The 144,179-nt window shown below is 41.6% G+C and overlaps 8 protein-coding genes and 1 long non-coding RNA gene across 11 annotated transcripts in view; 2 read left to right on the top strand and 7 right to left on the bottom strand.

Moving 5' to 3' along the window:
• Positions 1 to 13,734: 13,734 nt before the first annotated feature.
• LOC310945010 (inactive tyrosine-protein kinase PEAK1) lies at positions 13,735 to 16,509 on the top strand (the record flags this gene model as incomplete). The annotated part of the gene is made up of 4 exons (XM_083910950.1): positions 13,735 to 13,799; positions 14,020 to 14,168; positions 14,572 to 15,122; positions 15,460 to 16,509. 4 exons carry the CDS (start codon positions 13,735 to 13,737, stop codon positions 16,507 to 16,509), a joined length of 1,815 nt encoding a protein of 604 aa, XP_083767076.1.
• Positions 16,510 to 17,690: 1,181 nt separating this feature from the next.
• On the bottom strand, positions 17,691 to 22,812 carry oaz1a (ornithine decarboxylase antizyme 1a). Its single transcript, XM_083939562.1, is given in 6 exon segments — positions 17,691 to 18,306; positions 18,728 to 18,813; positions 19,251 to 19,426; positions 19,822 to 19,908; positions 19,910 to 19,976; positions 22,655 to 22,812. Coding segments are annotated over 6 exon segments (666 nt in total). The 5' UTR covers positions 22,774 to 22,812; the 3' UTR covers positions 17,691 to 18,175.
• Positions 22,813 to 25,274: 2,462 nt separating this feature from the next.
• On the top strand, positions 25,275 to 27,043 carry LOC310945177. Its single transcript, XR_014593147.1, has 5 exons — positions 25,275 to 25,398; positions 25,643 to 25,717; positions 25,800 to 25,934; positions 26,052 to 26,134; positions 26,860 to 27,043. It is a non-coding gene; the product is annotated as an uncharacterized lncRNA (long non-coding RNA).
• Positions 27,044 to 27,741: 698 nt separating this feature from the next.
• On the bottom strand, positions 27,742 to 31,557 carry amh (anti-Mullerian hormone; the record flags this gene model as incomplete). The annotated part of the gene is made up of 7 exons (XM_083910951.1): positions 27,742 to 28,148; positions 29,236 to 29,663; positions 29,745 to 29,841; positions 30,548 to 30,659; positions 30,761 to 30,930; positions 31,017 to 31,280; positions 31,443 to 31,557. The coding sequence occupies 7 exons, from the start codon at positions 31,555 to 31,557 to the stop codon at positions 27,742 to 27,744; spliced, it is 1,593 nt and encodes a 530-aa protein (XP_083767077.1).
• A 3,980-nt stretch (positions 31,558 to 35,537) lies between these two features.
• On the bottom strand, positions 35,538 to 62,732 carry dot1l (DOT1-like histone H3K79 methyltransferase). Of its 2 annotated transcripts, XM_083911102.1 has the most exons (28): positions 62,387 to 62,732; positions 55,224 to 55,267; positions 55,045 to 55,119; positions 53,371 to 53,434; positions 52,580 to 52,808; positions 52,365 to 52,459; positions 52,017 to 52,079; positions 51,876 to 51,931; positions 51,440 to 51,519; positions 50,917 to 50,985; positions 50,712 to 50,818; positions 49,768 to 49,809; positions 49,584 to 49,679; positions 49,185 to 49,407; positions 48,896 to 49,009; positions 48,138 to 48,229; positions 47,939 to 48,040; positions 46,778 to 46,915; positions 46,399 to 46,524; positions 45,644 to 46,083; positions 45,434 to 45,524; positions 45,191 to 45,340; positions 44,881 to 44,923; positions 44,086 to 44,705; positions 43,654 to 43,859; positions 43,157 to 43,230; positions 41,939 to 42,631; positions 35,538 to 39,838 (listed from the first exon to the last, which is right to left on the bottom strand). In XM_083911102.1, the coding sequence occupies exons 1-28, from the start codon at positions 62,465 to 62,467 to the stop codon at positions 39,828 to 39,830; spliced, it is 4,224 nt and encodes a 1,407-aa protein (XP_083767228.1). In that variant the 5' UTR covers positions 62,468 to 62,732; the 3' UTR covers positions 35,538 to 39,827. The 2 variants fall into 2 exon arrangements, with proteins under 2 accessions (XP_083767228.1, XP_083767227.1); XM_083911101.1 differs by lacking the exon at positions 35,538 to 39,838 and having other exon boundaries at positions 41,688 to 42,631.
• LOC310966822 (uncharacterized protein) lies at positions 40,169 to 40,930 on the bottom strand (the record flags this gene model as incomplete). Its single annotated transcript, XM_083940750.1, has 2 exons — positions 40,169 to 40,806; positions 40,852 to 40,930. The coding sequence occupies 2 exons, from the start codon at positions 40,928 to 40,930 to the stop codon at positions 40,169 to 40,171; spliced, it is 717 nt and encodes a 238-aa protein (XP_083796876.1).
• An 8,212-nt stretch (positions 62,733 to 70,944) lies between the features above and the next one.
• On the bottom strand, positions 70,945 to 109,696 carry ell (elongation factor RNA polymerase II). The gene is made up of 12 exons (XM_083911298.1): positions 109,550 to 109,696; positions 93,933 to 93,977; positions 84,750 to 84,871; positions 83,400 to 83,563; positions 82,025 to 82,275; positions 81,811 to 81,935; positions 77,853 to 77,937; positions 75,491 to 76,106; positions 74,734 to 74,800; positions 73,863 to 74,034; positions 73,715 to 73,759; positions 70,945 to 73,620 (listed from the first exon to the last, which is right to left on the bottom strand). The coding sequence occupies exons 1-12, from the start codon at positions 109,682 to 109,684 to the stop codon at positions 73,516 to 73,518; spliced, it is 1,932 nt and encodes a 643-aa protein (XP_083767424.1). The 5' UTR covers positions 109,685 to 109,696; the 3' UTR covers positions 70,945 to 73,515.
• A 2,676-nt stretch (positions 109,697 to 112,372) lies between these two features.
• On the bottom strand, positions 112,373 to 120,443 carry fkbp8 (FKBP prolyl isomerase 8). The gene is made up of 9 exons (XM_083939405.1): positions 120,395 to 120,443; positions 119,243 to 119,501; positions 118,950 to 119,119; positions 118,728 to 118,816; positions 117,789 to 118,009; positions 116,821 to 116,993; positions 116,660 to 116,737; positions 113,672 to 113,812; positions 112,373 to 113,416 (listed from the first exon to the last, which is right to left on the bottom strand). Exons 2-9 carry the CDS (start codon positions 119,493 to 119,495, stop codon positions 113,330 to 113,332), a joined length of 1,212 nt encoding a protein of 403 aa, XP_083795531.1. The 5' UTR covers positions 119,496 to 119,501; positions 120,395 to 120,443; the 3' UTR covers positions 112,373 to 113,329.
• Positions 120,444 to 123,262: 2,819 nt separating this feature from the next.
• Positions 123,263 to 144,179, bottom strand: part of ssbp4 (single stranded DNA binding protein 4) — a 92,001-nt gene continuing 71,084 nt past the window's right edge. The window contains exons 6-17 of one of the 2 annotated variants that reach the window (XM_083940450.1): positions 135,924 to 136,007; positions 133,421 to 133,547; positions 133,198 to 133,265; positions 131,910 to 131,974; positions 131,245 to 131,290; positions 131,109 to 131,144; positions 130,923 to 130,977; positions 128,892 to 128,962; positions 128,689 to 128,767; positions 128,252 to 128,280; positions 128,032 to 128,133; positions 123,263 to 125,958 (exon numbers count right to left, since the gene is read on the bottom strand). In XM_083940450.1, coding sequence (XP_083796576.1) covers positions 125,878 to 125,958; positions 128,032 to 128,133; positions 128,252 to 128,280; positions 128,689 to 128,767; positions 128,892 to 128,962; positions 130,923 to 130,977; positions 131,109 to 131,144; positions 131,245 to 131,290; positions 131,910 to 131,974; positions 133,198 to 133,265; positions 133,421 to 133,547; positions 135,924 to 136,007 — 843 coding nt within the window. In that variant the 3' untranslated portion in view covers positions 123,263 to 125,877. Of the gene's footprint in view, positions 126,163 to 128,031; positions 128,134 to 128,251; positions 128,281 to 128,688; positions 128,768 to 128,891; positions 128,963 to 130,922; positions 130,978 to 131,108; positions 131,145 to 131,244; positions 131,291 to 131,909; positions 131,975 to 133,197; positions 133,266 to 133,420; positions 133,548 to 135,923; positions 136,008 to 144,179 lie in introns of both variants that reach the window. The other variant, XM_083940451.1, reaches the window with a different exon arrangement.

Raw genomic sequence — 144,179 nt, forward strand, 5'->3', positions numbered from 1 at the left:
CTCCAAATCTGCAATTAGCAAAAAGTTTGTCGCACAGCACCTAAAAGCCACATAACTAGAAGTGTTTATGTTTTCATTGGCAAACATTGAAACAAACAGAATTATCCTGATAATCAAACTAAACATTACCCAGTGGTGGAGGAGGTATGAGTATTTAGATCATTTACATTGCAAAAAAAATTTTTTATATCTTATTTTTATTTAATGGTCAGCAATTGACTGATATTAACCCTGATGTTTATATAGCTATTTATTTATTTATCTATTTATTTATTTTATTCTTCTTATTTTTATTTAATGGTCAGCAATTAACTGATATTAACCCTGATGATTATATAGCTATTTAATTTATTTTAATTTATTCTTTATTTTATCAGTGCTCATTTCTAGAATTGGTTGACAGTTTAATACATTAGTAAGTTATTTGTTTAAGAACGCAGTCTTTCGAGTCCACACGGATTGTGCACCGACATTCAAGCTCAAGTATTCACTATATTGTATATTATAGTATGAATTTTCCCGCTCTACAATTGGTATCGGTCAGTTCCTAAGTAGCATGAAAAGAAAAAAACTCAAGTAAAGCACAAGTACTTTCAATTTGTACTTCAGCCAAGTACTTAGTTACATCCCGGCACTGTCGAGTGACGCGACGGCTCATTCAAAGAAACAGGCTTCCAAACAAGGGACGACAATGGGAATTTCCCAAGCTGACTATCACAACCATGCGATGAAAAACACACGAAAATAACCTCCCAGACATCACAACAGCATTTTGTCGAGGCCTACATGATTGACATAACAAGTCAGACTCGTTGTGAACACAAAGTGACAGAATTCATCCAGCTGGCGTGAACAAATTGAACAAGAGGGAGTCAAAGGTCAGAGAAGCTCCTGATTGTGAATAAAGATGTACAAGCTATCTATTGACTTCCTGGACTGCTTGTCTGCATGCCTCACCTCCTGCAGTTGCTATAAACCACGCTGGTCTCTGTGCCGTGTCTCAGAATAGCTTCATAAACCTGTGAATGAATTTGCTCACTGACATCCGCAGGACTTCACACACTTTCCGAGCCCTGCACAGTTTGCTGTGAGTCAGAGGTGTCGGTGACCTTCGCACAGACGAGGACATCCACAATCACAGATAGCAGCAAAGCCTCTAAATCCTGCTGGATTGATCAAGAAGCGCGGTGAGACGTAAAACACACTCTCCGATGAGAAGCTGAGGTGATGCTGCCTGGCAGCTCAGGGGGGACTTTGAGGATAAGCTGGCCTGTGATAGTTCAGGGCATCAAATCATCATGTAAAACACTGTGTGGAGGGATAAAACCAACATTAAGGAAATGAAAAATGTCGTGTTACATTATCTCTAACACAGATTAATTCAAATCTGTCTTGTTATGAAAACTTGATTTTGAGAGACAGTGCCCTGAGGTAGCAGTTGATCCTCTGGTCAACATCGATTACACAAGATCGGACTTCCACGCCGATTTCCTTTACTCTGAGACTTTTCTTGAGAGCCCTCACTCCTGCCCTCAGCATCAAAGTGTACGACTGACTTAAGGCTCCAGCTGTCCGCTTCATTTGTCATGCCTCTTTTCCTGCTCTGCTTCTCTGAAGATGATGGATGTTCTTGAAATCTACAGGGACAGCTGGTTATTAGGCTGGAGGTAAAGCAAAACGCGCTGCATGACTGTGTTGAGAAGGATGCAGAGGGGAGGTTAAGCAGGTTGCAGCGGGAAAAACGTGAGAGGAAGGGAAGGGAGGTTGAGCACTTTCTTGGCACAAATTACAGAGTCACACTGTAATGCAGCAGATAATAGCCTGCAGGTTCAAATGGGGGCCTGGGGAGAAGCCGGCACCTGCTGCCATTCATTCAAGGTGACAATAAGCCGATGTCAAGTTCTAGTTGTGGCTCTGCAGCGCATCCAGCCTCTGGGTGTGTGTGTCGGAGAGGTTTTATAACAATCTGTGCTGCATCAACGCTAGAGTGAGAGACTCACATGGATCAGGTAAGCTGTGACATAATATGAAAGCCCCTGCTGCCTGCAACATAACCACCCTGCATCTAAACTGATCACCTCAACAAAACTCTCCGCATGCTGCCATCCATTATAGAACAACAACCTCCACTCCATTCGCTGCATGAGGCAGGCAGTCTTTGTTCTGCAGCACAGTTGGGACTGTGCATGAAATTTATAATGCCTTTCATACACTACTTTTAAACCTTGCTTGTCGAAAGGCAAAGACAGAGCTTTCTGGTTTAAAAGCAGTCTCCAGCTGGCTACAAACACCAGAGATAGAGGTCGATGGTCCCAATCTCTGCCTCCACTGAGCAGTCTACCCTTCAAACGTTCAGACAGACATGAGAACCCCCAGAGACCATCAGTTCCTGCTCTGTATCCAGCTCTCAATGCTGCTGCTGCCGTTCCCAGAAACACACACAAACACACACAAAGCACTTAATTCATACCATTGTGCTGCTTCAGTACGGTGGCGGTTGCCTTTGCACCTGAGCGTCAGGAGGTGAAAAACATCTGAGAGGAAGAGAAAGAGGGAGACAAAGTTCACTGTCAAAACAGCTTCATGTTTTTTCAGGTATAATTGAATTGGCAGCTTGGTCTTGGTGTCAGCAACTGAATCACTTCCAATTTATACTTTATCTAGTCTCTTTTAAAGTACGCCCACTTCCAGCGCCCTTGCTTGGATCACACCCATCTTTGAACTTAATCTTTATTTTGAATTTAACACAGCTGTAAAGTTTCAATGCTATCGTGGTGGCAAAATACCTCTGTGAGTTCCCGCTACAGAAGGGCTCACGCTATAAGTTATTCGTGATAATTTAATAAATAATAGTCTATATGAAATACCCACAGTGTAACGTCTATTTCCGTTTACTCCTGTGTGAATTAAATACTTAACAAATGAAAAGTACTGAGTATATTTTTCATTTTATTAACTACTTTAGTTCAAAATAGAAACTCAAAGTTTTTCACATCAGATAGTAAGCATGTGCTTGTTATCAATTTAGCTGACGTAATTGTGTATGACGACATCTCAGTATATGATTTCATCACGATATGATTCCACTAAAAGAGGAAAAATTAAGATAAATTTAAAAAATACTATTGAATTATTGCCCAGCCCTACGCTACGTAAAATGTATTGCAAACATGTCCGCTCTCAGCTTCCATACGGCTGGGTTTTTCTCTCTCAAGGTATTAGAAAAATGTTAAAATTACATAAAAAGGCAGCAGTTAGGCCGTGATATCCCATTAGGGTCAGGATTCTTCATTTCCCCTAATGCAACTCAACAGCGTCTTTATTTAAACCTTCTCTGTCTAGTAAACACACAGGTTTTGTAATGTCCTTCAAACTTCAAATTTGTAACGCAGATTTCCGTCTCCAAACCCAAACTACACCAATAACCCTGATGATGCCATTTACAAGTGTTTTCACAGGATGAGCACTCCGCATGACTAATAAACTGACCTTTATGTATAAAACCAGTGGAGTTGCTCTTCTAACTCTTGATAACAGCTTGACAAAAAGTTGGTGTGATGAGTATTTCTTCTCTCATATTCATCCTGAAGTGTACAATCTGCATATAAATGAGAACAGCAAAATCAGCATGTGCATAGATTGATACAAGAGGAAACAAAAGACCAACATGCATTAACTGATCTCTAACCACGATCTGTGCTACAGCGTGGGAGAGCGGGTGCTGGACGATCAGGTGCCGGTTCAGTCATTTTCAAGAGGTTCGTGGGGCTCCTGACAGCAGCCCGCCCCCTACTTCTATAAACATGTGTGCACAAGGACAGAATAGGTACGACTGTGGGCAGCACAGAAATACACTCCACATCCTGTCCTGATGCCAGTCATTAGAGAGCCACATGGCAGCAGCTTAGCCCTCACCTGCAGCACAGAGCCAGTGGGAGGGTGAGCTCTGTGATGACACTCGTTTTCTGCTTGGATGAACTCGGGCCGAACAACTGAAAGCCACATGCTTAGTCAAAAATAGCACCAGTTCATCCACAGACCTTACATATTTGGCTGAACTTATCCCTCACGTTTATGGGGATAGAAGATGACAAAATAAATTACTCAATAAATAAATGCTATTAAATGTTCAAAAACATTTTAAATGTAGACAATTGATCAGATGTTCTCATTTGCTTTAATTATTTAACTTTGTATTTAGTCCCATATTTACTAAGCCCACTATCATATAGTTTAATTTTGAAATGTATCCATTTTTAATGAGTTTACAAATGTTTAGTTTGAAATTTTTGCCTTGAATTAAGCAAGAGGGAATGAAACCCTCATTATGGCCGCTATGGTCTGAAATGCAGACATTTAAAATGCTCAAAACATTGAGCAACATTAGTTTGAGTCAAACTTCATACAGCATATTTAAAACACCAGTTGACCAAAAGTGCTTAACAGGCCTAAAACACTACATAAACAGTAAGAACTGAAGACAATACAAAAGCAAAACAGAAGACAAAAGATGTCAAGCAAAACTAAAAGACCAATGAGGAGGAGTCAGTGATTTAAGGTAGCTTTAGTCTGAGCCCTTTATATATGAACAGGTACACCGTTAGAGAGGATCTGATTGGTCGACCTCAGTGCTGTAACTGAAGTGTGAAGTTTTGCCATACTTTTAAACTGCATCAAAACTCTGCAACCTTATATTTTGTAAGCCTCAAGAAGATCCCATGCTCTGATGGTTCAGCAAACTGAGCTACTTTACATAAGAACCAAATATAGTGAAAATCATTCTACCAAAAACCTCAGATCTATGTGTGGTCTGCTCCAAGACATCCATGTTTACAGCTTTGGTTCATTTTTGGATAGTGACAGCAGCGATGACATGCACAGCTGTAATCTGTCTAACACTGGAGGCACGCGCAATGTTGAACGCCAGAGGCTGGAGTTTGACAGCACACAACCGACGCATTTGTTTTGAGCAATATTTATAGTATCCCTGTAATCTCATTAGTTGGTTCAGAGGTGAAGAAACCTGCCAACATTTGAGCTAAAACAGGCACCAGGTTGAGAAATATTGAAACAAATGAAAAGTTTTCAAAATTCAATGTGATTTTTGAAACACCAGCTGCTTTAAAACCTTATACAGAAACACTGATGCTACATTTCCTCCTTTACTTTGTTGCTCAGTGGAGTAGAAAAACATTACTGCCATCTAGTGGGAGGCCACATCAATGTCAAGGCAAATAACATTTTTATTGAATATATAAACATACAAAAAACATTCAAATACAGTGCTTTATCAAGGACACATTTAAACAGCAGGAGGAGGAGAGACTTCAGATGGAGCGGACACCTCAAGACCCTATAAAAAGAAAAAAGAAGTTAGTGACGACCATCTTGATATTATTCACACATGCAGTTTTATTTGGAAAATCACACATCTTACCGTGTTCACGTCTTCAATGACAACTCCTTTCTCCGTAACCTCAATGTCACTTTCTGTGTTGTTGTGCGAGCAGTACTCTTCACTCTCCGTGTCGATGGAGACCGGCTGAGAGATGGTCAGCATTAAGAGAACAATGTCTTCATCCATCATGTCACATTAAAGCTTTTGAAGTTAACGTATGAAGTTTTGCATTATTGCAGGAGTCTCAAGTATGTACACATGACCAGTCACTGAATACATGTGCATACTCTGACAAAAGAAATAATGTCTCAAGTTTTATTACATCCTGAAGACACATACCTTAATTCCCCTTCAAATTTGAGGCAAAGGAAGAAAAGGACATTTTATCTCCCTTGTATTCAATCTCCAACAGATTTGGGGCACTTGCTGCCTCAACCTGAGCACTAACCTCATAATCAGGATCCTCAGGGTCCTCGTCAGCGAGCTCCTGATGGAGCGCCTCCACCCAGGTCTGACTCTCTTCTTCCTCCTCATCCTCATCCAACTCATCCTGCTTTCTCTTGCTGCCCTTTCCACAAGGTTTAGTAGGAGAGACTCGGATTTCTGTTGAGAATTTTTTTAGAATTAGTGCCCTCGCATCTATACAAAAGCATTGTGAGGTTTGTCTAATCTCTGACAAAGTTGCTAGACGATGGCCATCTGTCAATGACTCAAAATTGTAAAAAAAAAAAAAAAAAAAAAAAGGCTTTTAAGAGTCTAGGAGAGCCGGTCTCTAAAGGATTTTAAAAGTAGATTAGAGTTGGAAAGTACATCGGCTTGCAGATGACTGACACTTGCCCCATGAGCAAGGATACATAGAGCTGAGTTTGTTACATATATTCATGATTTAAAAGTGTATAATGTGCTGCTGCCCTGGTCAGGACATTTGTAAAAAAGATTTGTAATCTCAAACTAGGCCCCTGGTTCAACTAAAAATACTGCAAAGACTGTTATGCCCCTATATCTGGCCCCACTTGGTAACAGGGAACCCTAGGTGATTAAATTTATAATATGGGCCAAGGAACAAGTTAAGTTGTTTTGCCACCCCAGTCAAACTACTGCACTTCTAAATATAAATGTATTGTACAGCCTTTGTGGGTATACTTTCCAAGCGGTTCAAATGTTGTCTTCTACACCAAGAACTCAGCCTCACCTAGACGATCCCAATTAATGCTGCAAGTAGCCATCGACACGCATAATATTTCTTCAAACACCTTTAGACAACTCACTTATACGTCTGAATAAGTGGAATTTTCTCCCCACATGTTTACAAATAGAGCCATTTAATCCTAAATTACAGAAGTGCTGGATAATCTGCAGCAACTCCACATAATGAACTTGTGAAGATGCCCAGTGTAGTGTCCAACAGGCCAGTAACATGTTCTGAAAACTTGCTGCAAACACTTGTGTTAGCAGGCTACTTTTGAAGAAATACTATGCAGGAACATTAACTACTCAATGCACTATGTGGTTTCAAAGGGGGGCCCAAGCTACCATCTTCCCCTCTTTATTTTTAGAAGTTAGAGAGAAGAAGGCGTGTAGGTGTAAACTAATGTCAACTTGAGATGTTTGAGTTGAAGTTGAGAGAATGGAGATAGCCCTTTTGTCTCTTTAAGTGCACCAGACAGATGCATTTTAAGTCAGGTAAAATGCATGCACCACCTAAGTTTGTATTCTCCACACCAGTTTCACAAACAAGGGGCTTCAAACAAAGCACAAGGCCCCCCAAAAAAGTTAGAAAAGGCCCTGGCATGACTTATAAATGGATGTTTAATATTCACCATCTGGCATACCTGGTGAGAGGGAGCGCCCTATGCTGCTGGACACCGGGTATCCCAGGGCGCTTTGCACCCACCGGGGCAGGATGGACAGCAGCAGGCGGGTGACCCTGTGCAGGCGCTTGCGGCCGGCGAGGCTGTGGCGTGCGGGGCTGCAGACCGTGGGGTTGACGAGGACGCTCTCTTGTGGCTGACGGTAACCCAGCACCCACCAAAACCCGCGGTATGTGCGTACCTGCAAATGAGAGCCATGTTAGGTCGACTGGTGTGTAAAGACAGATTAAAAGCAAAGGGCTGCTGCTGCTCGTACCACGAGGCCGAAGGGCCAGAAGAGGCCGCGCAGCATGGAGCGAAACACACCGTCTCTCCTCACCACCACGGTGCCCTGCAGGAGGAGGAGGAAACAGGTGAAATCTACCCCGCTAACAGTGTTGGTAGAAGTCCTCTTTAGCAGCTAATAAACCGCTCCAGACCACCCAGCTTTGGTTTACCTCCGTATTTTCGGCCTGCTCCAGCTCCACGGTGTCTGCGCGGATCTCACAAGTCATGGTGCTGCGGGTCAAAGACTGCTGGAGCTGCCGGCCTGAGACGTGGACGAAGAGAGACTGAAGGGCTAACGGTGTGTGCGGGGTGTGGAGGGTGAGATGTACCCTGAAGTTGCCGCTGTGTAGCCAATCAGCAGGGACACGCGCACCTGGCGCAATCAGAGCGGACCAATGAACGGATCCCGCCAATTAACCTGCAGCAGGCGCGACATGGTGGTCACGTGACCGGTTTGGGCACGAAAACAGGTCAACTCGGGTTAAATGTTATTTTTATTAGAAACTCGTAACAGAAATCCAACCAACATCAGATTATTACTCCCTAACAGGGAACAGGACACGCAATAGTAAAACTGTTCAACTTACTGAAACTGAATTTTTGAAACCAACATTCGTATATAATTTATACAGTTAAAAAATAACACCTGCAATAATACAAACACTTCATAACTATTTACATTCAAAAGCCTTTTAACACTTCATTATAATGGATGGAGATGATTCTTTGTCTTATGTGACAGAATATTGTTTATCGAACAGGGGTCCCCCTCTACATATATTATATAAAATTGATATTAAACCAAACCTACAGTAACATATAGAACATAACGTTCTATAGTGCATACAATTCTAAGGTATTAAAATAATTATTATTGATATTCATATATTTACACATCATGTTTTAATGTCAAACACACATGATGAAGGCACTGTGAATTATTTTTGAGTCTATTTGAATGAGGGACTGCAGATGCAAATTGACCGAAGGCTTACTCTGGTGCAATGTATCAAATGGTTGCATTTATGTTTTCGATTGCACATGGTCCCTTTCAAATAAAAAAAATTAATTAAAAAAAGTAGTTTATATAATATATATTATAATTACTGCCCTGGTTAGATTGTGCAATGGAATAAACTATTTTCTGATTATTTATTTTTTTTAGACCAAAGAATTAATGGATTATTTGAAAAGAGATTGAAAATAGTCAATAATTGCAGCAGAAAACTTAGACTGAAACCATTTAATCATGAGAAAGTACATTTTAGTTCCCCTAAAATTGAGTAACATGCTACAGTGTGATGATCTTAGCGGCCAGGAGATGCTGCATCTCGGTCTGCTCCTTAGCATGTGAAGAGGTTTCAGAGAGAGGCCCGTCATTGTGCTTCCATTGACGAGCTCCATAATTGGTCACCATTTCCGCCACTGGCTTTCGTCACATTTACGCATCTGTTGATGCACTTGGAGGAGGACGAAATGTGGGCTGTGGAGATGTATAAAAGCTGCCTGTCATCCGTCCTCTTGCCAATCTACAACCGAGCCTGTTCAGTGATGGATAAGAACACAGTCACGCGGACGTTCAGCATTGGAGCTATTTCCAGTGGAACCAAAGCTTTAGATGATTTCTCCACATCACGCAGACACAGCAGTGCAGGGGTTCGTGCACTCTTGTGGGCTACCAGCAGTGCGAGGTCCCTCGGGTGTTCTCTTGGATCAGACTTCCAGACAAGCCGGGAGAACATTTATCCAAATATCCTGACACCTGACAGCATCCCGCAGTTCACTATACCAAGTCTGTCTGTGCAGAACAGCTTAAGATCGTTGGACAAAGAGACAGGGGAGGATGATGTAGAGACAGACGAAGGCTTAGGGAGTTCTGGGACTGAGCCCGAGTCATCTTTATCTGCTTCTCTGGCCCACTCCACGCTCTCATCCTCCAGATCATCCTCAGGCTTCAGTTTGGTTCTGTCGGACCGCAGGGCAGAGAGGAGTGTCTCCGACCCCTTTATCCAGAGGAGATCTCTTCTTCAGAGGGAGGTGTCCTATCCCTACACGGAGGCCCAGCACTGCCTGGATCCCGCCAGCAGAGCAGCCCTCTCCCTGTCACACCTGCCCAAAGTCACCACCCCGTATGGCTTCATCACCTTGAGCCAGAGCCCAAAGATGGCGAGCGAGGAGACACTCCTCTGCCAGGTCGGGCTACGACGCTTAAACAAGGAAGAGGAGACTGCATGCTGCCCCAGCAAAACTCCAGTGACAAGGACAACAGACAACAAAGGCAACTCCTCTCATCACTCAGGAGACAAGAAGAGAGTATCTAAAGACTTAACTGACTCACAGAATAAAGAAAGATCAGTAAAGGGAGAGAGAAAAGCTTCCTCTGCCTCCTCCGCCAACACTTCCGCCTCATCTTCATCGACGCCCAGACAGCCAGGCGGCAAGCACAAACGGCGCTTTTACGAAGTAATAAAGAAACATTTCACCTCACGCCATACGGAATGAACTCATGTCACTGATTTATAGCAGTGCCAAGGTCTTTAACAACTACAATTTGTGCATTGATTTGTGTATATACATGTTGACTGCCATCTATTAAGTGTTTGTCTCGTGTCAGTGGACAAACAATGTCAGCAGATAAAGCTGTGAAAACTTGTGAAAAATGTATTAGTTGTTGTCACCTTAAGAAAAAGAAATAAAGCAACATACTATAAACAGACTGCAGCGATATTGCATGTATTATCTTTGAGTCTTTCAAGGTCTTATTCTGTCTCAAAGTTTCTTGTGCAGAGGAGCACGCAGGGTCACCTTTAAGATTATCATAACAGGCAGACTGAATACTCCACATCAGCCACAGTGTTTAAGGTTAATGAATTCCTCCACCGCTCTCCCAATCCTAAATGCATCTCGCTCTCAAGCTGTCTGCTCCTTTTCAAGCCCTTGTTGAATATGTCAGTGTTGTTTTCCACAGTTAGCCGGGACTGTAAACTTGCATGAATGTGTGCTGATGTGTCCCTCAGGCAGAGAAACCAAGCAATTCTCCCTCCTTAGCATATGAAGAGCTTCAGTGGCGAGGCCCTTAATGACGGTGGACTAATGCATCCTCCAGTCCTCAACACTCCCACACACTGAAATTTACTGCGTAAATATCATTAGGATGCAGAGGGCTCTGCTCTAAGTGGAGACCAATGACAATACAAGGATGAGGTCCCTGAACACAAGAATAGATTGTTGATGAAGGTGATCTAAAATTATAATCACTTGCCATATTGTTTGTTTATGTGCATGACGACTGATTTACATTAATGCTTCGAGCCAAATAAGGGTTTCCGCTTCCATTTGAGTCCCTCATTCATTTAGGTTTGTTCTTTTAAGAAACACACAGACTTGTGCAGAACAGTGCAAGTGTCAGTTCATTAAAGTTTCATCATTTCTCTCCAATATAGCGATATGGAGAAAGGAATCAAAAATGTTGACCAAATACGTCAATATCTATATCGTATGGTCAACTAGTGGTTCTTTCACTGCATTTCTTACACAATGAGAGTCATGTGCATATAATGACTATGGGGAGAGGGAGTACCCTAAAGCCCGGGGCGCGGCGCGGTGCGGAAGGACAGTGTGAGTGCGCCCTAAGTGGGTAAAGGAAAATACCAGAACAGACTGTCAGAAAATTACACTTTACTGTAAAGAATCCTTCAAAACCAGGAAATGACAACACTTATGTTATTAAACTATATCCGATATCAAAGGTGATATCTAGTCTAATATCATGACATTGATCTATTATATATATATTACCCAGCTCTCATGTACCAGTCTTTATTTAACTGCATTTTGTTTTACTGAGAGACGTTTAGGCCACTTAATTTGCCTTGAGTTGATCTTTATAAATGGGGTGAACTAAATAGTGAACAGGATAAGCTTCAGGGTTTATTCCAGGGCTGCATTCGTTTGAACTGTACTTAATAAACCGGGAACTGAGAGAATAATTCTTGTTGACAATGACTTCCTCATACAGTGTTTTGGATTTGACTGACATGTTTGCTTGATGACCATCACCATCTTTCTTTTCTCCTGTGTAAAATATATGTTGATGCTTAAAGGTCCCATATTATGCTCATTTTCAGGTTAGCAAATTACAATGACACACTTTTATATATATATATATATATATTTCTCACTTTTTCCCTGTTGGTCTAATACTTGCTGCTTTTAATTTGTTGCTAATTGCTTTTTAGAGATACAGTCGTTCCAAGGATCTGCCGTTACGACACTTTCTACATATATGTATAGTACAGTTGTGACATCACAAACGTACAGAAGTCCTGACGGCTCGTTTAAAGACACAGTTTCTGAGTACGGACAGCGTGCATTTCCCTGTGGATGCATTGTGACTGATACTTTCACAGTATCAGTATAGAACCTCTGCCTGCTTTATAACGAACAGAAGACATTCAAATATTCCTTTTTACAATATGGGACCTTTAATATAATGTTCAAATGAAACACCTTTACTGCAGTACACATTTCAATTCATAGCAGGAGGAGCATTTAACACTGATCACCACATGCAGAGTTTATGACAAATCTCATTTTCAGCTCCTTATTTGTCTTTCTTAGATTTGGTAATGCACTGTGGTTCACATCCTTGTCACTCACAGCATGTTCACACACTGTCATCTGTTTTTCAATGAGATGGGGACTGTTGAGGTAGGCCTTTAAATATAAAACCCATTTGAGCGAGTGTAGCCCTGAACCCAGAGGATGTGTGAGTCATCCTGGTAAAGAAGTATTATATCAGACACATGTGTGGGAGTTGATTATGAGTCACTGACATCACACGGCGGTTATTACACCTATCAGGATATGCAAAGAGGGGTCACTTATTGTCAGTTGTTTATACACCTGTTTTTTCTCACATTGTTGCATCATGGTGTGAGACTTAATTATTATAATAATTTATTCAAGACGCTTTGTAAGACTGTATTTCCTCACATATTCACCATTTCTGGTAACATGTTGTAGCAGCATGCTCAAGGGATGGACGTGTTGATCTGTCTGTGGGACTGAAATGAACTGGTGATCCCGCCAATTCAGTCTCAGCTGTACTTTGTGTTCATTAGTAAATGTTGGCATGCTAAGACGGTGAACACGGTTAACATTACACCTGCTTAGCATCAGCATATTAACTTGAACATGTTAGCACGCTGATGTTAGCTTCAAGCTCAAAGAACTACCGAAGAACAGCTTCACGGAGCCGATAGCACGGCTGTAGACTCTTTACACAACATTAAAGGTGATAATGTCGATGTCTTCTTATTACAGCTGGAGTTCATTTAATTGCCTTGTTGGTAAGCAATCACCCAAGTTATAAAATCCTGATTATTCTGACTTTTGGCTTTAAAACTGTTCTCATATAGGCCTTTGGGTGTTTTTGAACAAACATGCCTTGCAGAAGTGTCTTTGAGCATGACTGACCTATGACCTGACCTAAGAGCTGACTGTGCAGAGAAGCCATTAACTTTTAAAATGCACTGCACAGCTTCCCTCACTCCTTCCATGTTATCATTTATAGTACATACAGAATTTACTAAAGCTATCCAACCATAAATATTTGTCCAAAATCTCCCAGTTGTTATAGACATGACAAACGATCTCGGCCTTTATCTGCTTAAATATTTAACCTTTCCTTTAAATTCAGCGAAGGCAAACACTTTACACTATGCCCTGAAGAGTGCATTGCACGTTTTAAGGCCTGGACTGCATCATCCAGAGTAGAGAAGTCCATGCTGAGTCTACATATGGCGAAATGTAGATCAACTGAGAAAGATAGAAAGAAAAAAATGAGAGAGCAAATTCAAGGGGCTTTCGCTGCAACTGCTCTTCCCCGTTCTGGCAAGTTGAGGTTAGCTCAGAGGACAGTTTTGCCCTCATAAGAGACGCAACTCTTCCGGTACCGACCTCAACCTCAGACAGAGAACGATTTGTGCAACAGATAACAAGGTTCACTTTAAAACCTGCAGCTACACAGACCAGAGAGATCAAGCGAAGGAGGGAGTTACTGAGATAAACGGGAAGTATTTTTGGAGAGGCAATGAGTTAGCCACCTGTGAGCTCCACACACGCTGCGTTCAGTGACAGACAAAAGTGAACTGTGAGAGAGTTGGAGGAGCTTGTTTGTAGCTTTAAAGATTCCTGATGGCGTCTGGTCCTGGCAGCAGAGCGGATGAACAGCCACCAGTGCTGCCTGTCAAACAGCACAGGTAAGACCAACAAAATGTCTCTTGTAGATCTTATTACAAGCTTCTGATTGTTCTTCATATTCCATCTAATCCATAATCACTCAATCTTCATTAAAAGATCCTACTTAATTGAGGTGAAAGTAGATATGCCATGGAGAAATGTTTTATTTTGTAATGTCAAGTATGCTAGAGTACATGCACTTTGATCATTTTATGTTACTCTGTCCACCTTCTTACACAGGAGCAATTCTTCCAGACACTCCAGTGTGGGGTCTGACTGTGTTTTGCTCAGCCCTGTTGCACTGCAGCATCAAAACTTCACATTCAACGATGTCTTCTCTGAACCCACTGACTGTCAGGCAGCCCGGTGCCCCATACACCAGCGCTACGGTAGGTTTACAGAACGATGAAGCGAGTTCAGGTGAGGGGAAAGTACTCACGTGTCTCAAATGTCATTGTATCCAGTCAAATGCCATGTAACTTACTGCATCATTTACAGTTGTCTGGTTCCCCAATTTTGAAAACATCACTGACATTTGGAGCTCAGTGTGATGGGAAAACACAAGTTACTATGGTTCAGTCTTCTCAGTTCGTCTTTCTCGTGAGAAATGAAAGAGAGGAAGTAACCATCTGAAACTTTTACCTTCAAAAACATGCGTGGGATATTCAGTGAGATTACAGGGACTTGTTTTTTGTCAAACAAGCTGCTTTCTAGTTCCCCAAACTGTTGCATGTTCATTGTTCTTGCTCACTGTTCAAGTCTGACCTAGAGGTCTCTCACTGTGTTGCCCAGATCCCTCCCAACACCTGGTGAGATTTTTCTCAGACGGCACTCCACCGCCTATCCCAAAGAAAAGATTCGTCCGCACCATCTCCCTCCCTAGTGCCGATGCACCTCAACTCTTTCCTCTGTCTCCACTGCAAAGACAAACTCAAAACTTTGACAACCCCCTCTACATGCTGGCACCCATACCCGACACCTACGTCTACGAGGAGGCAGAAGATTTTAAACCAGTCAGAGATAATCCAGTCCCCTTACCGTCCCTCTCCCAACTGTCCTTTGACACCCCGGACGAACATCTGCTCCACCTCTTCAGCAGGTTTGATGACCAGAGGGTTGTTTCTCAGGGCATTCAGCATCGACATCTACTCTTTCTGAGAAGCACGGCACAGAGCGTGGAGGCTGGTATCCTGCTGCAGGGAGAGGCCACAGAGAGGGACGGCAGCTCATACCAGCCTCAGGATTTCCTGCTGTGTGAGGGCAGCGAGCCAAAGCAGATCTGGGACACGGTTTACTACAGCCTGCACAGCCCCAAGCTCCCAGGGAGGACGCTTGGTTTAAGGGTAATGTTACAGCTCTTTAATTAATTCCACATAGTTTAAAGTATGTTCCGTATACTGCATGCTCGGTTGTTCACCTGGGGTCACATTGCAGTTGAAATTGCACATGAAACAAGGTGGTATGCCTATTGTACACAACAGCCAGTAACACAAACTTGATCTTTATCGAGACTTGCAACTGTCTCACTGACTTGCGGTGCCAGAGACACTTCCTCTTAACTGTCATCAGGTGTCACAACTGCAACAGGAAGGCCACAAAGTAAATACACTGCTGTAGTGCAAGTGCTGCTCGATTGCCGCTTTAGCTGTATTAGTGTCTGATTTCTATCTTTCTGTGCAGGTACACAAACAGACGGATGAAGTCTTCTCAGCTCACACTAAACACAAACCATCACATGTGAATGTGCAGGGTGTTATTGCTCATTTCCAACCATGCAACGCCCCAAGGAATGACTCCGGCATGTTACAAACCCAAGCTCCCTCTCATCCTTTAAAGTCAGACTGCACTGCTGTTAAGCCACCAGGGGGAGGCAGCACTGAGTACGCCACAGCTCATGTGAACATTAATCTGCCCTCAGTGCAGTCTTTCCTCCAGAAAGGACTCTTGGTGAGTGTTGAGAGAGACCTGCCACACACCACTCTGGAGGACTTTGTTCAGCATAGCAGCTTGCTGCAGAGCACAGATTGTTTGGACTATGACAGACAGGTATGTGCGCTGTTGCTGCAGATATTAATGGGCTCACAACATCTGTATAACGTCAGTGCCACTGCAGCTGAGCTCACACCACAGGGGATCTTTTTAGTGTGGTCCAACAGGGAGAATGAAGAGGGAGGAAAGGAGCTAGAACATGATGCCTCTGAAATCAAGAGATGTTTCAAGATCAACAGGTGGAGGGTGCACTGTGTCCCTCGTGTGGTGTTAACCCCGCTATCATCTGCTCTCCCTGTGCCTCTCACATACATCAAATCACAAATTGGAGCCCTAATTCAATACTGTCTCTACTCACAAGAGAGCCCAGCACCAGCTCCAGCCCTGTCCAAGTCCTCTTACCGGAGGGGGCTTCTTTATCTGGCCTCTCTGCTCCAGAGCCAGAGCAGCGGGCCACAGATGGCGGACATGGCAGCCACGCTTCAGGTGCTCCTCTGGGGGCCACACGTCCCACTCTTCAATCACAGAGGCTCCATGACCACAGCTGTGCACAACTGGCTGACGATCAAGCGAGCCCTGCTGGTGATGAAGTTAGCAGAGAGAGGGCTGATCCAGGATCAGTCTGCTCTGGATTGGGAGGACTGCATGTGCCTGCAATACCTGTCGTTTACAGACCCTGAGACAGTTGTGAGTGTGACCAGTCAGCTATGGCTCACCCTGAATGTGGACAGTCCATCTTGAAATTAAATCACTCTTTTGAGGAGTCTTGGGTAATCCAGCATAGTAAATAGGAAACTGTCAGACTGTATAATGTACAATAGCAGAAAATCACACACACACACACACACACACACACACACAAACACACACACATACACACTAAAAAATGTGTTTGATTGGGTTTGAAGCCATTTCCTTCCTTCCTTCCTTTTTTTTCAGGACATCATGTAATGGTTCTGTACTGGTCATCATCATGTAAAACAGATCTAATAAAATGCTGCACTTTAAACATTTGTTGCTGTAATATTAATCACTAAAAGCACTAGAAATTAACTGATGAACGGTACACGGACAAACTTTATTCAGGCTAAAGTTAGAAACTTATCTCACAAGAGATTTCTGTGCTTTTTGACGTCTTCCCAGTTAAAATAATTGCGCTAAAGTTGACTTGTTTTTTGCCCTCATGCGCTCCATTGTGTGCTTGTTCTTAATAACTCATGAAGCAGTGGCTCCTTAACCTTTTCCATGATTGAGTAAACTGACAAACTCTGACTCAGTGACATATTATGGATATTTCTTATGCTAACTAATGCGTAACAATAACAGTACAGGACTACTGATAAACTTACCCCACATAGTGAACACAATAACAGCAAAATTAGTGATTTGGATTCATTCGGAGCAGATTATTTCATAATTTTATTAGAGATGAGCTTTCCTGTTAGATTTAAAAATGTTGTCTCGGTTGTTTTTTCAACAATCACACAAACAATAGTCTTATTTTCTGACAATATCAACGTTTCCTTCTCCCTGACCATTGTTGAACATACTTTTCTCATGCAGGACGAGGACGTTTAACAGAAAGAGAAGGTTCTGTGAATAAAGCTACAGGTCCTCTTGTGTCCTATATTTAATAATGCAAACTTTAAAAATGACTATTTCATTTGGTTTTCTTAGAAGGAATTAACTTAATGCTAAAACATAAGCCATCTGTATATTTACTACAAAAAAGCCTGCTCTTTTATACAATTATACAATTTTTAACACCATGACAGCAGCCTGAGTGTCCGTATGTGACATCAAACCACCAAGCCATCTGTACCAGGTATAAACGCCGTTTCCTTCAGACGTGGACACATATGGCCTAGTTCCTTCTAATCATATTGAAACCCGATTTCAAAGGACCAGCGACACGGTTCTCTTAGGTGAGCACTTTTATTTAGTAGTTACAACATGCAGATTTCTATCACGTGAATCAAAGCAACAAATGAAAATCATGCACACAATAAAAAAATCAACATGAACAGGAGAATCAACTAATTCTTACTATGAGATCGTATCTACCACCATGACTAAGATGAATGTATATTTACCATAAATATTACACTGTGGAGATCGTCGGCGTTCAGGGGGAGAATCGGAGGTCAGCACTACACATCACAGAAAGTAATACAGTGGCGAGGATGCCCGGGTATTGTGTGGGCGCTTGCTTTACATTCCTGGTATATTAACATCTTACCCTAGTGCAAATATCATTGAAACACAGCACATGATAGGTAACGATAAACAAACACAGAGGAAACCTCAACTGTACTGAACTTGGATAATATATTCGTTTCCCAAAATCATAAAGCTGTGTGGGTATGGATTGAAATAAAAACAAACACTTGTAACTGCTCAGCGTCATTTAATCGTCATCGGAGGAATCTCGCTCGATGCTGTAAGCCATGAAGAAAGCGTCAGGGCGGGCGGGGACGAGGGGATGACCCGGTCTCACAATCTCAAAGCCCAGGAAACTGAATGTACGCAGCAGGGATGCTGAGGAGAGACAAGATGTAAACGGATGTAAAACTCTTGATTTCTGACTTTGATCTAGAAACTACACCTTCCAAAAAACTTAACCCAGTCCAAGCTGACGGTTTCCCTGACGTAACGTAATATTTTACAGCTTTGAGAACGCTTGTAATGTAAAAAAGCTACATATAGTACGCAGAAAACAGAAGCAGGTTCAGGTTTATCTGCTGAAATACCGCAAAGGAAACACTAAAAAACCTTTCTAAACAGGTAATTCACTGAAGTACTATTCATTTAACCATCAGTGAAAATCATGTTTTTTTAGTATTACTGTACATTTCACATATGCTTAAATATTAACTCAACTATTCAAAATAGCCAGTGCTATACCAGAGTTTCATAGTAAGAGTTTAACAGCTAAAGAAAAAGACAAACGAAGTCTCACCTCTATCGTCACGGCTCTTGTGAAAACAGATGAACACGTGACCAACCTGCAGCTGCTCTTCTGCAAATTCCAGCAGAAGAGCAAAACTGTAAAGAAACAAACAAGCGTTAATGTTTTATCGGAAGAGTGTTAATGAATATCAGAGGAAAATAATTATCCACGACGGTCAAAGCACATTTCTATAAACCATACCACAGAATAAAGGCAGTAAGAACAGTAAGGTTACCCAAAGATGTGATCCTATAACTTGAGTCACTTATTTGGTCAATCAAGCTCCAACAGCTATATTTTACAAATTAGTGTTTTTACATTTATTTACAGGTTTTATTTTGATACAACACAAATTTTACAAATTAAACACAAGAAGCTGTTTTTTGGCATTGAAAAAAATCTTTGAATACATTTTTATTTATAAGATTATTACATATTTTACCATTTGCTTCATTTCAAAACAATCAAACTTTAAATGTTTAAACAAGAGATCTTTCCTTCAATTGCTGTATGAAAGGTTTTGCCAACTGACCTGTCTTTGCTGCCCTCGGGCAAAGCTCCAGGAGGGATTTCAACATAAAGGTTCCCTCCTTTCAGCGCCGCCCTCCAGACACAGTGCTTGCCCTCAGAGCGACGGGGCTCGAAGAGCAAGAAACGTACTCTGCCGTTGGCAGGGGGAGGCTCCTCAAGAACCAGCAACTGAGTGTCCTAGAACACAGAGGTACGGTGTGACAAGAGAAACGCATGTGTTTAAGATGACATCAAGAAGAAAGCTATAACTGCAGAAAGCAGGAATAAAAAAAAAAAGATAATTGAATAAGGAAATGATGCGCATGTTTAACTCTTGACCATTACGAAGGAAATTAAAATCAAACATCTGCAGCAGTACAACATCTCAAAACAATTAAATTAGCCTGACTGAGGTCAAAGAGTGATGTGTTTGTCACTCTCCCACTCGATAACCTTAGTTTTCTGCACTGTTAGCCCGAAGTCGCTCCATGCTACATTTCCCCAGCCCCTGATGAAAAACACGTTCCTGCTAAGAGAAGACTTCAAATTGCTGTAAAAGAAAAAATAATGATTTAAGAAATGGTTTCACTCACAGAATAGAATAGCTTAGCTGAAAGATTGCGATCCCGCTGGTCATTCCCTCGCCCACCTGGGATCTTCAGGGGTGGGAGAGGGGCATCAGGAGCACCACAGAGGCCCCGGACACGGGTTACTGCAACAGCGGGAGCACCTCCTAGGATTGGAGATACTGGGGTACGAAAAAGACACACACACAGACGGAGTCATTATGAGTGGCGTATTCACTGGAGGTTCTGCTGCCAAACGCAAAACAAGCCCTCCATATAAACGGAGGGCGTAGCATACATCACACCGATGAGTGATTCATCTCTGGAATTACAGTGAAACAGTTGCGAAACTTGAGTGAGGCTGATGAAGCTCAATACAAGGCTGGTGGGAACAGCTCAATCAGTAACTGTCCTCATCTTAGGCACAGACGTCTGTGTTATGTGTTGACTCGTGCACATTACATTTACAGGCAGGAGCGGTTTATATTACACTACCACATCACTGATGACCCATTAAAATCATCATGTCAACTTGCAGTCAAATATTCACTACAACCCCTCGAGACAAATTTTGTTTTCATCTCAGTAAGTCACGATCTGCACTGCTGTACCCTGTGGCATTGTAAAGACTGAGTGACATCTAACAGATCTGTGTGCCTCGGTTTCTGTGGGGGAGCGTGTCACATGATTCTTAGAGGAAGGCTGCCAGAAGCTCAGGCTCTGTTTGTGTAACCATTAGCCTACTTTTGTCCTCATGGCTCCAGTTTACGACGGACAAACATGAGTTCGGTGAGCGAGATCAGCCATTTTAATTCAGAGGCCGGTCAAAACGTGTTCAAAAGAATTAACTTGGCTCACACGTGCAGATGTCTGTGTCCCGCATTCATTTACGGTGTATTTCTCACAGCTCATGTCAGGAACAAAGCAGCAGCACTGCCGCAGCAACGCAAACGCTCTCTCTCACACTCCCAGATGCTCTCTTACGCAAATGTCACTGCTGCGCTATATGTGGAGCAGATGTGTGAAAAGCAAATGGGAACAATTGTCGCTCCCATAACTGGGGTTAACCCAGTATGCAACCTGATTTTGCAAAGCATTGGAGACTGCAAACTAGCACAAATGATCCCTTAATACCATTATCGGATAATGTAAAAAACAGCAAATTACCATCTTTACATTAAACCTTCAATGCCTCCTTTTCCTGCATTAAAAAATAACACACAGTCAAAAACAGTCTTTGAAGTGCCCGTGCTCGCAGCAGGCAACAACACACACTCCCACCCCGGGTTGTCTTAGCAAAGACAGCTGATCTGGTTACATGAGCAGTAAGTCTCTCACACTTCTGCTTGCGTAAGAGCACCTTTGTCCTGAGAATCAATAAGATTACATGTGAATTTCCATGAAGGTATTATGGAAACATGCTGTTATACAAGCCTCATTTAAAAAGAATGCACCTGCTGAGACATATAAAACAATTTTGGGTTAAACACAGGAAGAAAACTGTATTTAATTCGCTATATCTATCACTTGGGTGTAAACAGCATCTACGCTGTTTTCATCATGGATGCTGAAAATAATAACACATCTATTAAACACCAAATAGCTTGCGTCTGTGTACAATATGTCATCACAGGACTCAAAATTACCCATAACACCCTATTCGCAGTGCAGTGGAAATTTCCTATGAATCCTTCACTACATTTAAGCTGGGCAAAAATCCTGCCAGGACACGACTCAGGCAAAACACCCCGGGGCTAATCTCTCACAAGTTGTTTAAAATCATGACACAGACGCACATTTCCAGGCGCCAAACCCCACTTTGTTCCCATTTACAGTGAATCGCTAACAGTAAATGAAATTGGACGTGAACCAGCAAACAAGCAGGAGTCCAATGGCTGGCAGAGCCCCAACATTAGTTAATATAACACTATTTTAGATAACACGTTGCAAAGGTTATTTTAAATGTTGATTAACTATGTCGATCGATTGCCACGTGTGGTCAAGTTAAACCAAATTGGTTCAACTAACGTTATCCATTTTTCGTCATTTAAAAAAAACGCCATCGTTATTGTTTACTGAAATGAAGCCACAAATGATCAATTCAGCAGTCATTTAAGCTGCGTTGGTTAGCAACAAGCTCACTTTACGTAACCTTTAAGTGCAGGAACAACGTTTGATGCGATGTGATTTATAAATCGTGATTTTGTGGCGTTATTGTCGACATTTGTTTTCACTGTAACGACAAAAACACCAGTGATATAACGTCACTTTAGCGCTAGCCGTTAGCCATCGGCCGTTGGTTATTAGCCGTTAGTCTTAAGCCGTTGGTCATTAGCCGTTAGCTTCCCTTACGGTGATATTCATATCGAAAAAACAAAAAGAGAATACAACCTTTAATGCAAAGTATTTTAAAACACGCAAGAAGCTATCCTATAAAACGCAATTGATAGCTACACATTTAATGTAAGCATGCTAGCAATTTAGCATAAAGCTAACGCATCTCTATGGCGTTTAACACATTAACCTAGCTTTAAGGTTAGCCATTAGCTTAACTAGCTAGAACACGGATATGTCGACAGCGGCGCTGATAATGATTTGAGTCTATTTGGTGAATACCAGTGTTGAGTTAATAACATACAAGCGGGATAATATTCTGTAATTCGGGGTAGGATTTTAAGACGTTTAATGTAAATATAACGAACCAAACGGTGTATTTTGGAGCCGTCAACTGTGATAAATAGTGCTGTTATGTAAACAAGCGACACCTCCAGGATATGCACACCGTATCTCTCAGCTAGGCCGCGGATTTTAAATTTAGCTTTAGATGGTTATTAGCTTTATAACAATCACAACGACATACCTTTCACTTTCAGGTTTATTACTGGATTGCTCAATAACAGGCATCTCGGATAAGTTTCTCTCTTTTTCTCTAACAAAACAATGACTATTCAAAATCGTCTGTAGGTTAGATTTAACCATCCGGCCAGCGTCCACACCAGCTGCTGGCTCTGTCCTCTCCTCTCCTCTAATGCCGAGCTCTCGGAGCGGAGCAGGCTGCGGTGTCTGCGAGGGGCGTGTCCGCTCCGCCGTGACGTAATACTGGGAAAACGTGACGTAATTAATCTACATGTTTACTTAAAAACAAAACCCCTTATAATTCAATTCAATTCAATGTTATTTATAGTGCCAAATCATAACAAAAGTAATCTCAGGGCACTTCACAGAGTAGGTATAGACCACATATATTTAATCAATTCAATTCAACATTTATTATTGTACTAGAATAGAATATTATACTTTAATGATCCCAGACTGGGAAATTATTTTGTAACAGCAGTAGTGGGTCAGCAAATAAAACACTTTGTACATAACATACATAGAATCCAATATATACATAGTGTATATTTACAGTGCACAGTCTGCTATAAACAATAAACAATAATAATATATACAACAAAACAGTAGAGAGACCAGAGTTCTCTGTCAGGCAGAGGTGAGAGAGTTATTATATACAGTGATGGATTGTGGCAGGAAAGATTTACTGTATCTGTTACTACATTGCACATCTAGGTGAACTACATTGCTTTGACAAAAAAAATACATTTAAAGATTTGTTTTAACAGCTATGACAATACTACTGTTAAATACAAAATAAATGTATAGCAAACAAGTCAAATAATCACTAATACTAATGAAAGGTTAAAGGGATACAACACTTTTTGCCAATGCATGGAGAAAACTTCCCAGAGTCAACCCCGTAGTATACTCTTGGAGTGATTACATTTCTGGCGGGGTTTGAAAGGACTCAAAAGAGCTGCTCGAATGGACCTCCTGATCCTGGACGTGTCCCCCAGCATCACTGTTCTGATCTTGCTCCTCCGTTTCTCCCAGTTCTTTTTTTGGACAGTTGTTGGACCATTGCCACACCAATGCAGTCGCCCAAAACATTTACAACCTCTAATAAAAATACTGTGTTAAACTGAGATGCATTTTAAATTGGGCCTAACAGCTAGGGTGGCCAAAAGCATATACACACACAGCTTTTTATGGTGCATACATATATACAATGATCATCATTAAAGCCCCTGAACACCCGCACAGGTGCTTTCAGTTAACCTGGTTTGTTAGACCTTTTCTCAGGACTGTGTGGGTGTGTCTATGGTAATTCATTGACATCTTCCTAAATCTGCTGTTAGCTTTAGCTGTGTTCGAAATCGATCCCTATCATAGAAGTCAGAATCAAAAATACTTTAATAATCCCAGGGGGAAATTAATTTCATAGCAAACTCCAGCTATACAAACAACATATTAACAACAACAATATATATACAATATAGTATATACTATATATATATTAAATATCACATTTACGATAGTAATATATACAGAAGTACTGTAATAATTTACAAAGTACTGTAAAAATGTGCAAAAAAACAATTGTTTAGGATTGAGTCCGTATTACAGAGAAGTAGTGCACTATATAGTGTGTACGCCATTTTGTAGCGAAAACACCTGTGTGGGTGTTCAGGGGCTTTAACATATTTATATATTAATACATCATGTTAAAGCGTAATTTCGGTGTAAAATCATCCCAAGGTCTTTCGGTCATCAAATAAGCCATTGAGGCAATTTTACGTGTATGAACGATTACAGAGAAATCACGGAGAGTCGCTACAACACCGGCTGTGGCTAACACTAATTAGCTCGGGGCAGCACGGTGAAGGCATTAAAACGTCTTTTTAACCACTAATACTGCTCAAAATAACACAGAACCTCTGCAGTAGCATGAGAAGTCCTCACACATTAACCGAAGCACCAACAGCGTAGTTTGTGAACCCGGAGTTTATTAAACAAAACAAAAAAAAGACCCTGGGATGATTTTACACCGGAATTACGCTTTAATGTTAAACTTTTGGAAGGCACATTAAATCCTTTAGCTCAATTGTATCTGTGAATACCAGTAAGCCTATCAGCATGGTTGTGTAAATGTATTTATCTATAAATCACAAATGTATCTTTGTGTTATGTCAAGTCAAGTCAAGTACGGTCACTTACCTGCAGTACGCGGTCTTTATCAAGAGAAAAGACAAGTACCTGTTTAATAATTATATTTCCGTCCAGTTTAACCAATTTGCATTATAATTATTCATATTCAGTGAGATAATTGTAACTGAACAAAAAATCAATTAACTTTATAAAAGCTTATTTATTTATAACCTGTCAAACAAAACAACACCAGTCAACAAGTCTAATGTCCACGTCTCTGTTAAACTGGTGAGGCGTAAAGATGAGCCCTCTTTTGATTTACATTATTTCACCCCATCTGTCATCTAACTTTTCTAATCCGTGGAGTAAAGGCCAATCCTGGTTACGCTTGTCCACCGACAGCCTAACTGCTGGTTAGTCTCAACCGTCTCAGTACACACTCTGAATATCGTTTCCCTTTTTTCAACACCTCTCATCTGTGCCTGTCAATCAAGGAGCATGGTGCAGGGTGTGCAGGCTATAACAGCGACTCTGGTGCCTGCCGACTAGAAATCACCATCAACACAACCACGTTTACCTTCACCGCAATGGTGGGACACAACTGAAGGGTCAAATCAGGTAAGTTTCTTTTGGCGTGTGTCTGTGTGTGTTCAGAGATTCATATAAAACGTATACTTGAAGTCATATTTGTCTTTTTCAACTCACCGCGGGAGACTATTTTAAGCTGTCCTATGTTAGTCTATAACACATAGGACAGTCTGAAAGGCTGTGCACACAGATACACGTACTGTCTATTGTGTAAGAACATTTTTTAATTGTTTGTATGCATGACAGTAACTGAATCGGTCATCTTAACTTGCAGCTTTATTTTTGCACCCAAGCTTTAAATCTAAAAGGACTTTTGGAGCCAGAGTTGGGACGTCTGAAAACATCATAAGTAAGATTTACGTCCACCCTAAACAACCGACTGAGTGAATTACACGGCAACTAGTATTTGACTCATTTGTGTCTGTCCATAGTGTCTTATGAACGCATCCTGTCCATCGAAAATTTGAGCGATGTTCCCAATCCATGGAAAGGATTCACTATGAACCGCTGCTTAGTGCTGGCGCTGGTCGTGCTGCTTGTGAGCTCGGGGGTCAATGAACTGCATGGTGAGTACAATTCACTACAACACTCATTGGCTGTTAGCTTCTGTGCATTAATCAACTCTTTCACCTTTAAAGTCAACAGGCCTTCGCTGTCTTTTATATATCTGTTTTGTTTTGTAGATGCTATGGATTCTTTTGTTGAGGAAACAGGAAGGCCTATACGGTCTTTCTTGGGAAGTCTGCAGGATGGTTCAATAATGCAGGTACTGTCTATCTCTGTTACACCAGTAGAACAGGCCTGTTGGTTTTTATCTTTAGGTTTCTGCTGAGTTCAACTGTTTTTTCATCTGATACAAATCAGTAGAGGCCTTTGTTTATGTGTACTTGTGCTTCGTTTGAGGAGCAGTAGTTTTTCTCATTAAACCCGTTAAAATATGGGAATAAAGAGACATTTGAGTATACATTTATTTGGCTGAGAATTTATAAATTAACACTCACAACCAGCACAGTACAGGGATGAGCACTAAAGCAATGTAACACTTTAATAAATTTGTTATTAGTAGGTTTTTCCAGTTCAAAATTACTTTTTTCGGCTTCGAATATTCTACCTTTATGCGCTTGACAACATTTCGTTTACGTTACGATAAATTACGATTACGATTAAGTTATGCACGATTAATGTTAGGCAAATCAGTTGAATAGATTAGCAACAGTATAAAAGATGGTAAAGCAGAACTAGTGCCTGATTTATGGACTTGGAGGAAATGCGGGGACCAGAGCTAGTGGGGCGCTGAAAAATGCCGGGGGTTACAGATATTTATTGTCCCAGTAAATGTATGTAAAAATGTAAAATCTCATCTTTGAAGTGACTGTATGATAAACAAGTGAATGTATAAATATATTTTCCATGTGGTTGTATAACGTGTTTTTTTTTTTTACCACAATGTGTTGTTTCCTGTTGTCTGTCTGTCCGTCTGTCTGTCTTCAGATTTCCATATGGGACAATTTAATGTGGTGGTGGGGATCTGAAGAAGTTGGAGCGATACGAAGAAGAAAAAAGCCAATTGTCAACAAAGCAATCCTAAAACCCAAACCGAAAGTATGATTTGTACAAGAAAAATAGATGTCATCACCTGTCACAACATGTTTCTGAATAAAGAACACAAACAGTCTTCAGTATACTTTGCGTTTAATGATATAAAGACAGAGAATGTTGCATTAAATCCATTTTTAACAGCTGCGTTTTCACCTTGTGAGTCTGTGCGTCATCCTGACAAAATGTGGCCTTTTAGGTGCCTCTAACAACGAGGCGGTCTGACGGTTTGTCTGCGGATAGATTTTGTCACCGCGATAACGTCACAATCGTGCAAGATACAGTCACAAAAATGTGTGTAGTTGAGAACAAAAGGAAGGCCGAGTTCAAAGACGGGTGTAGTTTGAGCAAGGACGCCAGAACACACACTTCACGGCCCAATTTGGTGTTGCGGCTGGTGTGATCCCATTGCAAGATGGTCTCTAGCTAAACAACAGCTATTTATTCAAATAACCTCTTAGATAATAGAAAATGAAATATTTACAGAGGAAGATAACAGTATTTATACTTTACTTTGGTTACATTTCAATTTGAATACATGTGAAGACGTGAAAATACTGCAAATGCTACGTTGTCTAAATATGTCAAAGTATAGCCTAAAGAGACATCAGTGAAATAATATGTGCATTTACTACCAGTGTGTTAATACAGTGTGAATAAATAAATGAGGGTTAAGTAACAATCAAGTGATACTTCAAAATGACAAACATCTATGGTTAGTGACTTAGATATGTCAAATATCTCGTGTCACAACTACACCCCAAGAAGAAAACCGTTTTAGCGGCATCCGCACTCCTTTGCCACCACGTCTGGTTTAATGGTGATGGAGGTCCCATGATCATGCCAGTCCACCACCTCCAGGGCATCGTAGGCCACAGGCACACAGCACGGCGTCCGCTCCTCCACATTCCTACCTTCAGTGTGGAAGTTGAGTAGGACGGCATGGTTGTTGGCATTGAACATGGGCGAAGCACAAGAGCCATGGCAGTTCTTGATGTTGGCTGTGTTTGGAGCCATAACAGGCTTTTTAAGGGACACGGTGAGGCTCCTCAGTCCACATATGTTGCCCCTCACTGGGTTGGTGGAGCCTGCTCTGGTAGACCGCAGCCCTCTCTTTACCTCATACGCACGTCCCACCATCTGCAGGGCCTTCAGCAGAAGAAATGAACGGTATTGGCGCTCTCCTGTTGTAAAGGCAACGGAAGCATCAGTTAAAAAAGTGGTAACAGGATTTTTGAGTCTAAAAAACTCAAAATTTTTGTCAGAATGCAAACACAAGTCTACATTGCTTTGGGACTATGAATCCGAAGACTTCTGCAGGATGTGTGTGTAAAGACTGTGGAGTAGCTCAACTAATTTGATGCTTTTGAAATTTGATTTGATTTTAAGATGTTGGGTCAGCTATAACACCTAAATACCAAATGTTTTTGTTATTAAAACAATGGATATGTCAAAATCATTAGCTAAAAGCAAAGTTAAAATAGACTAGTTAGCTAAAATTAGTGGGTAAGTTAAAATAGTTAGCTTAAAGCAGTGAATTAGTAAAAAATGTTCTGCTAAAAGTAGTGGATACATTGAAATAGTAAGCTCGAAGCGGTGGATAAGTTAAAATTGTTAGCTTAAAGCAGTGGATAAGTTGTAATAGTTAGCTTAAAGCAGTGAATAAGTTAAAATTGTTAGCTTAAAGCAGTGGATAAGTTAAAATTGTTAGTTAAAAGTAGTGTATACGTTGTAATACTTAGCTAAAAGCAGTGGATAAGTTGAAATTGTTAGCTAAACATAGTAAATCAATTGAAATAGCTAAAGAATATGTTGAAAAGGTTATTTCACGGCAATTAATTAGTACAAATAGTTAGCTTAAAGTAATGAATACGCTGAAAGTTATCTAAAACTAATGGATAAGTTAAAACATTTAGCTAAAAGCAATGCATAAAAGTTAGATAAAAGTAGTGAATAAGTTGAAATAGTGATCTAAAAGCAATGGATAAGATGAAATGGCTAAAGGTCATGAAATAGTTATTATAGGTGAAATGGTAAATAGCTAACATTAAGATTCATAGATAAATGACTGAAGTAACTTAAATGAGGGCCTATTAGATAATAGTTAAATTAAACGGTTGAAACTATAGGGTTGAAACATCCACCCTCCACTGACCTAAACACTGACAGACCAATTGTATGAAAATCATATTGTAGCATCCATTTAAATCCACTTTAAAATCAGCTCGAATAAACACATTTGGATATGGCCTGGGGTTGTGTACACATCACCTGCTGCCGGTTCCTTCTTTGGAAACGCGCTGAGCTCTTTGAGCCTTCCCAGCCTCTCCGTGGCTCTCTGACCCACCTCCTCCTCCCGTATTACCTCCATCGTCCGCATCACAGTCAGCTCCAACCTCTGCTTGAGCTCCTCCAGCAGTGCAGGAGACAAGGCCAGTTCTCCACGATGCACCTGGAATCTGGAGCCCCGGCTGGTGAAGGAGAAGATGGTCGGGGAAGAGGAGTTGATCAGTCCCGCCAGCAGGGTGTCGCTGGAGGATAAACCTAGTGTCAGGGGAGGCAGGGACTGTAAGGAGTCCAGCTGGAGCGGCGTGGACTCAGGGCGGTCCTGAGGCAAGACGTCACCTAGGAAGCGCTTCAGCTCACAGATGAAGGAGGTCTGTGAAGAGGCTGGGGATGGACCTGGAGTGTGTGTGTATCTGAGAAAAAGAGTAAGAAATGCTGCTGAACATCACTCAGACAATAATCAAGTAACATTTGAACAGGGAACGTGAACTGACCTCTTATCAGTTCCTCTTTCTCCGGAGAACAGCTGAAGTGGAGTCATGATGTTCCTTCCTGATTTTGCACCAACAAAGATGTCCTTTAGGTTTTGGTCTGCAAACAGAGGAACGTGAGGAGAGTGCACATGAAACAAGGTATTCAATGTCCATTAAACAAGTCTGGATTTGGATTTAGGTAGGACATGATTCTTTTGAGTGGCCATAGCACTTTAGGCAATTAACATTGTGAATGTTTTTTAAGATATGAAGAGCTCTTTTCCAAAACGAGATAAAAGCCACATTTAAAAAAAATGAGTTTGAGCCACTTTGCTGTGTACAGAACCTTTTCACTGCTTCATCAATGTTTCTGCCAAATCGCTATATTTCTCTGTTTAAAATGGTCCGCAAGATGCAGTTCCTTTCCAAACCGCAGCAAGCGCCAAACCTATTTTTAGCCTAAATGCGATACGTCCTCTCGACCAATCAGAATTCAGTGAGCGTTCTATGCGATCCAACATGGCGGCGCTCTGAAGCGGGAGAGTTTTTGGTGTTGTCCGTCCGTTCAACATGTTCAGACTGAGCCATAAAAACCATTCTGACAAGATACATTGAATATTAACCAAATGTGGGGGTCGGGGTAAAAAATTTAATTTTCCTGAAAACTATTAAAATGGATTTATAGCGTTTTGGAAAAGAGCTCCTCATATTGTTTTTATTGTAATTTTATTGGACTTTGACAGTTAATCGTTTGTTTTTTACAAATATTCTAGTTATTTTATGGCCCAACTTCTCAAATATGAAGATATAACGTCATATCTTACTCATATCAGGGTTTTTTGTCTCAACAGAAATCCTCCACTTCTGGGGAACGTTGCCCTCTGATGCGTTTCCTGACAGCATTATGTACTGCGTTTCTTCAGAAATGCACACAGACTACAACAAAGGGGAAAAACAATAATATCTATGACGATATCACACACAACAGGTTGAGGAATTGCATTCATGCGTTATTCGCACACAGCCTTTCTTTTTACCTGTGTGTTAGGATGCAGTGACTGACTGGTGAAAGTGACGTCCAGGTTGTCTCCCATGAGGGGACTTTCAAACGCCAAGAGCAGCACGGGGTTCACCTGGAGCGAAGGCGACTGAGGGAGGTCAAAGGTCAACATGAGCGTTCCTCTCTCATCTTCTTCTGGTAAGTGCACTGATGGAGAAAACGGGACTTGCCGTAAGATGAGAAAAACAAAAATATTTGATTAAGAATTTTTTGCAGGCAGGGAGAGCTGGTACCTCCAGTCGGATGCAAAACCTCCAATCCATTTCTCTGGTTTCTGCTGATTTCCTGAGCAAGCTGCAATAAGACCGAGCCTGATGAGCTTTCAGATACTGTGCAGATTCCAAACTGAGTCAAACTGCGGTTTGTGAGTTCACCGTTGTCCCCGACACCTTCACGCAACGCCGCGAATATGTCATCCATAAAGCACAGTGCATTGTGGGGGACACGGGGAGAGTGTGCGGAGGCTGATGAGGTCCCTGTTGATGGGAAGGTGTGCTCTGCATTTGTTTCAGAAAAGAATATCCCACGCTGAAAAAAGATGGAAGCAAGAACCACATGCAGACAATCCAATACACACTAACAAGATTAAGATAAAGCATTGCACAGAATTTCGTGAATATTATTGCGAAAACTTTGAGGTTTCAATCGTGCGGTCTGACCTGTCACTGTGGGGTCGTGGGCCGGGATCAGCTGTTGTCCATGTGAGACCTGCAGGGCCTCGAAGAGCCTGCAGCAGAGCATCAACGCTCCACAGTAGAAGACATCCAGAAACATCATACTTCACTGTATGATGTGCGTGCGCCTGTGTGGTCAGACCTTTCTCAATCGCTTGTTTTGAATGGGTCAAACTCACGAGGAAGGGAGTTATACCCTCCCACCTTCCCTTCTCACAAACAGGGGTATGCTGCCAATAGGAATAACATACAGTATGTCCTTGGTGCTTTCAACTGTGCATTCTCTTTGAGTTGTTTGCTGCAAAGACACAAAGGACGTTTAATCGCCCCATGAAAGCAGGTTAAAGTCAGGTAACACAAGAGAATGATTGGAAAACAAAAGGCTGTTTTGTTGGTTTGTCTGTAGACTAAGACCAACGGAGGTGAGGACACACAGTAAGGGAGGTTTCTGGATTAGATTAGAACAATTGTCGCCGTCTAAAACGAGATGAGAGGGGTTTTAATTCTTCCTGGTTGTCTAGCAACAGTTAAATGAATCAAGGTAAATGTAGAAAAGACACAGATGAGTTTTATTGCTGTTGTTCATAAAACAACTGAAGCATACAATGAAATAAGCTTCAGTAAAAAAAGCAATATAATATATTGGGGAGCGTACCTATGGTCCCCGCTTTTCACAGAAAGGGTCCTTTGTTCCCTGGTCTGTTATTTTTTCCACAATCAGTGCTGAATTCCACTGCAAATAGGCCTATGTAGACCCTAACCCTACCCCCTAACCCTAACAAAATGCTGACTTAAATTAGTGAAGGCATAGGCTTTTGCGACCGGGGAATATAGGACCCTTTTTGGGAAAACATAGGACCTGGGATGACCCCCATATATTGTACTTAAAATACACAGTAGAACTGCAGAACTAAGACCAGGTAGGGGATATTAAAAAGCTTTCAGTGTAACAGCTGCTTTCTTGCTAAGAGTTAGATGAGAAGATACTAATCTCACATATATGCTCTACATATGAAGCTACAACCAGCAGCTGATTAGCTTAGCTTAGCATAAAGACTTGAAACAGGCAGAAATAGTTTACCTGATGGAATCGAGCATAAGGCTATAGCTAGGAGCTGGCTATCTTAGCTTAGCATAAATAATTGAAACAGGAGGAAACAGCTAGCCTAGTGACTTTTTGTAGAGAAATGATGTGTTAATTAATGAGCCTTAGTTTGACACTCTGTTATTGTTGGAGAGAGCGAGGTTAACTCTGGCCCCTGTTTTAGGTCTTTATGCTAAGCTAAGCTAATCAGCTGCTGGTTGTAGTTTCATATCTCTCTCTCTCTCTATGTATATATATATAAAGCAGTCATCTCCTGACCCCATGAGAAAAATGTTTTATACTTCAGTATTTTGTGTGGTTTAACAAACTGGTGGGCTGATTTTGTTACTTTTGGACACTTTTTTCCCGTTAGTGTTGCTAAGATAACAGGCTGTGACTCCAGCTTCATATAGTCATCTATCAATCTCCTCATCTAACTCTAGGAAATGAATTGAATAAGCCTATTTTCCAAACTATTGTCGAACTATTCCTTTTCACAGAACGTTCTCATTGTGGTGAGTGACTGAAATGTGATGAATGAAACAAAATCCTTGGGAGGAGGTTAATGAATGTGTACAACGTCCGTACTCTCATTTCTGCTCGGAGGAGAAAAACAGACGTGAGATCTGTTTCCCATCACGACTCTCACAGCTGCAGTCTTGTTTTGCAGACAGTCAAGGTCTCGGAGCTGTTTAGTAGCCGTGTATCCCAGGAGATAAAGCCAATACATTCTTGAAAAGAGCACAAATCTTCAGAGAGGAATGACAAGAACGGTTCATTATTCTTTAATGGCTGCAACATGTTAGAAACAAAGTATTTGTGGAACATTTCTAGGAAGGTATCACAACATCCTGATGTTCTCGCAGAGAGCAATGGGAGGTTATGTCTGTAGTGTGTGAATCAGGGCTTTTCATAAAAAACATACATCTACTTAATACTGGAGCGTGGGCTGCATACTGTGGGCCACCATGATGGGCTATCTGGACCCCAGCAATGTCTTTGGAGCGTCAAATCAAAATCTATTGTGGACATTTTTATAATGGAGTCCGAGTTAAAACCTGCAGTGTACGGCCTTGTTGGGAGATTTCCTCTGAGACATTACAGGCATTTTGGCATAAAACAGGCAAAGGGGAAACTGGGGATGGTTGTCGCACTTTAAATTTCTCCGATCTTGAACAAGCTGCAAATCATCTGAGTCAGTGGCGCCTGATGCCAAAGACTCAACATACCGCTGGCTCTGGTTTGGTACTCAAGCATATTTGAATGGGTATTAAAATTATTTGATAGTGCGGCTCTTCTAGACTTTCAAAATGTTACGGGACTGGATGAATCAAATGCTGACATTGAGTAGCACCCAGACACAGCAACGTTTATAAGGGAAATAGGTAATTTTGAGGTTTATTTTTATTTTTATTTTCGTGTATAGCCTTGCATGCTTTATAGTTAAATTCATGAAACTTAAATCATGTTTATTATGGGTCTACTGTAATGGTAAATTTGAATATTCCTTTTTCCTTGAGAAGCCTCCTCACCCTGCTTTCCCCCCAAGATATCAGATCTCTTTTTCTTTTCTACCCATTTGTGTCTAAACCTTGTAATTGTATTTCAAGTTTCGGAGACAGCCAACCGCTCACTGTCTCATGATGTATTCAAACCCTTCTGCATTGTGAACTGTGTTGACTAGACCTCTTGATCAAACTACAGGATGTCTGGGCTGATCAACCCCACAGTAGACAAAGGATGTAATACACTTTCAAGGGGTGGGCTTTCCCTCAGGTATAAATGTTCAAAGTTTCTTGATGCTCACTGTCTTTCATTTCGAACAGTCGCATGTTGATTGACCTTTTCTTTGCAAAGAAAATAAAACCTTGTCGGCCGGCAAGAATTTGTTATTTCATTCTTCACCAAGAGCAGAAATATAAATTGTTAGTGCAAACGTTTCAGTGATTAGCTGTAAGTGAGTTCATATCTACTATGTGTATTTATGTTTCTTTGAATTTTAATAGGCCTTTATGTCTTAAGAAGAGAGTGACAGGGTTGCCTCAACATTTTGAAGAACCCATAAAATTATGTAAAACAGCTGTGAAATATAGAGTGCGAGACAAATACACATATCAATGAGGCTATATTAAAAATATAAATGTTGAATAAAAATCTATGTCTTAATTCAATATTTTGTTTGATGACCAATGATCGATTTTTCATGTTTTTCATATCTCACCTACGGGTGAACTGTAACATTTTACTCCTTGTGTCTGAGACAAAACTGCCTTTTCTGTTTTGTGACTGAGATAACGGCTAAACCATTTTACAGCAGACACGTGTAACTAGTTTGTATCACTTTGCCAAAAATGTTACAACCGAGCCCCGACTCCTCTACGTTTCTCTGAATTTTGTCACTGGGATGTCTGGCTGTTTGTGAAGAAAGCAAAAACACAGCAGCTCTTATGTTCATCACCCGTTGTTGAGTATTTTCTGTCTGTGGACTGATTTTATTACCACGATGACGCCACCACCATTCAAGACACAGCCATGAAACTTTACAGATGTGCAGATGAGTTTAAAACGGTCGATCTTGAGAACGGGTGTGGTCCAAGCAAGTGCGCATGAAGTAGAGGGGGTAGGACAGAAAGAAGAGGCCTGGACCCCCCAAATTTACGCCCCTGGCCCCGGAGAGATGGTCTCTAGTCTAAATTTCAGTTTGATAGTTCAAAAAGATCAATATGGTGGGATTTTTTAGCGGTTTTGAACATAAAGATCAAACATTATGATGATCACAGAAGAGATGTGCCGTCTTTTTGCTTCCTGATATTTTTCACCAGTTAATTATTTCAAAATAAAACTAACTTCGGTCAGAATATGTAAACTTCAGAAGTCTTCTGTAAAGAAGAAGAATAAGAATTGGATCAGACATGAAAGCCACCACACGAACAAAATTAATCCAAATATTATAGGAAACAATTTTATTAATAATCATAAAACGCAGGAGGGGGAAAAAACATGAATTCCATTTGTTTCATTATAACATCTTAGGATAAAAGCACCAACACCGAACAGTAACAATTCTTGGAGACCCAGGGCCTTTTGGAAAGTAGGTTTGCCGTTATTGCACCTCAAACCTGCCCTGGCTTCACCGCTCAAAGATCACTGTACACATACTGTAGGTCACGCGTGTCCCGTGTCAGTTTACCCCCCAAAATAATGGGAAGTATCCCAAGAAAGGACGGTGAACTTCCTTCTTGGAGACGCAAATCTAGACAGAGGCATTTGTGAGATGAGGAAGATGCTGAAAGTCGCTTCACAGCTTCTGGACTCATAAAGCTTCATAAAGCTGGATTTCACTGGAGGCGTTGGACGTATGTGACAGTGAGAATGAATCGGAGATGTGACATTTTAATTTTACCTCAAAATACACCTACTGAGGGGTTGCCCTGGTCCTGAGTTGGGTTATAGAAAGGGACTTAATCATGACACAGGATGGTGAACAAGTCTGTGACGTGCAGTAGTTTTAAGAAAAAGATTGGCGTAACTTCAAGCCTTATGGGAAGTTCCTGAGTTAAGACCTTTGGCAGGATTTTAGCGTAAACAGCTTCAACTGCAAAGCTCTCAGATTATCAATAATGTACCAGGATGGAGCACGCTGGAGAACTGCATAGAAGCTTTAATTCAAATCATGCTCATACACCAAAGGACTTGAATAACAGCACCTCATCCCTTTGGCTGATGATAGAAGTAGCTACAAAACTGGATGAAATCTGTCATGATGGTACTTTTTTTTTTCTGTCATTCCCACAAACTATTCTCACTTGCACATACACCACGTCCTCCATATTAACAGAAATTTCCGCAGGTTAAACTGTTAGGAAGCCGCCAGGCAAGCTTGCGTTGAAGATTATTAAACCGTAAATCCCTGCAGCACAACAGGAGAAGAGTAGTATTTATCAATAGCTGCAATTTCCTAGTTTAAAGTGAAGGAGAGCACCGTGCTGTCTGTCTTGACTAGTAGTAATAAAAACTGACAGGATTCTGAAGACACCATTAAAAGCATAACATGTAACTGCAATTGCATCAAACACCAAGAAGAAGAAAATCAAAACAGCATCAACAATAATTACAAAAGACCTCTCAGTGCTGGTAACAAATGGACTACAGTCTCTAATTATGATCTAAAAAGGAGTTTCTTCTTTTCACATGAACACTCGCAGGTGAGACACACGCGAGTGGACAGGAGTTTACAATAAAGCTTTGATTATTAGTCTAATCTTCCCTTAGATATGCACCGGCAAGTGGGTGGGGGAGGGGCACACGCACACAAACTGAGCTTAAGTGTATTCCCACTATTGGATAAAAAGGGAGGCTTGGCTGCTCTCTCTCCAAACAAAGTGACGCACACGCATGAATCCGAACACAAGAGTTTTACACCAGTACGTCTTTGCAATGACAGTATGCTCACATTACAAGGTAGGGCCTTGGCAGTAAGACATCTAAAGACAGTGTGTGTAAGAGGTTGACACGTAATATTGTATGCACCAGTGAAGATTTACTCTGTAAGATCTGAATTGCCATTTCTTGCAAACAGAAGCACCATTTTTCCTGCAGAATCTGGGTTAAAAAATAAAAAATGAACAAAAAGTCATGAAAACCTCTGATACAAGCGTTGACAGATCTAGTGCTGGAATCTAGTCGTGTTCAAGGCACAGCACCGTTGTTTGTCTGCGTTAAATACCCAGCTTTTGAGTTTCTAGCTCTACCACAAAGGACTCGGGTCTTGTGCCACCATGTTGCTCAGCACCATCGTTAAGGTCCCGCGGTGGCAATGCGTCACTCCCCTTGGCTTCAAGCCTTTTGTTTAACAGGTTGAGTTTAATTTCACAATGCCAGCGCCAAACACCTCTTTCCACTTCTACATATATATATATATTTATATACTTATAGATAGACTGTATATAGATACATATTTCATATATCTTTCTGTTTATGATGGCGAGACGAACAAAGAGAAACAAAAACGTACGTATGTACAAAAACAGTGTGTCTTGTTCGCTTCTGAGAGCAAAGCGGGTTGACGTGTGTTTAAATCTGCGGCGTGGGAAACACGAACGGACATACCTGTTTACTCAGCTGTTGCAGAGTAGTTTTATCAAAAGATGGTGTCTACAGTTGTACACTAGGCATTCAAAGAACCAGACAACAGCATATTAAATATGAGAAAGGAAATGCCAGAAAATGGCTTTAAAAATGTCCCTGTGTACAGCACCAAGTATTTGATTTGTTTTGATGTTTTCACTAGAGAATAAATACGATCAGGTACAGTCCGGATTTAGCACCATTGTTTTCAGACTGTGAGTCAAGTACACACGTACACACACACACACACACACACACACACACACACACACACTCACACACTCTATTGCATTCTACAATGTCAACACATTTCATGATAATAAAAAAAATAAAGGAGAAAAAACAAATACCAAGGCAAATGGAGAAGACTGACAGCATAAATATAATAATCTAAATTATACACAACTATACAGTCGGAGAATGAATCACATTCACAGTACAAACATTGTTTACAAAAAAAACAAATTACACAATAAAAGCAAACAAAAAGGTGTGAAGACAGTCCAGTAGTTTGTTGTGGTTATGGTTCATTGTTGTGTCAGTGTGTGAGGATTTGCATGCGTGCGTTTGTATCAACTATATGCAGTAAAATTCTACATTTTGTTTCCTAGACAGTTGCTTAAACCTGCATTTCCCAACAGCAGAGATAAATATGAATACGTTTAGCTTAAGAAGAGTTAGAAATTCCTGCTGTAAGAGTATTTCGGCTGTGTTCCCACATAGTAGTGTGACTTACCAAATAGATTTAGGAAGAAAATGTAAATAAATACAGAAAGTGGCTGACTACAGAGAACCATCTCATTAAAAGAATTTCATGGGGTCTTTTTGAAAAGAAAATGTACTCAGCTCAGCGTTATTGGCACCCATTGAAATGTTAATAATTCACCATATTTTCAAAATTTGGCTGAAATCAGAACATATCTGATGTGTTCAGTCTTCAAAACATACACTGATGTTCTTCCATATTCATTCTTCAGTTCGAATCAAAATGCCCGATCACTGCCACGAAACACCAAAAAGCAAATAAACTTTGACTGATGTGTTAAATATCTGACAATAGAAGACTGAACCCCAAACCAGACCGGGTTTGGCACCAATTAGTTGTTAGTTTTGCGCAGCCAGAGCTGCATTTTACTTTTTAATTTTACCACTTTACTTTGAAGTGAAGATACTTAACAGTAAGTAAGCCACACTTTTATTTTAGTAAATACTGTAAATCATCAACATAAGCAGAGTTTAACAGGTGTCAACAAAGCAGCCAGGACTAGCACGTCTTCTGCTACATGAGTAACTTTATCTTACTATCCAGTGTGAAGTTTGACCAAAATACTAAGTTCCTCATCTTGTTTCATACTCAAATATGTTGCAACAAATATTGACTTTCACCGAAGGAAGGAAAACAGAGATAAGAATGTATGCAGAGGGGTGCAACTGCATGACATCTGAGCAGAGTTCAATTCGCTGACGTGTGTGTGTGTGTGTGTGTGTGTGTGTGTGTGTGTGTGTGTGTGTGTGTGTGTGTGTGTGTGTGTGTGTGTGTGTGTGTGTGTGTGTGTGTGTGTGTGTGTGTGTGTGTGTGTGTGTGTGTGTGTGTGTGTGTGTGTGTGTGTGACCATGCGCTCATATGAAGTAAAACTTTGGAGGGAACGTGACACCAGAGTCAGATCAAAAAGGTGGACTATGTGCTTCAATCTGTTATTAAATGTTACATTAAAGCATTAAAACAGATTGTTTTGCTAGTTTGCTATAATAGTGACTAAGACAAAAAGACACCCTATCGTTCTACTGAGCACCTTTAATTTAAAGCAGACCTCTTGATAATTGACTCCAACATTTAAACACTCACACATAAACATGACCAGTACCTATGAATTCTACTCAAGGTGACCATAGTGGTGGTTAGTATGTGAGTGTGTGTGTGTGTGTGTGTGTGTGTGTGTGTGTGTGTGTGTGTGTGTGTGTGTGTGTGTGTGTGTGTGTGTGTGTGTGTGTGTGTGTGTGTGTGTGTGTGTGTGTGTGTGTGTGTCAGAGGTCCCAGTACAGAAGCCGGTCTTGGAGGCGGTCGGATAGTGCAGACATTTTGAAGCACCAATGAGTGAGGAGAGTGCCTTGGTCCACACCTGGACATTTGCATAGTTTATTTAATTATGAGGTAGTTTTCAACAATTACCTGAAATAAAGAAGACAGAAAAAGATGTTGATGAGCGTTTCTCTGGATGACCGATTCAACACGGCAATGAGCAAATAAGACAAAACAGTGTTAAGTCCTGCCACCTTCAAAACCCATTTATCTCCCAGCACGGTTTTTATACTTTATCTAATACCCATGAATTCACTTACCTTGTTCAATCAGAACAACCGCTTGTGGGAGAACAAGAAAAACAGGTTTCCTGTTTCTCTCACTCCCTACCAGTCCCTCTCTCATTCTCTCCCTCTTTCCACCTTCTGATTGCCTTTCGCCCTTCCCCCTCTCCATCCCCCCCTTCCCCTCACCCCCAAACTATCTAGGTCGGGAGCCAGGGAGCTGGGAGGTCGTGTATGTACCATGCATGCCCTGAGTCCTCCACATGCTCCCACCACCACCTGAGCTGCTCGCCTGTGGTGGAGGGGGCAGCCGAGGGGAGTAGTGCACTGCGAATGGACGAGACGAGGAGGATGTCGACAGAGAGGAAGAGGAGAGGGAAGCAGTCGCGGCGGCGGCAGCAGAGACAGAAGAAGAGGTGGAGGAGGAGATGGAGTGAGAGAGGGATGATTGTGCTCTCTGGTGGTGGAGCGAGGAGTGGGACAGACGGGAGGAGTGGAGGGAGTCTGATCTAGATGATGGCGGGGCGTCGGAGTGTGTGGGTGCCGAGGAGGAAGTGCTGTGCAGGGGTGGAGGAGGGGGCAGGTTGAGCGTGGGAGGAGAGGGGCTATGCAGGACTGACTGGGTGCGGCTGTGCTGTGCCTGGGAGAGGGGGAGAGGTGAGGACACGGAGGTCAGGCGCGTGGAGGCTGGTTGGGGGGTGGTGTGCTGCTGGGTTTGGGAGGAGGTAGAGGAAGCGGACGAGAGACTGAGTAGAGAGCTGAGGCCTCCAGAGGTGGGCAGAGTCACCCCAAACTGATGGGAGGAGACTGTGGGAACCACGTGGTGAAATATACCTGCAAATCATACAGCAGAAATGGAGGGAGGAGGGAGGGCGAGACAAGGGGAGGAGAGAGCAGATAAAAGTGGCAAAGAGGAGGGGGACAAAGAGAGAAGCAAGGACTGAGCCAGGTTGTGCATAGCGCCAAGCAAGTCTTCGACGAGCACACAGAAAGCAAACAGAGTCAGTCCACTGTGACTAACTAAATGAGTCGGCCAATTTAGGATTAAAATGTTCTTATTATAGCAAAATGTTATTTCTGGATTGATTTTTGCGCCAAAGTGAAATGACTCTGACATACAACTCCAACAGATACACCCACAGAAAATGACTTTATATTCATGTAAAGCATAGTATTCATTTATGGTCAATCACAGGTTTCAAGACAGATCAGATTTTTTTTTTTATTTTCATAATTTTTGTTAAAGCTGATGTCAGTAACTTTCTGGAAAAAAACTTTAGCTCTGATAGAAATTGTTAAACTAGGCAGTGCTGATATGAATCGATCGTCTTACTTTGTGTTTTCAGATGTTATATAGTGTTTTAGTGTACCGGTAAGCTGGTAATGAGAAGGTTTGCCTGGTTTTGGGCTCGACTTGCTCACAATCCCTTTTATTTTACAGCTGATAGGTGCACTAAAATATATTTCTGATAAGACTTTGTGTGAGAAACAAAACATTGATTCAGATTTGATCAGCGCTGCCCAGTTTGACCGCTTGATCAGAGTTCACGATGACATTAGGAGCACACAGAGAGGTTTTACTCGGACTGAATCTGCTGTCAGGAAATAGTGACAGTTTCAGCAAACACGAAAAAAACCCACATACTTTTCATAAAAGTGACCAACTTTAACTTTAACTATCATTCTGTTTAAATGCAACATTTTCCAAGGGTGTTTCCAACTGCGGCACTCAAGCAGCCAGTCCACGTCAAAGCGAGGCAGCACAGAGTCAGTCAGTCAGTCAAACTGTCAGTGAGGCAGACAGAAAGACAGCAGCATTGGACCTCCACTTACCTGGCTCTATTAGCAGGCCCACTCCCTCAGACTCATACTATTCTCTATCAAGATGACCCCAGGCTAAGACTATGACCTCATTTGACTGTTCAGGTAAATCTTTACACGATCTGTTTGTTATTAGGATGCTCACCTCCAGCCGCTCCCCCTGCCAGCCCAGCACTGGAGAAGCTTCCCAGGGCAGAGTGTCCGTTGACGAGCCTTGGAGTCCCACTCACCGTGGATCCGCCTGTCTGGGCCCCGAACAAGGACTGTAAGACTGACGCCCCTCCAAGTGGAAACTGAGACCCCAGGTACTGCCCCACAGAGGATCCTGTGGTTGAGGAAACGGCTACAGGACTGCCCCCCACCTTCCCAATCAGAATGCCTCCACCACTGTTGGCAGCAGCAGCAGATATGAAGAGGTTCTGACTGGCCAGGCTGCTGTTCGTCTTCAGCTCCCAGTCGCGAGCGGCCTTCTGTTTCTGGGCCTGGCGTTGGTCGGAACCACTGCCTCCCTGGGCACCTCCACCACTGCCGCCTCCGCCCCGGGGCCCTGCCTCCTGACTGAGGAAGGGGTTGGGGTTCATGTAGCTGGACGACTCTCCATCACTGCTTTTCCTCACCTGGTGATGATGCTGTTGTTTGTGGTCAGAATCTGAGTCTGTGCCCCGGTTTGAGCCCCCCATGCCGAACGGAGAGCCCCCCTGTCTCATGTCAGAATTGGGTTGCTTGGGGTCAGAAATGGGTGAAAAGGTCGATTTCCATTTGCTGGTAGAGGACAAGGAGGACGAGGAGGAGGCCTCACTGCCTGTGCTGTTACCACTGCTGCTACCAGACTTCCTGACTAGTGGAGGAAAAAAGAAAGACGGGTTCTCGTAAGTAGCAGAAGCTTAGATTACGTTTTTATTTAGGGCGCACACACACTGTCCATTCGTACCGTGCCCAAGCTCGCTTCACCGCTAAAGTCTAGTTCGTTTGACCAGTGTGAGTACAACTGTACCGCGCCCAGGCACGACACTCTTGACGGCCACAGCCTGGTTAAGAGAGGTGGTAAATGTGTACAAGCAAGGGCGTGAGCATGACGGCGGTCCTGATGTCTATTTATATGCGTCTGTTCCCCGTGACAGACATTAAAGATGCCGCCAAACGGTTCGCGGTGGTTTGATGCAGTGGTGGAGTGTTTACAGCAGATTTTGTCAGATGAAAATATTTTTAAAAAGTCAGACAAAACTATCTCCGAGGGGTGAAGTATAAGCAAGAAGCATTCGAGGCGGGGGGAGAGGGAGAGGGGACAATCACCCTAAAGCACGGGGCACGGTACGAATGAACAGTGTGAGTGCGCCCTTAAAGTGACATTTTCTTTTCTTACCTCTTTCACCATCTCCTAGTCTACCAGGTCCATCTCTGCTCTCCAAGGATATAGTGGCAATTTTTCTTTCAATTCTAGGGAGAAACAATGAACATTTAAAAAACAAAAGACAGAATGGAAACAAAATGAGTTTGAGCTCTGCAATATCTGCAACAGAGCTGAGGCAATCAAAGGAATCAGAAATACTTTAATAATCCCAGGGGGAAATTATTTTCGTTGCAAACTCCAGCTATACAAATAACATATTTAACAACAACAATATTATTCAGAGCACATATATATAAATATGCTATATATATATATATATATTTTATCACCAATTTGAGATTAAAATAGAGTATAAAGCTAGGAAAATGTGTAATTGATCGCCTGGATACTAAGCAACAACCTAGAAGACTTCAGAGAAGCATCTGTCGTGGCTAATTATCTTGTTAATATGGCAGTTCAGGAGGTACATCGTCATTAGTCTGATCTACATATTATAACGACTATATTACCGAGAACTGGAGCTGTCGGCAGGGTATCCTGAGTCGTCGTCATCAGAGCTGGGGGCCGAGGAGTAACGACCTGCGCCGTTGAGCTCCAGGGGGCGCTCTCTCTTCAAGATGGGAGGCTGGTCCAGGTCAGGCCCATTAGGGCTGCGGCTTGATTGTTCTGGCGAGGAGATGGCAGAGATCTCCAGAGGCTGGTTGATGTTGTTCACCTGTTGGAACAAAAGACATGCAGAAGACACTGAAATAAATACAGGTCTTAAATAATGTGGGAGCAACCACATTGCCTATGTCTGCAGTGAAATCTGGGTGTAAATTATCGATAGACTCCGGTCATTAGAGTGCTCGACTTCATTCAAAACATATGACAAAGTCTAACATTAAAACTATCATATCAGGTTCCTGTCAGGCTCTCTCTTCCAGCTTTTGGTGACTCACCATGGAGTTAATGTTGAGTGGCGATCCTGAGGAGTGGTTGTTGGAGCTGAGCCCGGGGAATGACCTCCTCTTTGGGGATCCGCTGGTTGTGACAGCCAACGTGGAACTGCGTTTCCTTCTCCCTCGCCTACGCCCCTCCTGTGAGCCGAGGCTGTGAGAGGAGTGTGATGACGACATATGCATGGGTGTGTGAGTGTGCTGTGTGCCGGGGGACTGGTGGTGGTGGTTTCCATGGTTACTGTGGTATCCCTGCTTGTTGCCAGTGTGATGGTGGAGGCGTGATCCTCCGGCCCCGCTGCCTCCACTGCCTGACGAGGAGGATGACGAAGATGAAGAGGAGGAAGAAGAGAAGTAGATTCTCCTCCGCGGTTCACTGTCCTGGGGCTCTGTGTCAGATTCGCCTCCTTGGCGATCCTGTCCATCTTCTGGAAGAATCCTAGGGGGTCCGTCTGCATACTGGAGCACCCCTCCAGTGCTCAGTGGTGGGCTCTGGATGGGACCCCCTCTGCCCATTGGTCCTGTCAAAGGAGCGTTAGGGTGTGGTGGAGGTGATGAAGAAGCACCATTATGGTCCTCAAGATGGGGACCTCCGTTCATCAGCCCTGAGCTGGAGGAATATCCTAAAAAAAAGACCAAACAGTTAAAGATACAGGATCCAAAGGAGGAATAGGCAGTCAAATATCAAATATAAAACACAAAATATTGAGTGCACTCAATTAGTGATACAAAAATAACTGGTCATTCCTTTGTAATAATAGTGAGAAATACATTAAGTGGTTGAAGGGTTATCTTTACCATTGGTCTGACCCGCCTGAGACACTGGACTTGGAGTACTTCTCTGAAATTATGAATGCAGACAATACATCACCATGTAAAATACCCCCTCCCCCCACCCCCCTGGTAAATAAACATTAAAAAAACTTCAATGTATGATTATCCAGGTGAAACAACTAAAATTTGACTCTAACCTGTGCATTTTAGAGTGTACACATGAATCTAATTCTTCACAAGTGAACATTTCATTTATAACATTTGGAGCAGGGCACTAAAATAGAGCTACTACGTGACAGCATCTACATTACAGTACAACACTGACCATACTCACCAGTCTCTCAGCACGACTGGGCAGCACAACACTCGCCAGAGGGATGCTGACCGGTAGTTTACTGGGGTGGACAGTGCTCAGAGGGATACTTATTGGAAGGCTTGTAATGCTGTTGTCACCCTGAACAGATGGGCTCCTCTCCTTACCACCCTATGAGTGGCCAAAGGGAAAATTGCCATAAACAGTGAGAGAACTGCAAGGAAGGTAGAAGTGCACAGACAGCAGAGAAAGATAAACATTTACCCTCTCAAAACCTTTATTCTGGGCATCAGATGCATTGGGAGAAGGACAGTTCAGTTTGGCTCCGAGCGGAGAGTTAACACCACCCATTTCCCTAAAAAGCAAACAGAAACACATAAATGTGGCTTCAACTATTTAGCTCCCGTTGCTTGGGAAGCAATTTGTAGACCTTGAAAAAAAAATGCAAAAATCAGGCTTTAGGTGCCAACCAACCTGTGTGTCATCAGCCCTGGACCTCTCAAGTGAGCAGAAGCAGTGGGATCCTGGTTAAGGTGCCTCCGCAAGGCAATCTTGGCGGGGGAGAAGCGTGTGTAGTCAGGAAGAGCGTAGGAGGAACTTTGCTGCCTCAGCCGGGCGTCAGGGATGGCAGGTACAATCTCATGGTCTGGAGAGATGGGCAGGTATCGAGAAAGAAGCTCCCCCTTTGTGTTGGCCCGATCAAAGCAGGGTGAGCTGGTGCCGTTGATAGACAGTTCTGGACTGACACCGTTGAGGGCTGGGGCTGAGGACAGGCCAAGCTTAGAGGAGTCCATGTCTGTGGAAGAGCGTGATTCGAAGCTCTTTCTGTATGGGGAGCCGTCACAGGGGCTGTAGGATTTGAGCTGAAGCAGCTCTTGCTGCCTTTGACTTTTCTCCAGCTCCACAATGCTGATCTAAAAACAGACACCAGGGGGAGACATTACACAAGAAAACAGGATACTTCGATGAAACAATGCTGACATGTCTTGGAAAAATGTTTGTGACAGCAATTCAGCAACTCTGTTCAGAGCTACATTTTATTCAGTTGAGGTGACAAGGCTAACTCCTTTGAATATCTCTGAAGAGCCAGTTGGACCCAGAAAAGGGGCGGGAGGTTGGAAGAAGAGGCCAAAGAACACAGCAAGTATGGAGGAGCATACAAGAGATGGAATTAAGAGATACAAGCACTTGGTAATAAATCCAAAACATTGAGGAGGTGAACTGTATACCTGCAGCTCCAAGCAGTGTCTCTGTTTTTCAGAGATCTGTCTGCGAAGCGCCTGCTTCTCTTTCAACAAACTATCCAGACACAAAGAGCCCCAATCTAGCTTTAGCTCCTCACATCGAGACTTCAGCTGAAAAACAACAAACACACACGCTTGCCATTATTTATTTGCTTGGGGAATGCTCTAGCAGAGTGAAATATAACTTCATATTGGCTTGAAGTGCTAAACTGTGTAGTGTAAACTTAGAGTCAAACTGGGACTTCAATCTCCATTACACCAATGTTGAGCAACAGGAATGGTGACAGGTGTGAACCACTGGGGATGATGCCGTAGTTATGGGGTGGAAGTTACAGTAACATAGTAACAAGCCCTGAGGTCTCACCAGTAGCAGGCTGTGGTCTCTCAGCAAGGCCATGTCTCTCTCAAGCTGCTTAGTCTGCTCTTTCAGCTGACGATTGTGGGCTGATATCTCCTTCTGGGCCTGCAGCAGGTCCTCCACAGTTAAGGCTTTCACTCCCAGCTGATTATCACACACACACACACACGCACACAGGCATAAATAGCGTCATACATCAGCTACAAACGCATAATGCCTAAACAACAATTTAACATCATTGAAACACTTCTCTGTTCTGAACTCCGGTGGTTAAAGTTCTCACCCATCTGCAGCAATGAACTGTACGCAGAAGTACGTATACAGTCACGTATTTGTACCCAAACACCTGGACCAGTGCACACTTGACTGATTAACATAGTGTAATAAATAAATGTTTGGATGCTTTCGATGTTTAAATATAGCCAAGATAAAACACTCCTAGTGACTAAATTTTATTTTGTATTTCATGTTTTTCATAGCATAAGCGATGCTTTTCAGTTTATTCATCTGTTGTGACCTGTTGGGAAAGTGTTTGCTCAGTGTTCTTACAGATTCAATACTGAAGTGTTTGAAATGTTCCTTATCTTATAAGTCAAAGTTGTCAGCTAAATGATACCTCAGTACTCAGCAAGTGGATTTTGTAGTGTAACTGTAGCTTCAACCGGGGTACGAACCATGACTTCTGTGTACCATTACGCCCCTAGTACACAGGGTCTGATCACTGTAACCCAACATCAATGTTGGGTGTAAACAAAGCTTATAACAAAGCACGTCTGACTCACCCAACAGTGATGCTATCAGTCTCAGGTGCAACAGACTTAAAGTTTCAACCACAGGAGTTAATGCAAGCTACAACATAACAAGGGCAGCAAAAAACCTGCAGACAGGTTGTGTTGCGCTGTCTGTTTAAACCATGTTCATCTGGAAATGGGACATACATGGAAAGGAATATACGCTCTTCATGTTGAGCACTATTTAAGCACCAATCTTAGTACACATGCTGTACTGTAGACTTGTGTGTATCCTTAATTTAATAAATTACCTCAAAATAAATTAACTTTATGAGCATGGATAGAGACAAAAGAAATGATGGAAAACAAATGATGCACATTCTTTGTTGTTAATCTAAGAAGTTACTGCTGAGAGAAGTAAAGAAGAAGTTCCCACCTCATCTAGCTTGGTCTGAAAGAGACCTTTGATCTTGTCCTTGTGAGTCTGACAAACAGAGTGGAGCTGCTCCGCCTGCCCTGACAGGTCCCTGTGTTTTTGCTAGAGACAGAAAGGACCAAAAAATACAGGGTAAGAGAGTGAGGGGGGAGGGGGGGGCTGCAGCAGGAACAAATCAATAATGTCTGCATGCCATTACCTTCTCCTGTTCTAAAAGCTGCTGCAGGTTGGAGCGGTACTGAGGAGTCTTCATATAGGTCATAAACTGGAGGTACTGAACTTTGATGTTATCTGTAGAAAGATGCAGGCCAGGGAGGGGACAAGAGAGCAAAAACACAGGATATGTTATTAGTTAGGTTGTTGGAGAAATCTCAGAACACCAAACAGATTAAAATGAGCCCCTTTTTGACTGCAGGAACTTTCCCGGGGATTAGGAACTTTTTGTTGAATTTCAACCACAGTGACGAGGGTCTAAAGTAAGTTACATCGACAGTATTTTACCCACTATAAAGTCCCTTATTGGAGGATAGTACTTTCAAGTATGGGGACTATGGGGAGGTCGGGTTTGCAGGGATGACCGTTGCTGATTGGTGAAACACACATCGCTGCTTCTTCAACTCGTGTGGCCTACCGCTTCATCATGTTGCTTTTTCATACATTGGTAGACTAATTTGCTTTATCTTTACGGGTCTTTCGACTGCGGTGGAAACACATATAACAACAGGCTGAAGGAACCTTGTAGTTCCTTAAAAATATTTTGTTTTGACTAAAAGTCCGGGGAACTTTGGGTCGAAACACGGATATGCAGGATTACACTACATTCAGACTTTTGCATTAACTGGAGATAACAATGCGCTCATATTGAAGCTCACTGCATCACTAAAACTACCAGTTTCAATCCAGTCAGTCAACCATATTTTGATACAGATTTGAACATGAAAAAAAATATCCGCTCACCTAGCAGTTGTTGCAGACCAGGAGGTGTCGGGCTCAGAAGCAGCTGACTAGAGGGATAGTGCTGGACCTTAGGAGGTAGCTGGTAGAAGGGACTCTGAGGTGGCCGGTATGCATCTGTACACGCAAGAAGCATATTCATGTTACAGTGCAGATGTAAAGAGGGCAGTAGTCATCTTTGTAATATCAAGGATATTCTGTGTGTGTGTGTGTGTGTGTGTGTGTGTGTGTGTGTGTGTGTGTGTGTGTCTGTGTGTGTGTCTGTGTGTGTGTGTGTGTGTGTGTGTCTGACCCTGAGGGGGTGCTGCAGAAAGGGTCTTGGCATGCAGCAAATCCAATGCACTCTGATTCTTCTTGTTTTTCTTCTCAGTAGCCGGGGCGGCTTTCTTGGGTCGACCGCGTTTCTTGTTGTTCAACTTGCGAGCTTTGGGCAGGAGTCGGGCTCTTCGGGGTTTGGCAGAGGACTTGACCACTGTCACCAAGCTAGGATCCTCCTCCTCACCGCCAGAGTCCTGCTGTAATACGCATTGGACAAACACACACGTAGTTAGTCATACAAAATACATACACATACCTGTACACAATACAGCAAAAGGAAATGCAGTTAAGGTTGATTCCTATTCAATCACCACCAAACTGTTCCTAGGATTTGCTTCCCACACAAAGTCTTGTAAATCTGTGCATGTCCTACCTTGTTTTGTTCTTTAGGTTTTGTAGGCGTGGTGCTATTGCTTTTACTATCTTTCGTATCCTTCTGTTGACGTCGCCGTGCTGCCTCTTGCTCCTCCTAAAACAAGATGGACCGTTTCATTGTTTGATACAGAAAATAAAGCGACTCGTGTCACATGACATTTAGGAAAAAGAATACGACTTACCCTGAGTTTAGGATTTTTGAGACTAGCAAAATAGTTTTCAAGCTGAAACACAGAACAAGGAAAAACAATTGTAAGACTCTTTTTAAAGCCAACAACCAATGAAGACTTCATGGATCATTTTTGCACCCTGCGACTTGTTTTGGCAACATAATTAATTGTAGACTGGTTCATGTTATTTGTCTTCCTATGATTCTTTCGATTATGATATTTCTATTCATTTAGGGGAAGACACACAGCTCTCGATCACTCAACCTTTGTCACTGCTCATTCTTTCAGGTTGATTTGACTTTACTCACTTACCCATGACATACTAAGATGTTACAGCTTTTACTGTTGCATACAAATATGCAACAAAATAACAAAGAGCACAAAACATTGTCACTAGCACTCTCTCACCGGGATTTCCACCGATAACCAGTAATGATTCTAACTATTTACCAGAGACACACACATCAGCGTGCCCCTCTATAAGCCACTCTCTCTCTCTCGGGGCCGATTACTCATTTAGCGGCCATTTAAACCCTGCCCATTAATGCGCCACCAAGACACATTGTGATCTGATCACTCAAATTAGTTGCCGCAGTGTAAATGTGTCCTGATGTGTCCATGATAAGGACGTAACAGTAAATTGTGATGACGTGGTGGTTGTTGTGGTGACAGTGTACCAACAGCTTATATCTTGCCTATTCTATGAAGGTGTTGGACAAAGTTTTGTGTGACCAATTGTTTTTCCCTATGGTACAAGATCGGATTCGGCAGGCAGTGACTGCCTAACGTGACTGGTGAGAGTGCGAACATTCGCAGGGCCCTTCGACCTTTTAGTGGAGGGACATAGGCAGTAATGCGAGCGTTGAGCTGGACACACATAATAGACACAGGTGTTTAAAATCAAGTGTAACCAGGGTGTTAGTGTTCTCAGATTTTTTTCTAGTCTCTGCACTTACTATGGTACGGTCTATGGTATGCAGGTAGTAGGAAACTGGCTTCCCAGTCCAGGACACAGAGCCTCTCAGTGGAGAAAGCTCCACCACACGCATTATTGTGCCAATATCTGCAGGACAGAAGAAAAACATGGCACTGCTTGTCAGACACACATCAAAGGAAGCATGAGACATTGAAATCTGCTTTTCCGCTATTTGTGTTACTTACCACTCAAGTTTCGACTGTTTATTCTAAAATTTAAAGGTGCAAAAGGTTTGGAGGATACAATTTTTCCACCTGTGGAAATACAAAAAACAACAAACAAAACAATCAATAAGAACATTTTCTTCAGTTAAATTCTAGATGCTTTGCCGCAGAAGCATACAGTAGCTCCTATGGCTCAGCCTTATTCATCAACCTTTGAACAGTTTACTACTGAGGCCTCATAAAATGTCTCAATTTGCTGTGGCTCATCAGTCATCTGCTCTGCGATGCAAGTCATGTAATGACTTTTACGATGACAAATTAACACATAGCTCAACTGTGGACATTTACAAGCACCAGTGGAATGAGAATACCATATTTCTATCTCATTGTATTGCTTAAGAAACGACAAATCAACCCAGATTTTAAATAACCAAATAAGTGCTCTTATGGTTGTCAAAATGCACTGTGCATGTGAAGACTTTGGCTACCTATGGCTACAATCCACAAGCAGTGACAATTTTGTGGTTCGCTGAAAAATACTGACCTTCCTTCATGTTAGCAAAACGCTCCTTCAGCTGGTGATCTACCTCTGGACCAAAGGCAAAGTTATTCACAAAAATAATACTGCAAGACAGACAGAGAAAGAACCATTTTAGATCTACAGCTGGCAAGAAAAAGACTGTGATTAATGTTTGGCAAAGTTCTGCAGACACATTTATTCAAAATGATTGCTAACTTTCTTCTAACCCTTTCAATATGGGGACCCTGCATATAATGCTCTTTATCTGGATGAGTTAAACCTGGTTATTTGTGAGGAAATAAGTTTCACAATGGTAGCTTTTATCACAGGACTGAACCCTTGCATTATAATGTACATCAATTTCTATCTGACTAGTCCCTCTGTATAAATGGTCTTATTTGAAAATGAAATGGAAAGTCCATCTTTCAGGCGGTTACGGTGACCCGATTTGGTTTAACACCTTGTGGTGGCGATTCTTTCCTTCCATTCTTCAGACAGAAAGTCACCTCTCTCCAGCTGAAATAAAGAAAGCAGAGTCATTGTAAACATCCTGAATACAGAACAATATTAAAACATTCTTGAAAGTGTGCAGTAAACTTACTGTGTACTCCCCATGTTTCTTCCCGTACCATTTCATCCACCTTTTAAACTCTTTATCCATGGTCTGAGAGAAAGAATGTGAATATTAATATCCAAACAAAATGCTGATGTGTTGCAACAGGGTAATGATGAGAAGATGAAATGTGAACCGGGGAATCCACTCTGAAGACTGATTGGACTCAAAGACACCACACAGCAGAAAAACTTCAAACTTCTCTGTTTTTTTGCCAGCGGTGATTTGCACTGCATGAACACTGCGTCATTTGACTACAATGACGGAGGAAGCTGGACTGTGCTGTTGTCTCCGCTCTCTTTCCCCTCTGATCCTGCGACATATCTATGTGGTTACCTCTGCATAGGTAGCTGGAGTGTCTGCTTTCTCTACACCGTAGTAGTGTTTACAATTGGTTGCTGCTGCAACCTGCAGCACTACCTGTCCCACTCCTGCAAATAAGAAAACAATAGGTTCAATGTTATTATTAAAAACGGTTCCCATTCCAGGTTTAGTAAACCGTCAACCTATTAACACAACTAAGTGACGTCTCAAAACAACATCGGACTAACCACTGCCGAGGTCAACAAAGGTGTCATCTTCCATCATTTCCATCTCGTCGATGATCTGAGCCACCAGGTCGAAAGACGTTTCTCCGTACACCTCAGGGGAGAAGGGCTCATAGTTGTTCAACTTCTCCGGGTCGGTAACTGAGTGGTTGTACACCTGCTGTAGGATGTGTCTCAGCAGCCCGTTGGAAGGCCGCTTGTTCAGCTTCATGGGCTGGGTGGTCCCTTTCCACTATAAGGTGGGATTATATATTTATTCACATGCACAAATGTACACACAAAAAGCTGAAAACAAGGTATAATGGCTTTCCCCACACCTCAGTGTGCAGATATTATCCAGTGACGCTGGAGAAGGCCACATGAAAACACTAGATTAAAAAAAAAAAAAAAAAGATTTCGGAATAAAATCCATAAATAAGAGACATTTGTTTACAAATGTGGACTAGATAGCTACAGCGCTTATGAAACATCTCTGGTCGATAAATACAAGCAAAAATAATTATAAACTTTAACGGAATTCCATTGCTAGGCGACAGCCTTGGTCCATTGTAACTTCCTGTCAGCAGATGTCATTCACATACATTGCAACAGGAAATAATCTAGGACTGTTTTGGAATGTTTTGTTTACATCTTTGAAAAGGTCCATAGTTACACGTCCTTATTCTTGTAAGACGTTGTCATGAAGCACTGATTCAAAGGAACAAATCAATAGACTCACAGCACTGTATAATGTAACGTTTCCACATTCTCTCCACCTACAGAGCACTAAACACCCTTCACACATATGGACTCACAAGCTGGTGAATGCTGTCAATGGCCCTGTTGTACTTGTCACAAAGTCTCTGCATACTCTCGAAGCTGTGAAAATAACCAGACACAAAATAATTACCATCATTTTGTGAAAGATTAAGTCTAACCTCCCAGTCGAGCTGGGTTGAAAAATTAAATTTGAGCTTCATTTCAATGATCCCATATTAATTCACGTCACAGAAAATCAACCTTTTCTTGGTGTGAAATCAGAAGATATAAGGAATCCATCGGTACCAGCCGTGTCATGCTAGCTTGCCGGGAAGGGGGTTTAATAACGCTCCAGAGTGAGGATGAATTTTTGTACTTTTTGTGTATTCAGGTCCTGTGTTGACTGCTGTCGTGTGTTTGTGTTAAATAAAAAGTACATTAATGCAACTACTTTGTGGTTAATTCTTAATGTATTTTTTTTTTTTTTAACAATGCACCAGGTTAGAGGGTTACTTGTACAGCTTTACAGCATTAATTCCCTGAGAATCTCTTTCATATCCAAGCAACATCGGTTTGGTAACTGATATATCACTAATTGAATCGATATGTACCGTATTTTCTGCACTATAAAGGCGCACCTAAAAACCTTCAAATTTCTCAAAAGCCGACAGTGCGCCTTATATTCCGGTGCGCCTTATATAGGGACCAATATTGAGCCACAACAGGTCTCGCAACTACGGTAAGCAGCCGCCGACTCTATTTTCACACGTAGAGGAAGTAACGCGCAGTGCATGTTGAGATATATGACTGCGCGAAGCGTGCCGTTTCATTTCCATTTGTGTGTTTGTGTAAAGAGCCCAAAATGGCTCCTGTTAAGAGACATGCTTAAGACGCAGAGTTTAGACTCAAGGTGATTAGTTGCGCAGTAGAACACGGGAATAGAGCAGCAGCGAGAGAGTTTAACATTTATGTATCAATGATGCGGAAGTGGAGGAAGCAACATGATGACCTGCGCCAAGTAAAGAAGACTAAACAGAGTTTCCGAGGGAACAGAGCGAGATGGCTACAGTTGGAGGACAAACTTGAACTCAAACTCGTAACCCCAGCCTCGACTGTAGCGTCTATTCTATGCGCCTTATAATGCAGTGCACTTTATATATGAAAAAAGTTTCAAAATAAGCCATTCATGGAAGGTGCGCCTTATAATGTGGTGCGCCTTATAGTGCGGAAAATACGGCAATCAAATATAACCTGAACTCAAGTTTAGTCAGGAAATCAGTGGTGATATGCAGCTCTAGGAAAAAGCCATTGTTCAAAATCAACATGTATTGCGATATGTATCGTATGGTGGTCTCTGTGTCGTGGTCATACCATGAGAGTGTAGGCAATACCTACAACCAACACCTATTTTACAGTTGATTTTACTTGAACAATTCATCGTGTGTAACTCTAAAAGTACTCCACATATATATTGTGTCAATGGTGAGAGGGAAATTCACTGTTACTGTCACTTTTTTTGCTTTTTAGAGGAAAACAACCTCAGAACAATTAGAAAACAAAGACTGTTCGATCAATAATTAGCTGACTCGATCAAAGTGTTGACCCTGTAAGATGTTTTTTATATAACAATCTCATAATCTTCATAGTCATTTTAATAAGTTTTTTATTCCCAGTGTCATAGCGATACAAACGAAACAAACTAAAAGATTCTGACGTGACCCTCGGCTCACCTCTTGGTGTCGTAGTCAATGAGTACGTAATTTTCCATGGCCAGTTTGAGGTCGGGGATCTCCTCACACACCCACCTAAAGAAAGTACAAACATGAAATCATGACGAGATCATACACCAGTGACAGTCACTTACTGTTTGTGTGAATGTAGGAGTTCAGAGGGAGGAAAGGTCACTTACCGAATGGTCTCGATGATCTCATGAGCAGCATCATGGTGTTTATCCTGAAAGCAGAGAGAGGGAACAAACTGTTAAACACCTCTCAGCATGACTCATTAAATTCAAGAGCACCACAAACTACAGCTTCCTTCCAAAATGAACATAAAGTTTAATCATCACCTCTCAAAAACAGGCTCAACAAAAACTGAGTCTTCATGACTGCGGGGTTTATTGCAGAACTGTTTTATTACACTGCACTGGTTTAAAGGTGGGGCAAGCGGTTTATTTTTTGGCATTGTTGAGCAAAAAAACCCACAATAATCTTTCATTACACTGTAGTAGTTTGAGGGAGAACTCGACTTCTCCAACTCCTCCTGGCTGTTTTCAGGCTTTAGAAAATCCAGTCTTTGACGGGAGACTTTGTCCAATCACAGGTCAGTTCAGAAAGAGAGTCTTTCTATTGGCTCTCCTACAAACACAGATGTGTGTGCATGCCCCTTCAGTGAAAGTTCTGCTGCTAACTGTGGCCAAAGACTCACAGCTGCAGCGAATTTAAGGCTAAACTATTAGATTAGACACTTAATTGTCATCCTTTTATATACATATGTACAGTAGGAATGAAACTGTGTAAAAATGTAGCCCAGTTTATCTGTCATAGAGCAGACATTTGTTGTGAAAATAGACAGGAGGGCTGGTGTTTTGGTGCTGGTGTTAGCCTTTAGCTGAGCAGCCCGGCTCGTCAGCCACCTTTACCTTTCCTCTCACATCGCCTCCAGTGTCTGCTATGAGGACCAGAGGCCGAAGCAACAGCACCATAGACTGCGATCCAAACGAGGCAACACCCGAGCCGGTGTGTGAGGAAACATAAACATGTCAGAGGAGCCCGGCTGCGCAACTTCTATGTGAGCGCGGCTTCAAGTCTGTGTGGAAGACGGCCGCTAAATTCCAGCGATGTCCGATGGCCTTAGAAAATCCAACATTTTTTGCTATTATTTTTTTAATTTTCGAAACACATGGGGGTATGCAGAGCCATGATACATGGACAGCAAAGGACAACATACACCCATACAACTAAAAAACAGCAGAAACAAAAGTAAACTGAGTAATAAAAAGACTGCATCAATATTGGGACCAGGTGAGCAAATGCAGCTAAGTCCTAGGTTTGTCTTTCAGGGCTATTCATGTAGTAAAGAAATCTTTCCCATTTAAATAATTATGTTATATCCTGTCCAGCAAAGAGAAGGATACGAGTTCAAACACTGCCCCCCTAGTAAGCAGGAAATGGCAGTACGTGACTGGTGTTGCGTGAGCTGACTTCCATTTCTACCCGGCACATTAGCAGCCTGCCCCATTCAGTACGTAGAGAGAAAATTGAGTTATACAGAGTGGACAGATCCCCCAACAGGAATAAGCACATGCAAAAAAAAAACCTCTAGGGACCAAAGTTTTCTGGATACAGTCATGAACTGGTGACCAAATGTCCTTTACCTTGGGGAAGTATCATAAGACATATCAACATTATCAACATTAAGCACTGTGTTTATCAGACCCTGAGTGACCACTGGTTGTATCCATGCACAATACCCAGTAAGACTTTGGCTACAGTTACGGTTAAGGCTAAATATTAGTAACATTACCTCACCATTTATGAGACATTAGTCACACTAGTCACACACTATGTGACCTTTGTGGTGGGAGAGGAGAGGGAGAGCCGCAAAAAGAGGGCTCACTCTACTTCAAATTGTGCCTTTTTCTTGCTTTCTTCCTCCCCCAGATTTTAGTTGAATGACTTAGAAACTGACAACTGAGAGTATAAAACTCAAAGCAGTACATTTTCTCTGCAGATATTGAAAACTATATCTATAAACCAGAGAGCACAATACAGAAAATAAAGAATACCAGTAGACTAACATAAAGAGTTAGAGGCCATGGACATCTGTCTGCATCTCATTTAAATTTCCATATTTTCTTCAAAAATTTTAGTATATGCCATTTGAGTTTATCATTGACTTCATTTTGAATTTCGACTGCTATTATGTCATAAGAAGAACACTTTTTTATTCTTGCTATGCATATCATGTAATTCATGGTGAGGGGAGTTACATGTAGAATACATTAATTTAAAACGCAGGCATACTGAAATAACTACAACCACTACAGCTATTACTCCTGACTCATCCTCTCTCTCATGGCAATAAAATCTTAGACACAACATCCACTGCAGATACATGTAGAGCCACAAAGATTAATCGAATAGTTGTGAACTATTATATTTCCTCCTCTATGGCAGTTTGAGGTTTGGACAAAACAAGATATTTGAGGACATCATCTTTAGGAAACACTGAACTGACATTTGCAAAATTTTGAGACATTTTATAAACCAAACAACAACTGGATTAACTGAGAAAATCATTTGTTGCAGCCTTAGATACAAGTGAGTACAAATGTCCCTAAATAACGTTTTAACTACACAGGAACTTGTGTTTCAACACTCATAATTTTAGCAGTCTGCTATATGTGCCTGAAGATCGTTGACAGAGTTGTCGGAATCAGCAGTAAAGGCGTAAGTCAAACTTGATCTATGGGACACACCTTAAATCAGGATTAGTTACTTCATAAGTATAAAGTTAGTTTACAAACACAATAAATGTCTTTAATGTGGTGGAACCGATTGAATAGAAACAGATACAACTAAAACTTTAAAGTAATAAGGACTTGGAGAAAAGACAGTGTAGGCTTCCTTTGTGGAAATAATTCAACAGTGAAATTAGCTCTGAAGCATTTTCTTCATACATTGTAAATCTCACATTTCAACAGCATTATACAGACAGTCTTATAGTGCTCATTTGCCCCAAAATCCATGCGTCTCTGACAGACAGCATTAATATGAAGTTAAACCTGCCTTGTGTAGCTGTAATATAAAGTTTAATTTAATTTGTAGTAACTCCAACCTTTAGGAAATTAAGTCACTCTTTTGCTCCAAACCATGTCTGAGAGTTACGTTTTTATGTAAATTTGGTTCAAACTGGCACTGAAGTCCAAAGCTTTAAATAAAATGTGAAAAGATTATAAATGTCGATAGCATGCGGGGAATGTATAGTCAGTCATTTTAGCTGGAGTGTGCGGAGCCTCTCTAGGGGAGTAATAGGACTCAAGTTACACCCAGAGCGCAGCTCGCCTGAGCCTGTTGCCTGAGCTGACCCACTGACCCACTTTCTGTCTCCTGCTCCAGCACACTGCCAAGAACAGCCTCTGGTGGAGGGAACGAAAAAGAAGGGGAAAGTGAGAGAGGAGGAGAATCAGCGGGTAACAAGGAAAGAAAGTGAAAGCAAGAAGAGCTAGAAACTGGGGAAAGTGAGGGGGCCAAAGAGAGGAGGGAAAGCCTGGTATTTGTCAGCCGTTTGCTGCCTGGCACAGCAGCCGCAGCTAACAGCTCACCGCCTGGAGCTCCCGGTTTCCCGCTCAATACTGCCCGCCACTACTACGCAAACTTCCGTCAAAGCTCAAACGTGCATGCGCGCACACTCAAATGTGCATGGTAACACAGGAAATCCACTTCTATTTCTGTCAGCGTAGCATTTCGGCTTCAGCTATATTATCAAGCTAGCTGTGTTGCTAAATAAGCAGCATGACCTACAAATCTTCCTCAGCAGATTTAACACACGATGCTCCACTAAATATAGAAAGTATAAAAAGGTGTGTGAGTATATGAAAGAGACTGTGTGAGAGGGTGAATTAAGAGAGGGGGGGTCACCTGCTCACACAAAGACGGCACACAGCAACACCAGCACAAGGCTGTTGCTAAAAATAAACGCTGTCTGAAGGGGAGAGTCAGACAAAAAGAACAGGAGACCCTCCTCTCTCCCCACTGTGGGTACACTGACGCATGTACGACTCCTCCTTTCTACACCACCTCTTCAGTCAGTCTCTTCTAATACCAATGTGACGCATTGTGGGTGTAGGGGTTTTACGCTACAAGCTAATCCACTACGTGTGCCTCAGCAGGCTACGACAACACATGACTACAACTACTGACAAATGCTATTTACACCCTTGTACTACTCTAACTTTCCATGAAGCACTTCTAACACAACATCTAAAACAAGTGACTGATGCTAGATGTATGTCTTTTTAACAGAGTTTGAAATGTTTATATAGTACCTGATGATTGAAAACACACGGCAGTCCAGAGGAGCTGTCTTGAGATGTAATTGCAGGTTTGTAAATAAAAGCTAAAGTTCACAGGTGAGAACCAAACCAAACACATTCAGCAGTACGTCTTTTAAATGCTATGTAGACCCGATAAGTGCCCACACCCTGAACCAGATGGACAAAGAGCTGCACCACACCAGAGGTGCTCTTCATATGGAAGCATTTACAGATGCACAGATGTGGGGATTTAACGACGGATGGGGAGAGAGAAAGGGAGAAACACAGCAAAAGAAAGAGCAATTATGGGCTTCATTCTGGGGGCTGGATTAGACTAAAATCACGCCTTATATTGCAACAGCCTGTACAACAGCCATGTTGTGTGTATCGCAACACAGACAGCACAGTGTCCATGCTCTGTGCGTGAGATAAGCCATTGTAATGCTTTGTGGGAGACAAGAATGAATCTACATGGAGTGAGATCTGTTGCTACCAGCAAGCAGTTTAGATGCAAAACAAACACTTGAACACAAATACTGGCATGCGTTTTTTGTAATCTATTAATACAGCACTGCTGAAGAGGAGCACTCTCTTCCCCCTCCCTGTAGAGTTGAGCATATGGACATGAGAGGAAGAGAGAAGAGAGAGGAAGTCTTTCCCCTCTGAAAACAGGAGGAGAGCACCACATGAACAGGCTCCATATTGCAGGACTATCAGCTGTTTCTAATTCAATGCACGCCAGCTTTTCCCAGTATAAATAGCTATCACGCAGGCTAGCACAGTATATTCAACAGTAAAAATTCCTGACATGCTTGCTCTTGTGTTAATCCTTACAGACCATAACATAAGGAAACGGGTGAGGCAATAAATTTCAGAGGGAGGAACTGTAAGTGTTATCAGATTGAAGCCTGGTGTAAAAGGGTGAGTCAACTGTCAGCCAAAGCAAAGAGGAGCGTTCGATTACATCAGCACGTAACTCTGACTCAGTGACTTGAAACTCATTTGCTTCATACGCCGCAATACAAACAAACTTAAATGCTTGAACTGAAATAACAAGACGAGGCCTGCTGAGGTAAAGCGTGGGTGTGGAGAGACGTGCAGGAAGACCCCACTCCTACATTCTGAGAAATTCAGTTTTTTTTTTTTGCTGTCAGCACCGACTGTCTCACCGCAATTACTATAAATGAGAAACACAACTTAAAGTTAACTACACACAACTGGAAAGACCACAGAAGTTTCAACTACTTTCCTTTCCGTTTTTCTTCAATGAGTCAACTGCAACCAGCCGCTGACAGCGTGCTTCATGTAAATACAACTTAGAGAAAAAACAGTTTGTTTCTAGGCAAACATGTCGACTAGTACTGACTTAGAAACTGAGTGATGATTAGATTAATGTGTCGAGCTCAAACTGCTAAACACAACCAGCTGGTCTCAACCATAGGAATGTCATTAGGCAAAAAACACACACAGACTAAGCACTCAAGGAATGTCACTCACATGCCTGAAGCACTGAGAAAGTTCACATAAGCACACACACACACACACACACACACACACACACACACACACACACACACACACACACACACACACACACACACACACACACACACACACACACACACACACACACACACACACACACACACACACACACACACACACACACACACACACACACACACACACACACACACACACACACACACACACACACACACACACACACACACACACACACACACACACAATATATCTATGAGTCCTACACGATTGTTTACTTCAAATGTTACACCTGAGCAGGGAAAAAATGACAGGATCATAACAGAGACACTTTGGGCCAAAACTAAGTCAGGGTGAGATCTTAGGGTGACACCTTCTCGTAGCTGGGTGTCCGGGTCTGTTGTAGTTGTTGTTACCTAGTAACGTTCACACCCTGATCTCCTATCTCCTGCATTGCCATGAACCATCCAGACCTCTGAGATCGTCTGAGGACAGGTCTGCTCTGTGTCCCCAGAGTTAAAACTAAACATGGAGTGGCAGCGTTCAGTTTTTATGCACCACATATCTGGAAAACTACGGGTCTGCTGCAACGGTCAGCGCTTTTAAAACAAGGAGGCGGCTTTTCTGTTCGCTGCTGCTTTGGCTTTTACTGCACTGTAAGTTCGATTCCTTAGATAGCCTTGGTTTTATGGTGATTTTATCAGATTGACAGTTTATAGCTGTCATTTTATAATTTTCGAATATGTGAATTCAATTTTGTGTTGTTTGTTATGTCTACCTGCAATGGTACAATCATTTTGCTTTATTGTTATTGTTTGAATTTTATTAACAATTTGAAAAAAAACATTTCAATCAATCAATCATTATGTTTCTTTCCAATGCTTTTAATGTTTTATGTAAATAATTTACAATCTAGACCCTTTAAAGTATTATTGTAGCCACTGTACTGTCACATACTGTAAATATTAATCACACTGTATTTGCACGCAACTGCTGCTCACTGATTACTTTGTTTATATTCTGACTTTGTATATTGTTTTCACATTTTTAAGAGAGCAGCCATACGTTATTTCAGTGTACCAAGTATAATGACAATAAATACAGTAAGTGATAGAGTGTGGTATACTCTGTAAAGTGGCCTGAGGTGACTTTTGTTATGATTTGGCACTGTAAATAAAATTGTACTGAATTAAAGACAATAAAAATTCTGATTACCTTGTTATCTAAAGGTGCTATACCAATAACCTTGCCTTGCTCTGCTGAAACATACCCTGGTCTGTGTGTTTATCTCCTCTGGGAATACCTCATGGTCCAGGGTCACAAGTGAACGACAACCTAAATATCGGATACACCGTGTCTCTCTGTCACCATGCCGACCAGTTTGACCTGATTCCCCGCAGGAGGAGCGTGCTGCCATGGCTCCTTCTTTAGCTAGCCGCTGTTAGCATAGAGAGCTAACTAACAAAGACAAACAACAACAAGAGACAAATGTGAACATCTTAACAGGTGAGATTTAAAGGTTTAACACTTACGTATATTGGTAACGGCCACGGGTAGCCGGCGGGTTCTGCTCCAACCGGCGATTTGAGCTTGAGCTCGAGCTTTTCTCCCATCCTCCGCTGTGGTCGGATAGCTGCTAACGGGTAACTGCTCTCTGTTAGCCAGCTGGTCGGTTAGCGAGCGGAGCTACAACGTGAACATTTTGTGATGAAAAAGACGTGAAAACGCGTGGGGTAAAAATGAAGACGTCGACGCTCGTAGCGCGGTAAACACTCCCACAACACGGTAGATGCAAATGTATCTGACTGGGTTTTGAATTTTGAATAAAACGCCTGTTTATGTCCACTGGCGATAACACCACAGCGCCCGTATCGCCGCCATCTTGCCCGGCATGAATAAATATGGCAGGGGGCCACTGACGTCACCGAGGAGCACCGTGCGTGATCTCAGCGCGTGGGGCCAGCACATAGCAGAAGTGAGCACGAGCGCTGAGTAATAGACATCACGACTTTTCCTGCTCAAAATAAAAAACTATTATGTAGACTTTTTTTTTTTTTTTTTTTACAGTCTACTTCACTGGTTCTCAAGCTGTGGTTCTTGTACCTCTGGCGGCCCTCAAGCTCTCTCTGGTGGTACTTGAAGAAATCTCCGAAATAAAATGATAAATACTAAATTAACAGACTTTAGGATACTTCAAATGTAATTTAAAATAAGTTTAGCATTTCCTGTCATATGTTTGTTTCTGGGAAGTTTCCAGGATTTATCAAAAATGTACCGCCCCCTTTGCAAACCACATTTTAAGAATACAAGATAACTTGAAGATGACACCTCCTGAGATATATTTTTTTATTATATATAATCATTGTTAGGGTGACCAGACGTTTCCGGTTTCCGGGACATTCCCCGGAAATGTCCCCGGTTTTCACTGTGACTGAAAGATCCGAAGATGAAATACAGAAAAAAAATGACAAAACGTAAATGTTGACTAAAAGACACGCACCCTACTAATACAAGTGGTTTGACATCTCCAGGTCAAAAGATAAGGAAGCATAATAGATTAAAAAAAATTCAAAAATACATTATTTAAAAACAAGCCTTGTGATGCATGAGGAATATTAGTATTTACGCTGCATAAGTGGTTTGACATCTCCAGGTCAAGAGATAAGGAAGCATAATAGATTTAAGTTTTGTAAAAAAAAAAAAAATCCTAAAAAATCATTAAAAAAATACATTATTTAGAAAAAAGGCTTGTGATAAATGAGGAATATTAGTATTTACGTTGCACAAGTGGTTTGACATCTCCAGGTCAAATTATAAGGAAGCATAATAGATTTACATTTTTAAAAAATACATTATTCAAAAACAAGCCTTGTGATACATGAGGAATATTAGTATTTATGTTGCACACATGGTTTGAAATAATTCAATGAAATGGTTTAAAGGCATAATGGTTTAGTTGCCCTTAAAAAAACAATGACGATAAAGATTTCTGATCTGCACGCTGCGTATTGTTGTATATTGTATATACCTACGCTTTACCACAATGTCTGTTGCACTCTGTCACATTAGTTATTGTTTGATTTATTTTACGTTAGCTTTATTTTGATTTGATTATGTTTTTATGCTTATTGTCACTCTGATCCTTTCCCACCTTTGTATTGAAACTGTTGCACAATAATTTCCCTCGGTATAAATAAAGCTTCTTGAATCTTGAATCTGAATCTTGGATAACACCACACATTTATAAGTTCTAATTTAAACCATGATGGAAATGACTTAGTTTTATGAATCAAAACCATTAGATTAGCCAACCTAAGTATTAAACTTCCTATAATTGGCTGAACATTATTAAGATTGATCGTCATGAGACAAACTGACTTCCACTCTAATAAAGTAAAGTTTAGTCATGATTAAAGCATAACATACACCAACAATTTAATTATACGTTATCTATTATAATATTGTTCTTAATATTATATAAATTGTCAAAATGATCTGTTTCTGGCTCAAAGTTGCATGCAGTATATTGCTCTTTCCCTCTTAATTCACTTCAAAAGGCTTTATTAGGATGACATCTGAAATGTGGTGCCAGACACATATCACAGAATAAAATAGATCATTCGGTAAAATCATATATATATTCAAGTTATATGAGATGGTGGAAGATATCACAATATGGTTAAGTACATTCTGGTTGTTTCTACCGTCAGTGTGTGCCAGTAAAGCACAACACCTGGGTCCAAGAACACGTCTACGTGAAACGCATGCTTATTAATGTTGATCACTCTTGAATGTGATCAACATTAATGTCAGCTGTGAGACGTTCAGACGTTCAGACGTTCAGACTGTGCGGAGTCTGGATTCTGTTGGATGGCCCTCGTTCTTAATTAGGACTTCAGCACAAGTCTGTAAATGTGTTTTTTCCAATAGTCATTTTTTAAAAATGTGTAATCATTTGCTTTGAGAGGAACACATGCATACTAAATTAAGATGAACCACTTCAAACTAGAAAATGAGTGTGAATGCCGGCGGCTGAAATTAATTGCAAAGCATTGCTGGAAACTCTGAAATCTAAAATCAATTGGCTGAAAGCTCAAATGCATTGCACTGCATTGCTAAAGGGGAAATTGAACTACCGCCAAAGCAGTAATTATTTAATGTAATAATTATATCTATTAATATCAGACAGATGAACAGCACTGCAAAACACTGTGGGCCACAGAAGGTATTGACCTAAAGAGCTGAGAGACGAAATGTATTGCATGAAAAGACGAGGACTGGAAGCTAAAAGACGAACAAACACGTTCATACACAAAAACAAATTGATGAATGAAAGAGAAAGAGAACAAAAACATAAAACATAAGCTGCAGGGTTCTTCCACCTTTTCCAAAGTCAAATTCAAGCACTTTTCAAGAAGATCGTGGTCAATTTAAAGAAATCACACATTTGTACACAGTACATACGTTATATACAGTATAATAATATTGCACTTCTTCATCACATAACTTAATTTATTGTTATTGTGCTTTAAACAACCATAATTATGTTGTGTGACATCATTCTACAGAAGGGAGATAAGTTAAAGGAGAGCGCTGCTCTAGACACACACACACACACACACACACACACACACACACACACACACACACACACACACACACACACACACACACACACACACACACACACACACACACACACACACACACACACACACACACACACACACACACACAATTTAGACTCAGCATCCTTTATATATACATAGGATGCCAAGTCTTAATAATTATTAGTATTAAATTAGTATAAAAATTAGTATTTAGACTTTGCATCCTGTGGATTTCAAGCAGTTTCAAGCACTTTATTTATTATTGAAAAGGGATGAATGGAGACTGTAGCCAGAAGTGTGCTGAAGTTAAATATTTCCCTCATTTACTTCCATTAAAAAAAAGAAATGCTGAGAAAACAAGCATGAAAGCATCAACATCTATAAACTAATTAGGCTTAACCTTGTATCACAGCCTGATGTTTGATATATATAAATAAATATTTACACAGAGAGAGAGAGAGAGAGAGAGAGAGAGAGAGAGAGAGAGAGAGAGAGAGAGAGAGAGAGACACAGAGAGAGAGAGAGAGACACAGAGAGAGAGAGAGAGAGAGAGAGAGAGAGAGAGAGAGAGAGAGAGAGAGAGAGAGAGAGAGAGAGAGAGAGAGAGAGACACACAGAGAGAGAGAGAGAGAGAGAGAGAGAGAGAGAGAGAGACACAGAGAGAGAGAGAGAGACACACACAGAGAGAGAGAGAGAGAGAGAGAGAGAGAGAGAGAGAGAGAGAGAGAGAGAGAGAGAGAGAGAGAGAGAGAGAGAGAGAGAGAGATAAGGAATAACAACGATGCTGATAGACCTGCATCTGGATCAATGGACCTGGATCAAAGTCCTAAATGAGGAGAAATAAGTCAAACAGGGATTAAAAAGGCAAAACTCTTCATGAAAAACAAAACTATGCATTGAACAATAGCACATTTCTCTAAATGAAAACCTAAGTAGTGAAGTAATATATCAAGCAGCAGGTTTATGTAGCACCAAAACATGAATGTGCTGTTTATATATGTTTATAATGGAAATGACTCTTAAAGCCTGGTGGATCAGTATTTGGCATTCGCTCACCGAGCATTATAAACAGTTTGATGATTTTTAGACAAAATGAAATTGAAATGCAAATCTCCATGATGCTGCAAACTAGTATCTTTTCCTGATTTCCATTTTGGTCATCCCCACACTTAAATGTCTTCCGTTAATCTACTTTATTTGTAAATAAATTAACAGATAAATGTGCTTAGGCACTTTTATATTGACAGTCTAATATGCTGAGGTTTTTAATAATGACTTGAGAGACTATGGTACACTATAAAAGGTGTTTTTTGACAGACACTACAGAATGATCAGTTCGAGTAAAAAAGAAGAAGCATGTCCTTAGTCCCTGAACTATTCCTATAGTGCTAACCCTAGACTAACCTTTTCTTTCATTCATTCATTCATTCATTCATCTTCAACCGCTTATCCCGGGGTCGGGGTCGCAGGGGGCTGGAGCCGATCCCAGCTGACATTGGGCGTGAGGCGGGGTCCACCCTGGACAGGACACCAGTCTATCACAGGGCAACCTTTTCTTTCTGTTACTATAAAATCATGTGACCATAAAAACACCACCTGTATCGTAGATGCTATTGCCACTACTCATCATTGATCATGTTTGCCACCAGAATTATTATCATTGTCATATTCTATCACCTTAGCTGTGCTTGTTTCTACTATTCTGCTGTATTAACTGCCATAACATATAAGTTATATTCACATTACTATAGATATGATTATAGTTACTGTTACTCTTTGGTTGCTTGAATCTCTGGAAGTGTGTCTGTCTCTCTGTCTTTTGTCTATCTTTGTCTTTCTCTCTCTTTTTCTTCCTCTCCAACCGGTGCAGACAGATGTCCGTCCTCCACAGAGCTGGGTCTGTCTGACGTTCCTGTCTGTTATAGGGAAGGTTTTCAACGCCACCGTACTCTACGGGGGAATTGTTGGGTCTATGTAAATCATAAATGAGTCATAGAGTGTGGTCTTTACCTACTCTGTAAAGTGTCCTGAGATCATTTTTGTTATGATTTGACACTATAAATAAAATTGAATTGAATTGTGAAGTTTGAAGAATAGCTTTGCTACCTGCTAATTCCAGCTCGTTATAGGGATCCTTGTGCACGTGAAGATGAAACGGGAACCTGTTGCCATTGAAATCTGCACACACTTTGACGCTAAACTCACAATTTATTTGACCAAAGACTGGTGATTTCTTCCATTCATGTTTGTTGCTCAGACAGGTTTTTGTCTCTTTCCGCTCTTTCATTTGTCAGCATTGTTGAACCATTATACAGTTTTTGTACAAAACAAACCCTGAATACAAAACAACATATTTTTGTCAAGACGACTTTTTTACACCCTAAAAGTATGAAAGACCATGCAGAAAAATAGAGTGGTCCTCTCAGCACTCGGGGGATTACAGACTTCTGAACAGCAGTGTATATAATTACATAAATAGACATTTTAGTAAACTGAACAACAGGGCATGCCAGGGTGAGAAGTTCAGCATCCGTGAGGAACTTCGGAGTAGAGCCGCTGCTCCTTAGCGTTGAAAAGCCAGTTGAGGTGGTTTGGGCATCTAGTAAGGAGGCCCCCTGGGCGCCCCCCTAGGGAGGTGATCCAGGCACGTCCAGCTGGGAGGAGGCCTCGGGGAAGACCCAGGACTAGGTGGAGAGATTATATCTGCACACTGGCCTGGGAACGCCTCGGGATCCCCCAGTTAGAGCTGGTTAATGTGGCCCGGGAAAGGGAAGTTTGGGGTCCCCTGCTTGAGCTGCTGCCCCCGCGACCCGACCCCGGATAAGAGGCTGAAGATGAGATGAGTTGAACGGGCACAAACACCACCGACTTGCTATAAAACAGCTCATTACAGAGGTGTTTTATCAAGTATGCTCAACACAATTATACCCGTATGTCATTTTTTGTCTCTATAACTTTGTGTGTTTCTGATGGTGATTTATAATCAGATGAAGATGTGATGTCTGCAACAAGATCAGCGGTGAGGGGAAACAATCTTCGTGTTAAAAGTGACACTGAAGGTTGTAACATTCATATGAAGCTGAAGCACTCACTGCAGAATCATCCACAGAGGATGAGACACAACGGGCTGCAAGTAACAGACACTGCATAGTGCACAAGAGATGATCAAGATAATGAACTCAAACGTAAAGAGGGAGCGAAGATGGGAAAAACTGAGATTAATCATGATTTTCTTTCCTAGCACCGGAAAAAAACCCTCTGAGTTTCCTCACTCTCAGTGAAGTGACTGCAGACCTGGTTATTGCTTTGTGTTTTAGACGCTCGTCTCCACACAGGCCTTGTGCACGACTACTGTTGTGTGTTCAGTTCTCTGCACCGTGAATACACACTTAATAAAGCTAAGAGAATGCTTCAGACAGTAGAGTATAACAAAAACTGTGAGGTCTATTGTTGCACTGCACTGCCCAAACACACAACACAATCCGTTTCTGTCATCCTGTATTAGTTGTTACAGTTTGGTCTTTTATGTGCGTGACACAGGTTGCCAAGCTGCCCACGAATCAGGTGCCAGGAGTCAGAGATGTTTTTCTCTCAGCACATCAACCTACATGCAGGATGCTAGTTATAGCTTTTTTTTTTCCTCAGTCCTTGGGTTTAGAGATGTGAAAGTTACATAGAAAAACCAACCATTTTACTTGAATCGCTGATGAAATGCCCTCGTGTCTAATACACAAACCAATTACCTCGAATAATTGAGTGACCTTTATTTCAACCGTGGCCTACATTTCCCTATTAGAGCGCTGCCCGCTCTGTTGGTGGAGAATCAAAATAGACGCCTCTCTGCATTTTCAGCACAGAAATCCCAGACAAGTTAAATGTTGTCTGACAAGTAAAACCATGGAAACACAAAGGGGGTGGAGAGCTAACCACTGCGTTGTGTGAAAACATGTATACGCTGCTGTATGTTGAGGAAAGGGAGAAATGGCAGCCAGCCACAGTGAACTCACTGACCGCCCCCCCCCCCCCCCCCTCTCTCTCCAGCTCCCTGAGCAGTGCTGAGGCCAACTTTGGGATGGGAGCCAGTAGCAGCATAGTGAGGCTCAGTCACAGCTCAGCCTGGCCAAGTGGAACACAGTCGCTATGTAGATTTCTGGGATCTTTCACAGTGTGTCAGATTACAGCGAGAACTGTCCTCTCTGTTGCCCCGCTGAAGCATCGTCTGTTCATGCTGCCATGCCAGGGCCTTTTTTTGGATCCACATCTCAGTGCAAGGCACATACTTGGCAGTAAACAACATACAGTCATGGTTTATAAGAGGATGGTCATTAGAGGCAACACTAACAGAATGTAACACACTGCACAGACACCGCTGCTGCTCAAGGAGTGGTTTAAATAACTTTTAATATCATTCTCTCGCGATACGACTGATTCCTGAGGTTGTCATTGACTGTATATAACACTTGACCTTTCTGGAGAAACAATGGAAACTGTGGAGAGCAGATGGATCCAACTGTCTCTAAAAGTGTGAAACTGCTGCCATCTAGAGGACACAGTCTTCATCAACAGGCCTCAATAACTAAACAAACGTTAGTCCATGAAACAAAAATGTCTGAATATCAAGATATGATCCTATAAAACATGTTTAAAAGGTCTAATATTGTAAAAAGTGAGATTTCCATGTCGGTTTTGTTTATAAAAGCAGGTTGCGGTGCTGTATAAATACTGTGAAAGTATCAAAATGCTCAAACCACGGAGAAATGCACACAGCCCGTATTCTGAAACTATGCCCTTAAATGAGCATTCAGTACTTCTGTGAGCTCGTGATGTCACAACTTTATCCATGTGTAAAGTGCAGCTATAGCCCTTTCTAAGGAAATTCCACTGCTAGGCAACAGCCTTGGTCCTTGTGAACTTCCTGTCAGCTGATGACATTCACATTCCCTGCAACATGAATCAAACTTGGACACATTTAGGATGTTTGTGTTTACAACTTTGAAATCGTCTGTACAGTGTTGTTAGTCATTCCTGGGCTGCAGTGACGGTGCGGACTGCAGATGAAGACCCGGTGACACTGAACAACCAGATCAAACCAAGCTTTTCCAGAAGGCAGGTTTAAAGAGACAGGCACTGAAACAGAGGGTTGCAGACACAGAGTGAATACAGGTATATGTAGACACAATGAGAAAAAAATAAAGTGCTTTTTTAACATTAAAGCATGTTTCCATGTTTCAGGCGAACCCCAAAAAACAAGTATGAACCTAAAAAAATAGACTAATATTGAACCTTTAACACAAAACAACCCCCAGCTGTAGATGCTGCATTCATGGCATCTCTATCCATGTTCAACAAGAAAATGTCTCCGTAACAATGTAAAAATAATGCTTAAAAAAATGTATCATTGTCTTCTATGCACCAACTAATCCTAAAATTAAACTTCACTGCAATAATGGACAGCAACAACTGGTTCAGAATTTCACAAATAAGGATTTTAAAGAATTTTATTGAAACAAAGATCAATTTCAGTCCCAGTCCCTTATGGTTTTCAAAAAGCGTGCTTTGGGTTTTATCACCAACATTCCTCTTGTACAGTAGCATGTATATACTCAGAGAAAAGAAAAGAAAACAGGTCGTTTTGGCACAATCAACTCATACAAACGGTACTCCTGTGCTGGCATATCGTTACTTTCAAACAATGTGTTTACTGATCAACTCAATCAGAATGGACTTTTGAACCTAATAGAAGTGTAAAGTAGTAATCATGTCAATGTTTCCAGAAAACAAGATACAGTAAGAGGTGAAAAGTGTCTTCATTGTTGAAGGCTGCAGCACTGGGCGATGCGGATTCTGGTAACAAGACGTTCACTTTTACAGACGTCCCTCCAGACATCATCCATCAAGTCCCAGATCCAGCATCAGTCTAGACCCAGCAGCATTGTTGTAACGAGTCATGGAGCATTGGCCTTAATGTAGTGTTTGCATTAGGACAGTGATAGAATCTGAAACCCGGCGTTACATTGAATCACTTGAGCCCAGTCATGCAAATCCCAGCTGGAGCAAAGGAGCCACCTCTGACTTCTCCCGAGCAAACACAGAACGCTTTCATTGGGCTATAAATTATGACAAAATGATAACAGGAAATACTGCGACATGTTCCTTTGACAACATTTGGTAGAGCGTTTTGTTTCATCCCACTCGGTAAGCACTTTGGTATACATGCTGGTCAGAGCCACGTCGAATTGATTACATACTAAATTCGGGTTGACTAGGCCTTTGCTTGGCTTTCGATATCCTTGGGCAGTTTTTTTTTTTTTTTTCAAGTAAAGATACAAAGACTGTTCATTGTAACACATTCATAAAGCATGCACTCTGATGGACAAAGAGAAACGTGTCATTTGGACAAAACCCCAAAGTAACAGCAAGATCAGGAGGAAAAAGTGCTGATTTTTCATATTCACATAAAAAGATCGATATAAGAAATGCATTCGCTGACTAAACTCGACTCGCCCGTTCGTCGGGGTTGAGTTCTGACACAACAGTTCTAAATCGGTCTTCGGACGCGTCGAGCGGGTCCGTCTCGATGCGACGCTTCTCAGAGTGGAGCGCCGACCTCCGTGAATATCTGACATCACATTTGAAAAAGGCAAAAACTGGTTGCGGGTGAGCGCCCTTCCCCCTCTGAGAGGCCTCCACCTGGAAGCTGATCAAGGATGGCTTCATCTTAACAGTCGTCTCTATGACTACCACATGGGTCGATGAGCAGACGAAACTAAAAATTTGATCTTTCTAAAAAGGACACTGTAAACACTATTTTTAATATAACTAAAGGTGACAATGATGGTAACTTCGGCGATATCAGATCTGTGGTTGAAAACCAATTTTTTTTTTTTTAAGATGAAAAGAAAAAGCCTGCAGATCTGCATCATCATCATCATCATCATCTTACAATTCGAGGATCTTCTGAAGCATGAAGAAGGGTAGAGCCGGCAATGAACTCTTCAGACAACTTTGAATAATCCTATTGCTACAAAAGCCATAATGACCTAAACTGGAAAGACAACCAATTAAGAGCTAAATGTAGTTTTTCGTTGATGCATCAGTTAAGACGAACCATAACTAAGGAGCACTGCTGTAACTGACGAACAAGCACAGCAGCTGGCCGTGACCGAATGAGGAAGATCGTGTTCAACGAAAATCTACAGCGACCGGAAACGTGCACACATACGCAACAACCTGCGTCCGACTGTGTGCATTTAGATGCTCTGTGTTGATTTAATCAATAGTAATATCTGCATCTCTTTAAAAGAGAAAAATATAATTACCGCCAACAGATTGACAACTCGATGGGCAAGGCAGCTTCTGAATAAAATACTGGCTGACATTCAAGATGTGAGGACAGAGAAGAAGAGAGAGCGCGTTTAAGTACTGATAGGAGTGTAAAACAGACTCATTCTCCCAATTTAAGTGTCGAAAATAAATAAAAAGGAAAAACTGAGAAATAACTTCATCATAACCATCCTATTCAGTATACGGGGGAGAACTGAAGAATCCTTTCATTACGCAAAAAACAAATTAGTTGCATTTGGTGTACGATCTGCAGTTCTCATCCCAGTGTTCCCTCCAGTTTCAAAAGCAGGAAAGATTATTTGGATTATCTCCCAAGAACGCGGGAAAGTCTCCACATTTGACTCTTTCAGACCTCTGTGCACAATAAGCAGGGTGGGCTGTTGAGAGAAACAAGGCCACACAAATATCTTTTTTTTCTGGATGCATTGTAACTACACAGACGGACCCGGCCGAAATAGGCACAACTCCATCTTCTTTTCTTCCTAAGAAATAAAAAAAAAAAAAAAAAAAGGAAAGAGGAAAAACTGAAACATTGCGTGTTCTGCTTAGTCCTCATTGGAGCCTTTGGCCACAATGAGGGGGGAATACTCCTTTCATGTCATCTTTCATGAGAACATTATTTTCGTTATAGCACAGGCGGAATCCAGATTTCTCCTTTATCTGCTTGGTTTCCAGAGACGACAGGGAAACAATGTTAAGGACTACTTTTAAAGTTGCTGTTGATCGTACTCAGCAATAAGTCTCTTTATATATGCCAGTTTGTTGTGTAGATATTCACAGCGGTTCTTCTCTTGGCTATAGTTTGGATTAGTCTGCAAGGGATATGAAGAAGAGTCACAGTCTGATAATCTACACTTAAACACACTTTAAGCCATCGGTATCTGTGACAGTGGGACTTAAACCTACCTTTTTTATTTTATGATACTCTTGAAGTATCTGATTGTGGATTGTCTGCGGAGAGAACACACAACGGATAAGGGGTGTAAATAAAACTGATATTTTGAGACATTTTTCTAACTGAAATAGATTTGTTTGCGTGCTTTAGGGAGTCTACCTTGTACTTGTCTGTGCCTTGAGGGAGTTGTTTGAGCTCATTGTCAAGCACAGTGAACTGTCGGGTGATGCCCTCTATCCGAGCATGCAGGCCCCGGTACTCACTGTACTCGGCGTTGAAATCGTTTTTATACCTCTGGCGCTGCTCTGGAGAGCCGATCACTGTGTACTTCCTGGGAGGGAAAAAGAAGAAAATGTCACTGAAAAGAGAGAAATACAGCATTCACAGTATTTATACTAGGGATGCACAAGAATATGGCCAAGCTATCAGTATCAGCCCATATTGACTTTGAATTAACTATCAGATATCTGATAACACGATGATATAATAAACCGATAAACAAATAGACTGCTGCTTCCTTGGTTAAAATCAGATGACAGTGCGAGGATTACATGCGTAGGGCGACGGGACACTTTAAGTAGGAAGTATCCGAATGGTTTTGTTTAAAAGCAATTGTCATGAATAAATATTGCTTGTTTTACATAACATACGTTTAAGTATTTTTCTTAAGGCATGAATATTTCATAAATTTAAGCTTTGTTTTTTATGTCTGCTTTGCTGTTGGGCCAAAACAATAAGAACAACATGCATAATAATTAGGTAATTCCACTATAGAAGAGACTTGATGATCCCTGCAATTAGGTTTGGGGTAAAAAGGGTAAATATATGAATTTAAACCGACATTGGCCTTAATATTTGTTAAATATCGGCAAACAATTCAATCTCTAACTGAAACAGCACCTTGACCTGCTTTATGATTAAAGAAATACATGGAAATCTTACTTTTGACCATAAGGGACCTTTAATTTATATGCTGGCAGTCTTCAAAGTCTAAAACTGTAAAACCGAGGCAAGTGCGTTAAATACTCACAATAAATAGTCTGCCACCTCAGGTGATGACGAAGGAATACTGGTACTGTTGCACATCCCATTTAGATCTGAAAAGTCAGACAGGCATTGATCTAATTCAAGTCAATTTTATTTATAGTGCCAAATCAAAACAGAAGTTATCTCAAGACACTTTAGATATAGAGGAGGTCAAGGCCACACTTATTCATGATTAACAGAGACCCAGCAACTCCCCTATGAGCAGGAACAAGTTGCACTATAATAAATAAAAACAATAATTATTATTATAGTTATTATATACAGAATTAATCCAGAAATCACACAGTGGCGATGAAAACCTTCCCTTTAACAGGGAGGAACGTTGAACAGACCCAGCTCTAATAAGTTATCTTTGCTGTGTCTCTGTGTGAAACGTGCTGTGGTGCAACTGGAAAGGCAAGACCACAAAAAGACAGTTATTTCTAATTAGTTAGTGCCTACATTATTCATCTCGATGTGTCCTCTGAAGATGCTATCTGCCAGTTGGATTCACGTGTGTGTGTGTTTGAGGTAATTGAAAGCATAAAGCTGAACAGCAGGGGTCTCCGTCTAATCAGTGAGTCACATGCTGGTCACATGACACATCACCTACTCACAGTGATGACTAACTGGTGTCCATCCACATAAAAAGTACTACTTTTATTCAGAAATCACTTATCTGATGCAAGAGCTAAGAAACTGAAATTAGTAAATGGGACATTTTGTGCAAAAGAAAAGTAGGATGTACATGTGGCTCTCACCTGTGCTTTTGTGTGGAATACTGTTGCTTTTGAGGTTTCCTGGGCTCATCTCACAGGCTCGGTTAGGCACACGCTCCCCACGACTCTTCCTCGCCTTCTCCTTCTCTTGCGTCCTTTCTTTCACCCTCTCTTTGTCTTTGTTCTTTTCCTTGTCTTTATGCTTTTTGGACTTCTTCTTGGACTTGTTGTTGAAGGATGAAGGACTCTTGTTCTGGGGGGCGTCCGGGACTGTGTGTCCAGGAGACGATGTGGCGATGCTGGGCGCAGTGAGAGCTGTTGAGCTCGGGAACACCGAAGGAGGTTGGCTGAGCCTCTCGGACACTGCGGTTTCCTGGGAGTCACAATCTCTCCCGTTGTGGCTGGAGTCGTTGCTGACATCCGACAGTGCTTCGAAAGGACGAGGGATGTCCAGCAAAGGGAGCTGCTGGGAGTTGGACGTCATGCCGCCGTCTGACATAGAGACCGCCACTCCTGCCTGCGCTCCACCTGCCTCCCCTCTCCCGTTGGAGGAGCTGAGCTTGCCATTAACTGGGGCTGTTGCAGCCTTGCTGGCGAGATGTGATATCCTGGGCTTTTTGTTGGCAAGCGGGTCGATAAAGTCACCAGCAGGCCGTTTCTGGCAGAAAAATAGCAGTTTTAGAAGCAGAACCTAAAATGAGGTTAAATATGAATTCAATTCACCTCAGAGTGAGTCAGATGAACTGTGTAGTCGTGGTCAGAGCAAACCAAAATGGTCTGAGTCATGAAGAGGATCTAGTACGAGCAGATTGTAGCACTGAGAAAATGATGACTGTGCTTTCTTTTCACAATAACAGATTAAATTACAGGTGGGATCTGTTTGATCAAGCCCACACTAATGTCTGTGGGAGTGGCTGACCCGATCACAACAGGATACCTTTGGGTTGTAACAACAAACACCAGTGGGAAACTCCATTTCGAACTGAAGGCTCTTTAGACCATTTCCATACTAAGATTTGGATTTTGATGGTCCTCTTCCTATACTTTTACATTTTAAACACCCAAAAATTACTATGTGGCAAACTGCAGAGTGGAAAAACAATGCTGTATTAATCAATATGGACAGGGACATTTCTAATGCTGATGTATTCTGCATGGACGCAGTTAGGTGCTGTGAATCAGTATTGTCGGGCGCCTACAGAAGCAAGCAGGACTGAGATCTACAGTTCTATATTCCACTGTGAAAAGGTTTTTAAAATACTTGCAGGGGAAGGAAGTTATTTTCCCATTTATCCGTCTTTGGGTGGACATGGTCTCGCCCTGTTTGCCTTGCAGCTCTCCCGGATACATCCCTCACATATCTGAGGTTTACACACAGCTTTACCTGCATTTATACCAATGAATCTAAAAAAAGAGCCTGGGGTACTCTTTGCTTGTGTGTTTGTGCACTGTGTTTACTGAGGGAGGGAGTGGAAAGGAAGGGCTGTACAGTAGATGTCTGAGGTGAGAAGAACCTGAGAGGAAGTAGCTATTAATATAAACAGAGCAGCTCCTCCTTCCTCTACCTAATGGAAGTGTAAACAATGGGTAAATGTGAGTCTGGACTGACATAAAAAGAGAGTAGTAGTAAAAAGGAGTATAACAAAAAATACAATTATGCAATGAGGAGGGAGAAAAAATAGTTTCATTAAAATTAAGTTTTGGTTTTAAAATAAAGCACTCATGCAACCAATGCATATTTGTTGAAAGGTTATTAAAGAACTCATTACAACCATTAGTAAGTAATACTGGTGAACTGGAACCAATTCACAAAACATCAACTGCAAAGGAAGTTTACTGGGAAGACGGAGGGGAAACACAAAACAGTTTACAAGGAGCCAGAGGATTTAGAAAAACCCTCCCTGGGAAATACCAGAAACCACCAGAGTACAGGGACAACCCAGTGACCAGACAGAGTGGAAATGTAGCAAAAACATAATCCAATACCCATCTTTGTCCCCAATTCCCCTAGTGGATCAGCTGGTAGAGCTGAAGGCAAACAAGCTCTGAGCTATTAGCTATACATAGCACATTTACAAATTCAAGCAGTTTGAGAGTTAAGTACAACAGCCTAGTTATTAATTAAATAATATAATAAATGCACTGTGGAAATCCCACGAAAAAAACGGTATTACCACAGGATCAGTGAATTTTAAAAATACCTACAATTAGTCGAAAATGTTGTATGCCAATGTGAATATGATTAACATTTCCCAATTCTGAAATATCATAAGAATATCATCCACCACTTGCCACAGGGGAAGAGGACTTAAACTCGGTAAGTGAGAGCAGAGTGGCAGCTTAGCGATAAGGAAGTGTGGAAGTGAGAGAGAGCGAGAGGTCGAAGAGGGAACAGGAAGCTCACCTGAGATGGCGAGCTGCTGGCCGGCTCTTTAGGAGGGCTCTCCAGTAGAGGGGCTGAGGAGCTGTTCTGGGCCTGGCTCTGTTTCCTAAAAGAGTGAACACATGGAGGTATGAACATACACACAAAGCTGGATAAAATGTCTGCACAATATAAACTATAAACTGCATACTAGCACTGCAGAAATACTACTTTATCTATCCAACTGTCATCATAGATGGATAGTCATCTGTTTTGGTGACACAACATTTCTATCTGCACTAATGTAGCAGCATCAGAGACTTCAGCTGCATCTGATCGTTCTTCCAGTTCAAGGTGTTACTAACTGGTTTGACCAACACATCAAAGGCTATTTGCCCTTAAAGCTTCAAAATACTCGAGCAAAAAGGACAAACTACATAGCTGCCATTTCTTCAGTGATTCTACAGATGTATGAGGGCATTACGTTACAGACAAAGCTTTGTGAAGCTGAGTGGGTAGCTATGACAACAGAGCAAATTAGGGCCTACTTGATAATAGCAGCACTTTATCATAACCACACACTTCATGTTGAAAAATGGACAATGAAAAACTTAAATCATTAAATCTGTTATGTTTTTTACTAGTTTAATAGTGAAATTCTGCAGTCTTTTCATATCTACAGGAGATGTTTCCTGCATGTTTGTTTAATGGCTGAACTATTTTGTCAGCTAGTTCAAGACGAGTAAGAAAGTGGCAAGTGACTACAGTGACAGAGAGAAGACTGCAGCTCACTTTGATGCTGTTTGGGAGGGTTATCAGACAATATGCACACTATAAAGTTGACTATATGGTCATTCAACGGGATCAGGGACTTGTTTTTTTAAACCACTCGATTATTGACCACTTCCACAAAAGGCTTTGGTAACTCTGCAGTGTTCAATTGTTTTAACAGCCAAGAACCAACTTAGTACCAGGTGTGAACAGAGCCTCAGATTGATTATGATGCACTTAACTCTGACCTCATTATGTACCAGATTAATCTGTCACACAGCAGAAGTGTCAAAACAAAAGAGCTGAGCCAAGTGACAGCTGTCCAACCGAGATAAACAGTGCTAATACAGTCTTGTTTGAAAACATATTCACAAGCACTTTAGAATTAATCATTAAAGCTGAATGTCAGTACATAGCTCTAGCTCTGGTTTAAAGGTTTACTGACGCAAACAAGGATGCCACGCTACAAACATGACATAATGTCACACATTAAGGAGCATTCACAGCGATGCTAGGGTCACAGCTGATGACATTATCAGAAGGGCGGTGTTTGGTATACAGAGTCTTTTCGATGGCCCACCCTAGTGCAATCAGGGAATGTGTGTGTGTGTGTGTGTGTGTGTGTGTGTGTGTGTGTGTGTGTGTGTGTGTGTGTGTGTGTGTGTGTGTGTGTGTGTGGTGGGGACAGTCAGATAGACAGGCAGGAGCTAAGAGTGAGAGCAGGACAACCGATATGGCTGAACCTTGGACGGGTGCCACCTCACACACGGATCAGCATGTGCTGGAACACTGTTGCATCATGTGCGTTCCCGTCGTGTTGCTGTGCTACTCCTGCGTGACTGACTGCATTAGCTCAGAACTGTGAAGGAGCTGGGGAGGGTGAGGTGGTATTAGGTTAGAGGCTATGGGTGTTAATCAGATAATAAGCTCACAAACAGAGCTCAAAGTTCTGTTAAAAGAGACACACACAAATAGGGTGCATGTATGTGTGAATATGCATGCCTTTACGCACAAAACACAAGGATGGATTTGTCTGGACCCAAAATGTAATGTTTGTTGTTTTAGCCAAATTGCACCGCACTTGGCAAAGCCTCTGAATTCTCGTGATAACACATGATCACGCGAGAATCACTAGATCACGTCACACGAAAATCCATCTCGTCAGACTACAAGTAATGTTTGTGTTCAGAGTAATCGGCCAATCAGCGTCCTGTGAGGAGCTACTGGTAGTTGAGGGGGGAGCAGAGGGGTGACGACAGCACCCAGAGAAAACGTTCAAAACAACAATGGCGGCTCCTAAAGTGGTTAGTGTTGATGCTGCATCAGTTTTACCATAACTGGAGAGTTTTTCTTCATTGAAAGAAGATAACGGCACTGAAGACTTTTCTTGATGGAAAATATTTTTTCTCTCTTCTCCTGATTGACTTAAGCTCGTTGCAGATTCAGATGCTTCATCCGATCTCCTATCAGGTATGTTTTGAAAGCACCTGCCCTTTTCCAATCATTTTCAAATAATGGCTTCTCAGATGGTTCTGTGTAACGAACATCTGCGGAGTCAGGTTATGTCATTGGGTTCCCAGCAAACACCTACCGAATGTGAGGTAGATCGGATGAACTGTTCTCGAGAGATGCAAGAGACACACAAAGACAGATTCCTGGCTTTATAGTTATATTGTGAGGTGTTTATTATTCAGGTACCCGAGTTATCGTTGGTGATGTCACTATTTGGGTAACAGTCCACTATTCGCGCTGCGTAGGCTAGAATAGAGAGAGGCCCCCTTACAACGGAATTCCATTGCTAGGCAACAGCCTTAGTCCTTGGTAACTTCATGTCAGCTGATGCCATTCACATACACCAACAGGAAATAAACTAGGACTGTTTTGGACGGTTTATGTTTACAACTTTGACATGATACATGATACATGATACGCAGGAAAACGCCTTTCCATTGTTCGAATACATTCACTACACAGTGGTGAGGCTGCTGTTGCCTTCGTCGACATGTTCTAAGTCAGCCGTCAGTGTTGCTGCTGTCTCCACCCTTGTCGTCGTTTGCTGTGACGGTGGCTTGTACTCAGACTCGATAAAATAATCCACTCGCCGGAGCCTTCGACTTCCACAAAACGTATATCTGGACGTTAAAGGCACCAAATGACTTGCTTTAGAGAATTTTGTTCGTTTGTACTATTAAGAATATAAAACTATAAGGTCAGGTCCGTTGTCCTGGGACTGGGGTCAGAGGACTTTAATAATCTGCTGGGGGTGGGGGACGTTAGAGATCATCTTGTCCTGGGCCCAAGCAAAATACCCTGTAGGGGTTATTGCAATTTACCACACTATATAAAAGACTTTCTTCTCCTCTGGTCACTCAGTGATGACGTTCCAGCTGCCTTTAGAGTTGTACCACAGGTAAAGCTAAGCTTATCAAGGAGAAAAGGAGCTATTCTTGAGTCCACTACGTAAACACAAACTGAGCACCGGAGCATTGCTGCATAGTCTATATATAGTTAGCTGGGAGCTTGCTTTTCCTTAGTGTCCCAGATCCTGAGGAACCATATTTTTCCACTGGGAAGAAGGCCAGCAGCAACAAATTCAGCACTGAAGAGAAATTCAGTGGAGCACACAGAAAACTTCCAGGACACACACCTGCCATCCTAACAAATTAAAAGGCTGGGTTTTACACATCAGACTTTGTTTATTACATAACTTCGTAAATCTAAGGCCATAAATCCCAATCATATCTCATATACCATAACCATAATTGGTTATGTATCAAGATATTAAAAAGGGAAACATTTTGCAAGCATATATACCAAAGCCACCACAGCGCTGTGGCCTCAACCTCGACACAGCGTCAACACAGACAATACAGTGTGCTTTACAGTGTCACAAATCCGACTAAACACCCTGAATTCTAACTTGATAATAGTCCTGCTAGTTAAAGTTCATATAATGGAAGTATATCAGATAAACCAAAGTTACACACACACAAAAATCTGTTACTTAAGAAAAGCAATGATACTGTATCAGCTCAAACGCTAAAGGACCTTGGGACTGCCGGTGTGCTCCGTCACAAAGATTGCAAAACTAATGATCTCCTGCTATGCCAACACTACCCAAAAAACATTTAGAGGACGGTAGAACAACTGATTTATGGCTGATGAGATTCATCAGAATAGGGTGACGTGTGGGTTTACAGTGAGAGTGATCCACAGTGATAAGACGTACTTGAACAAGATTCTCTTGAGAAGCTGCTGGTCTCCTTCTGTGTAGCCTGGCCAGTCCTTCTGAATATCCTTATACAAAAAGTCCTTCAATGTGAAGGTGCTGTCTTTCTCATTCAGGTTCGCCACCTAGGAAATGAGAAAGAGGCCTGTGTAAATCTACTTGCCCCTTCACTTGCTGAGAGGCAACTGAGGCAATGAATGTGCATGTGTGTAACCTGTTGCAGGTGGCTATCCAGGGAGTCCTTGTCTAATGGCAAGAGGCCATCTTTCTGCAACCTCAGGATCAGATCAGGCTTCTTATAAGGCTTGAGGGCCAGCAGGTGTGTGAGGCGCTCTCGGAGCGGCCTGTTCTGTGCTGTGCCCTTCTTTAGCGTACTGCTAGAGATGATAACAGGCCGAGATGTCCTTCGTAACGGGGCGATGTCTGAGAGGCCAGGTGCCGGTTTCCGGATCTGAACCTTCTTACCTGAGTTGTGGAGGAGTTACAGAAGTGAACACAGAAATCTAATTTTCACAACATTTGATAAAGGACAATAAAATTGGTCTTTGAACATTTGATAAGGGTTCGATTGCAAAGAAAACAGTACGGTTTAATATTGCTAAATTACAGGACAAATCTAGTGCTACAGTCTGACCGTCACCAAAACAAAAGTGCTGGTAGAAAAGGACTCAAGTGACTTTTTGGCTGGCAGCCAATGCTTGAACTATTATATCAACATAAACCTTTTAATCTCAGTGACTGTTAATGGCTGAGGGAACTTGTAGATGACTCATAAAAGATGTATCATGCAACAAACTTTTTACTGCTGCCACGCCCACCCAAACTCACATTCCATTACAAACATCAGCTGTTATCACCTTCACCCACTGAGATCTTTCTCAGGTGATTCAGACTGAATCTTTTGTTGCCTCCTACTGAGAATGAAACACTCTTTGACTCCACAGCACACATGGACTAGATAGTTTTTGAATCAATGCTGAAGAGTGAATAGGCTTACACAGGATTCCTTTCTTTGCAGGCATTGAGGCAGGGCAGCAGTGGTTTTCTACTGCAGCTGCAGCATGATTTGTTTTATAGTGCAGGTCAGAGATTAAAACAAGAAGTCAGAAAATGAATGTGTTATGTCATGGGATGCCTCTGTGTGTTTAAATTACATTCATGGGGTTAAGGAGGAGGATCAGTGTGCATGTGGCACATTAGCCGTTTGACTATTTAGGAAGCAACCACCATTAAATTCAATAAAGTCCTGGTTACAGATGAGGCATGCTGGCAGTGTGCTGGCACTCTGCCACTCAGCCCCAGACCCAAACAACCTGTCTGGTGCATTGTGAACCCATGCACTGGCAGAGAAAGACTACAAAAACACATGGGTCATTTGGCTGTTTCGAGGGTACAGAAATTCTTCCAATCTCTTCATGCCAACATAACAATATAACAACATTTATAACTCCCAACACCTTTGAGATGTTAAACAGGAAAAAACACTTTCTCGTCAACCAAAAGCTAAGTTTTTAAATAATGTTTTTTGCAGGTCTGTTACTAAGAAAACTCTGCCTGTTTGGTGGTTTGCATGTGTCACATCTCCTCACCTACGTATCTTCCCCCAGGCTTGATGACGATGGCACTCCTACTGCGGGTCTCCTCCTCGACCTGGGCCATGTTTTCCCTGGCCTTCTGGTAGGAGTCGTCTGTGGCACATACTGTAATCTTGTCCTGGATCCCACCCAAACAATCCAGCTGAATGCTCCCTTCACTGCCAAAACAAAGAGGAGATGGTGAGAAGGAGGCGGGGATGGAGTGACCAGAAGCAGAATCGGAGAGATTGGAGGAGACTTATTTTAAAAGGTGCTTCATGACCAGCTATTTGAAATAGACAGATATAACATGATATTGGTTTATTTCCTCAGGGCATGCTACTTTAAAATACCGAACATACATTTGCAAGAACCCATCCCTTCACTGAGTATTCCTGCCTAGGTGAGAACCATTTATCACCCTAAGGGGACAAGTATTTTTTTTTCAATTTCCATCCAACTGTGGATTCCCACAGTACGACTCACTGCCACATCAAATCCCATTCTTTCCTGACTCTCCGGCTCTCTTTGATTCCCCTCCACATCGGTGAGGATTTGGCAGAAAATGAGATGGTGCTGGCGCACTCTATGCAGGCTGAGCTCTGTCATTTGGGCTTTAGACTTTAGATTAGGATCCAGTCAGATGTGGATGAACTCCACCTGACCCACTTGTTAAAAATATTTTCCGAATAATGGGGTCAGAAACTGTCACAAAGGCACAAGATTCTTGTTGTTGTTCCCAGTTCTCATCTTCTACTTCCGTCCCCTTTGACACAGACATCTGGTCTTATTAGTTTGATTCAGTCAGCAATGCATGTTGGGCCACAGCAAGTATCATGTTTCCCATTCTTTACTAGATATCTCTTTACAAGACTTTACCAGGACATTTTCAGTGATTATCTAACTGGCAAGAACGATGTGGAAGACTATGGCTATAACTTCTCTATGAAATCATCTCTTACATGGTTAGATACAAAGACAGATGTCAATGTATTAGTATAACCAGTTTCCAAGATGATGGCTTAGGCAACTGTCATTTCAGTTATCTTCACTCTTATGTTCTCTTAAAAAAAGGGACTAAAATGAGCAAAGCAAAAGTATCTGGCATCCGCCCTACTAAAAAAATAAAACAAAAATTAGTATGTTTTGATGCGCATTCAGGGGAAGTGTACTTAGCTAGTGTTATTTCGATACCAATACTTGTATCGGAAATGCCTTCGATGGTGATGGAATGATCAAAATAATCTTCCACAATTTATATAAATGACGACATTACAGTCACTGAATCTATGTTTCTGTAAAAGAAGAATAAGTTGCACATTTGATAAAAGACAGAAGAGTTAAAGTGAGTGAGAGTGTTTTTACCTGGTGATGTACTGCTGGATGCAGTCGAAGCTGCCCTGGGGGTTATCTCTTCCCACATTTGACAGGTAGAAAGTAAACCTTTGCAGTTCACTGGGATTTTCTGACCGTGGTATTGAAATTTTCTGTTGAAGATAAAGAAGAAAAATGTGAATATATAAAATCAATGAGATATCCCTGTTATTAATTATTTGGTGTCAGAACAAGGTCTCCAAATCTGAAGACTTAAAACATTCATTTTTCTTTTTGATGTATTCAGTACCATAAACAAATGCCAGTGCAATATTCCTTGAAAATCTGGTTCTGACTAGACAAAGCTGTGAGAAAGCCCCAGGCATTTTCTTGCTGGCTTAAAAAAACCCTGAAAACCTCACAAAATGAAGCTAAAATCGGCGGCCTTGTCTTCCTCCAGCTTATTTCCACTAGCATAGGCTGTGTACTGCAGTATTACGTTCCCAACATTTGATTGGAGGAACTGTAGGTAAATTATGATTGGTATTTTCTGCTGTGTCCTTTGACACAGTTATGCACTTCCTATTCCACTCCCAGAATAACCTTCTTCCCCAGGTGTAACATTTAGAAGACTACAGAGGAGGTTGAGTTAACCACTGTTAAGTAAACTCTGCACACCTATAATGAGACATCTGCTAGACAATTTGTTTAAAATACATCTTACACATTGGATGGAAATGGTTAACATTCAATACAGTGCACGAAGGCATGTCGGTAATCTTCTTAGTAATCTACTTTTGGAGAGAAATGTGCAAGAGAGAGCAGAGGGCAACGCTGAGACATTGCCTTGCCACTTATAACTACCCGATTCCACCTCAAACTCTATTGTTAGGTCATGTTTTCACAAGAGAATTACTTCCTGAAGAGAAAAATGCAAGTTAAAAGTAGTTTAAGACAGTAAGGCAAGGCAGAGGGTTATTTTATTTTATTTTTTTTAAATATTTCATTGGCAGTTCTCAAGCCTTTTATTAGACAGGACAGACAGGAATTGGGGTGAGAGAGAGGGGGGAGACATGCAGCAAAGGGCCGCAGGTCGGAGTAGAACCCGCGGCTGCTGCCTCGAGGACCTTCAGCCTCTTTACATGGGGCGACTGCTCTAACCACTGTGCCACCAGCCGCCCCAGAGGGTTGTTTTTGCAGGAAGGCCTAGCAGGCTGACCCCCTGCTCAGCTCGGTTTTCATGAGCATGAATTAAGGCGACGTCACAGCCAAGAACTGTGTATCACAGTGAGCCAGGGTGACAAAAGATAGCTGACCTAAATGTTTTTGGATACACGGTAAAGGTCCTCTTGACCGGTGAGCAGCTCATTGCCACTGGGTCCAGTCTATACTCACTCGCACCTTTCACACAGAGATTCCACAATTACGTCTTAATGATGGTCCACCGTTGCACCGGCTTTGTTTGTTCACATAGAACCAAGCAAAAACAGCAAAATGAAGTCCAAGTGTGTGATTTCACATATCAGATGGCATTCTGGAAGCAAAAGAGGTGGCGGCAGCTAATGTGTGCGAGCCGATCCCCACCGTTAACCACTTGAACCCGACCCACACACCACCAACTTTAAACATTATAGTAGCACAAACGTAGAGAGGACAGACAGACTGACGGTGCAGCACTTGTTCACACGTGCATGAGAAAGGTGAACTATTGCACGCAGTGTTTTTAGCTTACGTGCTGCTTTGTTACTTTTTGGCCCTCCTGTAGGTTGACTCACGCATGTCGTTCCACCCTGCCGGCTGTCCCTTTCCCACAGATGTCGGTTCTGAGACTACCTCCCCTGCCAGCTTAAAGGCACAAAAACTATGTCCCCCTACGCCGTCTTCGAACCTTTCACAAAGAAGGCGAATCGAACAGCCTGTGTGAAAGAAGCTACTGGCTTCTTCTTCAGTGCTGGGACTGACATGTGGTCAGACTGGAGGCAGTTCAGCTCTGCTCAACAAAGGTCCCAACACGCATGAAGGCTGCAGGTGGCCGACTATAAATAAATGCAATGTCCTTTATTTGCCCTACTGGAAGACCTATGCTCTGTTATCCATAATACTACACTTCAGCATCACACACTCATCTACCATCTGCTGCAGTCTACCAACAGATAAATTAATGAGATATTATCTGAAAATACAAAGATTATCATATTGGCATTACTTTTTATTTTCATCATTATGACAATAAAAAGTGGCAGCCTGAAGACCCTCCTGCACCACAAAGTTGTTGACTCGACATTACAGTATGCTATTAGGTACACATTATTTCGGTAGGTGGAGGAATCATTTTTGGCGGCAGAGGTAAAAAATAAACTTAAACCACTTCACAAAGGACAGTCTGAAACCCCTGCCTTGCAGTAACAAGATATGTTAACATAGAGATGGGAATCAAGAACTGGTCACACATTGTAATTGGAATCATATTGCTTTGAGTTTATCAATTGCTTTTATCAATGCCTTCAAGTTTTTCTGCCAGTTGCACAGTCTAAAACAATGATGTCAAACTCATACGGTGCTGGAAACCTGCAACAACAAGGAGTCATTTCAAAGAGAAAGAAACTGTCCAAATTGTGGTACCATATCACAAAGAAAGAAGACAACATTGCTGCTGTAATGTCTCTAAAATGGTTATTTCGAGTAAGGGTAGAAACACTAGCAATATCCTGATACAGCTCTTAAATGTTCAAAATAAAGTTTATTGTATTCTATTTATTCTGTCACTAATACAAGCTGTACTATGCAAAGGTGTTACAGCTGAAACACAGAGGAGACGGGTTCAGTGTGTGAATCCAGAAGATGATTAAGAGTCTGAGGAAGTGACAAAGGCAAAGCACAGGGGAGGGACTCAGCTGACTCACATTGTGGAGGATACAACGTGAGTAGAGAAAGAGGCTCTCCACAACAAATGACTCAGGCTCCAGTTTAACTAACGTGTGAAAAGTGAACCAAGTGTTGAAATCAGGATGTGCATATGTGACCTTACTCATCCATGAAACGTACGGTTACTAAAGAAACTGGGTCATCAGGTGGAAGCTGACACTCCCTGTGTTTGTCATTAGGGAGCTGGGGCTTTTCTCTAGTTTGTTTTTACTGTGCATCTAATCTCTTTGTGAACTTTAAGGGCGGAATACTCTTGCCCTTTGTACCGGGACCAAGCATGAATGACAGCTAAAGTCTAGTCCGTTCGACAAGTTTGAGTATAACTATTCTGTGCATAGGCATGACACGCTTCACAGCCGCGTCCTGCTGAGAGAGGTGGGCTTTAGTAAAGCATGGATGCACATGTACGAGCACGAACATGGGCACAAGCATTGACTGCTGACCTGAGACCATTTATATTTGCGGTGGTCTGATGCGGAGTGCTTACTACAGATTTTGTCAGATGAAAATGTTCAAAAGCAGTTGGAAAACACAAAAACTACGAGGGGTGATGATTTATAAGCAAGAAGCATTCTAACTGAGGCTCGGATCATTTCATGTGCGTGGAAGCAGGTCTGGGCTGTGGGGGAAGGATCAACTGGGCCAAGTGTGAGTGCGCCCTAAGACCTGCTGACAAGCTATTGTATTGCAAAGCTGTATATAAAATAAGATATCCTCTAAAGTGATACGTAACATCTATGTGTTCAGTTTTGATGCTTGAAATTTTATGTCTGGGGACCCTCTTGAGAACAAAATGGTGGATCTCAAGGGGTTTTCACTAAATCACAACACAAATGATCAAGCGGTGGATACTCTAACTTCAATCCAACATTTATTTCCTAAAGCCAACTGCTTTCTCCTCTTCTGAAAAACTAAAAACCTGTATGTTAAAATCAATTTAACTTGGAAATTAAAAACCGTAAAGTGTTTATCCAGGCTTCAAGAGCTTTAGCCTACTGTTGCCACAAAACCTAGAAAAAAACAGAGCAACGGAAAAAGCAGGAGAGCACACTTTAAAGAGCATGCACAGATTACTTCAAACAGTGGATGAACGGCAGGGACTGGCAATAAAAAGCACCATCTCATTTTCTACAATTAGTAATCCTCTCTATAGCTTTTTCTAAGGGTGAAAGTAGATTTTGAACAGGTGTTTCAACCACCCCCTCCTTGTTCTGTCTGCAGCCAGCCTCATCTTCTAATTCTGTATGGCATCTAGCAAACAATGCCTCTTTTAAGGTTGGGGTTGTTGAAGAGGGTGGACCCCCACACACTTCATCTCGTCCTCTTTTCAAAAACAGGGGATAGAAAAGGAGCAAAGAGACGGTTCAAGTGCTTTGCTTCATGTCACCCTAATTCACCTATTTTTTTCGGTTAAAACGCATTTAGAGAACTAGTCAGCTGTCTGCATCTATAATCCCAAATTGATTGTGTAAAGGAAAAACTACTAACCTACTATTTTTACGCTTCTGATCACACAAACACTTACTGTATATCTGAATTTTTTAAAAATTTCAGCTGGTACTTTAAAGTTTAACTTTGCTTTGAGCTGACTTTGTGGCGTCTGTCTTTAAATCATCCATAAAAAACACACAAAGTGATAAAAAACTGAGATGAAAACCAAACTAAATGGGCGACAGCTGTGGATAAGGGTCGACAGTGTCAATGGTGCTGGATACATCATAAAATCTATTCTGGATATTTAGCCCCACACATTCAACGATGGCCCACACTCAGAAATACGCAAACTACACAAAATACCCAAAGTCACTTTAACAGCTTAAATGAAATGTGCAAGAGAAACAACACCAGAGAGTGAATACCGGTTTCACATTCACTTATGTACACTACTCCCGTTCTGGAAAAATAACTTGCATCTATCGTCTGTTCTTAATAATTCTAATGATGAAAGAAACTTTGTATGCGTGTGCACACTTTGTCAGAGCTCAGAGAGAGCTGTACCGGATAAATGAATATGAGTGAATGAATATGGGATCTCATGGTGACAGCCAGGCCATCTGCTCTGTAATTTAGCCACTTTCACACAACAGCATTCTGATCTCAACAGTAACAGATTTTCCCTCTACAATGAAACTTCTGCATCAGTAACATGCATTCCTCACATTTACTTTTTCAGCCTTAAACCAATCAGGTCTACTATATGATCTGTGCAATTGACGAACATGACATATCTGTATTGCATGTATACAGTACGTATGTGCTTTCGACACATTGCACTGACGGCTGAAAAGAAGAACTACAATTACTGCTTTACGGTTGTATGCCTCCGCCAACTACTAAAGTTGTTGTGATAAAATGTCATTACTTTATCATTTTATTTTATTAGACATTTGTATGAAACAGTGATCAGTGGATCGGGTAGGTGGGTCCATAAAACATTCTCTTTAACAGGGGATGGTTGGAATAATATATGATAAAAAAATATTACTTACATTCTGGTAAAATTAACAGAGCAGAGCAGAGCAGAGCTGCTCTTAATTTTTCGTCAGGCAAATGTGTCGGCAAGAGAGACGCTATGTGCACAGTTACGCACCAGGAAAAGTAGCCTCATTGATTATTTCAGAAGCTTGATGTTTATTTCTGCATCCTGTGTCAAGTAAGTACATAACCACAGTTAGTTTTGTTTAAGGAGAAATTTTGCATAACACTGCTCATCTGTTCACATGAATGTTCAGTGTTTGGCTTCCTTCCATGTTACTAGTGCACCGAGCACTCTGCGAATCGGACCTCTGCTGCTCTGCGGAGCTGGAAAAAAACCCTTATACAAGAACTGGCTGAGGGAGAGTGAAATGTCTATGATAGTATGGGTCTCTAAAGTGGAGAAAATAATTTTGGTGAATGGCAGGTGGATTATTTTAGAGTACATGTAGGTTTGGATAACATCAGCGCCAATCCTCATACCACCAGCATGCAAAAGCACCATTAATGGAGTATGGAGTCTGGCTCTGCACTGCATTGTTCAAATTTTTAACAAAAATGACTGCAAGAATGCAGAATCCACTGTGTCAAGATTCCTATGACGATACTTAAATAATCATTTTCTATTATAAGTTTAAATCATCAAACGTACAAAAAATACACAGACCTGAGCTACTCCAATGATCATAAAATATCCCACAACCAAATCCTTCAAGACAAAATTTGCAAAGCTACTGCTGCCTGAGGTCCTTCCATGAGAGTTTGGAAATAGGATTGTGAATCAGTGGATTCCTAAGCAACACATCTAGCCTTAAAACACATTTTAACGACAAGCTGTGTGTGCACACTGCAGCATGGACAGAAGGAGGTGTTGGCAGCTGTTGTGTTATAATGTGAGTTAGCTGTCGGCCGATTTCGCTTGTTTGTGCCTTACATGAGTGTCATCTTTAAGAGTAAATTGCTGTGCCTGTAGGTCACAATATAAACAATCCACTGTGCTAGTTATCACCTTCTGCATTCCCAACTTTCACCCTTTTCAATGAGGGGGAGCCAATAAAATTGGCTCAGCTCCATGTTCTTGCTGTGTCATTTAAAAAAAAGAAGCTATTTCATCCGTTCAGCCATTCTTGCAAGGAAAAAAAATGTTTTGTACAATTGGGGATGTGGCAACAATAAGGCTTCGCAAGAAAGCACTTTAGGGTAAACAACACAACGATCCACCTCAGCAAATAGAGAAATTTGCAGAAGTTTAGATGCTGACTGGTGTAGCATGCAGCAATTTGTTAATAATAGTTCGTCAACACTAAGGACACACATTTAACCTGAATTTCTCAATATGATGTTTACCATTTTATACCACATTTAAAGTTGTACTCCATAAGAACACACACACACACACACACACACACACGCATGCATGCATGCATGCATGGACGCACGCTGGCCCGCACACAAGCCTATTTGCATCTAGCCCACGAATGGAATTAACTCAGTATTTGATAGACAGGCAATTAAATAGATAGAAATCTTATGGAGTCTAACTTTAATGACACACGATATCCTTGTGTCAAACCCTTCAAACAAGACAAGCGCAAGGGGTGCAGACCGGGGAGTTAAGATAGAAGGATCAAAACAGATGTTAAGACATGGGAGATGCTGGAAATCCTGCTATTTGAAGCATTGTGACCATCCATCCATCTTCAACCACGTGTTCCTATCGGGGTCGATGAGGCGGGGCACACCCTGGACAGGACGCCAGTCTATCGCAGGGCACATAAAGACAAACAGAGACAGACAACCATTCATACTCACATTCACACCTACGGGCAACTTAGAGTCTCCGATTAAGCTAACACGTTCATGTCTTTGGACTGTGGGAGGGGAACCCACGCAGACACCGGGAGAACATGCAATCTCCACACAAAAGGGCCCCAGCCCGGATTCGATCCGGCAACCCTCTTGCTGTGAGGCAACAGTGCTAACCACCACTGTGATGCCTGAGGGGAACATTGTGACCATGTCAACAGTAATGCCTACAAAGAGCCTATTAGGACCAATTTTTTGGACAAACATGGATTGTAAATAATAATCTTTGAACACAAAGCAAATCCCTTAATGAACCAGCCCTTTGAATGTCAAACTGAACTGAAACTTAATACAAAGATAAACTCTCTACTTATATCAGACTGGGCAGGCTCACACATGCAAACCCTGCTTCTTGCCCATGCAGGAAACAGTCTCTTGCACAGGGAATGCGTGTGAGCATGGAGATGTTTATAGTCTTCATGGGGACAGTTAACTTAATTGGTCATATACAGAGTACTGGTACCCTAGTGTGAGTTTTATCATTATCATAAACAACCAGGTACCAGTTGCAGAAAGGAGGCACAGTTTCTTGCATTCTAGGACATAAAAACGATCAACTCTCTATTACATTGCTTTGTTTTGCACTTAGCCTACCAAGTGCATTTATTGAGGTAACTTTTTCAAAATGGCTTTGTTTTCTTAGCTTTTCTTCAATTACTTTTCCTACATTATAACGAGTGCTGTTAACATTGATGATAGTAAAAATGTCTCACACCAGACAGTGGACCACCTTTCAAGAGATAACTTGAACAGAATCAATCCCTTAAATCCCTTTACAGGATCCTACAGAGGTCTTAGAGAAACTAATGCAAGAAGATCAAGTTTCATCATCCAAAGGTCCTACTATGGACAGAAACATGAGTCAACTGATAAAATAACAAAGAGTTTACAAAGAATACAAACATGATCCTCCCTTTATCGTTCTGTACTGCATCTGATGCACACACCTCACATGGGAAATAAATACTGAATGAACAAGTGAGCAGTTACAACAATCAAGGCAGCAAACGTAGTGCACATTATGCTGGCACCAGCCGACTGCCAGTTAAACAGTGAAGCCAAAGGGTCAGACATTACTTGAAGAAGCATTTTCTTGAGGCACTGCATATGACAGGAAAAACAAGCGGTGAAGCGACACTACAAATACAATAACAATCCACTTATGCAAGGACATGGACCTGCTGCCCATTATATTGGCTCCCCCTCATTTGAGATATGTTGAACCTTTTAACTTCCTCTAAACTGCCATCACACCACGTACAGTGAGTCGCCCTCTTTTCTACAACAACAGACCTGCAGAGGTCAGTTTATAAAATTTTGTTATGAAAAGGAAGCAACGTTAAAGTTGCCAGCATAAATATTTATCATTGTCCTTTTTATTATACTATGTTGTAGTTTACATTTTGCAACTATTTTTATGCATCATGATTCATCAATGAGTAATCAAAGTCTGATGACATTTACATGTTCTTATTCTCTATGTACTCCTGACAGTAGCATAAACAGAAAATACTATGATATAATGTGAAACCGTCAGCATCTTATGATACAAATGTTACCACACACCATTAAGCAAACGTGACATTTCATTCTTGGGGATATTTTTCCTGCAATACAAGAGATGTTGAGGGGCCTGGTTGACATTACAGTGACAGTGTATGAAGATCAAGAAATGTTGACACAGCACATGAAACATATGGCACAAAGTACATCATTAAATTTGGATTAATTAAATTTGCATCTTTCTTGCTAATTTCTGAGACAGACACTTTAAGACATGTCATGTTGCGGAAAAAAGCTAGCTTGTAGCTGAAACCAGTGTCAGCCTAGTCACTTCTTGTTGGAAGAAGTGTGTGTGCCAGCTGTTATCTATTATTTTCATTATTTATATTTACAAAAACAGAACTGTGTAAGAATTGGATTGGAGGAGACCCTGAGGGAGGGAGAGAGAGAGAAATATGTTCTTACCCCTTGGTTTCCATTAAATTTGATCAACGGTCGAGATGACGGGACCTATAAAAGAAAATAACAGCATTGTTAAATAAATTTCATGGTAAACACATTAAAATATTAATTCAGGCACATTTCTAGACAAGATCTTATAGGATCTAATTAGGTATGCAACAAGTGCTGCCATATATCACTTCATAAATAGTTATGGAGGTAAATCCACTCTAATTTCCTTTTTTCTTTGTTTTTAACTATGGTAAAGAAGACCAAGTTCTTTGACTATGCGTCCAGCTCCGACATGAAACCAGTTAAACACCTTTGTTTAGGGAGAGAGAGAGTTGTGTGTTAGTTGTGTTAGCGTCAGAGAAACCACAATTTTAATAGCATTTTCTATTCAAAGCTTTGATATTACTATTTCAAGTCTGTATTAGCTCATTTCCCATCATGAAGACAAATCAATTACAATTGTAATTACAAAAAACACTTGATCAAGTGGGACTGAAAGTTGTAAAGCAAAATATGTAAAATATTTTTAATGCTATGGATAGTGAATTTGAACAATAAGCCTATTTCCTATAATGAATGAATCGTCAGAATAAGGACGGGAGTTGAAGAAGAGAAAGGGCTGAGCGGGTTTCTTCTTCGCTTTCAGCTGCATTCAGCAGTTTCAGTATCATATCCACTGTCCTGGGGGTTACCCTATGCTTTTTGATTTATCATTTGATTTCTTATAACTCCACATTTAGTTTCAGTTTCCGCAATTCAGCTTAAGTAAATCAACGATAATAGCACTTTCACCCCCTAAGAAAGATTCAAAAACAGAGCTGTTACCTAGCTAATATGCTAATGCAAATGCTAAGACAAAGGAGCAACAGTGGAAACCACACTGAACACAGAAAGCACTAGGGCTGGACCTGAATATTCGACTATTTGGATGTTCATTCGTCGGGTAGATATTCGGTTTTCAATTTGGGGATTTGGGTAATACTGTTAATTAAACAGTAAGACACGTGTTGCAGCACAATATTTCCATTTCAGCTCAGAGTTGAGTCTACAGCAATTCGTTGTAATTTACATTCACTCTTCTCTCCTTACACCGGAGCTGGGTGCGCAGCAGTAGTCTAGTAGTATATATTTAATTTAATGGTCATACTTCAGCAGTCTGGTGTGATATTTAAGACAATTTAATGAAGATGACACAGTTGATGGTTGCGCATAATGCACCCCACCCCCACGAATATCAGAATATTTGCTGTCGATTACACGTGAAACTCAAAAAATGGTATCTAGTACAATCTTAGCAAGCACCAAGCCAAAACAAGGTCAACCTAAACTGTACAATCAAGAGTGTTTATGACATAATAAACTGTTTTTTAGGATGTCTTACTCATAGTGCTGAATATAACTGTTTTCAGAAACATTTTCTTCTGAAATGTTACCAACAAAAAGACAAAATGTAAAGTACGAGAAGACTGTAGGAAGTAAACGTAAGAGGAAGTTACTTTGACTTTTCTTCCCTGGTGCTCCTTTAATGGATCAAATGTGATCAAGCGAGAGGGTGAAAGGTTCGGGGAGGTCCAGTCTGCTTAAGACACAAGGTGCTTTGTATTCCTGCCTGATCCTGACCCAGAGATATTGAGCATGCATACGAAGACTGGTGAGCTTCTGTCCTCTGTGCTGCACTTAGACTAAAACTTTCCCTTCACTTAAAGGTCTACTGGTGTCATTTACACCCAAACAACAGAAGCCACATGATCCAAACTAAAGTACTAGTTGTGCATTCTCTTGAATATTTTCATTGAACAGGCAACCTTGACTGACTCACTACTACTACTACTACTACTACTACTACTACTACTACTACTACTACTACTACTACTACTACTACTACTACTACTACTACTACTACTACTACTACTACTACTACTACTACTACTACTACTACTACTACTACTACTACTACATTCTGGCCAAAATCATTGGGTGGCTTGCTATGACACAGACATTCATGGTCCACTGGGGATAAAGCCTTCCGTGGTCTGATGCGGAGGTGGAGTGTTTATTGCAGATTTGGTCAGATTAAAAATTCAAAAGCAGTTCTACAAGATGCACAAAAAACTCAGGAGGCCTACAGAAACCCTTTTCAAAAACATAGCAACAATGTATGTGTCGTATTACAACATACGGTATAAGCAAGAAGCAGGCGTGCCTTAGCCCGGATCTTCTGAAGAACCGAGTGTGCAGGTCGGGCCCGGCCAGCACTTAAGCACGGCACAGATTAACAAGGCCAGGTGTGAGTGTGTGCTAATATGGTAGACTTTAAAATGTAAGTTAAAATGTATGTATGTTGGCGTTGTCATTGTGAGATTGTTGCCAAGCTAATGGCAGTATTAGCTAGGGGCGGAACGATTCACAAAATCCACTGTTGGGTTCATATCACGGTTTTGAGGTCCCGGTTTTCGGTTCAGTTTGGTTCGGTTGTTTTTTTGCTGCATTTACGCATTTATATATTTATTTGGCAAAAAGGTAAACAATTGTTTGCCTTCTAGGTAAGAATATAAACACTTTTACATTATCAAATCTTTAAGAAAGAATTAAGAAAATAGGTTGTCTTTCACTAAAATACGCACAAACAGCAATCACTGAACTGACTGAAATAGGGCATCAGGGCCTGTTGACGAAAATGATCCAAAATGAGGGGCTGGGAAAAATATGAGCACATTACATTAATGGATATTGTAAAACAATGCAGCAACATAGGAGTACATATATTGTCTTTATTTTATCAATGTAAATAGTAGTCATAGGCCTCAAAGTGCAACAAGCTTGTCAAAAAAAACATCCTTGTTGAATGAACAAACCTGTTAACCAAAGGTTTTCACTCAATTATTGGACTGAAGGACAAGTTTGAGGCTATTGTCCTTTACTTGAGTATTTTATTTCCATGTCACTTTATTCTTCTACTCCACTACAAATCAGTGGAAAAATGTATCTGATTACTTCAGTTACTAGTTACTTTACCAGGCTTACAAGCACATATGAAACATTAGTTTATTCATCAGAAACTGGACTGACACATATGAACGAAACATAAATGCAGAGAAGCATGATTTTTATCAACGTCTCCTCTTTACAGACGGATATGGCTGCAGAGTAAACACAGGCTACTCAGCGAGAGAAACAAACATCTCTGTCCATTCTCTGGTTACCTGGCGGTTTTCTGTGACGACCTTTTTTCACAGTAGAAAGAGACATTGATGTGGTGATTTAACCACAGATTTAACCAGACAGAAATGATTGAGAACATCAACAGAGCGGAGCTAAGCAAGCTGTTGCCAAGAGGATTCAGAAACCCACAAAGAAGATTGGAGCGGGAGCGTGCGTAGCGTTGTGGTAGGTGCACGTGGAGCAAGTCTCACAGCGCGCCAGTATATGACGCAATGATACGTAGCGCTGAGATGGATATGAGACAGCGCTCAGGAGGGCATACGCTACGTTGCACCTCATAAACCGAACGGTACACACGTGTCCCGAACCGTGACAAGCGTACCGAACGGGACGGATTTTTTTAATAAACCGTTCCACCCCTAGTATTAGCTAAAACTAACACTGTGCCGAAGTGTTGACTTACAAAGCTGCTTCTGTGGTTATAGTCTATTAGTCTTGCATACAAAGATACTATACAAAGACATTATGGACTACAATGTCGTGTTTGATATAGGACACTGAATACACAGTGAACTCTGGAATAGCAGTTAACCTTGCATACCCTTCTTCAAAAAAAGAAAGACACTCACATTTATCTCCAACAGTATAATATTGTTTCACTTTGTCCTGAGCTCTGAATGCTCCATCCACACCATGTTAACGCATAACTTTGGCTACATTTATGCCTTTTGTCCACACTACTCCGGTGTTTTAGAACCCCTAAAACTGAGACATTAGAAAACAGCGCTAACTCTGTTCTATTTTGAAAACTTCGGGACTTTGTTTGGCCTGGACGTGCAGAAACTAAGACTTTTAAATACTATGACGCAGACAACTACAATCGCTTCCTGATTGTGTCTTATCAGTCACATGTCCATCCCTGATTTCCCCCAAGCCTCTATCACATGAACCTTTACCGTAGGGAATAAATATAAATAAAAAAATTAATTAAAAAATCATCATCAGTCTTGACTACTAGTGGTTGATTCAATATGGATAATGAATTACAGGCGTTGCTGATCTTGTTGTCAATGCTAGTAGCTGTTGTGCAACTAAATTCTGCATTTTATAATTAGAAATGTGCCAATACCATTTTTTCCTTTACGATACTGAGTTTTATACCGGTAAAATACAAAACAAAACACAAATAAACATCATTAGAGTAGATTTGTTTGGTATTATAGTATTGAAAGGAAGTATAGACTTGCGTACTTGTCGATGCCAGCCTTTTAGGCACTAATGCTACTACTGCCTATGGAGGCAAGCCATTACTTCATACATTTCCTGTGTCCAGGGGCATCCTACACCACAACACGCATGTTCAGTGTACATGAATGGTCATGTAGCGTATGTTTTCACTAAGTTAGCATGGACCTACAGTCTATGGTGTGGACAGATATCAAATCTGAAAAGGTACTTTAACGCTAGGGAGGAGGGAGATCGTTTATAGGCCTATCCAGGAACAGCGGACCTTTCATGAAGCCACACTCCCTGGTCTACCCCTGCAATGTTTAACACAGCACAAGTTTTAGCACTCCCATCCTGTGCCCTCCCCATCCCCCATCCCAGCACTGCTAACATAGTGCTACCATCAGCCTGTTCATTTGAATGGGCTGCTGACATGTCATTATTCTCTGGGACCTGAGCCCAGAATGTTCCACAGAGCTAACCTTAGGGACAGAGTATGGGTCCTGACCATGGGTCGATGACAAGGCTGTGGATGTTCCCACACACCGCCATCCAGCAACAGAATGGGGATCAGTTGGACAAAGCATGGACTAGCAGCCAAAGCTGTTCAAGTCTGTTTCCTACAACAACATTTCCTTGCAGTATTAAAGCAAATGTTGATAAAAAATTACAGCAACATGGAGAGCAACATTTTGTGTGTGCCTGGCTTTCATATCTCACATCTGTATGTGTCATGTCACGGCCCCAAAAACAGGCACCACAAATAATATCTAACATTATTACACCAATAATGCAGTCTCAGTGCACTCAACAACTCATTTACTGGTTTTAAATTTGGTTTTTAAACTTTAGATTCAAGGCAGGGTTTTCCCTGCTATTATACGGCTTAGGCGCAGAAGGTGGACACGTACCATAATGGTACATCATTTCCCCCAGCAGGTAACCACTATACACACACGAACAATATACACTCGGGGACCTATATATACTTAAAAAATGCAGAACAAGTTCAAACTGGATAGAGCTTGTATACTTCTTGGCCAACAGTTAGTACTTCACTATCATGTCTGCAAGAGTATCAAGTTTTATTGGGTATAAACTGTGCCAGCTATACCATGATCTCCCTGAAACTTTACTGAAAACAAGCCCAAGGCTCTCAACTGGTCTGTTAATAAATACATTACAAGACACCAAGGGTGTAAGCAGGGTTTGAATGCAAAATATAGAATCTAAGAAACTAGGTTCAGTTTGTAGAGAATTACCAGCCTCTTAATACAGATTTACAGAACAGGTTAACAAATAATATCCTAAAACACACACACACACAGACAAACACAACGCACGCACGCACACAACTGCAACTCTCTAGTCTCTCAGGTTGCACTGCCAAAGGATTTCTTTGTTTTGTAGTAGGTGCACACAGGAATAGCCATGTGTAAATCCCTATGGCTATGGCACCCAAATTGTCAGGTGTTTAGTTGCATCACTGTCACACTGATGAGATGTTCCACCAGTCTAGGATTTCAGAGGTGGAAAGAGTACTTTGTGCCACGCACTCTGCCAGGCTGAAATAGAACTGGGTGTCCCTACTCTCAATATGCAATGTGCATGCATTATTGCCCAGTATGTAAAACGCGGTGTACTATTCTACTCCTTTAAAATATCTTTGACAGAGGAGTGTCAGATGAGTGTCTGAGGGCGCACTCACACTTGGCCCAGATGATCCATGCCGTACTTTAGCGTGACTGTCCCCCCCCACCCTCATCCCCTGCAGCCCAGGCCCGCTCGCACTCACATTACTTGAAATGGGCGTGGGCACTTGGAACACAAAGGGGGTCAGTGACATCATCGGCCTTGTGAGAGGTTAAATACCTGGATCTCCACACCAGTTAGTTGGACCAGTCCCAGCCTGGTCAGATGCGTACATGAACTGATGAAGCCTCTTGGATGAGAGGTGAAACGTCTTCCTAGACAAACAACCAGTCCAGTTGTTTTTGACTGAAATTGCTTTGAGGATAACGATGACCTGGACGAATGAGAACATTCACAGGCTTATTACTTGAAATGATTCAAGCCTGGTCTTGAATGCTTCTTGATTATAGGAGTCATCACCCCTCTGAGTTTTTATGTTGTCCAGCTGCTTTTGAATATTTTCATCTGACCAAATCTGCAGTAAACACTCCACATCAGACCACTGCAAACCCTTTGGCGGTATATAAATAGTCTCAGGACCGCCATCAATGCTTGTGCTTGTGCACGTGCGCATGCTTGTGCTTGTACATGTGCATCTGTGCTCTCTTTCAAAAGGGGACACGGCTGGGCAGCGTGCCATGCCTAGGCACGGAACAGTTGTATTTACACTGGTCAAATGAACTAGACTTTAGCCGCCAAGTGAGAGTGTGCCCTGAAGCATACACATTAGCACATAGGCTTAATTAGACCTACTTACTGGTGTATTTACTGTAACTGGCTGTTCACTTCTTAAAAAAACCTTGTGAGGCTTTTAGTGTTCTCGATCTCATGATTGCTGAGCTACCTTTGATCTTGTGCTTGAAATGGGAGCGCAAAGTTCTTATCGTGAAGGCTACATCATTACTCTGTGAAGGGATATGATCAGTACATATTGCGTCTAAAAAAAAAAGGAAAACATTTTCTTGTTCTCATTTGCGCTACACCAACATCTGAGCATGTCTTTGAGTATACATCGTTGTGTTGTAACGGCTTTGTCCAAACTGCAACATGAGACCATTGTTTTCTGATTGATCCACCCTGGAGAGGTCAATTTAGCACTGAACTTCTCTTTACCACTAACTCCAGCTCAATTTGTATGTCAATGTGGTATGTTTAGTCCCTCTAACAGCGCTGAAAATATAATATATATATCGTTATACACGAGGTGGGATTTGTGAAAAAGATCCAATATAAGAACCCTCAGGAATGCGGTCAATGCTTGAGCATCTGCGATCGTGCTTTACTAAAGCATACCTCTCTCAACCGGGCCACGGCTGGGAAGTGTGCCGTGCTTAACCAGGGAACAGTTGTACTCACACTGGTCAAACAAACTAGACTTACGCGGTGAATCATGCTGCAAAATGTTCTACAAATTAAAAGGCCACAGTAACTCGCCGATGAGCCTTGCACTACGTGTTAGAAAGCCGCTTGTTACAAGAACAACTTTCAACCAGCTTTGTGGCTGTATACACGTGCCGCTGCGCAAAGAGCTCCCCTGCTATTCTACTTGGCAGTTGTAGTCTTGTGCAACAGTAAGATGCTGCTTCGAACAGGTATGTTTATAAAATGCAGTACAGTGAAAGAAAAACAGACAGGAGACCTTTAACGTGGACTCGCTGATGTTCATTCAAGCTCCACTGGACCCGTTAATATGATCAGCTGTCACCTTTTGTAGAGATAGCAGTGTTATTCAGAAACTTCACTGATAAACCAGAGAGTTACATGAAATCATGACCAAAGAAAGTCTCTCCCTCTCCCTGTAATAGTATCTAATAATGATAAATAAAGATATTTTAAAAAGGTACTGAAAGTGTGCTGGGATTTCCTCCACACAGTTCTCACAAGTGAAATGTTTTTTTTATGTGAAATTTTTTTTTAAATGACCAACAAGTGGAAGAAGGTATCTGACAATAAGATGGTCATCTAACATCACTCAAGACAAACTCTTTACTGACAAGGTAAGCATGATTGTTATTGAAACTGAAAGAGAAGAGTCAATGGTATCACTGGCTCATTACCTTAGTACTGCTAACTAAATATTTCAGTGCTATGTGACTGTGCCTTTTTTGGAGGTGGGGGATTTAGTTTTCTTAGAGTGATAACCATGTAAATAAAGTGTCTGAAGACACTATTAAAGATAAATACAACACATAAGAATTGATTACTGAATTGATGCAGCAACTCATTATCTTTACTTCCCTACAGAAATGATACAACATACTTAAAATGATGAAGGCTATATGCATGCAATAGGTCTACTTCTATGTGCATAAACCTATTCCTATGGTTCCAGTCAAAATTGTACCTGTTTTAAAGCATCATAGTGCACAAATGTCCAAAAAACACAGGTACAAAGCAAGTTTGTGGACCACAGAACAAATACTGCACTGATTCATCTATTGGAAAAGACATAGCAGGTCAGGGAGTTTGTTCTAATGTGCAGTGACATCAGGTTGACACGGTAGCTTGTGGCGACCCTGCCACAGGACGAACACCATGACATTTAGAGTCATATTTGGCCTTAGTGGTTATGGTCATCTCTTGCAGTGTCCCGTGATCTGCTGAAACTGGGGAGTCAGCATTCCTTAAATAACCAAAGCACTGGCACAGGCTGACCAGTGTCAAGCAACAGAATCCTTACCCAGTCTCCATTACTTTCCATACCATTCCCATAGGGTCGGGTACAGGAGGTGGATTGCAGTCAAGCACAAGAACAAAACTGACTTGGTGTAAACTGATCTCCATAGTGAAGCCTATATCCTGTCAACACAAGTAATTAACTGAGGATTGATCTTCGTCTACACAAAAACCTCTTGCACCTGACGTAAAGAAATAAAAATAAAAATTTGGAGGGCTCATTTATTATGGAGGGCGTCAATGTTTTAGCCGTGAAAACGGACAAATTCCAGTGATAAGGGCATTTTTCTGGTGACGAAACCAGAGTGCAAGCTGAGTAAATGAGGGGATCCATGCAATCCGCCACTTTTTCTGTGGTGACAACACGAAAAGCTCATCCCACAATTCTGAGCGTACCCCCCCAGACTAAAATTCAAAAGATAGACAACCTGTTTCACATCTCATTTAAATAAACACAAATGAGTTTCCTGAGAACACTTGCCATAATGTGAGTGGTTTACCTACAACAGTAGACATCTCATCTGCCCCCACCCATCCGGTTTTATTTTCACAGCTTATTGTTGAAGGTACTGGATGAAAGGATACATCATGAACTACATAATTATATTCACTCCAGGGCTTAACATATACATGTAAGGGGATAAATAGCCAATCACAAGTTGGGTGGTACTACTGTGACATATAAACACCAAGCCATTACCTAACAACAAGACAAAAGATGTGACTTTTCGGCCGATAAAAGGTTTTACCATATAAATGGGCCTATTCGTCTCTCACCAGTGTAATACTGCAGTGCCAGCACACGTGATTTACTGTCACTCCATATGCAAGCTTTCCTGGACTGCCTATGAAGAAAATGAAAACTGAATACTACTGGATGTTTAAACACAGTGTTTTCCAATATTGTGCTGTAACAACAGTCATCGAGAGATACAATTATACACATTTATCTGTACTCTCCTTACCCTTCAGCTTGATGCTGCCAGTCAGGCAGCAGGAGCTCCAGTTCAACGTCCTCAGACGCACCGTCAGAGGCACCAGCTGACAGTCACGTCTCATTCAGGAAGCAGACAATACACTGAACTATTACTACTTGATGACTGCTGTGCTGTTGCACAATGTACTTACAGAAACACAATAACAAATACTCAGTTTTTCACAAGATTACTAGAACATGAACCTTGACTATTTGATAGCTTAACTAAATCAGCTTTCCATCTAGGCCAACATTTAGCTTTTGGATGGTTTAGCATCTTGTTCTCTTACAATGTAGCACAATGAAGTGACTTTACAATGACAAAATTAAGAGTTTAAATGTTCCAGCTGTATGCATGTTAGCTGCTAGCTAGGGTCTAAGATTTATTAAGCGATTATGCCTGGATTTTAGCTTCCTTGTAAAAGCAGGTGCTTGCCAGGGTTTACACATTTTCCAGGCAAACAATAGCAACATTGGGGTCGTAAACATTACCAGCTTTGTCTGATTATGTCCTTGACCACATCACAACTTTTACATTGAAAGGCGTGTGTTATTCTGTAGCTCTCTTCCTCTTCCTTTACCAAGTTCCCAGCTCACCCCTGCTGCTGGGTCCCAGCCAGTGTTTGATTTATGAGGAAGTCGGAGGGGCTCAGCAGCCTTCAAAGATACCCAAGACACACTAAAGGCAATATAAACTCAAGTTTGATAATAATTAGCCTTTAATTTTTATTAATAAATGGCATTTCAACCCCTACAGTGGTTAATATAAGAGCAACAAGCTAACCCTCTCCATCAAAGCACATGAGTTGCTGATTCAACTTGGTCTGAACTTGGAAAGTAACAGAACATATTTCCCAGTGCGCCTGTTCTTTTCATTTAACTTGGGGCAAAAACTTACTGACCTAATGTGAAAACAGAGAAAAACATTAACACAAACAAATAGGAAGCCCAAAGCTTGTAATGATACGGAAAGGCATCTGATCGTTTTTTAATTTCCGATATGCTATTTTTAAATATATAGCTTTCTGAGCCAAGAAATTATTCAAGTGATGCTGTTTAAACCTTTTCACCAGCCTTGGTCCTTCTTAACTTCCTGTCAGCTGATGTCATTCACATTTGTTGCAACAGGAATCAAACTCTGACACATTTAGTTTGTTTACATCTTTAAAAAGGTCTTAATAAAATAGTTGTATGGCTTTGAGTAGTGGTCTGTGTGGCTCACCAGGTAGATTGCTGTTTGTATAGTAAAATGACTTAACGTATACACACATGCGGCGCACCTGCACGCCTGTTCATGATTACCGTGTGTCAGAATAATGGTTTGATAAATGCTCATCATCTGTGATCATGTGAGGATACTGTGACTGGGCCGCAACAAAAGCTGTCAGTCACGCTAACGGTGCTTATGTGCCTGTGTGGTCCTCATTTGTGTCTGATAAAAGCTACAACAATGAAAAAACGAAGAGTGGATCACAATAAAGGATCACAGAATAAAAGTGGATTTCAAGTTGGGTTTCTTGAGTGCGGTTTTGAAAGCGGGTAGTGAAGGAGAATGTCTGAGGGAGGGGTCAGAATAGAGAAGTGCCTACTCCCTGTCCCCCCCAGGTCCATTGCTTGGACTTGGTGAGGCTATCTGGCTGTTAAGTCATGACGCAATGCCCTTTCAAAATACGATTTCCGGGTAAAACCTGCTCCGAGACTCGTATTTCTACAACGCAGCTATGCCATGTTCCCCATTGTTTTAACAGATCTGAGTTTTAAAAAAAAACCACAACGTAATTGTCATTTTACCTCTTTCTTATAGATGAAAAGGAGGTCTAACTGACAGAGGTGATCGCAATTGTTAACGTTTGGCTGTTAAGTCTGTTTTATTTCGACAGAGCATTTGGACCCGGAAATCGTATTTTGAGAGGGTGTTAAGTCAGACTTAACAGCCGGATATTCATGGTTGTGCAAGACATCTTCGTGCAGACTGCAGCAGATAGCAAACAAGCCTGCACTGAGACTGTTATGCTCATAGCTTTTGTCGTGGCAGTTATTCTCCGAAACGCTAGTAGAGATGAAGTCGAGAGTGGAATTAATGTACAGTGCGCTGCCAGGCAACGGTAGTAAACACCGACGTACGGCCAAACATTGCATTTATACAAATGTGCAGGCTACTGTACTTAAAATGATTGTCCCTTACTTCCAAACTCAATGTTTAACGGACTGGACAGCTATCTGCATGATCATAATTACGATTACGATAATTACGAGCAATCATGTTTTTCCACTTTTCTTTTCCCAATGTAGTGGTTCTCTTTTTGTTACCACATATTTAAGGCCATTTGACTCCCTCAGGTCTACACATGACAAATCATTCAGATGTTAGTACAGGCGAACCTGCTTGGCCAGTCTTCCAAGCCGGTCATGTTAAAATGAAAAGCTCAGCGTTAACCTAGTTACAAGAATTCCAGGGTGCACGATCAAGCGCTGCAACACCTTTTGGCACGATGTGGTGATCTCTTGCCTTGCGCTTGGGACACTACGGACATAAATATATACAGAACATAAACCTAGCTTAATAGGGCTAGGTTGGTGTCTGCGGATCTGAGGTAGGAGTATGTCATGCAGGAGGTAGGAGTGAAGGTAGGTTTTGAAGGACAGTGATTTGATCTCTGGTGCGGGAGGGGGTTAGAAGACAGGCATCTGAGTTTTTGTTTTTTTTCACAAACAGCCAAAAGGTGATGCCAACATTTGTGGCAGCTAAGGTGCAACTCCAAAATAGTGCAGCACATTCCTGTATCACCCTACTGCTCTGAATTGTCACCACAAACCAAGCACCCAGAGCAGACATTTGATTATTCAAAAACCTAGATTTGGCCAAACTACGAGTAAAGATTTTAAGACCAAATGACATGGAAAGGTGGTACAGTTATCATACAGTGAGTAATACTGCTTTAGTGGGTAGTGAGTAAAGCTCTGTATGAGGTGATTTGTAAGTAAAGGTGCATCTCAACTGTGGAACGACAATTCCAACCTGCCTTGTTCGTAATGGATGGATAAGCCAACTGCTCCAAAAAAAGCCCATCTGACAGAATTGCTAACATATTCTGAACATAAAATCGCACGCCCAACTGTGCACTTAAAAATGACTGTGGATGTGAGACAATGGCGCTTAAAAATTGGGGCAGCGTTACACTCAACTCTTGCCTGGGTCCAAGATGCTTGAGTCAATCACAAATGTATCGCCATACCTCCTTGTGAAAAAATAACAAGTTATATCGCATCACAAGCACTAGGAATGAAAGGCAGTGGTAAAATCCTTGTGAAACCTTGGTCTTAATAAGAAGAATCCGATTTTAGTCGTGGAAGGTCATAGATTAGTTTAACTACTTTGTTTAGCCTAAGAATCATCCAGTTTGTGCAGCTTGTGGAAGAAAAAGCTATCCTGAATCATCAGCAATGCAAGTTGTACGCAGCAGTACAAAATAGCCCCGGTTTCATGCAAAAATGGCCTCTTTTCTTTGGATATTTCAACAACAATAATCACAACTTAAACCATTTGTTGTATTGCGGAAATGTTGCAATAACGCAACCTGACTCTCACCAGATGACTTTCGTTCCGCCATGATTCCATCTTGACTCCGCCTAGCTCCACTCAACCATCTGGAACCGCTCCAAAGCCGTGTGATTTCAGGGTCCGGGCGGGGTTTTATAGATGTGATTTAGCAGAGGAGCGACTGTTGTGATTCAGACCACAATGGCGGCTCGCATCGAGGGAGCAGGCGTAAACATCGAGGCTGCTATTTCATCCGTGTTGTCCAAGCAAGGATTTTTGATAAAGCCGAGCCTCCTGAAATCACTTCCCAGTCGAGCGATTCCAGATGGATGAGGGAAGCAAAGCAGAACCAAATTCATCCGGCGAAAGTCAGGTTAGCAATAACGTGCAATTAATGTGAGAACTGACCACGTCTATAAAAAACAAAAGGCCCCTTAAAAACGTACAGAGATTTAAACTCAGTGTAACAGTGTAACCATTATCCGTCTGTTAAGTCGTGACGTAGCACCCTTTCAAATTATGATTTCCGGGTCCAAGCCTCGTAGCTCTGCAACGCCGCAGTGCTGTGTTCCCCGTCGTTTAAACAGATTTGAGTTTTAAAAAAACAACATAATTGTCATTTTACCTCTTTCTTATGGATGAAAAAGGTGTCTAACTGACGTTAGAGGTGATCGTAATTGTTCACAGGTTCAAACGTTTTATTTCAACGGAGTGTTTGGACCCGGATATCATATTCTGAAAGGGTGTTACGTCAGACTTAACAGCCCGATAGTTACAATTACAATAGCTGTGAGCTATCTGGAAGCAGCTGCCGTTTTCACAAAGGTCCAGCTAGGGTAACCTCAAGTTGTCGGGCGCCGCTCAGGTGCTTGCGTTCTTTTCCTTGGGCCTGTGTGCCCGGAAATAGTGCACTATATAGTGTGTTCACTATTATGTAGTGGTGTTCGAATTCTCAGTGGTTAATTTCATTCACTATATAAAACAAAACTATAAATACTATAAAATATCCACAATGCAAAGCCAATTTGAGTGTGCATACAATGTACCCTTAATGTACCCTTTTACTTCCGTATACCACAATGCAATGCGGCCGTGTGTTCCCCGAGGAGAAGAAGAAGAAGCAGAAATTCCAACGTAGTGTCCGAAATCTCGTTTCATAGTTCACTATTTAATTCACACTATAAAGGGAATAGTGAGTGAGTGAGGGAACGGTTTCGAACATTGCTAATATCATAAAGAGTTGAGGAGTTGCTGTAATATCTTGTGTGTCATGCCAACACTCTTCCTACAACTAGTCCCCCAAATACCTGTTACAATTTAATTGTACTGACTTATCAGCTGTGGTGACTGCTGAACGCAGCCACTGAAGCTGGAGATAAGGCCCTTTCCTCCTGGCCGGCCAGGTTTTCCCTGTCAAATATTTATAGAAGCTGAAACATTAGATGGACAACATCAGTTATAGCTTTCTCTCTCTCTCTCTACACACAAGAAGCCAAGCAAGCTGCAGAAAAGCCATTTCAGAGACCAAAACCTTGAAATCAACCTCTCTTTTTAAAAAAAAAAAAGCTAACTACTGACAAGAAATGATGTTGAATCCAGTGAATAACTTTGACGCACTTCTAAAAGCTGTCAAGTGAACATGAGCCTTTAAATGGCAGTGAAGGGGGGGTTGGGAAAATGAGATGGCCATCTTTGGCGTGAATACTGGGTACTTTTCCAAATTACTCACCATGTTGCCATTAGATACTCAAACCAAGGCAACGGTTTCTTTGACTTAACAACCCCATCCAAAAAATTAACATAAACTAATGTCAAAATCAGGGCTTATTTTAGTAGATATCCAACGGTAACGTTAGCAACATTATGCGTGGGCAGCTGCTGGCTTAGTTAATCTCAACAAACTTTCTGGAAACATCTGTTCACGCAGCAGAAGTTGATCTAATGTTTTCAGTTGAAATGATTAAACATATTATGTTTTGGTCAAGTTTAAACGGTTGCCCCCAACTCTTAATAATACAAAGAAATAACGTCAAAAGGCACAGTCTCCTGTTATTAGTGAGCGGTGTGAGCTTGGTAAATGACCGACGACGGTACTCAAAAGTCGGTCTGGGTGTAGCTGTAAAACGTCGAGCAGCTACCGAGCAGTTAAATCGGTATTAACCGTTAAACTAGACACGTAACAAGCCCAACTAGCCTCCACCAGGCTGCCGTGTCTGTGTACAGCAGCATGAAGGACTGACCTCACACAGCCTGCCTGCCTGCCTGCCTGTCTGTCTGTCTGTCACAGCCGCCCCGGACACACTTAATAAAAAAACAATAAAATACGTTAAACCAAAAACGGTCTTTTCCATTTACCTTGCCGCTCTGGTATCCTTCAAACGCTCTCAGCGCGCTGTCAGTGAGTTTAACGTGAAAGACGGACACATTGCTGCCGTTGCTCACTCTTCCACAGGACAGTCCGTAGCACTGCTCCTCCTTCAGCGCCGCCATCTTTGCTACCGTTCCCACCATGCGCACGGAACGCACTCTTCTGTCGTAGGCTCGAGAACTCCCCGTTTGCTTTTTCAATGAATATTCAATGACCCGGTGCTGCTGCTGATGATGATGATGACGAGGATGATGTCAGTCACCGAGCAGTAATGAAGCCCTATATAGTCACACATGTATTCAATTCAATTCAATTCAATTTTATTTATAGTGCCAAATCATAACAAAAGTTATCTCAGGACACTTTACAGAGTAGGTAAAGTACATTGGCTAAATTAATTTAGAAATAAATAAAAAGCAGATTTAGTACATTTACTAAATTAATTTAGAAATAAATAAAAAGCAGATTTAGTACATTTACTAAATTAATTTTAAAATAAATAAATAAAAAGCAGATTTAGTACATTGACTTAATTTATTTAAAAAAATAAAAAGCAGATTTAGTACATTGACTAAATTAATTAAAAAATAAATAAAAAGCAGATTTAGTACATTGACTAAATTTATTTAAAAGTAAATAAAAAAGCAGATTTAGTACATTGGCTAAATTAATTTAAAAATAAATAAAAAAAGCAGATTTAGTACATTGACTAAATTACTTAAAAAATAAATAAAAAGCAGATTTAGTACATTGACTAAATTACTTAAAAAAAATAAATAAAAAGCAGATTTAGTATATTAGCTAAATTAATTTCAAGTTAAATGAATAAAAAGCAGATTTAGCACATTGACTAAATTAATTTAAAAATAAATAAAAAGCAGATTTAGTACATTGACTAAATTACTTAAAAAAATAAATAAAAAGCAGATTTAGTACATTAGCTAAATTAATTTAAAGTTAAATGAATAAAAAGCATATTTAGCACATTGACTAAATTAATTTAAAAATAAATAAAAAGCAGATTTAGTACATTGACTAAATTACTTTAAAAAATAAATAAAAAGCAGATTTAGTAGATTAGCTAAATTAATTTAAAGTTAAATGAATAAAAAGCAGATTTAGCACATTGACTAAATTAATTTAAAAATAAATAAAAAGCAGATTTAGTACATTGACTAAATTAATTTAAAATAAAAAGCAGATTTAGTACATTGACTAAATTAATTTATATATTGTCCATCGACAATTTTATGTTTACGTGTGTGATTTGTTGTTTTTGTGAAATTGTTAAATAAAGTTTGTTAAAAAAAGCCCTATATAGTCACATGAACTCCAATGTCACACTATGTTTGTGTAAAAATGGACTGCAATATCAGAATTGAATGTTGAAATGTAATTTTGTATTCTGAACATTTGAGGCATAAATTTTTTTTTGAATTTTGACCCCTTTTGAACATGAACGATATTATTTGAATTATTTTAGTTGCTCATTTGTTTTTCTTTTTTTATTGCTTACATGTTTTATTTCGGGTTTGTATTACTATAACATGTTAAATAAATCGATTAAATAAAAACATTTTTAAATATTATTATATATAATATAATATTCTATTTCCGTGTTTAATTCTGCCGTTGGCTGCTCGTCATTTTACCTCCTTTATTTTTTAGTTATTTGTTTGTTCTCTTTTCTTCTATCTATTATTTTAATTTCTAAATGCTATAAACGCTGTTCTTCTTGTGTGCCAGATATTGATTTGTGCATATTTAATGTTTAATGCTTTTAATGCTTGTCTTTTCATTTTTATGCTTTTAATGTAAAGCGCTTTAAGCTGCTTTTTTTGTATGAAAGGCTCTATAAATAAAGCTTATTATTATTATTTACGACTAATTCGGTCACAGAATCGTGACTCATTGATGTTTCCCATACTATCGTATTTAAAAAAATGTACTATAGTTATTAATGGGTGATATATACTCTCCAGCTTTTAAGAATGGGCATTGCAGATTGGGCAGATTGAATAATATCTGGCACATCAGTGATGCGAAGGAAGTGGGAAGCGATAGGTCACCAGATTGCGTCAGAGAAACGTCAATGTCTGAGTAAAAAAAACAAAAAATAAACAAAACACCATCTTGGGAATATCCAGAACATTTGGGAAAGTCGTGCTGTGAACACTTGATAATATAAAGAATAATCGGAGACATGTAAACACGGGGTATTTACATTATCTTGCCTCTTGTATCTGTTATCTGTTTAAATACAGTTTCTGTACAAATGTCACTGCATGGATGTGTCTTGTTGTGTCTGTCTGGTGCTTTAACAAAGCATAAATACTGCAGCTTGAACTGTAATCACTGGTGAACAAAGAACACCTCATGAAATAAGTCCAGAACTAGAAAAAGTAAAAAAATATATATATACGCAAATAATAATAATAACACCGGATACTAGGCTGCAAAGATTAATCAACTATTAAATTAAGTATTCAGATAACCGGTTTGAGTAAAATTCTTAATTACAGCTTCTTAAAAGTGGATATTTTCTATTGTCTTTACTCCTCAATGACAATAAACTGATTATCTTTGATTTATGGACAAAACAAGACAACTGAGAACTTTATCTTGGGCTGTGGGAAACAGTGATCTCTTACATTTAATAGACCAAACAAATAATTGAGAAAACTAGATTAATTAAATTAAAATAAACCGTAGTTGCAGCCCTACTGGATAAAGAAAGATGCAGAAATAATTTAACCACACAACAAGTAAACTCTAGTTTGATAACAGACAAAATTTTATTGTGATGAATATAAAAATGTACAAGTACGGGGAATGCCGGGGAACTTTCACAACCACTTCATTCATCACCACCTGTTGAGAGTTTATGCAACTTTTGCCTCTGTGGTCTTAAGAAGCCACAGATTCAGTGGCGTCACATTCACTGTGTGTAAGAAAGCAATGGTCAAAAACAGTGGAATAAACAACCAAAGCAACTTAATTTAAGGAAATTAAAAAACACAGACAAAAATTTTAGGGGAGAAAAACAAAAAAAATACACACACAACATTGTACTTGAAAGGTCATTCTTCAACATTTGGTCGTAATCATCAAAACTGAGGTATAACTGAATTGAATAACGGAAATAAACTCCTTAACCTTCCTTAAACCCCCATCACTGAAAACTCGATTCTATATAGGAAAGGTAGCACCCGAGCCAGATACTTTGCTAATGTGCGGACCTTAAATAATAGAGCATCTGCGTTACATTAGTCAACATGAAAAATCATTATCTAATTAAAACAAAGTGAAATCACATATTCGCTCTTGGACAGGAAGTAGTAATCTAACCGTACAATCTGACGCTTTAAAACTCTATCATAACATAGGACCATATTACGATAGCTATTCTTAATGGGAACATATTCTTAAATAGCGTCATTCTGAATCTATGTTAAATTATTTTATAATTTTGATGCTCGTATAATTCATTTCCAATATTAACTACCAAAGACAAAAACAATGGCAGCAAAAGAAAACAGTGTCTGGCAACGTGACGGATATGCATTAACCTACAGATTTATACGGTTGGAAATACAGTTCCCGAATGCAAATATTAATGTTGCGTCATTTGTCACATATAGTTCTCAAACATAGCAGAGAAAGGAGTGACAGCGAAGAGGCAACTGACCAAACTGACATTTCCACACCCCCTGACCGACGGTCAAAAGGCTTTGCAGGGGCTTGGCCAGGCTCATCACAAGCTTGGTTCAATTTCTAGCAGCTATGACAACGGATAATGCTACACCGCCAATGGCCACTGCGGTAGCACCAAACAGCCATTTCCAGCTTAGACCCTGAGGACATAAAAAGAAACAGAAGAGTAGAGAAGGGGTGTTAAGTGCGTTGAATAATATCACGACACAGCCAAAAGCTCAAAGCGACATCTGACTTAAAATATAGATAACAGACCTTCCTTGTTTATTACCACACAAAGTCTCCCTACGCTGATGATTATATACTAATAACTTTAAATGATCTGATGATGGACAGAAATTCACGCTGCATCCAAACCCAAAACATTCAACACTTAAACAGATTTGTTTCCTCACCCATGAAGACTTGGCCCGGTGTTTCTGTGAACTGTAGCTACCACTTGCGGGGTTACCCAGCATCTTCTTGTACATGGCCTGCTCTGCTCCTTTCTGCTCAGAGTGTTTCTTCACCAGCTTGGAGAGCTCTGCGTGGATAGTCTATACAGAAGAGACAAGACAAATTGGTGTTGCGGGCTCCACTTCAACATCCAAACCCCCCCCCCCCCCCACCCCCCACCCACCCTACGAACCCAGCTATCCTAACATGGCTGGAACAAAGTCCTGCTACTGTATAACAACCCAAGACTGATTTCCTTGTTCATGGTAATGAACCCAGATGACAACACCCTTACATAAACTGACGCAAGTGATCACTGAGTGGTCTGGAAAGCATGAAAAATAACGTGATATAAAAGCTTTTTAAAAGACCATTTTTCTATGATCAGTGTGGATGGATTGTACTGGTTGAACACGTGCATAATAAATGCTGGAAATACTATTTGTGATGGTCTGTGTTGACGTACAAGAAATCACAGACTTGCATCACAACACGTGTCCTCGCACACAATTCCAGGATATGGGTTCGATCATTTTCTCAGATCGGATTCACTCCACTGTTCTTCTCATAAGTGACAAATCAAACAAAAATGTTTAGTGTTTCATGAGCGCCATGAGTTTACAGCAGTGTTCATAGTGATATTTGATGAAAGTCTACCTCTAAAACATTTGTGAGGAGTGTAAGTGTCTGTACAAGTCACTCCCCCGAGGATTTGTTTCTTCATATTAAATGCTACTCTTAGCATTTAGCAGATATATTTACAGCACAGTGTTTGAGCTGTTGGCACTACAAACGCACAATCAGCAACCTACTGAAAAGGCAGAAATGTCACATTACTGACTTGTCCTAGGGGCAAGGATTAACCAGGCTAAACAAACATGTAACATCCTGTCCTAACAGCATCTGAGACAGTCTAAACTGGAACTGTCAGGCCTGTGTGTCATGTCAAAAAGTAAACAAACCACAGACAAATAAATCTTCTCTCATCAATTCCCAGTTGAAGATAGAGGGTGTGAACGGCTGACACCAGTGTAAAAAAATGCAGATAGCACGTCGGTCAAAGCTTGGAGAAGAGAGAGACTGTCATCCTGTCACTCTGTGGCGCCTGCTTCTGTTTAAGACCGCCTCACTGATTATGATGGGAGCGTTCTGGTATTGTCACTGACGCACTCCCACTGTTATCGCTGTTAGAACATGAGGTTATTTAGGAACTTTTCATTATTATAGCACTTAGAGGCGAGTCCATTTTAACAGCGAAAACAGCTCATCTCCCACCAGTTTAAAAATGGGTGTTGACACATTGCAAATATACACAAGGTTGACAGCTATGTATTGACACATGCAAAACAGCCTGAAAGTGCACGTAGTCTGCAACGTCAGGGCTCCAGACTTTTCCACCAGGAGCACTGTGGCCCCCCAACTGAACATTGTAGGGCCACAACCAGATGTTTTAGGGCACACGAGGTAAATCTATAATAGATGCAGGAATTACAATGTGCTGTTTCAAATTCAGTGTCACATTTATATTGTGCACTTTTGAAGATGCAACATACATACATTCAGAATAAGGGGTATGACCAGCCTCTCAGCTCACGAGAAAAGACGATCAGGATATTGATTCCACGAGAACGAGACAAGATGAGATTTTAACACTGTATTTTCTTCACAGGGTAGTTGATTTTAGCAGAGATCTGTGGTGGTGCTGCAGGTGTCTTTGCATAGTCCTTGGGTTAGCCACGGTGTAGCCTACAGTCCCCCACCCCCACCCAATTCCGGGGGGGGCCTCGTCGTCTAAAAGGGCCCTGCTCCTGTCACAGACAGGCACTGCTCCTCAGAGAGAGAGAGTAAGAAGCGGTGTCACGACCGTCACTCGTTCCTGAACAGAAACGATTTTATTAAGTGGATCGACTCACACCGCGGTTTTCTCCCGCTGTTTATGTGCTTTCAACATATGAACCGCATCTACACTGACTGATCAGATCAGTCTGTGCGTCACCCGCTGCCTCATCACTGCGCTCGCCAGAGAAATAGTGTCAACGAATCAGTTAAACACTGTTGATTTCTTCCCATAGAGCCGACATGAAAACTATTTTGGTTAAGTAAATTTCTGCTGTCACTCGGCTCGGAAGCTGCCAACAGTCGCAGGGCGTCACATACGGAGGCTTCAGGTCCGTCAGGGGCAACACTATGATTATAACTTGTAGCCTGATGTTACAGTGCTGACTGCATTATCTTACATATTGTTCCTGTCTTATCTGCCACTCTGTTGCTGTTTAGTCACTTACATATTGATATGGCGAGACATCTGGTAGCACATACAGGACCAGATGTAAAATTCAGTAGCACACTCCTCGCAAAATGCAACCATTTCACAGTCTGGAGCCCTTAACGTGCATATTTTTATTTTTTATATATGAAAAGATTCCTAACTACATACAGGTCCATTAAAACATCTAAGATGTACTATTGCAAAATGTAAGAGTACATTACATTTGTGCTGCATGTGGTGGATCAAAAGCTTTAGTGGCAGCCAGGCCATGTGCTGTTTGACAGATTGGTGTAGGACTCAAGTGGGGGATTCTGGGCACGAGTAGCATGCTGCTGCAGCTCACAGCGAATCCAAGAAGCCCACGCACTGAGCTGAGTTCTGTCAAATGGCCTTATGTAGCCAAAGAACCACATATAACCGACTGTATAATCAGGAGGACAGGAACAGTGGCTAGGTATTAGATGTAGATGGTATGCAGGGCAAACCTATTTACAGCGACAACATGAAAACAGATCCTCTGAAATGATGAATCAGCAGTCCACCTGACCTTGCATTACAAACTCAGTGATTTGATATTTCATCCAATGGTGCCATCTATTGGTCATAAGAATTAACTGCTATTTCTCAAGTCTAAAAGCAATGTTTTACCATAAGATTAATGTGAAGAGGCCAAAAGTACCTTGTTGCTTGGCTCCAACTTCAGCGCCTTCCTCAAAGTTTGAATGGCTTCTGTGTATTCACCTTGCAAGGCCAGTACCTTGAGTGAAAACACATGAGCTTAAGAAAAACGGTCTATCACAGACTAACAGAGAAAATGAAAAAAACAAGAGCGATGTGTACCTTGCCCATGCGGAAAAGTGCTTTTATGTTGTCTGGCTGGTGTTCCAGAGCTGAGACACAAGATTTAAGTGCTGCATCATAGTGGTCCAGTTTCAGCTGAGAAGCAGCCATGTTGTTTAAACACTTCACCCTTACATCCATCAGCTCATTCTCCTCCTCAGGACTAATGTCGACTGCAGCAAAAGAAACCACAACATAAACCAATAGTTAAAAAACAGTAAAAGGTGCATCAGTGCATCATTAAGGGCGCACTCACACTGTCCATCCGTACCGTGCCCCACACTTTATGATACTTGTGTCCCCCCCTCCCCCCGCGGTCTAGGCTGTTTGTACTCACACTACCTGGGCCTCGGCTGAATGCTTCTTGCTGCCTATACGTCATCACGCCGTAACACGTCACACACACGCATTGATTGACATCATCGCAATGCGTCACTTTGATTACAAATCTTTCCATAGACCTCAGAGTTTTTGTGCATCGTGTCCGAATGTTATTGAATATTTTCATCGACCAAATCTGCAGTAAACACTCCATCTCCGCATCACACCAAAGTGAATATTTTGCCGCCATTGTTTTAATGTCAGTGCATGGTCCGTCCTTCTTTTTTCTATGTGTGAACAGGCGCACATAAAATGACGTCAGAATGACGTAGGCTTCGTGCTCATACACACGCGCACGCGCGTGCTCATACATGTGCAAACGTGCTTTACAAAAGCCCACCTCTCCCAAGCGGTCCATGGACGGCAAGCGTGCCGCACCTAGCCGCGGTACGGTTGCACTCACACTGGTCAAACGAACTAGACTTTAGCCATGAAACGTGGTTGGGCATAGTACAGATGGACAGTGTGAGTGCGCCCGTAAATGACTGAACATTTGTTTAATCATTCCTGTCTATCACCTGTTGGATTCCTCTAAGCCCGATGATGACACTTTTCATTTAGTCCCAACTCCCTGGCACACATCTCACCTTTAGAACTGGACTCTGTTATCTGCAGGGCAATGCTGTATGAATTAACAGCAAAAGCGTAGTCCCCACGCTGATAATGAACGTTGCCTCTCTCTCGCTTATGGCCGGCCAGGGAAATCTTTTCTGCAGGGGGCAGCAGCTCCAGGTCTGGGGCATCAGTAGCTTCCAGCAGTTCCACCTCTAGGGACAGCTCAGCGTTAGGGGGAACCTCTGGTTCAAGACTGGAAAGATAAAGAAACACAGTCAAGTTCAGGGGTTGACGAAATAAGAGACATCAGTCAGTAGATAACACAAGGAATTTCTACTGTCACGTGTCCCAATAAAAGTGTCGCAGAACCGTACAGCACATCCGAAAAAATAGAGCTTGTGGAGCAAAGAGCCAGCCACAACTATAACTTTAACTGTAATAACTATAACGATGTGATCCACAGTGAAGAACGATATCACTCTGTAAACAGCTGCGCCAAACTTTTATTTGCGTTATTCTTATTAATAAGATAATACCAGCACCACAGAGGTGAGAAAAGAGAAAGAGAGATGGTGTTAACTTCAAAAAATAGCTTATTCTTTAATATTAGATATTATTATATAGAGTTGTGAGTTATATGGTGCCCTGTAAATTCAGATGGATTTTAATCGTGCTGTTTCTGTTTCTAACAGTCACCAAGTCGCTTTGAAAGTGATCCCAAACATTTGTTGTCGCTGAGTTGTGGCATGGACTCCTTCCATTTGTGTTCTAACTATATATTTATAGTATCCTTAATGTAATCGTTCTTGGTGCAGACGGCCCTTAAGTAAAGCTATTCAGTTTTGTTCAGTTAAAGAAAGGGATGCATCAGTTTTTGAGTAATAGCAGCTTTAGTTTGATTATAGTTGTTTAGATAACATGAGAACTACAGTTTATGCAGCCTTTAGCAGTTAGATTAAAGCACGTCTTACCTCCCCCGGTCACCATATGCGTATTTTGCATCAGCCTGGATGAGGGCCTTCTCTCCCATTTCCATGAGCTGCACTGTGAGATCCAGAGCCTGAAAAGAGAAAAATCTCATGACAGTGAGATACGGATATTGCTGCCAGTTGGGTAAAGCCAATTAGGCATAAACTGTTATTGACTATTTTGTCTTTCTCATATGAGAAGTGTGTCAAATCGTCCACTTTTACCTGTATGACATCTCCATCTCCCAGAGTAAAAGAGAGGTCACGCTGCTCCTCTACAAGTGTCCCGTCTTTCTGGTATGTTTTTAGATGAATCTTTACATCCTGTCCTTTCTGGGGCCGACTGTCTCGCCCTTCGCCTGCCTCCAGGACTTTTTTCTTTAGCTGGTCATTACCTGGAGACAAACACACATGCTAATTCCAGTCAGTTACAGCTTATAACCTACTTAAACACCTTCTACATTCAGATATACCGCTACAATCTGACATGTTAGCAGGCAGAGGCTTTTGTTACACACCTAACACATCCAGCCATTCTTCCACTGGACCTGGAGGGTCTGAGTCTGTGTCTGCATTTTCCTTTTCAGGCTCATTAGGGTTTTTTCCCTTCCCACCCCCAGCATCTTCCAGAGGAGGGGGGTCGTCGTCGATGTCTTCTTCATCTAAAACCTCAAAGTCCTCCCCGCTGTCCAGCAACGAGGTTCGTCCGCTCTTCTTCACGGATGGTGCACTGGCATCAGAGGCGTCCATCATCTCCCCTGTTTCCGTCATTGAGTACTATGAGAAAGAAGGTTAAGTACTTCCTAACAGCACTGCTGCTTAATATGCGTCCTAACTGTTTGTCACAAAAGCGGACTACCACTTTAAGTCAAAATGTTTAGCGATATATCTGCTGCTTTAATATTACATTTGATTTGATTTGAATTCATTTCAATAATGTAAAAAACAAAAACAGAAAAGGTCACACATAATATTACACAGGTTTTTTTTCTTTTTGACACTATAGACCAATTTAATCCCACCCTTCTCCATAATTCATTGATAGTTAACAGCTTCCTGTCATACATTTATTTATTTATTATACATTTTCCAAGCGCAACCATTTTTTAACTTAACAAGTATCTTAAAAAAACAATTTATTTCTCACATTATTCTTAGCAAATATATATATATTATAATTTATTGCATATTTATTTAATTTAATCAAACATTATAAACGTATTGCTATATTCTAGTATCACAAAATAAATTAATTCGGAGTTTTAAAAACAAATAAAAATACAGTGAGCTTACTGACGTCACCGTGCTAACACAGCATCTACAACAACTAACGCTAGCAACCTCATTATTATCATCAGGTAACATCTTTTACAACATGACCACAATGCTATCTTACCTGCTAACTCTTCCGCCACGACAGTGAACGTTATATTACACTAAACAGTAGCCACGCTTGCCTCACGTTTCCAGAAGTTTCTGACAAGTTACCCCGCAGCTATCTCTTCAAGGGGCTAACAGGCTAATGCTAACAGACGTTAGTTGACATCAACTGACTTGTTTTTATCTCGTCCTTGACAATGAACCGCTGCTTAAATCGACGTCAGACAGAGCGAGTCAGCCGGAGCGTCATATGTGATAAACGTTTTAATCAAAAATAAACTGCACTTTACCTTCAAACTATCACGCAGAGGCTTGTTTTGGTCCTCGACACAATCTCCTCTCCAGTTCTCAGCGGAGAAGTCGGGTCGTCGTTGGGGAAGAGGAAGGCACCGAGACCCGTATGAGTCCACGGCTAATAGAAAGAGGCTGGGACACACCCACACAAAAAACCCTGTATGAGCTTTGGGGTATGACACATGCGCAGTAACATCTGGTCTGCACTCGCCATTGCCTTTTCCTATATTTAACTATCTTTGTACATTTTTATTCATGTTATTATTATTTCTACATTTTGAAAAACACGTTCAGCTTTGTGTTTAACTCTGGAACATGTAAGAAAAGTAATTTATACATTTTGACTTTACAATCAAATTTTAGGAAATACAATAAAAACATTAACCTGACTCCGCAATATGGATTGATTCGCATTTGCTCAGCAACCATCTGGGAACTCTCGTTTGGAGATTTTTTTGGGAAGGGGCGAAAATCCTAGTTGCTGATTGGATAAACCATCTGTCTATCACCGACATACGGGCCAAATCAACCAATCAGATCAATGAAGCGTGTGACATGCTAAGAGCAGCGAGGCAAAGCTCCGAAAGAAAACATGTAACAACAAACATATTTGCCGTTTGTGTAATGCAAATTTATGGATAAAAGGCACGATATGAGGTGCCCGATTCATATTCCAACAGAAGGATCCAAGAGAAAAAATGTGTTAGCGAGTCAGCTGCTCGATCAAAACCAACGCTGATTGGTTCAGTCGCTCGGGCAAACTTCTCTAAATTTTCTCTGCCGCAAGTTACCAGGCTGATCTGCGAGTAGAATACAATGGAGCTCGCAAGACCATCCTGATCTTGCGAGGCAATAAAAACATGGGGGTGATTAATTTCACCGAGGCGTCTGCAGTCTGCCTTGGGTTGTAAGAAGAAGAAGAAGAAGAATTACTTTATTTATCCCACACGGGGAAATTGGATTTTTTTGGTAATATATTATATTTGCAAAATAAATATATGTAAATATCCTCCATCGATTTGAAAGTTCTGTCAGAGAGTGAAACCAAAGACCACCTGAGCGGTTACCATCACTTTAATTCCCTCCAGTGCAGGGGTGTCAAACTCCAATCACAGTGGGTCACATTTAAAAACTGGAACAAAGTTGCTGGCCAAACTCAATATTTACCAAAAAACTGCAAACTGCAAATGTGCATGTTTTCCCTTCTCTCCAGATTTGTAATGTTAAACCTTTTCAGTGCAGGTCCTTGTTCTTGTCGTGGTGTTTCTCACGTGTTATTCTTTCGTTACAGCCACGGTGGCTCTGCAGACAAGACAAACAGCTCTTTACCTTCATAAACAGATCATCTGCCTCCCACATGTGTTGGAAGCTCCTGTTTTCCATCTTTCTTTTGGCCGTTTTTGGGGAGGGGTGGATTAAAATTTTCTGAAGACACTGGTAGCATGGATGCTCATGATTGTTAACAGAAAAGTAGACGTGTATGTGCTGTATACTCGCGGGGCCAGCTCTCATAGAACCTTCATATGATCTTGCGGGCCTAATAAAATTACACCGCGGGCAAGATTTGGCCCACTGGCCTGAGTTTGACACCCCTGCTCCATTGCCATGCACACGTGTCATACCCTATGGATCAGACATGTTTTTTTAGTGTCCCAGCCTCCTTCCATTAGCCGTAGCGTTGGTGAATGTACAACCTCAAACTGACTTCTTCGCGGTCTCCAGCTCATCCCATCCAAAGCTGCTTCCTGTTAACCTTGAGCTCCTGTGTTTCTATTGGACTCTTTCATGCATGTTAATGTTTGACCTCATAGGCACCCTGAGGACTGCAGAGACGGGGTTTTATCATTAACGAAATAATGTGTCCACCCCTGTACTTATCTTCTATCTAGAGAATGCAATACAACATGTATTTGACTGGTTGTGACTACATCCACTGTGGATTAATGTATGGCTATATACACTTTAGAAACAGTACAAACATTACTGCATAGTACTTGTACTCTTGATAATTTCAAAGCACACATAGGCCTATAGAAGTCAAATCAATAGCATTCAATTGCTGTTGCCACTAATGATGTAGCTGCAGTACTATATGTCATAATTATCTGGTTTCTTGCTTATTTAGAACTGGGATACGCTGTGTGCCATTTCAAGATGGCAAAACCATCACGGGGTGTTGGCTCAGTCTGAAACTAAACTGGTAAAATAAGTTTTAAATAGCCTAAATCAGGTGTTTGCATAGTTAAGGCCCAAAACACAAATGCGTATAATAGAGCAGTGGAAAGCTTATTTTCCCACCACTTAGGCGCCTTAAATATCATCCAGGTTTATTAAATCAGAGAGCAGAACTGATTTGTAAAGTAATTATAGCTAATAGACAATAATAAAATACCAGATTATTTCAGTTTTCAAATTTTAAAAGGGGTGTTTTTCAAAGATTTGGTTTAAACGATGCTTTCCCACACAAACTACTTCTGTTGTATTCGATAACGGATGAAAGCTAAAGGAGAGCTCAGAGGAAGAGATTCAAGCAACAAGGAAAAATCAAATGACATTTATTATTGATGCATTGTTTCTTTTTTGATAAGCAAATTATCTGTTTTTCTTTCAGTCTAAAGAAACTTTACAATATAAAGAAACATACAAAGAACATCTTTATTACCTACACAAGACACCTAAGTCCCTAAGACAAGATTCTGAACTATCCTACCATGAAAATACAAAGCAAACCCAAGAGACAGACTGCTTCATATCGAATACTGCCGTGTCATCAGAAAGGACCATGAATGGTACAGGAGAATCATTTATATCCCCTTCCCTTGAATCCCCACCCTTCCCCGACTCGACATAACCACCCCGCCCGACCAGCAACTCTTCCTAATGGTACAGTATTATACATCACAATAGAAGTACAGAGATGGCCAACGATCGATATACACAGAGGACTGAGAGAGGATCAGTGAGAGAGCTTCAATCTATACAACGCCATAACAGGAGCGAATAGCAAAAGGACACGGTTGCTTTTTGATCTATTTCTTAATTTAAAATGAGGTTTCTCTTTAAGTATTTTTACCTTTTTAAAAGTTTTTCTTAAATTGATAAAAATCCTTCATATTAAAAACTGCAATAAGAGGTCACATGTTTTTTTCTGTGAGGAGACGCCCTTTGGGAAAAAAAGGTTATTTCAAAGCCAATAGTAACCTTGAACTGAAACCTAAGGAGACAAGGGCAGAGTGAGGACGCCGCAGCGGCTTTGCTTCTCTCTGTCCTGTCCTCTCTCTGTCCTACCCTCCCCACCATACAAGTCTTTAGCATACAGCCTGCATTTATTGTGTAACTGTATTCTATACATTTGAATGGGAATTTAGCCACATGAGCCAAATAGTCAGCGCATCCTTTCTCTATGAAAAACATGGACAGTTTTATTTATAATTTACTTTCAGCTGTATTCACTGGTAGTGACTGACATATCAAAACATGTCAATGATATCAAAATGCATTATACAGTATTTACAAAAAAGGAAATTAAAAGAGAAGGGAGGGGGAGACGTTTTCGGGGGGGGGGGGGGTGGGATTGGAGGTGTGTGTCACTACGTTGAAGGAACACTGGAGAGTGTTTCCCAGGCCACCGATAGCCAAATCCTGGAGATGTCCCTGTTGAACTCTGGGTACAATCTGTTCACATTGATATCAGAAAATTGATAAGTATGTCACCATCACACACAGAGGCTACAATGGTTGTCTAGTTATTGTTGGTTTGAACACAGCTGTGACGTAAGTGCTGCAGCGTGATGCCATGAGAGATACTGTATCCCTTTGAAACAGTGACAGAGAGTTGATCAGGTCAAGAGAACGCAACATACAGAAAGAAATTAAATAGCGTAATATGTTACTATGCTTTTCTTTGTGTGCAGATTCTATGGGCTGTCATTTTCTCAGTTGAGTACATTTAAAAATAAAAACAATCTGCTTAAAACAATCCACAAAAATGGAAATATATCCATTACAAAAATGTCCTATTATTGTTCCTCTTCTTTAGACCAACGTGGCTGCGTGGTCTGTTCAACCCCAAGGTGCATCACTCTGCTCCCATCATCCGCGCTGCCACAGCCTCAGTCCCGATACTCCAGATCCGTTATCTCGTACACGTGGGAGTCGCTGAGGGAGCTGCTCGACGGGAGCTCCAAACAGACAGTTATTTAGTCTGTGTTGTCTGGGTTAAGAGAGTGGATCGTACAGGATCTGCGAGTTCACCTCCAAACTCCAAGCATGAAAGCAGGCTTCAGGAGTCTGTCAGAGGTCCCGCAACATCTCACAGTCCAAAAGGGGGAGACATTGGTGAGAGACCAGAATGAATCCTGGGAGGAAAACAGTGCCACTTGGAGTCCACAGTGAGGTTGAAATCAAACAAAGTGATGGAGGGGAAGGAACCGTGTTTAGGATTCACAGACAAATTGTAAATAACAAATAATAAAACAACCACAATACAAGGTAAATATGTCGTATTTACAGACAAGACCAAATCCGTAGAAGAGATGCTCTCTCAATCTGTCTATTACTGAATGATAAGTGGCACCCCAGAGCCATCCCCCACGCAGTAAAAAACATAGAAAACGGTGAAAGGAGGTGCTTATTAAGACAAGATAGATGATCATCCAGGTGCAACAGCAGACACTTTGTACCAGAAAACAGCAGTGCTCTGAGAAAGCTTCTGTTTTAACTGCGCGGATAGTTTTAGCTGAGATACGAAGACCTCCACACAAACTACTTCATTAGGTGAAGACAGTCAATTATCCAGAATCACTCTTACTTTGAACGTTTATGCAAACGGTGCTACGAACATTCAGATGGAAAAGACTCAAGCTACGGGTTCAGAGAGAAGTTTCGAGGAGAGGTATGTGAAGTGAGACGGACGGACAATAAAACGAGACAAACATCAAATAACCTAAAATCATGTAAACAGAAAATCATTGTGCATTTCTCGAGTGTGTGCTTATTCTGTCATTGTTGATGCTGCTGCTGAGATACAATGTGCCCTTTTACAGGAAATCATAACTACATTAATAGAATAATATCAATTATGAAAATTATAACAATAATATTACCATCAACAACAAAAAATACAAACATGTAATGAAAACCATTCTTGCCCCAAAATAACATTATCAGTTCTTTTTTTTTTGTCGTTTTGTTTATTCGTTCCTGACACAGGAGTTTTTGAATGAGGGTTTTTTCGGCCCCTGTCAGTCAGCACCTGTGTGCCCTCATAAGTTATGATCAGCGTGATATAATGAAGTGGTGGTAGATGCAGCGAGGCATCTGTTTTGGGCTTGAATGCCACCCGTGAGGGCAGGTTTTTGGGTTTGGGATAGACAGGCTCGGAGCAGTTTCGGGCTCTTACTGTCCTAGGACCCGTGACGAGGCCCGGCAGGCAAAGAAGAAGCGGAGAAGAGACCATTCCTGTTGCTTGGAGGCCTTTTCATGTTCTTAAACCCATTTTACAGGCGTTGGGATGGGGGGCCTTGAGGGGAGTCCTGCTTTCCAGGTGCATCCCCAGGGGCTGTGTGGCACAGCACACCGTCCACGAGGAGGAGGAGGAAGGAAGGAAGGAAGGGAGGGAGGGAGGGAGGAGGGTAATGCAAGACGCACCGGGGTGGATGGGAGAGGGAGATTTGGATAAGGGGAGATGAAAAAGAAATAAAATAAAATAAAAGATAAAATAAAATAAAAAAAATCACACACTCATCGTCATGTTGGGTGAATACTGTAAAGAGAGAAAAAAGAGAGAGAGGGGAGAAAAGATAAGCCAAAACTATATTAAACTTATTAAACTACCCAGTTCAAGATTAAAGCAATACAACTAACTAAACTAAAATGCCATGTCCGGTACACCAGCCGCTTGCAGCAAACATTACACATAACCATTAACCCTTTGAGTAAGTAGTAAGTAACCCTGTCAGTAAACCAGCAGCAAGCAAAGCAGAGTCCAGCCCAAGGAGAAAATGTTAGGGAATTTCAGAACAAAGTGAAGATACATGTAGCAAAACGTAGAGTTGTCATTCTCACATTAATCACCATATGACCATCTCTCCATGCATCAGAGAAAGCATATGATGTGGTTCTTTTCCATGCTTGCGTTTGTGCATGCTGTGTTTTTGTGTGTTGGGTAAAGCTGGGAAAACTGAGCACACAACACAACATAAAGGACCGATTATCAGCTGGATTCAGCCACGAGGACTGGTTCCAAGGACAAAACAGAGCAGGGACGGGTTCACAAAGATATTTGAGACTGGTCTGTAGCCTTTGGGAAGTCCCAAAGGTCCCATATTGTAAAAAGTGAGATATCTTTTTTTATTATAAAGCAGGTTGAGGTGCAATATAAATCCTGTGAAAGTATCAAATCCACATCCACAGCTTGAATTCAGAAAGGGAGCATTTCAGACAGAGGGTGAATACAGGTATATATATATATATATATATATATATATATATATATATATATATATATATATATATATATATGTAAGGTCAGATAGTATGAAACCCAAAACAATAATTAAGTATGAACCTAATAAACCAGTAAATCTATAATTCACCCTCGTTCCTCGCTTGTTTGTTTTTTACATTAAAGCAGAAAAACTAATGCAAATTAGACAGTCTGACTGACTCCGGTTTCCATGGTAACAATCAGCAGTCTTGCTGACCTGTGTCTCCGAATGAGGAAAATATGGCTCATTATTCGTGGTTTATTAACAGAGTTGTGGGGCGAGTAATGAGAAGGGAAAGAGTTTTTACAGGCCTCACTAACCCGTTGCAGATTTACAGCGAGTGAGGACACGTCAGTCATTTTCATCTGTCCAAGGAGACGACTCCGATCCTGCCCGATGAGATAGCGAAGCGCTGACTGAGCTCTGTCGCCTTAAGACGCCACAGCACCTCAGCTCTGCCACATGTCTGCACCGCACCGAGATGTTTTTGCTACTTTTGTTCAGCTCATTGCTTCATTTTCAGCCATGTTTTTTTTTGTTTAAAGTCAGTCAAGAACTAAATGTCTAGCTATCTAAACTAAAAGTCACGGTCTATTTTTGTGAAACCGGACCCAGGTCACCTTGGACAATAAGCACACGTCATTTAAAGGTCCCATATTGTAAAAATAGAGATTTCCATTATCATTTTGTGTGATGTCACAACTGTACTATATATCTATATATCTATATATCTATATAGATATAGATCTCTATGTATCTATAGATCTATAAATATATAGATCTATAGATATATACTGTAGGTAGAAAGTGCTGCTACAGTGCTGCTACAGTCCGTCCCCGGCTGCAGTGATGGTGCAGAGACGCCAAGAGCGCAGACGCGGAAGACCTGGAAACCCTGACTTATCAGAGCAGACATTAAAGCACGTAAAAATGTTCTAGTAGAAACTAAAAATACAAGTTCGATCCTGAACATTATATAGGACCTTTAAATGGAGTCTCAGACCAGATTGATTCTTTTTTAAATAAACCAAATGAAAACTGTAATTTGAAGGCATTTAAACACGTGATTCTTCGCCTTATCGCAGCTGAATAGGATTTTATATAGTCTAGTTTGTTCCCAGTTTAAGAGCTATGGTGGTACTCACACTTTCACTTTGGAATGGGTTTAAAAAGTTGCCTGCCATCTCGCCGTCGTCCCGCGGAGTGCCGGGGGGATTGTTCATGCCTGCCATGTTGTTGGGAGAATTCTACAACAGAGATGAAAAAGAAACAATGAGAATACTTAGACAGGCAACAAGGCAGAAGGACAGCCAGACAGACAGACAGACAGACAGACAGATGGACAGATCAATCATTCAGTCTTACCTTTGGCAACCCATCCATGTCACCAGAGCCTGTGATCAGAAACGGAAAAAGGAGAAACCTGAATCATTACGAGGTGACTGTTAGCTGATCCGCAGCGTTCATGCTACTAATTCAACACGATTTCGGGATATCCAGTACACGTAGGAACAACCTCTCACAGGTAATGGCCTTTAATTAAGCTATTTGTTTCAGATACAGATGAGCAAGAACTCACTGGCTTTACTGATCACGTCTCACACCATCTACAGGATCAATTGGCCTACTCGCTGCCCCACTAATCTGTTTCAACTGTGATCAATACCAGGAGGAGGGACACTTCCTCTGTCAACCATAAGAGGGCAGAGTCACACTTCTAAAGGCCTTTGTTATAGAAAGTAACAGGTTTCACTGAACATACTCAGGAGCTGCATACATGTAAAGTATCTTTGGCTACTCACCTAGTGATCCGTTCATATGATGCTGCTCCATAGCACCCATTCCACCCATGGGCCCGTCAGGACCCGGTCCCATTGGGAACTAAAGACACATTTGCAAAGGTCATTTTTCTTGCCCTTTCCGTGCTTGAGTAGCATGGCGGGGAATTACATTAGCCAAATACATCTTGCGTTAAACGTATTAACCGTTAAATGAGATTACTTACATTAGGTCTATTTCCACCAGGGCCGATAGGGTTCATCATTGTGTAGATGTTTTCACTTGAGTTTGTCGAATCTATGAATTAAGAGCAGTTGGATATTTCAAATCAGAACACCGTGACACAGTTTGTTCCTCCGAGACTCAGAAATACTTTCAGATAAGCCGGAGTATTGTTACCTCTTTCTGTTTTCATATGAAATTGTTCTAAAAAATGTCAAAAAAACAAAAACCAGGTTGGGTTTGGAGTATGGAGTGAGGTAATGAGTGGGGAAATAAGCTGAGCTGCACAGAAACGACTGGAGTGGCACTGACTTTTACTGTATTTGACATTGATTCAGTTTAATTCTGCCATTTGTACAATACACTGAGCTGCAGCCCAGACATGTTCTTATTTCTGCTGTACAGGACAAAGACCATCAGTTATGTTGCTTTAAGTGCCAGACTAGTACATAATGTCAGTGAATCTGTCTGTCTGTCAATCAATCTCCACACTGCTCCCTGCAGTGTGCAATAAAGGAAACCCATTATCTCTTATTCGTACATTCAGGAGATTAGACCTTATTATATAAGTTATTACAATGGACAATGTAGCATCTTAGCAACGGCCAGTACATGCTGTGTTGCCACTTGTGTCTGTGTGTCCTGAACAGATTCAGAAGGACGAGGTGACCTTGATCTGACACGGCAGGCAGAAAGTTGTGCAGTGGAAGAATGAGAAAAGCAGGAAAACGTAAGAATAACAGACTTAAAGATGGACCGATATGGAGGAGATGGATACAGTATGTGCAAAGTGGTGGAGAGATCTTGCATGTTAGTGTCCCTGAATCTGTTCTGTTGTCGTGACGGGAGGAGGGGGGCAATACTGAGTGGGAGGTGTGCCTTTTTGTGGGAGGTTTGTGTGTTAGTGTGTGTTAGTCTGTGTGTGTTCACATTCTTGGCGACTGCAGTGGAAATATGTTTCCCCTCCCGGTGTACGTGTGAGCAGGAGCATTTTGTGCAAAAGGTTGCCCCGGCAACGCATCACAATAGAGGTACGTATATAAATAATAAATAGTGGACACAAAAAGAAGCTCTCCACAGGCCAACAGAAACAGAACATCCACAGGATATCAGCCCACTGTGTTTTGTTTTCAGCTAATCCTCCGCAGAGACACCAGATTGATAGGTCAAAGCTGAGATGGATCACTTGTTTGATTGAGGATTGACATGAATCTACTTCCCTTTTATGCAACTGTCTCGATAATGAGAGAACACAGCTTAAAACGTGCTTAAACTAGATGTGCTGACAACAAATGCTGAACCCAACCACCATCTTTTATATTTAGAATTACGCTCAGTGCAATATTTTCCCTTTTTACCAATGTTTAACACCCACAGAAATATTTCTACAAGCTCAATTCCTTAAAGGTCCCATATTGTAAGAAGTGAGATTTTCTTGTGTTTATTATTATAAAGCAGGTTGAGGTGCTATTTAAATACTGTGAAAGTATCAAAATGGCCAATCCACAGAGAAAGGCACACAGCCTGTATTCAGAAAATGTGTCTTTAAACGAGCCGTCAGGACTTCTGTACCATTGTGATGCAAAAACTACACTATATAATGGTAGAAAGTGCAGCTACAGTCATTCCCCGGCTGCAGTCACACCGAGACTGCAGACACGAAAAGACCCAGAAAAGCTGGCCAATCAGAGAAGACAGGGCTTTTCCTTTTTTTTAAAGAGACAGGCGCTAAAATTGAGGGTGAATACAGGTATATATATATTCAGACAGACAGAATGAGAATAATGTGTTTTATGAACATTAAAGCATGTAAACATGTTCTAGTAGAAACCTAAAATACAAGTATGAACCTGAAAATGAGCACAATATGGGACCTTTAAGTATTTCGAGTGAATCAGTGCCTCTCTCTCTCTCTCTCTCTCTCCCAAAGAGAGATGTGTTTCTGACAAAGAACAGGTTTCATGTTTCTTACATAGAGCCCTTGTTCAGTGAACACTGGATAAAAGTAGAAATCAGAAGGGTATGTACAACTCACCTCCGGGGCTAGGCATGATGGGAGTTCCTGGTGGGCCGCCTCCCCCTGGAGGGCCCTGAGGGGAGAAGAAGCAAAAGAAAAATGAGCGCTGAGTGCATCTAGATGGCAGCGTGCCTGTTACATATCACCGCATGACAGGTAATTTATGGCCCGTGGTCGAACACGAGTCCATGACGGGACACTTACCACATAGTTGCCTGGAGATGAAGATGAATAAGCTATCTGTGGAGAGAATAGACCCGAGGTGAAACAAAACATGAGACACAGTTATTGTAAACACTCTCAGTCATGTAGGCGATGAAGATGTAAGAGAGTGACTCACTGAGTTGGTGTTGGGGTTTGGCCATGGACCTCTTCCACCGGGACCCCTGGAGAAGCAAACAGAAAGAAAGACGTTTAACAGAAGGTTTCTGGCACGTGGCAAAGTTGCACAGGAGATGCTCGTCACTACCTCATGATACATTTGATGAATTTGTAAGTGCGTAGATAGAGTATTAGCATAAGCACTTATGCACATATGCACTTTTCAGTGTTGGTGCACTTATGTATAAGGCACACGTGCACAATACAGTTATTCCTTTTATTAATACAATCTGTAAATCTAAGACATAATTGTGATGTATTATAATTTAAAAGACGTGATAAGAGTAAGTCAATTCAGCTTACTGGATTTTATTACTGGAAAGGTGTGATTTCCACAACCTGTTGGTTATAGGAAATTTATTTCCTCACCTACGTTATGCTGAGATCTTGGGACAAATGAGTCCATATGAGCAGAAACATGAGCAGTATTTAGAGGAGAGAACTAAAGCAAATGGTGCAGCAAGACCGTGGGTGACGTTTGACACAGGAGGGATTTTGTCCTCACATTTCTGCGTGTGACGAGAGAAACTCTTCTCATAACTGCTAGCAAAAGTAATTAATTTCCCTTTAAATCAAAGTTTTCTCTGGCAGCAGAATTCATAAACATTTTTTCAATCTACTAACATGTTCATGCCCGGCATCCCTGGCCCCATGGAGTTTGGAGGAGGCCTCATCCCTCCGCCGTAGTTCTGCACAAAGAGAGGAGCACACAGTTAGCATGGCGTCTCACACCTGCTCTGTCTACAGGTTTGAATCTTATTGAAGGTCAGCGACCATCATGTCTCCACTTAACTAGTGTTTAATTATGTGATGTGTGGGCTGTGTGTGAAAGTGGACAGCTGTGTGTGAGTGTGTTTGTGTACGGCTGTACGTTCTGTGTCTCTACTGTACGTGTCTATGCTCCCCTCTGTGTGTTTGCGTGTATGTTTTCATGGCTGCCCAGCAGGAGGGTTTGGCTGGCACTACATGTGTGTACTTGTGTATGTACGTATGTGTGTGTGTGTGTGTGTCAGAGAGAGAGAGAGAGAGAGAGAGAGAGAGAGAGAGAGAGAGAGAGAGAGAGAGAGAGAGTAGGGGGGCAGGCCAGAGAGCAGCTCCACTCAGAGGAAGAGTTTTGTTCAGCAGACGATTACACTTGTCGAGCAGATGCCACACCAGCTGCTGGTACACTCACTGCCAAAGTCACCGAGCCAGGGTGGCACAGAAAGGGGCCGAGGGGCAGGGGGAGAATGTGTATTTGTGTGCGTGTGTCTTTGTGTGAGGTGATGTTGGTGCGGGAGGTAGTTGGGTGTAGAATGCAGCAGCTGGTCTGGTAACAGTAATTCAAAAGGACACTGTTGTTTAAGCATCTTATGTCTTACACTGAATCACATCCACCAAAATTAAAGTGATAAAAGGAAAACCAACAGCGCCAAAATTGGCAGAGTTTTTGGTCAAAATGTGTTGGTGGCTGCTCGCTCGGGGCAGTCTGAGTCCTCCGCCTCTGTTTGTCTCCCTCTGTGGGAGTCGACAAGTAGGATTTAACATGTAGAACTGGTGCTGGCAGTGGGTGAGCTCTGGTTAGAGCCAAGCTCATCATCAGAGCGCTTCTGACTTTTAAAGGCAAAGTCACGAGGCTGGCACAACTAAAAATTCTCTTTAGCAAAGTAGAATTATTATCTGCATTTAGTTTAAAGGCTGCTGGTTTGACATCATGGCCGTTTTATGGTAGCCCTTCACCAAGAGCAACGAAACATTGGGTTTGTTAGTAAACTGAGAGTCCAAGCACCAAATGTGGTTGCGTGGAAGCTGCGGAGTGGGAGTGCATTGGACTGGTAGTGCTGAAGGATACCATCCACTGTCATGACTTTATGAACACGGTCCTTTGTGTTTTAATCTCTATGAGTGTTTGAGTAATATCCCTGGTACCTACCTGTGGGCCCATGCCTCCCATGCCTCGAGGTGGATTCATTCTCATTGGACCTCCCATGTTTGGATGTCCTGTGTTGAAACACAGCAGCTTGTTAGAATGGCAACACTGTTTGGATCAATAGTAATTGCAGAAATGAGGAGAAAGGGTTCTTGTTTAGAAGCCAATATGAGATTACTCTGCAAAGTGCATCATCCCTGGAATAACACCACATGTTTGTCAGTACCTTGAGGTCTGGTGGGGTCCAGGCTGTTTGGTAGGAGAGGCTGTGACCCGGGGATGCTCCCAGGAGGCTGATTTGGCATACGAAGGGAGGGCCTTGGGCCACCTGGGTACCGTGGAGACATGAATGGCTGCAGGAAGGACATGAGAAGGATGATAATTACTTTATTTCAGGATGAGGATAATTCTTGATGGATGGGCCTTAAAATATCACAAATAAGTTTGCCCGTGACCTCATTACACTCAAGTGCAACTCCAACTCATTAAATCAGCATGAAATATAGCATCTAATTTATAAAGACAGCACAATAATGTTAGGTTTTTAACTAAAGATAGTGATTATAATGAATTTATCAAGCTACTCTATTCCACAATGTTTGCTAATCTCAAGTGGGAAAAAAATAAATAAAATTAGGGTCAGAAACGAGTGATGTTGACAATATCTATTTAGAGGAGGATTTGTGAAATGAATGCAGCAGAAGTAATTAAAAAGACTTCTATGGACATGAATAGAGATGAAACGATGCGTGAATTATAAAATACCAAAACCATACACTTAATTATCAGCTCAGTGAACTTCAGTCTCTACCTTAACAACCGCACATCCATAAATCCCAGCCTACTGTTTGTTTGGTGTTTTAAAATGGACAAAACATGGACTCATTTTTGACGTCTTTCTTCTTTTAAGATGCTGTTGAGCCAATTAAACGCAGATCTCTACGGACTACTAATAACCCTGATATTATGATAATAATATCTTAGCAGTCATTCTTGATAAAAAGTCCCCATTAATGTATCTGGGCAAATCTGCTCTCCAGAAGCAGTAGTAGAGTTTCCAGATCAGTCACGAGGTGTACCTCTGATGACACACACCTAAATAACGCTGGTACTTGTAGGTAGCAAAGGGAGGCAGAAAGGGCTCCGTAAACCTGAATCTCTGTATCGAACCTGTTATCCTTTTCACGGCAGCAGGGGGAGCTATTGTGTTGAAGAATGATGTACTATAGTAGTTTTGTTACTTTTACCAAGAAGGAGGGGCTTGGCATTAAGTTTTGTAAAGTAAGACCTCAGGTGGTAAAATCCATTAGGATAGAGGTAAAGGAGGACAGATAAGAGAGAGGGAGAAGATTATGGGAGAGAAGGAGAACACGCAGGAACGCGACATGGCTGGATGAAGTCTTGCAGAAGAAGAACAGGAAGAAGAAGAAGAAGAAGAAGAAGAAGAAGAGGGAGAAGTGTCCTACATCTTAATGTTTGCCTGTTTTGTGCAGCTGCATGCGTGCTGGACATTTTCTCGCCTGTGTGTGTATCACCACGCACAAGAATGGCAGCCTGTGTGGTGTAATTCATAACAGAAAGTAAAGACACTATTCACACAGATGTTTTCAGCAGAGCGGGGACAAGAGCGGGCTGGCCAGGACCCACATACCAGTGTAGTGAATAATGTAAAGCACCCCAGACAGATGGTTTTCAGAATTACCTATGAGGGGACGCTGATGCAACTACAAATATCCCCATCCAGGGAGCCATATTTCAGTGTCAGATGATAAGAATTAAACTATTTTAGTATCAAGGGGAACATGCTGATTTGGATGCCGATTGGGTAAGAGGTGTGTGTTTCTGGTCACGGAGCATGAACAGCAGAATAATGTTTATATCATCGTTTTTGCACAGAGATAAGCACAGACAACACAAATACAATAGGAGACTCGCTTTCAATGCCAATTATGAAGTGTGTGTGTGTGTGTGTGTGTGTGTGTGTGTGTGTGTGTGTTTTGTGGAGGGCAAGTTAAATATAATCCCAGTTAAGTGACTTACTACTGTCTCCTCTCCTCTCTACTCTTTCCTTTATTCTCCTCTCCTCATTCGTCTCCTTACTCCTCTTCTCTCTCCTCTCCCGTTTCCTCTCCTCCCCTCTCCCGTTTCCTCTTCTCTCCTCCCCTCTCCTGTTTTCTCTCCCCTCCTCTCCTCTCCCCTCCTCTCCTCATTCGGCTCCTTACTCCTCTTCTCTCTCCTCTCCCATTTCCTCTCCTCTCCCCTCCTCTCCCCCCCTCTCCTGTTTCCTCTCCTCTCCTCATTCGTCTCCTTACTCCTCTTCTCTCTCCTCTCCCGTTTCCGCTTCTCTCCTCCCATCTCTCGTTTCTTCTCCTCTCCCCTCCTCTCCTCTCCTCACCATGTTGTGGTGGGTTTGTGCATGAGGAGCTGCGCCGTGTCAGGCTGTGCTGCAGTATTAATGGTCTATTGATGGACTATGGGATGGTGAGCGCTGGGCTGAGGGAGAGAGAGAAGGCCCTCCAGATGCACCTCCGCTCCTTACAGCTGGGCCAACAGAAGCTAAATTATTCATCCAACCCACCAACGTGGATACTGCATGTCCTGTCTGCTAGCACAACAAGGGACCTGGCTGCCGCTTGTACACCATTGTTGTGTGAGTGATTGGGAAAAGGCTTACATAGGGAACTACGACGCAGCAGCTGAGGGAGGAGTGTAAATGTTATTTCTCTTACCTGTCCGTGAGGTCCCATCATGGGATTACTGGGGTTGTGTGGGGGAGGCTGCGTGTGAGGGGAAGGCTGAGATCCTGGAGGACCCTGGTGAAGGAAAATTCAAGAAGATGTCAATAAAGCGCTACAGTAATGCACTGCCTGGAAGAAAAAAAATATTGAGAAATCTTGCAATCGCCTCTTCAGAGGGAAGTTATAACTGGAGTTATTAATAGACAGGCTAGAATAGGGTCAGTTCACCAAAATTGATATATTTATTTTCTCACTTTCCAAACTAACTAGTTTTATTGAACCATGCAGATGAATATCTTAAAAACCCAACACAATGGGAGTGAAAATAATTTGAATTTGAAACATATATACACAAAGTCAATAGCAATTTCCCCATCACCAGTTTTCATAGCAATGATGTCTTCTGTTAAAGGAGCACACGTTGTAGAGATAGGAGATTGTTTTTCATTTCGTTCTTATATTTTGTATTTTTTTTTCCATAGCTAATCGCGATAGACTCAAGCATAAAAAGAATAAATGAATAATGACGTACATCTCATGTTTTCAACATTTTAAACACGCATGTGGAAATGTTTCTGGCATTATTACTGAATCGAATGACTAATGTTATGTGAAGTGGTTGCAATGGTTGTTAAAATGGGTGAAAGTAGCGCTGCAGATCCCAATGAATCAACACAAAAACGGCAGCTTTGTTTTTGTTTTCTGGTCCGTGCATTTGAATTCTGACTGTGTTCATAAAGCAAAACATATGAAACCATGAAACAGAAAACAAGGCAAACACAGTTATGTTATGATACCGGCCAGGCATGACGTGGCAGAGAGACATACTGTACAGACGTAGATATAGTATTTTCCTCAGTAGTTGTTGAACCAATCTAGAGCTCAAACACCAGTAAATATTTGACTTAAATACATCAAATGGATAGAAGCTCAACTCCAAGGGGACGGTAATGCTGCTCTATATCAGCTCAGTGTGTATCCATAACTAAATATACAATGGCAAAACTCTTGTTGTGAGGCTGTTGCACCTTTATTACGCCACACCGTCTGTGTGAAAGGCACGGAGACAGGATGGGGGGACAGATCTGTTGCGCCTCTGAGCCGGCAACGCCGATCTGACGTCTGTGTGGACGAAAGCCGGCGGGACGGTACAACATGATGCACGAGTCGACCCACAGGGAGGTCATAAAAGTGACCAAGCGGTGTTCGGAATAGCCTCGGTTATTAAAAACTAACAGAAACATTGTGTGCAAATTAAGTCCAACGTCTCTCTTTTCTCTCTCTCTACCTCTCTAAAAACATTCTCACACGTGGACATGGCACTGCAGTCCTTTTCTCTACTGACAGTTTTGCTACTTTAACGTACGAAGTCGGCACTTTGTGCGTCGGGTCAGCTTCAAGCAGTTGATTAACAGTGCAGGTTGCTTAGTTCTGTGTGGTCGACCAAAAAGCCAGTGTTCCTTCATTGCGGCGCTGTCGCTGAATCTCTGTGTGAAAAGCCCTTCTGTTGCATCTTGTCTCCGCCCCCTAAGTGGTCAAAATTACTTAATGCAGCTTTTATTGCCATTACAATCAGAGAGTACTTACAGCATGTCCGATTTAAGCATGCATAATAACAGCACAACTGTTCTGTGACGTCAACAAGGAACGCATGTAACAGGATTTGTCACTGACATTTGAAGGGGGTTGGTTGATGTACAGGAATTATTAAGCGCCAGAATGAGGTCAGATCAATTCACGAGGTGGACTTTAATCAACATTCAATCACAATCATGTTGTTGTGCCAAAGCAGAATTCGGGTATAAATCTTATTTTTCCAAGTTTTGCCGCGATGATGCTCGATCCAGTTTGACAGAGGAGCTGCTGTCCAATGCACAGTCAAGGGCCAATGCAAGCTTAACTGTACTGCTTGCCTACACTCTTCAGAGAAGTGACAACTATTTGAACTAAACATCATTATGACAAACTACAGAGAAATGTGTCCCAGAGCTGAAAATAACTGAGATGATTCTGTCTCTTCAATCCACAACTAATTACATTAGAGTAAATGTGAGTGAACTTTGACCTCTTCCTACAGTAACCTCATCTGACTCCAGCAGCAGCTGCTCCAACAGAGAACTGTTACTACCTGCACATCAATACGGAGGAGAGAGGACCACCCACTGCCAGACCGATGATTATCTACGGGTCTGCCACAGCCTCCATCAAGCACTCTGCTATCAGGTAACATTACAGGTGTGTGTGTCTGTGTGAGTGAGTGGTGCAACTGAGCGGTGATGAGTGTGAATATGAGATCTCGCCCCCCCCTCCTCCTCCTCCTCCACAGGCGAGTGCAGGATCTACTTCTCTCAGGTGCTGTGTGTGTGTGTGTGTGTGTGTGTGTGTGTGTGTGTGTGTGTGTGTGTGTGTGTGTGTGTGTGTGTGTGTGTGTGTGTGAGAACATGTGTATAAGAGGGGGCTGCTGAGGGGTGTAACATCAACAGGTGTGTGTCTAACATCACAGTGAAAAGATAAAGGATTATGGGATTACCCGTGTGTAATATTACCTGAGACCCACGCACACGCACACACACACACACACACAAACACACGCGCACACACACACACACACACACACACACACACACACACACACACACACACACACACACACACACACACACACACACACACACACTTGAAGACACGTTTACTCAAATAAGCAGAAACAGATGTATTTGCACACTTCAAGTCTATAATTCTTCCTCTATTGATTTAGCATTTGCTTTTTAATATGTGTTTTATGAATAAACAAACTGGACTAAATTAATCCAGTGATTATTTTCAGAGCAATTGTTCACTTATAAAACGCCAATAAATTACTTAAAGGACTACCTGTATACTTTCTATGTGACATCTTTAAAATTGATGGCATTTGTTCTGTATTGGACATTTGACAATGACTGTACAGTAAGTCCGTAATTGACCAACTTTGATCAATCAACTAATTGTTTTAACACACACACACACACACACACGCACACGTCCACACACCCTAGACTTGTGCACCTCTTCACCTGTCTGCAACATTTTTCCACAAGGAGGCAGCTGCACGGATACCTGCCTCTCTCTTACCTCACACAAACTCTTACACACACACACACACACACACACACACACACACACACACACACACACACTCCCTTCAAATCCTCCTCCTCCTCCCCCTGTCTCCCTCTCCACCCCCCTCTGCTGTTCACTCACTTTCCCACCCTGCCCACTGCACCGCCCTCCTTGTGTGAGTGCTCTGCTGGCATGGCTGGCATGGTGGAGTGCCGACAGAGCTGAGCACCAGGAACCTGTGGGCGCTGCTACAGTGGGAAAATAAACATGCCTGACTGACAGCTTGAAACAAGTGCGTTCCCACAGGCGCAGATACAGTGCCGCTGCGCTGCCGGGCACACCGTATAAGAGCTCAGATTTTGGCAGGAGAGATGAGCTTGTTCATACACGTGAAAACAATACTGCTCATAAGCAGAAGCACTTATTCATGGATTCACAAGTCTTTCTAAAAAGGCACAAGTCTTGAGGTCAGCAGCAGCAGCAGCAGGGCTCTCAAGACAGGTGCTCCCTATCCTTTTCAGACATCGCGGTTTATTTGTCTTGCTGCATTGATTCGATTCATCTCATTGTCAAGAGAACGACTCATCTGAGAAGCAGTCAAGTCTTCTATAAAGCCACTTATTAACCAGCTTCACAACACGCAGCCGGTCAATAATCTATTCAACAAGGTGGAAATGTTTACTTAGTTGTACGTACAGTGTACTCTGGATGTGTTGGCACAGTGATGACGTTTGTACCGATGCCACTGTGGTTGTTCTGCCACCCCGTGCGTGTATGTTTTGGGTGGTTAACACCAGCTGTACTGGCTCGCTGAGTCTCTCAGCAGGTTCATACTGGGGCTAATGCAGCGCTAGCTCTGTCTGACCTCAGAGGTTATTATTGTGGATGTGCCAGGGTGAGTGTGTGTGTGTGTGTGTGTATGTCTAACAAGACACCCCTGCAGGGTCTGGCTGCACTGATCCAGCTGCAGCAGTCTGCTTCTCCTCTACACACACACACAACCTAATTTTAGTCACCTAGGAGGAGACACCGCATTGACTTACATTCATTTCCTCACCAGAACCATCGCCACTACATGTAACCTGAACATATCTGTATTGGCTATTTGTCATTTTAAAGATAAAACGTGCACAAAAGACCACTGAAGAACCAGTTCAGTTAGGTTATACTCTGGAAAACAAGCCCACTGTCAAAATGACACTCTTGTTTAGGTTGATTTCAATTTTAAAGTTTAAAAGCAAACAAACATATCATGCTGTCTCTCTCTTGCTCTGGTAAAATAAATGACACACCTGCTACCTTCATCAGTTACCCTCCCATTCACCCAAAAGGTACACACACACACACACACACACACACACACACACACACACACACACACACACACACACACACACACACACACACACACACACACACACACACACACACACACACACACACACACACACACACACACACACACACACACACACACACACACACACACACACACACACACGCAGCTCCTCTCTTGTTCCTTTCTATAATGTGCCATAATGGAGCATAGCTCCTCTGGCTGGGCCTCCCTGGGCCTTCCTGCTATTACATCTGAATGGGCCAGCATATGGCCTTTATGGCCGTGCTGTTCTCTCTACAGGTCCCTGCAGAGAGAGTGAGAGGGAGAGAAAGAACATTTCAACTGTCACAGAGGTGGACGTAGGGCGAGTTTGAAAAGTAGATTGGCTAGAGTGTGTGTGTGTTTGCGTGGTGTTGTTTGTGTTGTATGTGTAGGAGAGGGGAAGAAGGAGGGGTACATGGGGAGCGTTAAATGAAGCAATTAATAAAATCATTTTCTACCCGGCTAAGGAGATAACAGCTTGGCACAGTACCACAAACCCATCAACACAACCCCCTCGCCTCCCCACCACTCATTTCAGCTTAAGGAAGACCCACACCGCTGCCCCTGATGGACCACTAACACACACACACACACGCAAACACACACACACACACACACATACATACAGACACATACGCACATGCACACACACACACACACACACACACACACACACACACACACACAGATGGAAGAATCATCTGAGTTTTCTTTCTTGTTTACAGCTGCTAACACTAGAGGGCAGTGTGTAACTGCCGTCAAACTACTGGACACACACACATACACATACACACACACACACACACACACACACACACACACACACACTGAACACATACACACACACACACACACACACACACACACACACAAACACACAAACACAGAGCGAGAACACAAAGCAGCCTGCATCACTGAACACAACAAACAAAGCCAGGAGGAACAGCACCACTCTCTCTCTCTCTCTCTCTCTCTCCCTCTCTCTCTCTCTCACACACAAAAACACACGTACAAACAAACACACACACACACACAAAAACACACACACACACACACACACACACACACACACACACACACACACACACACACACACACACACACACACACACACACACACACACACACACACACACACACACACACACACACACACACACACACAAACACACACACACACACACACACACACACACACACACACTGACTGCACACTCATTGTCATTCCTTGCTAACATTCCTGAGAGAGCGGCAGGGGCAGCAGTAGGTCTCCTGCTAACTCATTGTATATAGCATAGCAACACGTCAGCTCAGAGATGGGAACACGCTATCAGAGGTGTTTTCTCCCAAGAGGACGGCCAAGAAACGCTGACAGCCATTTAAACATGTTAGGATGGCACCAAATGATTTATATATATCTGTGATCCCCTCCTTAGCTGAGAGCAACGTTCAGAGCGCGCAGCAGAAGTTTCACCAACACAAGGAAACGTGTGTGTGAGGTAGTTCTCACGTCTGTCTCGAAACAGATAAAACATACCATATCGCCAATGTGCTGCTGATAGGGATGAAGCAGGCACAGTAGGAGACAAAGGCTACATTGAAATCACTGTTTAACTGCAGTGACTATTATCAACTGAATGGAACTAAGTCCAACAGTAGCTACAGGCAGACAATGAACAGAGGAAACGTTTGCAGAGGACGGCCTCTCATTTCTGAGTGTCTGTCATTCAAGGAGAACTGTAAGGTAGGCTATCCTTTTTGCCACTGTCTTCTGAAGGATAAGCAGAGACGATAAGAGTCAAAGACGGTTCCTCTCCTCAATGGTTCAAGCTCAGGCTGAAGTGAAGTTTTGTCCGCACACATCCTTCAGCATCTGTTTAAAAAAAAAAAAAAATCTTCCCTTCACAGCGCTATTTCCGATACGGTGGGAAAAGGTGTGAAAATGTTTGAAGTTTTTGCACACGGTGCGTTGGCCAATTAGACTCAGTCTGTGTGTCCCCTCAGTCACTCGGGGATCTACGCGTCTCTGATATTGCCCAAAAAGGTGCACTCGAACACAGCGCAAAGACTACAGCTGACGGCAAACTAGCATGCACGTTCTGGCCTGCGTGACAAGAAATTACTCTTCAGGCCAGCAGGCGGCAGGAGTCCGAATTCGTCATTCAAAAAAATGAAACTGGACCGATGTTGAAAGAACAAATTATATTTACTGTGTGCTAGCGAGTAGTAGTAATGATGAACTCTTTGTGCGACACCTCAATGGCTAAAAAATAACGTTACCTGATATAACAAGTTTGTTCCTGATCTGTTCTTTAACCATTTTTCACAATCACTGTCAGTAATGTATTGCCATGAAAGCGACTGACGAGGGCTGATTAGCGCCAACTTTGCGGGACACACCCCAAAAACTAGGGCGACAGATCTGCACACAGTCGGCCTTTACAGATAATTACCTGAGCCATCATTTCTTAACCATCTCCGTATGATTTTCAGTCTCGCATTCATGTTTTAAAGCACTTCACCTTATCCATCAGCATCTTTGTACTACCACTGACCAGAGATCTATCTTACCTTTGATAAACAAATTACTGAGAGCAGATGTCTCCCTAATTCACCATGCCTTGTCTCAGCTTTGAACAGGTTCTTAAAATGTGTCTTTGATACCTGGGTTGCTTGTTGTTAAATGTGTAATCAAACCTAATCCGCTTGTTGTGCTTTTTTCTGGTTCTCCCTTAAGAGCTGCAATTACCTGCAGCAAAACACACTGCCCTTGACTTTGGCCTTTTTGGCAAAAGGAGCAATTCCAGTTTTAGAAAGACGCTGCCCCACCCGAGCCGGTTTACAGAGTTAATGGAGCGCATTAAGTTTTTTCGAATACTTGACATACCACAAGAAGATCAGGGAATAAGGTCCACAAAGAAGGATTTTGGGGCATTGTGTGACAGGTGGACTATGTATATCTAATTTTTTTTTATATCTCATCTTTTGTTACTGGACTGAAGCCTAATGCTCTTTTTGATGCTGGTTTCTTCCATATTTCTTCTCCTTTTCGCATTATTTTATTACTCATTGTCTATAGATGTGTCGTATGCTTGTACTGTATGTATGTATATTTCATTTATATCGATGAAGCAGCAGAAGAATCATCAACTGTCCATTATTGTTGTCAGCTGTCATTTTGTGATCACACATCTCTGAAGGCTAATAAAAAAAAACATATTTGGAAGACTTTCCTGGCGTCTCAGTGTCCTCTCTTCTCCTCCGCTCTTTTCTTTTCTTCATCCCTGTCTATAACTCTGCACCCCCCCCCCCCCCCCCCCACCTTCTCCCGTTTTGCTTGTCCTCCCCAGAGGGCCATGATGCAGCAGTGATGGACTTTCTCTGGAGGAGAGATTATATACAATATAATGTATCCAGATCCTTGCACCAACCATTTCTCTTCCTCTGTCTTCCTTCCTAAAGAACGTCTCTCTTCATTTACCTTTTTTTTCCTCTGCAGGACTCCAGTGCCCAGTTTGTCCTGTGAGCTACAGATCAGGGGAATATGGGAGCAGATGCCCTCCTCCGCCACCTTCCTTTTCCTCCACGGTCCCTCTTTTGCCCCTCATCCTTCCCTCCCTCCCAGGACCGTAGCCAATAACAGTGTTGGGGGTCACCCATGTTAATTACCACGCTAGTGCAACTGGGGAAAATGTCTGTAGCACACACACACACACACGAATAGTTCACGCACACAAACACACAACGGAGTTGGTGAGTAAGCA

The sequence above is a fragment of the Echiichthys vipera genome (genome assembly GCF_963691815.1).
Source record: "Echiichthys vipera genome assembly, chromosome: 3".
In the NCBI taxonomy this organism is placed as follows: Eukaryota; Metazoa; Chordata; class Actinopteri; order Perciformes; family Trachinidae; genus Echiichthys; species Echiichthys vipera.

What these genes read in the sequence shown, in the direction of transcription:
- dot1l (XM_083911101.1), bottom strand. Translation starts at nt 62,467, where the DNA reads ATGGGAGAAAAGCTCGAGCTCAAGCTCAAATCGCCGGTTGGAGCAGAA. An exon ending in AGAATAAAGGTTTTGAGAGG is followed by an intron (nt 45,341 to 45,433) that starts GTAAATGTTTAT and finishes GGCCACTCATAG; the next exon opens with GGTGGTAAGGAGAGGAGCCC. An exon ending in TCAGGCGGGTCAGACCAATG is followed by an intron (nt 44,706 to 44,880) that starts GTAAAGATAACC and finishes TCTTTTTTTTAG; the next exon opens with GATATTCCTCCAGCTCAGGG.
- ell (XM_083911298.1), bottom strand. Translation starts at nt 109,684, where the DNA reads ATGGCGGCGCTGAAGGAGGAGCAGTGCTACGGACTGTCCTGTGGAAGA. An exon ending in AAGGATACCAGAGCGGCAAG is followed by an intron (nt 93,978 to 109,549) that starts GTAAATGGAAAA and finishes TTTCTTTTATAG; the next exon opens with GTCCCGTCATCTCGACCGTT. An exon ending in TGGATAGCCACCTGCAACAG is followed by an intron (nt 81,936 to 82,024) that starts GTTACACACATG and finishes CTCATTTCCTAG; the next exon opens with GTGGCGAACCTGAATGAGAA.
- fkbp8 (XM_083939405.1), bottom strand. Translation starts at nt 119,495, where the DNA reads ATGACGGAAACAGGGGAGATGATGGACGCCTCTGATGCCAGTGCACCA. An exon ending in GCATATGGTGACCGGGGGAG is followed by an intron (nt 118,010 to 118,727) that starts GTAAGACGTGCT and finishes TTATCTTTCCAG; the next exon opens with TCTTGAACCAGAGGTTCCCC. An exon ending in CACTTTTCCGCATGGGCAAG is followed by an intron (nt 116,738 to 116,820) that starts GTACACATCGCT and finishes TTTTCACTCAAG; the next exon opens with GTACTGGCCTTGCAAGGTGA.